This window comes from Coenobita brevimanus, chromosome 5 (assembly GCF_032717465.1).
Source record: "Coenobita brevimanus isolate Jiangsu-jjx chromosome 5, ASM3271746v2, whole genome shotgun sequence".
Classification (NCBI taxonomy): Eukaryota; Metazoa; Arthropoda; class Malacostraca; order Decapoda; family Coenobitidae; genus Coenobita; species Coenobita brevimanus.
In genome coordinates, this window is record NC_136958.1 from 11,939,907 (window position 1) to 12,084,085 (window position 144,179).

General features: G+C 42.9%; 1 protein-coding gene and 1 pseudogene across 1 annotated transcript; both read left to right on the plus strand.

The window, feature by feature from the left end:
- The first annotated feature begins 7,139 nt into the window (after positions 1 to 7,139).
- Rab2 (RAS oncogene family member Rab2) lies at positions 7,140 to 111,782 on the plus strand. Its single transcript, XM_080270479.1, has 5 exons — positions 7,140 to 7,231; positions 51,061 to 51,200; positions 59,247 to 59,422; positions 82,554 to 82,734; positions 106,478 to 111,782. The coding sequence occupies exons 1-5, from the start codon at positions 7,186 to 7,188 to the stop codon at positions 106,574 to 106,576; spliced, it is 642 nt and encodes a 213-aa protein (XP_080126605.1). The 5' UTR covers positions 7,140 to 7,185; the 3' UTR covers positions 106,577 to 111,782.
- On the plus strand, positions 80,491 to 80,609 carry LOC145399525 (5S ribosomal RNA; annotated as a pseudogene).
- Positions 111,783 to 144,179: the final 32,397 nt, after the last annotated feature.

Sequence of the window (144,179 nt, forward strand, 5' to 3'; positions counted from 1 at the left end):
CTGGAGTTGTTTGGCCCCAGCCCCGAGGGCCACCTATCAGGTCGAGGCTCCGAGACAGGAGGGCCTCCCGACACCCCACAAACAAGGCCCCAGCATGAGGGCCACCTATCAGGTCGAGGCCCCCCGACGGGAGGGCCTTCCTGCACCCCCCTGTCAAAGCAGCCCCGGGCGACGATGCCCCTGCAGGTGGTCCATTGCCTCCTGCAGGAGGGCTTCCCAGTAGGGCCCTCTCCCACGCCCGGGCGCCACCTCTGTTAGCCCAGGAACCAAGGGCATAGTGGCGACTTCAACGCCTCTCTTACGTCGCGCCTAAGTCTTAACCACGGAGACAGGAGTGAAAGTGACAGTGGAACGGTGAGGACAATAATATAAAGTGATACACAGATACATGAATGCCCAGGCAGAAAGTAAGGGTTAGTAGGTACGGGCATTAAGACGATCGGATGTAAGGAAACATTGTGTCTATACCAGTGGCATGCCGAGAAGGAACAAAACCCAGTGAAATAGCGTCGCCGCACCTAAGTGACAATCCCGGGTGCCGCGACTCGCTTCATAAGAAGTGTATAGTAATATTAACCAACCTGACCCTTTATTCCAGCTGCCTTTAATACATCCGGTCCAGAATATTAAATGACAATTATGCCCGAACTATAATACTGGTGTTGTGCTCTAGTGACTAGCAATCAGTGTATATCTGAATATCACCATACTCTGCCCTTGATGTATTTGTGTACGTTTGTATTGGGAAGCCAACTCTGTTATCCTCTCTATTCCATATCCAATGTCTCTTTGTTCTTATATTGTAAGGTGTGTTGAGCTAAGACAATAGATGTGTTAAGGTGTACTGCCGAGTTTTTATGCCCTGTTCCTTTGTGAGTGCTTTACTTCCGGTCCGGAAACAGGACCCCGCTCAGTAGCGGGCGTTTTTAGGACGAGAGGTCGAACTAAAAACACCCCGCATAATATATATATATATATATATATATATATATATATATATATATAGTTGGAGAAGAACAGGGAGGCTTTAGGAAGGGAAAAGATTGTGTTGATCAGATATTCATTCTTAGATCTTTAGCGGAAAAGTTTCTAGAGAAGGGAAAGAAGTTGTATGCGGCTTTCATGGATTTGGAGAAAGCATATGCCAGGGTGGATAGACAAGGATTGTGGAAAGTATTAAGACTATATGGAGTAGATGGGAAGTTGTTGAATGCTGTGAAGAGTATGTACGATGGTGCTAAGGCTGCAGTGCGTGTGGATGGTGAACTAAGTGAATTTTTCTCTTTGAAGGCTGGGTTGAAACAGGGATGTGTCATGTCTCCATGGTTGTTCAATCTGTACATGGATGGGGTAATAAAAGAGGTATAAGGTAGGGTAATGGATGTTGCAGTGGCCCTGGTGAGAGAGGATAGTGTTTGGAAACTCCCTGTACTGTTGTTTGCAGATGATACTGTGTTGTTAAGTGAAGACGAAGGGGAGCTGCAAGGCTTGGTGGATGAGTTTGGGAGAGTGTAAGAAACGGAATCTAAAGGTGAATGTAGGGAAGAGTAAAGTGATGGTCTTTGAGAGAGGTGGAGTCAGTGAATGTACAGCGAGGTTGGATGGTGAGGAATTGGAAAATGTGAGTACGTTTAAGTACTTCGGTAGTGCGATGAGTAATGATGGAGGTTTGGAGGGTGAAGTGCTTGAAAGGGTACAGCAGGGAAGAAAGGTTGCTGGTTCTTTGAAAGCAGTGATAAGAAACAGCGAAGTGAGCATGGAAGTGAAAAAGTTACTACATGACAGTATTGTGATACCAACTCTAACGTATGGAAGTGAAGCTTGGACGTTGTTGGAAGGACACAAGTCAAGAGTGAGAGCAATGGAAATGAGTTATTTAAGAGGAGCCTGTGGAGTCACATGGAGAGACAGGCTGACGAATGAGGATATAAAGGAGCGTTGTGGTGTGGATGTGGATGTGATAGGAAGCGTTATGAGGAACACACTGAGGTGGTTTGGCCATGTGGAGAGGATGGAGGGTGAGAGATTGACGAAGAGAGTGTATGTGAGTGAGGTGGAGGGGGGAAGAGGGAGGGGGAGGCCGAGGATGGGATGGAGGGATGGGGTGGAGAGGTATATGAGAGAGAGGGGGAGGCCGAGGATGGGATGGAGGGATGGGGTGGAGAGGTATATGAGAGAGAGGGGGAGGGTGAGTTGGGAGCAGGGCAGTGAAATGGCGGGGGACAGGGCAACGTGGAGGCGATTTGTTTGTGGCCACCCAAAACGGGATTGAAGCGTCTAGCAAATATATATATATATATATATATATATATATATATATATATATATATATATATATATATATATATATTAGGAAGAATAAGCATGGAAATTTTAATAGGAGGGACAAACGAAGAACAATATACATAGCCTACTGTGTACATTAATCTCTGTTCTGCAGATCTGAAAATAAAAACAGCAGGCGCAATCGGCGAATATTCTCATTATCAGTCCTAAGCACACACTCCAACGTGGAAATAAACATGATTGATAATATTTGTCCATCTGAATTTCAATGGTATTATTGTTTTATGCACTAACAACTGTTGTTGGCAGCTTATTCCCTTGTTCCAGTACGCGATTATTAAAGTAAATTTTCTTCTACAATATTGTTGCATCTCATGCTTTTGAATTTCATTTCACTATTTCTAGTCACAGTATCATTCTGTATTTCGAAGAAACTCTAATATCTAACATCGTCGAATTTGTTAAGAATTGTAAATACCTGTATTAGATCTCTGTGTCTTTACTTTTTTTTCTTATTTTTTTTCCAAGTAGCGACTGGATAGTTTCGTGGCTCTGCTCTGCAGTCTCTCCAGTCTGTCTTCGTGCATAATAAGATTCGGGGACCATTTTTTTTTTTTTAATGCGAGGAAGAAGGAACCAAAGGCTATGAGCCCGCAGTAACAGTTCCCTCAAAGAGAAAAACAAAATACAATAGAGAGCCAAATTCAAGATCCGATCATTTTGAGATGCCTGGACACACTACGTTTGAAAGACTGGAGATCATAGGCAGCAGGAAACACAGACAGAGGGAGACAGTTCCAGAGCTGACCTGTTGCATAAATGAAAGACTGGGAGTAACAGTTAACTCTTGCATTAGAGAGTTGGACAGAAAAGGGATGAGAGTTTGCTGCCAGACGGATGCTACGCGCCCGTCGTAGAGGTGGAGGAATGCAAGCAGACAGTTCAGAGGAGCAGTGACCATTAAAGTAGCGATAGAAAAGAGATAAAGATGCAACAGTGCGGCGAAGAGACAGAGGTTGAAGGGAGTCAGTAAGAGGAGGAGAGTTAATGAGACGAAAAGCCTTTGACTCCACCCTATTGAGAAGGGCTGTATGTGGGGAGCCTCCCCACACATGAGAGTTGTACTCCACACAGGGGTGGATAAAACCCTTGTATAGAGTCAACAATTGTGCAGGGGTAAAGAAAGAGCAGAGTCGGCTTAGCACACCCAATCTCTTGGAAGCAGATTTTACAAGAGATGTAATATGATCTTTCCAAGATAAGTCCCGAGTAAATGAAACCCCAAGCATGTTCAAGGATGATGCAGGATTAAGCTGAATATTATTAAACATTAATGGGTATACCTGTGGAAGATTTTGTCGGGTTGATAGGTGTAAGAACTGAGTCTTAGATGCATTAAAAACAACCATATTATTTTTACCTCAATCAGAGATACGAGCCAAGTCAGACATTAGGTGTGCCATAGCCTCATCCCTTGTTTGTTGAAGCAACTGTTGAGATGGGCATTGCGGGAACCGAATGGAAAGGTGAAGGGTGGAGTCATCAGCGTATGAGTGGATAGGGTTAGATGTACAGCTTAGAAGATCATTGATGAATAAAAGGAAGAGAGTTGGTGATAGGACAGAGCCCTGAGGAACACCACTGCTGATAGATCTAGGAGAAGAACGATGGCCGTCTACAACAGCAGCTATAGAACGACCAGAAAGGAAGCTAGCGATGAAGGTACAGATAGAAGGATAGAAACCGTAGGGGGGCTGTTCGGAAATTAAAGATTTATGCCAGACTCGATCGAAAGCACTTGAGATGTCAAGTGCAATGGCAAAGCTTTCGCCAAAGTCCCGAAAGGAGGATGACCAGGAGTCTGAAAGGTAGGTGAGAAGATCGCCAGTGGAGCGTCCCTGACGGAACCCATACTGACGATCGGAAAGAAGGTTGTGATAGGAAAGATGCCTTAAAATTCTTCTATTGAGAATTGACTCGAAAACTTTTGAAATACAGGACGTTAAAGCAATTGGACGATAGTTGGAGGGTTGGGAGTGGTCACCCTTCTTTGGGACTGGCTGAATGAGAGCAAACTTCCAGCAAGAAGGAAAGGTACAAGTTGACAGACAAAGGCGAAAGGGTTTGCCTAGGCAGGGTGTAAGCACAGAAGCACAGTTCTTGAGAACAACAGGAGGGACCCCATCAGGCCCATATGTCTTGTTAGTACTGAGGCCAGTGATGGCAGAAAATACATCAACTGAAGAAATTTTAATGTCAGCCATGAGGAAGTCAGAGGGGGGAAGTGATGGAGGAACAGCACCGGAATCGTCTAAGGTGGAATTGGAGGAGAAAGTCTGTGCAAAGAGATCTGCTTTATCAGTAGAAGAAATAGCTACAGAACCATCAGAATAGAAAAGAGGAGGGAAGGATGATGAGGTAAAGTTGTTAGAAAGATTTTTGGCAAGGTGCCAGAAGAAGCGGGAAGAATTCGAGTTGGAGAGTTGAGAGCATTTTGTATGGATGAAATTATTTTTAGTAGAGCGAAGAACAGACTTAGCACGATTCCGGGCAGAAACGTAAAGATGATGTGATTCAGGGGTGGGTTGGCTCCGGTACCTTTTGTAGGCCCTCTCCTTGTTGCGGACAGCATTAAAACATGCGTGATTAAACCAAGGCTTTCTTGCGTTAGTCAAAGGATATGAGAAAGGAATGTATGCTTCCATGCCCGAGAGAATAACCTCCGTAATGCGCAAGGCACACTCAGATGGCTCCCGGCCACGGAAGCAATAATCATTCCAGGGAAAATCAAAGAAGTACTGCCTGAGGGCCTCCCAGTCCGCGGCTCCAAAATGCCACAGCATTCTAGGTGTGGTCTAACTAAATTCGTATAAAGCTTAGAGATTACATCAGGCATTTCGTGATCAAAATGCCTTTCGAAGAAGTTTCTGAGGTCGTTAGATATTGTAAATCCTTCTCATCCTTTACTTCTGTCAGGGGTATGAAATGAACATGCGATATTCATACTTTTTTTTTTCTGTTCCTTATTTTGCCGCCAAAGGGCAATACCTTTCATTTATATACATTAAAGTCATTCTGCCATTTTCCCTCCAATATACTACTTATCTAGGTCGTTTTGTTTAAGTTCGCTGTCTGCTTTCGTTTCCGTGTCCCTGCATATTTCGCTGCCTTAGACATTAGTCTGTTTTCTAAGTCATTGATATAAATAGTGAAATGAGCTGCTCCTAAAAGTGATCCTTGAAAAACTATACTTCACCATTTGTCACTGTGACTACACGCTATTTGCAATTCGTTAACCAACCATCACTCCATGAGAGGCCGTGAAATTTATATTTTTCTAGTAGTCTTCGATCGGGGACCTCATCAAATGCTTTCCGGAAATCTAGGTAAATGACAATTGGAGGTATTTTTGCGTCGCAGCTCTATCGAGAATTATCTGTTTAAAGCCAGACGCCATAGTCCCGTGAAGGGGTGGCCGTTTGTCTTCGGGTTAGTGGTATTACGGGGAGGGGGCACTACCCATCCGCCAACCCACTTGCTGACACACAGGGAACACGTGCGGGTTGGTTATATGGTTACCACCCTTAGTTATAAATGGTTTCCTGGTTTACAGGAAACCATTAGGCCTGGCAATGTAAAGACACCTGAAAAGGAACGAAGAGTAATAAAAAGTGGCAGGCAAGATGGGAGCAACAGAGTGAGAGGGCTGACAGCAAAAGAATGGTGAAGGTAGAAGTAGGCAGCACATGAACTGAAAGGATAAAGGTCGCCACCACCTATCGGATAGCCTATGTCTGTAAATAATTCAGATTTGTTAGGCTGATCTATTCCGAAACCCGTGCAATTACACTATACATGATGTATATGATTATGCTTACTAAAGAAAATGGAAATTTTATCTTTTAATAATTCTCTCCTGTCGGTTATAACCAGATGTTGTGGGTGGGGGACAGCCTTCCTCTTACACGTTCATTAAATAGCCCTTTTCCAACAGATAACCTTGTTAAGGGCCACCAGGCATCCTGCAATCTGTACTTCTGTGTACTCCAAACTGTTACGTAGGATGCTGACTAACAATATGTGGCGACGGAGTGTTCCTGCGCAGGGTCGCACAGTCCTTCAACAAACACGTGACTCACATGAGCATGAGTCAATCCAGACAATCCATCCAGCCAGCCAGCCTCTGACCACTCTCCTCAACCATCGACTTCACACTTCGCAGAAAATGGGAAAATATAATATTTTGTTTATTCGGGTAGATAGTGTTTCCTGAAATAAATGTAGTGTATCATTTATTATTAAAATGATCATGTATCAGAGTGTTGTGGGCTACATTAGCTGATACGCACGTTGTTTTCATTGCACCAGTTTGAGAAAAAACTATATATTTACACACCATCAATGGTGCTATGATGGCGACATTTAACTGAAGCCATCGAACCACCCTCCTCACTACCTCACTATCTAATTCTCAAGATTAACTCCTGCCATAAGGGTAAAGCTCTCACACAAATTGATGGGGGTTAAACAACCTCACCAAATAAATATTCAAGAGTTAAAATACAAGTGAAATATGTGAAATGAAGACACCTACTAGTAATGGAGGTCGACTGCTGGTTACATCATTTTGCTCCTATTAGTTTTTTTTTTTTAATTGGATGTCCATTATCAGTCTGCAAATGACAATATTGGTTTCTCCAGAATATGTTCTTCGAAAAAAAAAAAAAAAAAAAATCAGTGCCTTTAACTAGTGTAACAATATGGCGAATACATGCTTCAGACACCAGGGGCTGGCCAGCACAGGCAGAGATACGGGGTGGAAGTCGAGGGTGTGAGGCTGTCGTTGTCAGCTGTTCGTGTGTTTTCATCTACGTCACAGATCTTGTTCCCTTTATCAAGATGTCCTACGCCTATTTATTCAAGTATATCATTATCGGGGACACAGGTGAGTATGTATATGTAGCAGAGAAGGCAGGAAAGGGGTCAGAGAGGGTAAACAGCGGCAACAAGTGTCAAAAACCGCAGGATTAACAAGGATGACCAATATGGCGAAAATCGATTTGCTTGGGTAAACTCAGAATGGTAGTTCTCTCCCATGATTACTAACTCCTTGACTACGATGATTTACTAGTTTTATTTAAGTTGTGCTACCTCCAGATCATTATATTCTTCTCAGTGGAGGTCTCTTTAGGTGAAAGGGTTAATGAAGGCTATATCTAACCACTCTAGTTTGAAAAAACGCTGGATGAAATCGTCTATCGGTTGGGAGAATAAAACTATGACGACGCCGTCTGGTTGAAAGGATTAACTTGACATGGCCTTAAAGGAGCTGGTAATGTAAAATATTATGATCTTACAGCCCCCTTTCATGATTTATTTAAATGCCTCTGTTTCCTGTTAAGGAGCTGTAGCATAGGCTAGTATTGCCCTACCGTACAGGCATGTGTTTACTCTTGTAGCTTGATTAGGCCAATGTTTGGAACACACTAATAACAGGAAACATTAATTTCATAAAAACAAAACTATTTAAAAGGTATGGAGGTGTAACTGTAGGAGAGTGCCCATTGTGTTTACAATTGCATTTCATAACTGATAAACTATAACATAGCTGTCCTTGTGATAGATTTAAAATATTGCAGATATGAGTAATTTTGAAGATATTAACAATACAGCCTCATCAATTTTACACACAGATCTTGGCAAGTGGCCACCAGTTATGTCTGACCTTCAAGTTGATTTGACTTCAGTCAGTATGTCATTAATCATTCATCCCCACAGACCTGACTGAACCCAATATGACTTATACTATTGAAGCTTAATACAGGTATAACCAAACCTAACGAAATGGTAGGATCCAGGCACAACTGCATTACGGGTCCAAGTGGACCCATTGACCTTTGTAGGACGCCACCACCACCATCAAAAAAACCAGCATGGTGCTTTCTAGTAATGTAAATGATATTTCTGCAGCATTTAGGTGTCATAAATGAATTATAAAATTATGAAAGATATCCAGGCATTAAAACTTTCATGTTTAGTTATTGGGAGCTCTCCTACATTTCATTCAATATGGAAAAGTCAGTTGATAAAGTTTTCTGCTGTTGTTCAAGTGCCAGAAATATGGAAAATACAGAAGTCATTTGGTAAAGTTTTCTGTTGTAACCAGACTAATAGAAATATAGAAGACAGGAAAAGTTGAATGGTATAATTTTCTGTTGTAGCCTAACTAGCAGCATTAAATATCACACAGAGAAATCAGTAGGTAAAATTTTCCATTGTAACCTAACTACTAGAAATATAGAGAACATGGAAAAGTTGATTGGTAAAGTTTTCTGTTGTAACCCAGCTACCAGAAGTATACTGGTAGAAAGGAGGGAAATGTTAGTTGGTAAATTAATTGTTGTAGCCCGTGGACCAGAGACCAGAAATATGGAAACCATGGAAAAGTCAATTGGTAAAGTTTTCAGTTTTAGCCTGACAACCAGAAATATGGAAAACAAGGAAAAGTCATTTGGTAAAGTGTTTTGTTCTAGCCCAAGTAGGCTATCAGAAATGTGGAAAAACAAGGAAAAGTTGATTGATAAAGTTTTCTTTTGTAGCTTAGCTACCTATGAAACATTATGATATTATAAAGGTGCTGAATAGTCTGTGAAGTAGCCTATACAATGTATTTTGTGGGTACCACATTATTTCATAATCAGTGTGGTTGTTTCTGGAGTGTTGTATGGTAGTTAGATTTCATCTGTGTGAACACATTCATTTCTTTGACACTACTGTCAGAAATCAGTGGTAATAGAGACAGAACATACAGTAATCCCTGTAATATCCGGACACCTATTTTCCGGACTTCCCCAATAACCGGACATTTACGTCCCTGGATCCAATATTCCCAAAATGGGCCAAAAACTGCAAAAAATTCGAAAAAAAAAAATCTTTTTTTCCCACCCGTAATTCGAAATTGCTGCGTGGCGCCAAACAGCTGTTACACTATGGTCCCTTCACCCCTTCCTTCCTCCCCCCTCCCCTGTCAGGGTTGTCATTTGATATTTTTCATTACCAAATGTGGGCCAATTTGGTAATGAAAAATTCGTTTGGTAATGAATCAGAATAATATAATACCAAACGGACTTTTTACCTGTATGAGGATACACAGGATGGAGATGGTGGATTGTTTGCTCTCTCTGATTAATGTGGTATTCTATATAGCGTGATAATAATCAACATGTTAATTATAAGAAGAGTGATTACATGTATTTCCACTTGTGTATATAATTAGTGAAGAATAGATGCTAGCTTTACGAATTTGGTAATGAAAGTTAAAAATGGTAATGAAATTTGAGGAGTTTGGTGATGTCTCCGTTGCGATCTGGCAACTCTGTTACCCCGCCATCATCAACAGTCACAGCCTAACTCCGATCAAGAGCAGATACTTATAGCAGTGCAAGCCACAGGTGCTCGTTTTTTGTGAATAAACAGTGAATAACCCGCAATACCTTGCCACTAGAACACACGGGAATTTACAGTGTTGTGCATTGTTAAGAAATTAGAATTTAGAGTGCAAAGGATTAACTGTGGACTGCAAACTGGCGGTTCAAACCACCCTAGGAGCTAGGGACTTGTAAGTACCCAGAATGTTTAATATTGTATAAACTCACCTCTAAAATCTCATTTTATGGTTCTTTTGCATTTATTTCAGTCTTATATGTCCCTTATTGGTGTGATTTGGGTCTTAAATAAGTGTAATGCATGTCCAGAGGGAGTTGTGTGGGTGTTTTTCTGAGTTAGGGTCCATAAGTACAAGTCCAGGAGGCTGGGGCCCAGTATCCGGACATGCCTTTGGCTCTGTTACATCGGATATTGGAGGGATTACTGTATTTTTAATCTAGTCAGTTGGCAGCCATGACAAGAGGCGCGAGATTTACTGTAGCCATTTTTTTTTTTTTTTTATGCAAGAAAAGGAACAAAGGCCAGGAGCCCACAAACCGTTCCTTCCAAAAAAAACAAAATCAATACAAAAGAGAGCCAAATTCAAGATCCATTCATTTTGAGATGCTTGGACACACTGGTTTTGAAAGACTGGGAGGTCATAGGAAGTAGGAAATACAGACAGAGGGAGACAGTTCCAGAGTTGACCTGTTGCATAAATGAAAGACTGGGAGTAACGCTTAACTCTTGCATTAGATAGTTGGACAGAAAAGGGATGAGAGTTTGTTGCTAGACGGGTGCTACGCACCCATCGAAGAGGTGGAGAGATGCAAGCAGACAGTTCAGAGGAGCAGCGACCATTGAAGTAGCGAAAGAAAAGAAATAAAGGTGCAACAGTGCGTTGAAGAGACAGAGGTTGAAGGGAGCCAGTAAGAGGAGGAGAGTTAATGAGACGAAAAGCCTTTGACTCCACCCTATTGAGAAGGGCTGCATGTGGGGAGCCTCCCCACACATTAGAGTTGTACTCTAAACAGGGGCGATTAAAACCCGTGTATAAAGTCAACAGCTGTGCAGGGGTAAAGAAGGCACAGAGTCGGCTTAGCACTCCTAATCTCTTGGAAGCAAATTTTACAGGAGATGCAATATGATCATTCCAAGATAAGTCCCAAGTGAAAGAAACCTCAAGCATGTTCAAAGATGATGCAGGATTGAGCTGGATATTATTAAACATTAATGGGTACTCCTGTGGAAGATTCTGTCAGGTTGACAGGTTTAAAAACTGAGTTTTTGATGCATTAAAAACATGATTATTTTTACCCCAGTCAGAGATATGTGCCAAGTCAGACATTATGTGTGCCATAGCCTCATCCCTTGTTTGTTGAACTAACTGCTGAGATGGACGTTGTGGGAACCGATTGGAAAGGTGAAGGGTGGAATCACCAGTGTACGAGTGGATAGGGTTAGGTGTACAACGTAGAAGGTCATTGATGAATAAAAGGATGAGAGTTGGTGATAGGACAGAGCCCTGTGGAACACCACTGTTGATAGATCTAGGAGACGAACGATGGCCATCTACAACGGCAGCTATAGAATGACCAGAAAGGAAACTAGAGATGAAGGCACAGATAGAAGGATAGAAACCGTAAGAGGGCAGTTTGGAAATTAAAGATTTATGCCAGACTCGTTTGAAAGCCTTTGAGACGTCAAGTGCAATGGCAAAGCTTTCGCCAAAGTCCCAAAAGGAGGATGACTAGGAGTCTGAAAGGTAGGTGAGAAGATCGCCTTTGCAGCATCCCTGACGGAACCCATACTGACGATCAGAAAGAAGGTTGTGATAGGAAAGATGCTTTAAAATTTTTCTGTTACGAATTGACTTGAAAACTTTTGAGACACAGGATGTTAAAGCAATTGGACGACAGTTGTAGGGTTGGGAATGGTCACCCTTCTTTGGGACTGGTTGAATGAGAGCTAACTTTCAGCAAGAAGGATAGGTACAAGTTGACAGACAAAGGTGAAAGAGTTTATGTAGGCAGGGTGTGAGCAGTGAAGCACAGTTCCTGAGGGCAAGAGGAAGGACTCCATCAGGCCCATGTGCCTTATTAGTATTAAGGCCAGTGATGGCAGAAAATACATCAGCTGAAGAAATTTTTAATGTCAGCCATGAGGATGTCTGAGGGGGGAAGTGATAGAGGAACAGCACCGGAATCGTCTAAGGTGGAATTGGAGGAGAAAGTCTGAGCGAAGAGATATGCTTTATCAGTAGAAGAAATAGCTACAGAGCCATCAGAGTAGAAAAGAGGAGGGAAGGATGATGAGGTAAAGTTGTTAGAAAGGTTTTTGGCCAGGTACCAGAAGGAGCGGGAAGAATTCTAGTTGGAGAGTTGAGAGCATTTAGTATGGATGAAATTATTTTTAGCAGAGCGAAGAACAGACTTAGCACGATTCCGGGCAGAAACATAAACAAGATGTGATTCAGGGGTGGATTGGCTCTGGTACCTTTTATAGGCCCTCTCCTTGTTACAGACAGCATTAGAACAAGCTTGATTAAACCAAGGCTTTCTTGCATTAGTCACAGGATACGAGAAGGGAATGTATGCTTCCATGCCTGAGAGAATGACCAACTGAGGTGCTGCTTAGCAGTTTTGCCTTGGACTCTGTACTATGTGTTCTTGTTTTTACCTAAGGTAAAGTTGGAATTTGTTTTAGTTAAGACTGAAATGGTTGGGGTCTAGGTTAGATTAAGAGCGGTCAGGGTGGTTTAATTCCAAAAATGGCATGTAATATGCTTGTTGAGTGGAGGATAGTTAAATATTAAAAAAAAAAAGGCGATTCCCAATAGAAGTGAACATAAATATTGAGTCATATAATAAAAGCAAGGGAAAAGGTAATTCTTAACCAGATGGACACAGCTGTTCCAAATACTGTATACTGTATTATAATAAACTCAATATCTTGAGGAAAGTAATTTCGGTACATATGCAACATACCAAATACTGGTATTGAATTTTGACTCTACACCCACAGCAATGTGTTTACCAGTGATCTCTCCAATTGGTCTCATTGTTTACCAACCATCACTCTGGCAGGACACGTCAGTGTATCAAACATCTATTTATTGCCAGATGCCTTAATCCCTTATACGGGGTGGCCACAAACAAATCGCCTCCATGTCACCCTGTCCCCGCCATTTCACTGCCCTGCACTCAGTTCACACCCAACATACTCAGTTGTATGCAAGGAAAGAATATACAGCCATATCCCCATCAAAGCTATGGGATAATTAACAATTCAACCAAAATCTAACCTTTGACATCCAGTTTTCAGACTGAAAGATGTGAATTAGGAACGTTAGATATGGGCAGCAGCTGGTAGACGTTGGCGGAATATTTATGCATTCGCAATCCTCATTTACAACACTCAGAGATAAGTTTATAAAAATGCCCTCTAGTTATGGTAATCTAGAACAGTAAGTAACCTGTGAAAGACTCATTTCAGAATAAAATATGGAAAGGCAGTGCCGTTTGGTAAAGAATTAATGGAAAAACCATACAGTAGATTTATTGCCAAGCTGAGTGTGAACTGAAGTGAGAAACTTAAGATTTTGTGATATTCACAAAAACTGGTGATTATTCAGATCCAATTTAGAGCTTTATTTATGCCAAGAAATACCGTAAAACACCATAACTTCGGACAGCGCCCAAACTTTGGACATTTTGCAAAAAAATATAATAATTCAAGTTTATTGGAAGAGAGTGTGATATTTGCAAAACAATAATGATATGGCTAGTTAGGGTAATCTTCAAGATTATTATGTATAAGTCCTATTAAACTAGCTTGAATATGTGTGGGTAAAAAAAATTTATAAATCAAATGGAAAAAAAATTGACATTTTTTAACCCTGCAAAACTTTGTTCACCCAGAACAAACAGTTTCAGTTGTAAGAACGTGATTAGTATGATTATATGTGGAAAAGTGTTGTAAGTACTGGGCAGTAAACTATTTTAAAATATATACAAGCATGATCTTGCTATGACTGTTTAAATGAATACTGGTATTTCTTTACAGAATAAATTACTTAAGCCAAGTAAATTTCAGTACTACCAGTACCAAAGTTATTGCCAGTATGGTGTCTTAACAAGTAATGAGTATTATTTTGAAGAAAAAAGTGATGTTATTTATTTAGTTACAGTATTTTATACTGGTAGTCAAGAGAGTTTTTGTACTAATGTGCTATCCCTATGTGGAACTTCATTCATGTATCTAATTATTGTCTGTATATTTCTAGCTGATGGAATATTGCAGTATCCCAATTTTATATTCTAAGCTTTCATGAACAGCATATTATGAAGTGAAGTATATTGTGGAGTGAGGAGGAGATACAAGGGTGTGCAAGGGACAGCATGGTGGAATGATGAGGTGAAATGAGCTGTGGAACAAAAGAAGGCATATAGTGAATGGTTAGCGAGTAGAGGAAGGGGAGAAGATGAAAGAGAGAAGAGAGAGGTATATGTGAGCAGGAGAAGGTAGGTTAAGAGACTGGTGAAAGAGAGTAAGAAGGAAGTGGATGAAGAGTTTGGGAGGAATCTGAGTGTGAAATGGAGGGAGAGTAAGAAATTGTTTTGGAAGGAGGTAAAGAAAGTAAGGCAGTGTGAAAGGGGAAATAGTAGGGGAGTGAAAGATAGGAATAATAGATTGTTGGTGGAGAAGAGAGAGAAATTGAGGAGATGGAAGGAGCACTTTGAGGATTTGTTGAATGTAGAGAGTGAGAGCAGTGCGAGTATAAGTGGTTGGGGAATGGCTGGGAGAAGAAGAGATGAGAGGAGTGAGAAAGAGATCAGTAGGGCAGAAGTAGTGGAAGCGATGAAGAAGATTAAGTTGGGAAAGGCCCCAGGAATTGATGGAGTGTGTGGTGAAATGCTTAGGTATGGGGGTGAGATTGTTGTGGAGTGGATATGGAAATTGTGTAGATTGGCTTGGGAAGAGGGAAGGGTTCCAGAGGACTGGAAATCAGGTATAATTGTTCCTTTATGCAAAGGAAAAGGGGAGAGAGAAGTATGTGGTAACCATAGGGATATTTTCCTTCTTAGTGTGACTGGTAAAATATATGGTAGAATATTCATTGATAGGGTTAGGCATATGACAGAGGAGCTAGTTGGAGAAGAACAAGGGGGATTTAGGAAGGGAAAAGGGTGTGTAGATCAGATATTTGTTCTAAGATGTTTAGTTGAGAAGTATCTATAGAAAGGAAGGAAAGTGTATGCTGCCTCATGGAGTTGGAGAAAGCTTTATAACAGAACAGATAAGCAAGGTATGTGGAAGGTATTAAGAATATATGGAATGGAGGGGAAATTGTTGAGTGCTGTGAAGAGTATGTACGAAGGAGCTAGGGCTACGGTGCGAGTGGATGGTGAGCTGAGTGAGTTCATTGATCTCAATGTGGGACTGAAACAGGGTTGTATGATGTCTCCATGGCTGTTTAATATATACATGGATGGGGTTGTAAAGGAGGTGCAAGGTAGGGCAGTGGATGTGGGGGTGCCTCTAATGAATGAGGGTGAGATGTGGAAGATTCCGGTGCTGCTGTTTGCTGATGATACAGTATTGTTGAGTGAAAGTGAATGGGAGTTACAAGGCTTGGTGAATGAATTTGGGACAGTGTGTAGGAGGAGGAATCTGAAAGTTAATGTAAACAAAAGTAAAGTTATGGTGTTTGAGAGGAATGAAGTCACAGAGTTTACAGTGAGGCTGGATGGTGAGGATATGGAGAATGTGAGTGCATTCAAGTACCGGTACAGTACTTGGGTAGTGTGATGAGTAAGGATGGAACTTTGGGGGATGAAGTGCGTGAAAGGGTACAGCAGGAAAGGAAGGTTGTTGGTTCACTGAAAGCAGTGATGAGAAATAGGGAGGTGAGTATGGAAGTTAAGAAGTCACTGCATGATAGTACAGTATTGTGATCCCTACCCTGACGTATGGAAGCGAGGCGTGGACCTTGCAAGAGGGGAACAAGTCAAGAGTGAGAGCAGTGGAAATGAGTTACTTGAGAGGAGCATGTGGAGTGACATGGAGGGACAGGTTGATGAATGAAGAAGTGAAGGAACGTTGTGGGGTGGATGTGGATGTGGTTGAGAAGATTAGGCAAAATACACTGAGGTGGTTTTGACATGTGGAGAGAATGGAGAGTGAAAGACTGACTAAGAGGGTGTATGTAGGTGAGTTGGAGGGAGGGAGAGGGAGGGGTAGACTGCGGATGAGGTGGAGGGATGGAGTTGAGAGGTATATGAGGGAGGGGGGGTGAGTTGGGGGGTGGGTAGTCAGATGGTGGGTGACAGAGCGACTTGGAGACGTTGTGTCTGCGGCCACCCTTTGCGGGATTAGGGCGTCGGGCTATAGATAGATAGATAGATATTTCTAGTTGATGGTATATTGCAGTATCCCAGTTTTATATTTTAAGCTTTGTTCCATGGTGCCGTCATAACATGTGCCTGTGTGTGCGTGTGTCTGTTGATTTGTGTGCATATTAGTGGGTGTGTGGGTGTCATCAGAACCGGTAAGAAGTGTTGAACATTATATTATTTCAGTATGCATTTGTTGAGGCAGTGAGGTAGCTACTTGATAATTAAGTGAAGTTTTGTTTAGGAATAAGAGGCTAGTTCCTCTTACAGTTTGGGGTATATGTAATGCATTTTTATATACAGTATTTTTTTCATCTGAAAAGTTTCTGAATAGTTCTTAGTTATATTTATGGCCAGAATACCTCACTACAATATGATATGATGCAACTTAATGTGATCTCAATTTATGAGCTCAGAAAAGAAGATGTTTATGGATATTTCTCTATATAGATGTATAACTCGGGCCACGAGTGCCCAATAGTTTTCATTTTTTAAAAACTTCTGATGTGTCCGAGGTTTGGACAGTGTGTCCAGAGATAGGTGCTATTAACCATTCTCATGTTTAAAGGGCAAATACATGGATGTCCGAAGTTTGGAAGAGCTGTCCGAAGTTAAGAAATTTATTCCTAATTTCAGACACTTGAAAAAAAAAAATAAATAAAATAAAAAATGAGTTTAGCATGGCTAATTTTTTTTATTATATGGATTCAGTAGGTACTGTTCCTGGCTGCTACATGACACCAACAGGGATAAAATTGCACCATTTTACACAGAATTGCTCATTAAAACACACACAAAATTCTCGAAGTTAGGGTGTTTTACAGTATGGCTCTAAATTGGATCATAATAATTGCCAATTTTGTAAATAGTAAATTTGCATAAATCTATCTAGGTACCTAGCTGTTGCCTGGTGCCTTAATTCCATAGATAAGGGATGGCCACAAACAAATCGCCTCCCTGTCACCCTGTTCCCTGCCACTGGCCTCCCCTGAGGTAACACTCCCCTTCTCTCATATACCCCTCCACTCAGTCCCTCCATCTCATCCTTGGCCATCCCCTCCCTCTCCACCCCTCCACCTCACTTGCTTACCTTCTCCTTGTTAGTCTCTCACTCTCCATCCTTTCCACATGGCCAAACCACCTCATTGTATTTCTCCTGACTCTTTCTGTCATATCCACATCCACACAACAACGCTTCTTCACTTCCTGTTTTGTCAACGTGTCTCTCCATGTAACTCCACATTCTCCTTACAAATAACTCATTTCCACTTGTCTCACCCTTGACCTGTGTCCTTCCAAAAAGGTGCCAAGCTGCACTTTCCTACAGCAGAGTTGGTATTACAATACATGTACTATCATGCAGCAACTTTTGTACTGTACTTTCACACTCACTTCCCTGTTTCTTATCACTGCTTTCACAGAACCGGCTACCTTTCTTTCTAGTTGTACCATTTCAAATATTTCATCCACCAAACTACCATCCTTACTCATCACACTACCTATGTACTGTACTGTACAGTGGACCCTTAACATCCGCAGTTTTAACATGCATGGTTTTGAATATCCATGGATGGCTACAGAAAAGAAAAAAAAACATTTTATCTCGTTGAACTCTGCCAACACTGTAACATTATCCCAGGCACAGTTCATGGCTGTTTTAGTAATATTGTTATCCAGTGAATCAAATATACTGTAACACTCTTCCTTTTGGCCACTTCACTTATTAATGTTATTAATTCATCAGGGGAAAAGTTAGAAGAGGCCATCCATTGTTCTTGCATTAAATAAAGTGGCTGTAAACATGCACATTGGGTTCTTCTTTATTTGTATAGGGAAGTGAGGGTCCAGGGGTGTTTTTAAGGGGGGGCAGCAGATATCCACGGATTTTTAACATTCACGGGTGTGTCTGTTAACCTAACCCCTGTGGATATTAAGGGATGACTACTTAAATGCACTCACATTTTCCATTTCCTTATCCTTTAACGTCACTGTACATTAAGTGACTTCATTTCTGTCAAAGACCATAACTTTACTCTTCCCCACGATCACCTTTAGATTCCGTTTCTTACACTCCTAAACTCATTCACTAAGCATTGCGGTTTCCCTTCGTCTTTGCTAACCAGTACAGTATCATCTGCAAACAATACAGTAAAACCTCTACAATTCGTCATCCTTCAAGTCGGAAACCTCTGCAACTCGGGAAGGCTCCAAAATGTTCATTTAAAAAATGAAACTCTCTGAGATCCGCTTCCACCTGGACAAGTGTCTGGAGGGAATGGTGCAGTATGATGGGTTTGATATGTTTTATCAAGCCCTCAGGGATGCCAGAGTAGCTGTTATGAGGAGGTAACATGTTGAATTGAAGCAGAAAAAGATCTCTGACTTTTTTAAGCCAAAGGTTCCACCCAGGGAGCCTCAGCCATCCATGAGCAGTGAGTCCTCCTGCAGCTTGATCAGCTCTGTGTCCTCAGACTTACCTGAGCACATTTTTCAGACTGACAGTGACAGTGATTAAGTGATAAGTTCAGTAGTGAATAAGTTCTGTACAGTAGTGGTTAAGTGTTTAGTGAATAAGTGCTGTACAGTAATGTTTAAGTGTTTAGTGTTAAGTTCCCCAGTATAGTACAAGTGATAAATACATTACAGTAATGGCCTTTATAGTGTTAATTGTGCTTTACATAGTGTACAGTGTCAAGTACAGTACAGTAAAGGTGTGCCCAAAAGTGATCTTGAGCCCCCCTAACACCTCCAAAAACTACCAAAAGTCCCCCCTCCATGCCTGGAATACACCCTGCAACTGTATGGAATCATGGTAAGGCAGCTTTTACTGGTTTTTGTAAAAACTTTTAATTTTTTCCTTTTTTTTTTTCCATTTTTTCCTTTTTTTTCGTGTGTGTGTGTGTGCTGGGGGGGGGAACTTAAAATTCATCCCTACAACTCGGCAAATAGGCTAACTCAGCACAGGTTGCACATGTATTATGCCGAGTTGTACAGGTTTTACTGTACAGGAAGTTTCCAAACGGTGCCCTCACTCGTTAGGGCCGTTCCAACTATCCACTTCCCTGCCTTGTACCGTATCTCTTTTATAATCCCGTCCATATACAACTTGAACAACCATGGAGACATGACACATCCCTGTTTCAATCCAACATTCAGATAGAAAAATCACGCAGTTCACCATCCATATACATTGCAGCCCTAGCACACTCATACATAAACATTATGGCATACAGCAACTTCCCATATTACTCCATATGTTCTTAATAATTTCTACACTCTTTGTCTACCCACTGTGTCATATATTCTCCAAATCCTTGAAGGCCTATAGGAACTTTTCCACTAAAGACCTTAGGATGAATATCTGATCTATACAACCTCTTCCCTTCCTAAAACCCTGTTTTTCTCCACCTGGTTCTTCTTTTATGTCCCTAACTCTGTCAGCAAGTATCCAACCATATACTTTTCCTGTCAAACTAAGAAGACAGATGCCCCCATGATTACCACACACTTCTTTTTCCACTTTTCATTTGTACAGGGAATAATTATACCTGACTTCCAATCTTCCCGGACTCTGCCTTCCACCCCGGCTACTGTAATCTGCATGTCTTTCATATCCATTCTGCTATTATCACTCTCCCATGCTTCGTCATTTCACTGCACGCTCCAACTCTGGAGTTTTCCCCATTTTGACATTCTCCATGAGTTTGGAAGAGTGTGTAAGAAACGGAATCTAAAGGTGAATGTCGGGAAGAGTAAAGTTATGGTCTTCGAGAGAAGTGAAGTCAGTGAATGTACAGTGAGGGTGGATGAGGAGGAAATGGAAAATGTGATTGCATTTAAGTACTTGGGTAGTGTGATGAGTAAGGATGGAAGTTTAGAGGTTGAAGTGCTTGAAAGGGTGCAACAGGGAAGAAAGGTTGCTGGTTCCTTGAAAGCAGTGATAAGAACCTTGAAAGCAGTGATAAGAAACAGGGAAGTGAGTATGGAAGTGTAAAAGCTCCTACATGACAATATTGTGATACCAACTCTAACGTATGGAAGTGAAGCTTGAACCGTGTTGGAGGGACACAAGTCAAGGGTGACACCAGTGGAAATGAGTTATTTGAGAGGAGCATGTGGAGTCACATGGAGAGACAGACTGACAAAGGAGGAAGTGAAGGAGCATTGTGGTGTGGATGTGGATGTGATAGGAAGCGGAAACACACTGAGGTGGTTTGGTCATGTGGAGAGGATGGAGAGTGAGAGACTGATGAGGAGAGTGTATGTGAGTGAGGAGGAAGGGGGGAGAGGGAGGGGGAGGCCAAGGATGAGATGGAGGGATGGAGTGGAGGGGTATATGAGAGAGGGGTATGTGGGCTGGGAACAGAGCAATGAAATGGTGAGGGACAGGGCAACATGGAGGTGATTTGTTTGTAACCACCCTTTATGGGATTAACCCCTTAAACGCGGATCGTCGCGTTTGCGACGCTCGGCGAAAAGGACATAATGGCGGATCGTCGGGTTTGCGATTCTAGTAAATTTTGAATAACCGCGGGCAAGCAGGCCCCAGCTGGTATTGTCTATCAGTACCACCACCCTCTAGCTACAACTAGCATACTTTATCTTTGTGCTACTGACCTCAGTTGTTGCCAAGTATCGCGTTTTCCCCCCGTCTCCCCCCCTCCACAGCCCGGCCAGCCTGGCTGTGATACATGGCAGCGCTCTGAATGCTCAGAACTGTAAATCTGCGCTCTCCTCTCACAAGCAGTTTATGCTACTAGGAAACGCTTGTTTCCCCAGTTGTAACACTAGCTTTTTTTCTCACTGTTTGCCCCTGTTTAGCGTCAGTTTACTGCAGGCTTTCAAAGTGACATTATGGCGAGTTCTAGCTCTTCCCAGTCAGTGCAAGCGGCCGACAGGAACGAGAATAAAGTGGCGGGCGTAAGGCAGAATAAAAAGCACGCTGTGGTGATCTTTTGGGAAGTAATATGATTGAAAATAATGTAGTATACATGTTTTTAGCTGTGAAAATGGAAATGTTTGTTGAGTGACGGGAAGACTGCCGCCACAGTGCATGTCGGCCGTACGCTCCATTGATTTTAGCCTTATTTTCAGTGCTTATTGTACAAATACGGAATCCTAACTACCTTTACGTTGTAGTATAAAGTTTACTGTGACAGAATGAGGCTTTGGTAGAGGGGAAACCGGGTTGCTGGAGGTGTGAAAGTGAAGATTTGGTTACCCAACTTTGCAAGTCTCCACAAGTCCTTGAGTAGTCCACGAAGGCTCAACACCTGTCTCTAGAGAAAGCTGAATGTAAGTACTATCTGCCATACCAAGTATAATGTTCTAGGGTTAATCTCTGATTTTTGGCGAATATTTTCCTACAGGTACTCAGACCGCGATACAACCCCGCCACTCGGGGGGGAACGACTGTACATGGCCACGTTTAAGGGGTTAAGGAGTCTGGTAATAGACAGACTTTCTTCATTGCTTTCATTACTTCCATCCTACTAATCTCTTCATCCCTTCTTACCTCCCTCCCTTCTTACCTCCCTCCTTCTCTTAGCCATTCCCTGGCCACTTATACTCGCATTACTTTATGTTTAGCAGTTCCCTAATCCCCCAAATCGGTAATTTTCCCACCCTGTCTGGCCCCAGAAGTGCATTTAGGGTCTGATTTTTCAGCTTTCACTGAGGTGAATTTTGATTTTAAACTTTTCAAGAGCTTGATTTTACACACCAGAAAATGTATTCTGTATTGCACTCTCATGTGTCTAATGGTTTCCACATTATTGACCGTCAGAGGATGTCAAAAATTAAAATTGTTACCCCTCATGTATAGGGAGAGAGAGAAAATTGCACAAAAGTAAATTTTGGTGTCACAGATTTAAAGAGCTTGATTTTACACACCAGAAAATGTATATTTTACTCTCATATGTCCAATGGTTACTGCACTGTCAACTGTGAAAAAAAAAAAAAAAATCCCTCATGAGCGAGAATGGGATGACAAGGGGGAATAGGGAGGTAGATGGAGTGTGGGGGGGACATCAGGAGGGGGGGGAAAGGGAGGGAATATGCTGCTGCACACAACCAATGCAGTCTAGAGGGGATTTGAGGGGTGATTTGGGTGGGAGAAGACATTGAGGACAGGGTCCAATGCAGCAGAGAGAGGTGGAGAAATGGTGGGGAGGACCCTCCCCCACCAAGTCTAGGGGGATCAGTCTGGCCAGACAGTACAAGATATTGTACTTTCCACTGGCTGGGCTCCATATACGTTATCAAAGAGGCAGGGATACCTCATTCCAGTTTTTGGTAGCTTGTGTACGATCAGTGATGATAGGACTCTATGTACCAAGGCCTGTACACATCGATAGATGAGCATAGGGTTTTAGGGGTTAAAGTGTTCTCTCCATCTGCATACTTTTTCTCTCATCTCCACCATCAGTCTACATTTTTATCTTTCACTCCCCTACTAACTTCGTTATCACCCTAACTCTCTCTGCCTCCTTCCAGAACATTTTATTGCATTCTCTCCACCTCACGCTCAAATTCCTTCCCAAGTCCTCATCCACTTTCTTCTTCCTCTCTCTTCCTCTCTAGCCTTCATATAACTCTCTTCTGTCCCTCAACATCCTCCATGCCTTTGCTTCCCATCCACTCACTGTATGCTTTTTTTATGTGTGTCACAGCTTGTCTCAGCTCCTCATTCTACCTGGCTATTTCTTGCACCCCTTTTTTATCTTTTCTTCACCTCACATGCTGCACATATTTCTTCTTTGAATGTCATGCATGCACCTTCCACCTCCCCCATTCTGCTCTAAATCATGTTTATCCAATTGCTCCTCCTCTTCCCTCTTATATTCTGCCTTCTTTCTGTCCACTTGTAAACTTTCTACCCTCCTTGTATGGCTGCTTCCTCCTGTCCTTTTTTCCTTCTATTCCTGCATTGCACTTGAACCTTAACTTTCATCACCACCAAGTGATGGTCAGGAAGTCCACTCCCCCATCCTCTCTATGCACTTGCATCCAGTACATACCTTAACTTCTCATTCTGTCATCCACACATAAATAATCAGTCATTGTCCTCTATTCATTCAGTTCACCACCTACCTTTCTCATCAGTCGCCATGCATACCTGTGAATCATTTTGTGCCTAAAGAAGGAATTGGCTGTCATCAGCTCCCTCCCCACACAAATGTCCAATAGAGCACTACCATTCTCATCCACTTCTGCAGGCACACCCCACTCACCAACCAGTCCATCCACCATCACATTCCCAACTTTCCATTCATATCTTCAATCAAAAACACTCTTTTATTCTTCTCAAACTTTTCCGTGGACACATCCACATTTGCCCAGAACTCTTCTTTTCATTCACCTTGCATGTTCTTGCACTGGCACATACACACACACAATCGCCCACGTTTGTATTCCCACTTTCAGTCTCACCCACACAATCCATCCAAATGGTCCATACTATCTTATATTCTCCTTCTGTCTCTTGCACACAACAGTGCACACTCTCTTTTGCCCTCTCATTCTCTCCCACTCGTGCACATATACCCCATAACCCCATCAATACTCTGGCTGTCTCTCACTCTTACCTCACCATTTAGTCTCAGTTAATCCATATATCTCCACTTTTGCACCCTCAAGCACCTAGACAATCTCTGTCTCTCTCACCTCATCACTCGCACCCGTTACCTTGCATTTTGCACGCCGTACTATGTCCATTGTTTGGTCCTTGGTTGTCACCTGTTTGTTTATCGTAGTTTGAGGCTTCTTGTTTATATTTGCATTTAGTTGTTATCCTGGGAGGGTCACTAACCCTCTGCCATCCCACTTGTTGACACTTAGGGAATACTTTGTGGTTGGTTGTAAGGTTACCACCCAGCTTACCAAATGATTTCCTGGTTTACTGGAAATCATTTGGCTTGGCACCCAATGTAGAATCATCCTGAAATAGAGAACCACTACACTGAGTGAGTGGATGATTGGCACCCACACTGACCGTAAATACTGTATATGCATGAATAAGACACTAAAATGGATCAGAGTTGTAGTTGGTGGCAGTCATCATCCACTCACTTCATGTAGTGCTGCATACTTCTTCCTTCACTATTATAATACTTTTTCTGTTTTTGCCATCCTCTCCCTATTTGTCCTATCCTTCCTGTCACTTTTTATTACTCTTCTTTCCCATTCAGGTGGATTTCCATTGAGTGACATGCCTGTAAGCCGGGAAACCATTTATAATTGTGGGTGGTAACTACATAACCAACAAATGGTTCCCTACATGTCAACAAGTGGGTTGGCAGACGGTTAGCATTTTATCTCGTTGAACTCTGATGACACTGTTCACTACAAATGTAATATTATCCCAGACACAGTTCATGGCTGTTTCAGTGATGGCATTATCCAGTGAATAAATTATAACACTCTTCCTTTTGGCGACTTCATTTATTAATGCCATTAATTCATCGGGAAAAGTTAGGGCGGGCTGGGAGTATTTCTTTTCTTCCATGTTCTCCTTCGCAATCTTGGCGGTGAAGGGCTGTGTTGTGTTTACCAGCTGATACAAGGGGAAAGCTCCGTGATTGGTTGGTCATACCAAAGCTTTGTGTGTAAGAGCCTCCGTCATTGGCTAATCGGAAATCAGCTGGTAACAGTTGAAATGCCTGATGAACCTGATGACCCTCCTCCCTTCGCCGAGAACAGGTAAAGTGAAAATTTTAACTGTTTTTATAGCTTTTCCTGCCCTTATTACCGTATTGTTTGTAAAGACACCTTGGTCCCAATTAATGTGCCTATGCAGTGGATGTGCGAGCGAGCACTATTTGATATCGCACTAATTGATACACATAACTTATGGGGTAAATTCACTTGGTGGATGAGTTACTCTAGCTCTAGGGGTTAAACTTTTAAACACAGACAATTACCTAGTACTGAATACCTGTAATAGTGTCCATATATACACGCACATGTGTACACACCCTCAATGAGCTGGTCTAAACTGGTTTGCTGCCCTTCCCCCCGTCCCGTAAATAATACGAAGCAATATGCACCCAAATTGCACTGAAATCATATGAGAGTGGCTGAGTGTGTTATTTTATATTATATTTTGATTTACTGTGGTAAAATACAACTGATTTAGTGATATTTTTACAATAATCAGAGAAGTCATGATGCTGAGCACATTAGTTAGCGATCATTTTTGCGGCTGCAAGCTTTGCAGTTATGCAATGAAATGACTCATGACATCATATTAACCCCTACACCGCGGTCATGTTTTTGCTGTCCTTGCGCGTCCCGCGAGGATATTCGCGCTCCAACTGACTTTTTAAAAATAAGTAATCCCTCTACTTTCTGGACACCTACTTTCCGGACATCCTCACTTACCGGACGTAATTGTCCCGGGATCCAATTTTCCCAAAATGATCCAAAAACCGCAAAAAAATTGAAAAAAAAAAAAATCCAGCCCGTAATTTGAACTTGGCGCGCGCGGCGTGGGACAACTTTGTTGTGGTGCATCATTCCTCCGACATCCGCCAGAGCGCCCCTGCATCCTCCCCACTTTCCGCCCGTCTCTTGTTGTGAGTGAACGTTCGTCGTCATGGCTGCCCACGTGTTCGCTTTTGTGGTGGTGCCTTACCTGCTGCAGGCACTCCTGCTGCTCTCGTGCCTCTCCTTCGTGTGTGTGATGATGGCCCCGCCGCCTGAGAAGAGGAAGAGAGTGGTTCTGACTCTGGAGAAGAAGCGGGAGATATTGGAGAAAGTAGATGCGGGATGGTCTTCGTCATGCATCCTCCATGAGTTCAACCTGGCCCGATCTACTTTGTTTGATATTAAGAGACCCCGAGACAAACTCATGCAGTACACGGCTGACTTCTTGTCGAAAAGCAAACGCAAAGTGGAGGGGAAGATGATGTTTACTCCCAAGTTTGCTGAAGTCGACCGCTCCACGTTGATTTGGTATCGACAGCAACGTGTTGCTGGTGTAATGGTACATGGTATGGAGCTGAAGGATGCTCCTGAGAAGTTCGCAAGGCTTCACGACGCCCTAGACTTCAAGGCATCCGAAGGTTGGCTCTTCGCGTTCAAGTTACGACATGGCCTTACCAACCGTAAGTGTCATGACGAAGCTTTGGACGCCAACGAGGATGGAGTTGAAGAGTTTCGGCACAAGGTGAAGGGCTTGATCGATGGGGAGGGCCTCACTCTCGGTCAAGTCTACAACGCTGACGAAACTGGTTTATTCTATCGCTCTTTGCCTACGAACACTCTAGCCGAGGAGACGGTGAAGCGTGTACCTGGCCGCAAGCTGTGCAAGCAACGGATATCTGCTTTGTGTAGTGCCAATGCTAACGGCATGCACCGGCTTAAGCCCGTTATTGTTGGCCGTGCAAAGCAGCCTTGGTGTCTTCGTGGGTTGATGGATGTCCTCCCTGTCGTCTGGTACCATTCCTTGAAGGCATGGTTCACAGGCCAAATCTTCAAAGACTGGTTCCACCGCCATTTCGTCAAGGAGGTCATACATTACCAGAGGGAGAAACTGGGAATCCCACGCGACCAGGTAAAGGCCCTCCTTCTCCTCAACAATGCACCTGCCCACCCGTGCGACAAGGACTTGGTGGCTGAGAATGGCTGTATTAGGTGGATGTATCTGCCACCTAATACTACTGCTCCCATCCAACCAATGGACCATGGAGTGATCGTGGCAACGAAGTGCCTATACCGATGGAAGTTCCTGGACGGGGTGATGGTTGTTCTTGAGGACGAGGACGAGCGCAGGGAGGGACGGGACACGCGAGGCCAGCGGACTTTGGAAAACTTTCGCCGCTACAACATCAAGTCTGCCATTTACAACTGGGCCAGTGCATGGAAGGAAATCCCTGTCAAGACTCTAGAAAATGGTTGGTCTCGTCTGCTTCTCAGAACGGATGTGGAGCACGATTTCCTAGGTTTTGACGTGGATGACTTCCATGCATGTCTATGTGCGCACGGCGACGATGTTGATGTTGACGAAGTGTGTGAGTGGTTGGATGATGACGAGGGCGATCCTGGGTATCAGACCCTGTCTGATATCGAGATCGCATCTTCAGTTGCAGGTGTCAGTACCCAGCTTGAAGATTCCGACGTGGACGGCAACGATGATGCGGACTCCTCTCAACATGACACAACTCCAGCCATCCCCAAACTGAGCGCGCTCCAGGAACACCTAGAGTTCGTTCTGGACTACCTGGAACACCCAGACTGCGACAGGGAGATGGGGCCCTTGGGACTTGTGGAGGAAGTGCGTGCTTTCAGGGAGCGCATCATAAATCTTCAGAATCGTTGTTCCTTGCGTCAATCAACGATTGACAGCTTTTTCAGGCCCATGACCCCTGCTGTGCCCAGCCCTGGCTCCACTCCGTTGCCTCCCCAAGACAGGCTCTCATGCTCCGAGCCACAGCCCAGCGCATCAGCCACGGTGGAGTCACTGCTCTACGTGAGTTTGCGTCTATTTTCTGAGTCGTCTGCGGTGGGTACGCCATCACCACGACCCAGTGATGCACCCCTAGGTCACCTCCCAGCGATACTCTTAGACTCTGACAGTGATTAAACGGCAAAAACTTCTCCACTAGACCACACGGGAATTTAGTGTTGTTCAGTGAAAGAAAAACAGTGCATACAGTACTGTTAAGAAATTAGAAATTTGAGTGAAAAGACAAACAATTTTTTGGACTAAATTTAATGTAAATAAACTTGTGTGATTTGTTTTGAAATTGGTTTTATGAGTGGAAAGACTTAAAGTGCAGAGTGCAACCCTTATTAAGTTACAATGGAGCATAAGTAAGACAAGAGTGCGCAGTGTGAAGAGAATGGACTTCTAAGTGCGAATGACTAAGTTAAGTGTAAGACTTCATGAAGTGTACTGCAAGTGCTTCAGGAAATCCTTCTTACTGTCAGAGTCTGAGAGGAGGCGGTTATTCATCGAGATGGCCATGGACTTGCTGTAATTAGGCAGAATGTTTCATACTGTACTGTACTGTATTTTCCATACTATACTTACCTCAAACACCTCATTTCACTCTTTTATGTCCCTTATTGGTGTGAATATGTAGTGTCTTAGATACTATGCATGTGCAGTAGGGAGGTGTTTTTCTGATTTAGGTTAGGTTAGGGTCCATAACTACCAGTCCAGGAGCCAGGGACTTGTAAGTACCCAGAATGTTTAATATTGTATAAACCTACCACAAAAACCTCATTTTACGATTCTTTTGGATTTATTTCAGTCTTTTATGTCCCTTATTGGTGTGATTTGGGTCTTAAATAGGTGCTATGCATGTCCAGAGGGAGTTGTATAGGTGTTTTTCTGAGTTAGGGTCCATAAGTACAAGTCCAGGAGGCTGGTGCCCACTATCCGGACAGGACCACTTTCCGAACATGCCTTTGGCTCTATTACGTCGGATAGTGGAAGGATTACTGTATTCGTATTCGTTTTTAAAGGCTCCAACATGCTTGCATGTGTCGGCCTTGGTCATATAATGGTGGCTCTCCACGCTGCACGATCCATTGCAGCCTCCCTGTTCAGTCCCTTAACCCTAAGGTCACACTTAGTGACCTCGTCCCATGTCTTTTCTCGGTCTACCCCTCATAACCCCACCCCCAATATTAACACTTCTCACATTCCTCACCCAATTATCATCCCCCATCCTCTCCACATGTTCAAACCACCTCAATCTACCTCTCCTCATCACAACACCAATACATTCCAGTCCCATCCTACCTCTCAACTCCTCCATTGTAAACCCAGCCCCTCCAGGCCTTGGACGCAGGGACACACTGCACATCCACCTAATCATTGTCATTTCTGTACGTCTGAGCCGGCGAGTATCTTCCTCCTTCACTGCCCAGGTCTCACTGCCATACAGCATTACACTCCTAAGACAAGCTGCATACAAAGACCCCTTAGCACGTAGGGAGAGCCCTCTCAATGTCAGGAGAGGCAAGAGCTCCCTGAACTTCTTCTAACCACTTCTCACCCTAGCCACTGAGCTAGCTCCAGCCCCACCTCCAGCACACAACGTGTCTTCCAAATAACAAAACTCTTCCACACACTCAAGAGATTCACTAGCAAGTTCAATCCTTTCACGTCTGACAATCTCCACCTGCTCACCCCGGCACGCCGTACACATAAAATCAGCATTATCTCGCAGTCTACCTCTGATACCACTATATCTCTTATGCACCCGTTTATCACGGACACCGCACAAGATGGAATTACTTCCCACGCCCTTGTGTCAAACTGCACATGGCCACTCTCCCTCATCTTTGACAGTACTGCCACCAACCCTAGATATCATCACTTTTGTTTTATCTGCATTTACCCTTAAACCCTTGTGCCCCATACCATCTCTCCACTTCTTAAACCTTTGTATTTGCCAAAAATCAGTTATTAGTCCTAGAATATTATAATTATATGTGCATATGGCACATACCTTCAGCTTTCTCCTGGGATGTTTGTTGTGCCTTCGTCGAGAACTGTAGGACTTGTGGAGACTTCTGAAGTTGGGTAACGAATTCTCCACTCTACACTTCCCGACACCCCATAATATGATTACCACACCCTGATATTATCACTAGAAACACTATTCTATGATTTTCTAGTAGTTTAGAATCCATACACCAAAAAAAAAAACACTGTGAAAGCAATGAAAATTACGAGCGCATACGAGCTTCCCACGTGCGGTCATTCCCCGCTGGTATTCTGTCAGTTATTATTCATAAACACACTCACACTTTATACCTGTTACTTTATTACACTTATGTATATATATATATATATATATATATATATATATATATATATATATATACAGTATTTATGGGAGTATGGATGGGGTATATGTGCAGGAGTAGGTGAGAATGAGAGGGCAAAGGAAGGAGTTTGTATAGTTGTGAGTAAAAGATGGAAGAGGAGCATAAGACAGTATGGATCAGTTGGATCAAGGATTGTGTGGGTAAAGTTGAAAGTTGGAATACAAATGTGGGCGATTGTGTGTGTGTATGCACCAACGCAAGATCGTGCTAGAAGAGTGAGAGAAGAGTTCTGGACAAATGTAGAAGTGTGCATGGAAAAGTTTGGAAGGAATGAGAGAGTGTTTTTGATTGGTGATATGAATGGTAAAGTTGGGAATGTGAAGGTGGATGGAATAGTTCGTGAGTGGAGTGTGCCTGCTGAGATAGATGAGAATGGCAGTGCGTTAGTGGACATTTGTGCTGGGAGGGGGTTGGTGATAGCCAATACCCTCTTCAGGCATAAAATGATCCACAGGTATACATGGCGAGTGATGAGAAGGGTGGGTGGTGAACTGAATGAAAGGAAGGCAATGATTGATTATGTGTGTGTGGATGAAAGGATGCGAAGATGTATATTGGATGCAAGAGTTTATAGAGGTTGGGGGAGTGGACTTTCTGACCACTACTTGGTGGTGGCCAGAATTAAAGTCCAAGTAAGATGGAGGAACAGAAGAAGGGAAAGACGAGAGGAAGGAGTAGTTGCAAGGAGAGTGGAAAGGTTACAAGAGGATGAGAAAAAGGCAGAGTATAAGAGAGAAGTGGAGGAACGATTGGGCAAATATGAATTGGAGCAGATTGGGGACGTGGAAGGTGTGTGTAGAATATTTACAGAAGAAATATGTGCAGCATGTGATGTGGTGTGTGGAAGGAAGAGAAGACGGAGGGGGTGCAAGGAACAGCGTGGTGGACTGAAGAGGTGAAACAGGCTGTGGCACAAAAGAAGAAAGCATACAATGAATGGATGAGGAATAGGGGCGTGGAAGAGGTTGAGAGGCGGAAGAGAGAGTTATATGTAGAAAGAAAGAGAGAGGTGAAAAGATTAGTAAGAGAGAGTAAGAAGAGAGTGGATGAGGAATTTGGAAGGAATTTGAGTGTAAAGTGGAGGGACTGTAAGAAAATGTTCTGGAGAGAGGTGAAAAGAGTAAGACAGGGTGGAAGTGAAGTTAGCAGGGGAGTGAAAGATAAAAATGGTAGATTACTAGTGGAGAAGGGAGAAAAAGTGAGCAGATGGAGAGAACACTTTAAGGAATTGTTGAACGTGGAGGATGGAAGTAATGCGAGTATAAGTGGCTGGGGAATGGCTGGGAGAAGGAGGGAGGTGAGAAGACAGGAAGAAATCAGTAGGATAGAAGTTGTGGAAGCAATGAAGAAAGTTAAATCAGGGAAAGCCCCAGGAATTGATGGAGTGTGTGGTGAAATGCTGAAGCATGGGGGAGAGATAGTAGTAGAATGGATGTGGAAGATGTGCAGATTGGCCTGGGAGGAAGGTAGAGTCCCGGAGGATTGGAAGTCAGGTATAATTATTCCCTTGTACAAAGGAAAAGGGAAAAAGAAGTGTGTGGTAATCATAGGGGCATTTGTCTTCTTAGTATAATAGGAAAAGTGTATGGTAGGATACTTATTGACAGAGTTAGAGAAAGAACAGAGGAATTAGTTGGAGAAGAACAGGGAGGCTTTAGGAAGGGAAAAGGTTGTGTAGATCAGATATTCATTCTCAGATCTTTAGTGGAAAAGTTTCTAGAGAAGGGAAAAAAGTTGTATGCGGCTTTCATGGATTTGGAGAAAGCATATGACAGGGTGGATAGACTAGGATTGTGGAAAGTGTTAAGAATATATGGAGTAGATGGGAAGTTGTTGAATGCTGTGAAGAGTATGTACGATGGTGCGAAGGCTGCAGTGCATGTGGATGGTGAACTAAGTGAATTTTTCTCTTTGAAAGTTGGGTTGAAACAGGGATGTGTCATGTCTCCATGGTTGTTCAATCTGTACATGGATGGGGTAATAAAAGAGGTACAAGGTAGGGTAGTGGATGTTGGAATGGCCCTGGTGAGAGAGGATAGTGTTTGGAAACTCCCTGTGCTGTTGTTTGCAGATGATACTGTGTTGTTGAGTGAAGACGAAGGGGAGCTGCAAGGCTTGGTGGATGAGTTTGGGAGAGTGTGTAAGAAACGGAATCTAAAGGTGAATGTAGGGAAGAGTAAAGTGATGGTCTTTGAGAGAGGTGAAGTCAGTGAATGTACAGCGAGGTTGGATGGTGAGGAATTGGAAAATGTGAGTACGTTTAAGTACTTGGGTAGTGTGATGAGTAAGGATGGAGGTTTGGAGGGTGAAGTGCTTGAAAGGGTACAGTAGGGAAGAGAGGTTGCTGGTTCTTTGAAAGCAGTGATAAGAAACAGGGAAGTGAGCATGGAAGTGAAAAAATTACTACATGACAGTATTGTGATACCAACTCTAACGTACGGAAGTGAAGCTTGGACGTTGTTGGAAGGACACAAGTCAAGAGTGAGAGCAGTGGAAATGAGTTATTTAAGAGGAGCCTGTGGAGTCACATGGAGAGACAGGCTGACGAATGAGGATATAAAGGAGCGTTGTGGTGTTGATGTGGATGTGATAGGAAGCGTTATGAGGAACATACTGAGGTGGTTTGGCCATGTGGAGAGGATGGAGGGTGAAAGACTGACGAAGAGAGTGTATGTGAGTGAGGTGGAGGGGGAAAGAGGGAGGGGGAGGCCAAGGATGAGATGGAGGGATGGGGTGGAGAGGTATATGAGAGAGGGGGGGGTGAGTTGGGAGCAGGGGAGTGAAATGGCGGGGGACAGGGCGACTTGGAGGCGATTTGTTTGTGGCCACCCCAAACGGGACTGAGGCGTCTGGCAATAGATAGATAGATAGATAGATTTATCCATATGTTTCCTTCTGTAATAGTTGTTTATTTTCACTCCAGGCAACTTTCTCCTTCAGTAAACTAATGTAGAGAGCAAAGCTTTGACTGTCATTACTCCAAGTATTTGTACTCATATTCTTATATTAGTAATTATTTACATTTCTGTTTTATTTACACTGTGTTATACACTGTCACGTCCAGTAAATAGGGGCTCCTTTCCCTTGGAGCCAGGATGAACTTGGGAGACTGAAGCACTCGTAGTTTATCACCATTTCCTCACTGGCTCATCAGACGCTTCACCAGAAAGATTGTAGTCACTGTCTATCATTATCATGGATAAATTAGCCAGTTCACGCTCCACAGCAGAGTCATTTAGTCTTTTACCCCTTCCCACACGAGGTTTAGTAGGGGTAGAGGTCACAGGGCCCTTTAGAAGCGGCGGAAATGGAGGGGCGCAAGTGCTACCTACTTTCATCTCGAGAATCAACACTGAATTAAATGATGAGGCGGATATTGGGCCGCCAAGGGTTGACAGCGTCAGCGAGGTGACAGCTGCTAATTTATATGCTGTGAAATGATTGGCAGGAAAGTAGGTAGTTCCAGGTGAATGTAAATATCACTTAGGCTTCTCCCTTCCTTTCTTATACAGTATATATTTTTATTACGAGAATAGATTATACGGCATATTTCAAGGGGAAATTACCAAGGAAAATCAGCGAACAAGTGCACGTGGGATGTTACTAGGTGATAATTAGCCAACTCCAGGTGTATGGCACTATCAGTTACCTTATTTTTTTTTTGGTATATATTATTTTGTATAAGAATAGGGCATAGGGCTTATTTCAATGGATGAATTCAGTGGAACATTCCAGGGAAGTTTTGCTTAGCGCAGCGCAGCCAGGCAGGCGAGAGGAGAGGGTAATGGAGGGGTGGTAGGGTGGGGAGTCAAGAATGGGGATAAATAGCTAAATTGTCAACAATGGATGGGAGTACAGATGACATTAGCAATGCTGACTATTGTTGGACACCGGCAGTACTGATACATGATACAAGCCACCACTTGAAAGCCCGGGAGAATTCAAAATAACACAGAATCGCAAAAGTGACGCCTCGCGGTATGATCCATTGCGTCTGAGCGTTGCGAAAGTGACACCCCACGGTTAAGGGGTTAATAAGCTTTATAAAAGTAAGTGGTAATAAGTCATTCATGAAGTTTGATAAAGTTTGTAATGATTTTCCTTAATCGTTACTGTTTCGCTAAAGTCTAACGTAAACACTGGAATATCGTAACAAAATCATAGGAGACTGGCTAGAAGTGTTTCATTTTTATTATTATTGCAATTACTGTGATGAGGTAACGTGGCTGTAACCCTGTTTTGTATGGAAAAAATCTTGTGGTTTGGTGGAAATTTCCGCCTCCCTCGACTGTTTCTTGTGTCAGTCAAAATACACCTTGTATTCTCAAATCTGTCTCTGTGCTTGGGCTGCCTACGGACATGCAGTTTGTTGCAAATGATAGTAGAAAGATTGATGTTTGTCTGACAAAAATTGTAGCTCTCAAGATTAACGAAAAGTGGGTTAAAACACGAGTTGAAAACACACCGTTTTTTTCCTATTTCTCCTCAGTGAGCACAGTCAGTACGTTGTCATCACAGCCACTGGAGCCAAAAGGTTAAGGGGGTTCAGGGGTGTTTTTAAAAGGGGCAGCAGACATCCACGGATTTTTAACATACACAGGTGTCTCTGTTACCTAACGCCCATGAATGTTATGGAAGGACTGTACTGTATATCGGAAAAAGTCCGAAAAAGCCAGAAGCAGTCTGGACTGCCTGACCACTTCAGCTGTGTTCACCACAATGAGGTAAATAAAAGACATGTTTATCAGTGTACAGTACAGTATTATTACTGTATACACTGCACCCGCCTAACTCACGGTAATTTCTTTCTGAACTCATGCTGTGAGTTGGAAAAACGTGAGGTAGAAAAAAGCACACCTTATGGGGAAAAATATATTTGATTCTGCCATGGTGTTGGGCAGCCTAGTATAACATTACCAGAACCCCTCTTAACACCACTTAACACTAAGATCCCGTCTCAAAAGTATGTATTGCATATCTTATAATGATAATAAACATTATTAAAAGGCATTAAATGTCCTAGTGTGATAATAAACAATATTGAAAAGCATTTACCTTAATCCTACTGATGACAATGTTTACGTCGATGAGATATGGGTAGCGGTTTCGGCACATTAAACGGTTTCGGCACACTAGCCTACAGTGCCTCATGCTGCTGCTGTATTAATGCTTCTTCTTCAGCAAGCTTACTGAGGAAGCCCTCAAATCAGCTGCAGAGATAACAGAAGCTGTGTCACCGTCGCTGTCATCTGCATGGGAAGGGCCAGGCTGTGGCTTAGGCTGTTGTTGGCAGGCTAAGTAACATGTGATCAACTTCTGGTAAGACTGATTTAAATGCTGTCATGTATTTTCTTACAACAGGCAACAGCTTTATCAAGATTTAAAACAATTTCGTTACACCTTGTTTCATTTCTCTCATGTGCTTTGATCTTTTTTTTGGCCATATCCACAAATTCAAGCACTTCACTTAATACTTCCTCTCGCCTTTGTTTATCCTCCGAATTAGCTCTATTGTCGGGGTGTAGCTCAGTTGTGGCTTCTGCTTCAGTCCTTTCCTGAATGAAGAACTCTGTTTCATTTCTATCATGTGCTTTGATTTTTTTCTTTGGCCATATCCACAAATGCAAGCACTTCACTTAACACTTCCTCTCACCGTTGTTTATCCTTCGAATTAGCTCAATTTTTGGGGTGTAGCTCAGTGGTAGCTTCTGCTTCAGTCCTTTCCTGGTTGAAGAACTCCTTGCTTGATTGTTTTCAGCCATGGTGAAGCACAAAAAATATATATCGGAAAAAGTCTGGGTTAGCAGGGGGGAAGTCCGTATGTCGCTTTTATCGGAATTTTGCTTTTTTTTTGGAAAGGTTTGTGCCCCAATTAGTTTGTTATAGTGAGGTTTTACTGTATTATATTTAGTTATTCTGCTGCTTTTTTCATCTTCCTCTTTGTTTTCTCTGTTAAACATCACCCTCAGCTTCTGGAAATTGTTCTCCTGCTTTATTTGTTCACTTCTCATTGTTACATTCATTTCTGTATAACCTCGGCCAACCTCCATTACTTCTGTTTTCTTGGTATTTATCTTCATCCCATTCTCCATCATTTCATATTTCCATCTTTCTCCCAAAACCTGGAAATTCCTTTCAGAGTCACACACAACTGCTACATCATCTGCACAAGCCAGTATCATATCATTGTTATTTCTTTCTATTTTCTTAATACATTTATCCATGAAATACACTAAGAAAATAGAAACAGGAGTGGGAAATAATTCCTCCTTGTCTGACTCCTGTCTTGATTTCAAACCAGTTTATATCATCATCTCTGAGTTTAACTTTACTTTCATGTGTACTATATATACTCTTGATTGCCTTTCTCAGTTTTGGTGTCATGCTGTATTCTTTTTGGTTCAGTGTACAGTAATCCCTCAATTATCTGACGTAATAGACCCAAAGGCATGTCCAGGTAGTGGCCATGTCTGGATAGTGAACAATATCCTCCTACTGTACCCATATCCTACCTATACCCAACCTCCATCCTATACCTAAACTATTTGTACAGTTACCGCTGCATACTTTGGCAGTGTTTTCTGGTCATTCAAACATATTTAGACATCAAAACACACATAGGAATATCCAAAGTAATGCTAAGAAAACCATGCAAAAAAAAAAAAAAAAAATTGAAAACCAAAATACACCCTACTTGTACAATAGTGTCTGTATAGTACCCCTCCTAATTTTGGAACTGTTTTCAGGTCAGTCTGCCATATTTAGACATAAAACACTCATAGGAATATCCAAAGTAATGCAAAAAAAAAAAAAAAAAAAAAAAAAGCACCCTACCTATACACTAATGTATGCACAGTACCCTTCCTAATTTTGGCACTGGTTTCAGGTCAATCTGCCATATTTAGACATAAAAACACACATAGGAATATCCAAAAAAATGTCAAACACCAAGAAATCCATGCAAAAAAAAAAAATTGAAAACCAAAAAGCACCCTAATTATACATTGCTGTATGTACAGTATCCCTCCTAATTTTGGCACTGTTTTCAGGTCAGTCTGCCATATTTAGACATCAAAACACACAGGATTATCCATATTAATGCTAAGCACCAAGGAAACAATGCATAAACAAAGATCCACAAAAAAACCTCAGGACGATTGTAAAATCAGTTATCTGATACCTGTGATAGCTGCGCCAAGGCCACAAAAAAATTCCACGGCCAAATATGCCACTGGAAATTGGTTAGATAGGATACCTTCATCTTTGCTGGTGTTTATACTATAAGATAAGCTAATGAAAACACAGAAAACTGATCAGTAATAGTACGGAAATGCAGTGCGAATAAATAGTGTTCAAGAGTAAAACATACCTCCATATAACTTCCCACCATCATAGTGCAAAATTTTGTCAGCACCTTCCATGAGTTAATCATATGCCTAGATGCAAAATTTCATGGGCTTTCTTTTGGTCACTTCAGAATTTCAATATGACCAATAGTGTTCAAATAAATCACAAAAAAATTCAAAAACTTGCAAGTCAGTGCTGTCAGCGCGAAGGAGGAGAGGGACTGAATGAGTGAGGGGGGGAGCTGGGAAGGTATGGAGGAGGGATGGGAGGGGGGGGAGAAGTGAGTCTGTGGGCAGGATTTTTGACAGGCATTTTAACCGTACATTTATTCATGGCTTGTGGTTTGTTAGATGTGTGGTAGCCATTCTGAAACACAACTCCCAGTGACCGGGTGACTTTGGACGTTTGGTAGAAAGGCGGACGGCTGCTGTCACCGAACATGCACCCGTGGCATGTGGTCTGTGTTAGGTGCTTGGTGGCAGTTGGGAAAGACTTAGCCTGGTGGCCACACAACTTTGGACATTTGGTGAGGACGCATATGGATGTTTTGACACGGCTTGTAAGTTACAGTTGTGTTACTTGGGTGCTGAAGGTTCACTGGGAGTGGTCAGAGCAGCATGCAACTTTGATTATTCAGTACAGGGGTGAATGGACATTTTATCTCTGGTTGTTGGTTATGGCCTATTTCCCGATCATGGCTCGAGCCCAGCGGCCACGAAACCGAATGTTCGAACATGTCAGGTGGCCGGCCGGAGTTCTCGGGGACTTTTACATCCGGGTAATAGCAAGTAAATTTGGATAGTGGTTTAACAGATCCAGGGTCCACTATCTGGATAATGAACAGGTCTTGATACTGCACGTCCGGATAACTGTAATCCCTTCTGTATTCCACAGTGTTTCCCTTGGTACTCGATCAAAGGCCTTTTCCATATCTATGAACATTATATCCTTTTAGTGGTAGGTGGGGGCACTCACCATCCCACCTCTTCTGTCTTTCTTTCCTTCATTCTTTCCTCCTCCTTCTGTCTATGGGTTTCCTGTACACCAGGAAACCATTTCCTACTCAGGGTGGTAACCATATAACGGGATTATGGCGCCTGGCAGTTTAGTGGGTAAGTAAGGCATTGCATCCAGATAGAGTCTGTGCAGGTTTATTTCCAAGGGGTGGTTGGGGTTCATTGTCCATTTTTTTTTTTTTTTTTTTTTTTTTTTTTTTAATACAAGGAAGAAGGAACCAAAGACTAGGAGCCAAAACAGGTCCTTCCAAGAGAAAAAACAATACAAAAGAGAGCTAAATTCAAGATCTGTTCATTTCGAGATGCCTGGACACACTGTGTTTGAATGACTGAAGATCATAGGAAGTAGGAAATACAGACAAAGGGAGACAGTTCCAGAGTTGACCTCTTGCATAAATGAAGGACTGGGAGTAACACAACTCTTGCATTAGGGAGTTGGACAGAAAAGGGATTAGAGTTTGTTGCTAGATGGGTGCTACGCACCTGTCATAGAGGTGGAAGGATACAGGCAGACAGTTCAGAGGAGCAGTGATCATGGAAGTAGTGATAGAAAAGAGATAAAGAGGCAACAGTGCGGCAAAGAGACAGAGGTTGAAGGGAGCCAGTAAGAGGAGGAGAGTTAATGAGATGAAAAGCCTTTGACTCCACCCTATTGAGAAGAGCTGTAGGCTATGTGGGGAGCCTCCCCACACATGAGATGTTGTACTTTACGCAGAGGCAAATAAAACCTCTATATAAAGTCAACAACTGTGCAGGGGTAAAGAAGGTACGGAGTCGGCTTAGGACACCCAATCTCTTGGAAGCAGATTTTACAGATGTAATATGATCTTTCCAAGATAAATCCAGAGTGAATGAAACCCCAAGCATGTTCAAGGATGATGCAGGATTGAGGTGGATATTATTATACATTAGTGGGTATTCCTGAGGAAGATTGTGTCGGGTTGATATGTAAAAACTGCATTCTTGATGCATTAAAAACAATGAGATTGTTTTTACCCCAGTCAGAGATTCAAGCCAAGTCAGATATTAGGTGTGCCATAGCCTCATCCCTTGTTTGTTGAAGCAACTGCTGAGATGGACGTTGCAGGAACCAAATGAAAAGGGCAAGGGTGGTATCATCAGCGTACGAGTGGATAGGGTTAGATATACAGCATAGAAGATCATTAATGAATAAAAGGAAGAGAGGTGGTAATAGGACAGAGTCCTGAGGAGCACAACTGTTGATAGATCTGGGAGAAGAACGATGGCTGTCTACAACAGTGGTTATAGATCGACCAGAAAGGAAGCTGTAGATGAAGGCACAGATAGAAGGATAGAAACCATAAGAGGGCTGTTTGGAAATTAAAGACTTATGCCAGACTCAATCAAATGCCATTGAGATGTCAAGTGCAATGGCAAAGCTTTTGTCAAAGTCCTGAAAGGAGGACGACCAGGAGTCTGAATGGTGGGGAGAAGATCGCCAGTGGAGCATCCCTGACGGAACCCATACTGACGATCAGAATGAAGGCCGTGATAGGAAAGATGCTTTAAAATTTTTCTGTTTAGACTCAAAAACTTTTGAGTCACAGGATGGTAAAGCAATTGGACAATACTTTAGAGGGTTGGGAATGGTCACCCTTCTTTGGGACTGGCTGAATGAGAGCAAACTTCCAGCGGGAAGGAAAGGCACAAGTTGAAAGACAAAGGTGAAAGAGTTAACCTAGGCAGGGTGTAAGCACAGACGCACAGTTCTTGAGAACAACAGGAGGGACTCCATCGGGCCCTTATGCCACTCAGGAGTGAGTGAAGTTGGCCACTCTCGTCTTAAATATCTGGACTAAATTGCCTAGCCCCAGGCTCCTATGGTCCTCATGGTGCAGCGCTTGGTTAGATGATGATGATGCTGTTATGTCCCATTCCCAACTCTTTTGTAATATCAATTTTAGTGAGGATTAATGTGGATGTATGTGGATTAACTGAAACTAAATGGAGAGATGAGAATGTGAGAGAATGGGAGTATGAATGGAGTATATGTGCAGGAGTAGGTGAGAATGAGAGGGCAAAAGGAATGTGTACTGTTGTGAGTAACAGATGGAAGGAGAATATAAGAGAGTATGGATCAGTTGGCTCAAGGATTGTGTGGGTAAGACTGAAAGTTGGACTACAAATGTGGGCGATTGTGCGTGTGTATGCGCCAACGCAAGATCATGCAAGCAGAGTGAGAGAAGGGTTCTGGACAAATGTGGAAGTGTGCATGGAAAAGTTTGAAAGGAATGAGACAGTGTTTTTGATCGGTGATATGAATGGTAAAATAGGGAATGTGAAGGTGGATGGAGTAGTTGGTGAGTGGGGTGTGCCTGCTTAGATAGATAAGAATGGCAGTGCTTTAGTGGACGTTTGTGCCGGGAGGGGGTTGGTGATAGCTAATGTCCTCTTCAGGCACAAAATGATCCACGGGTATACATGGCGAGTGATGAGAAGGGTGGATGGTGAACTGAATGAAAGGAAGGCAATGATTGATTATTTGTGTGTGGATGAAAGGATGCGAAGATGTGTAGTGGATGCAGGAGCATAGAGAGGTTGGGGGAGTGGAGTTTCTGACCAGCACTTGTTGATGGTCAGAATCAGGGTCCAAGTAAAGTGGAAAAATAGAAGAAGGGAAGGACAGGAGGAAGGAGTAGATGCAAGGAGAGTGGAAAGGTTACAAGAGGATGAGAAAAAGGCAAAATGTGAGAGAGAAGTGGAGGAATGATTGGGTAAATATGAATTGGAGCAGATGGGGGATGTGGAACGTATGAGCAAAATAATCTATCTATCTATTGCCAGACGCCTCAATCCCGTTTGGGGTGGCCACACACAAATCGCCTCCAAGTCACCCTGTCCCCCGCCATTTCACTGCCCTGCTTCCAACTCACACCCCCCTCTCTCATATACCTCTCCACCCCATCCCTCCATCTCATCCTCAGCCTCCCTCTCCCTCTTCCCCCCTCCACCTCACTCACATACACTCTTTTCGTCAGTCTTTCACCCTCCATCCTCTCCACATGGCCAAACCACCTCAGCGTGTTCCTCATAACGCTTCCTATCACATCTACATCCACACCACAACGCTCCTTTATATCCTCATTCGTCAGCCTGTCTCTCCATGTGGCTCCACAGGCTCCTCTTAAATAACTCATTTCCACTGCTTTCACTCTTGACTTGTGTCCTTCCAACAATGTCCAAGCTTCACTTCCGTACGTTAGAGTTGGTATCACAATACTGTCATGTAGTAACTTTTTCACTTCCATGCTCCCTTCGCTGTTTCTTATCACTGTTTTCAAAGAACCAGCAACCTTTCTTCCCTGCTGTACCCTTTCAAGCACTTCACCCTCCAAACCTCCATCCTTACTCATCACACTACCCAAGTACTTAAACGTACTCACATTTTCCAATTCCTCGCCATCCAACCTCGCTGTACATTCACTAACTTCACCTCTCTCAAAGACCATCACTTTACTCTTCCCTACATTCACCTTTAGATTCCGTTTCTTACACACTCTCTCAAACTCATCCACCAAGCCTTGCAGCTCCCCTTCGTCTTCACTCAACAACACAGTATCATCTGCAGACAACAGTACAGGGAGTTTCCATACACTATCCTCCCCCACCAGGGCCACTGCAACATCCACTGCCCTACCTTGTACCACTTTTATTACCCCATCCATGTACAGATTGAACAACCATGGAGACATGACACATCCCTGTTTCAAACCAACTTTCAAAGAGAAAAATTCACTTAGTTCACCATCCACACGCACTGCAGCCTTCGCACCATCGTACATACTCTTCGCAGCATTCAACAACTTCCCATCTACTCCATATATTCTTAACACTTTCCACAATCCTTGTCTATCCACCCTGTCATATGCTTTCTCCAAATCCATGAAAACCGCATACAACTTCTTTCCCTTCTCTAGAAACTTTTCCACTAAAGATCTAAGAATGAATATCTGATCTACACAACCTCTTCCCTTTCTAAAGAAGAAATACGTGCAGCACTTGAGGTGGTGTGTGGCATGAAGAGAAGAAGAAAGGGGGTGCAAGGAACACCTTGGTGGAGTGAAGAGGTGAGATGGGCTGTGGCACAAAAGATAAAATCATATAATGAATGGATGAGAAATAGGTGCGTGGAAGAGGTTGAGTGACGGAAGAGATAGTTTTATGTAGAAAGGAAGAGAGGTGAAAAGATTAGTAAGAGTGAGTAGAAGAGAGTGGATGAGGAATTTGGAAGGAATTTGAGTGTCAAGTGGAGGGAATGTAAGAAAATGTTTTGGAAGGAGGTAAGGCGAAGACAGGGTGGCAATGAAGTTAGTAGGGGAGTAAAAGATAAAAATGGTAGGTTACCAGTTGAGCAGGATTAAAAAGTGAGCAGATGGAGAGAACACTTCAAGGAATTGTTGAACATAGGGAATGAAAGTAATGTGAGTATAAGTGGCTGGGGTAATGACTGGGAGAAGGAGGGAGGTGAGAAGACAGGAAGAAACCAGTAGGATGGAAGTTGTGGAAGCAATGAAGATAGTCAAATTGGGGAAAGCTCCAGGAATTGATGGAGTGTGTGGTGAAATGCTGAAGCATGGGGGAGAGATAGTGGTAGAATGGATGTGGAAGATGTGCAGATTGGCCTGGGAAGAAGGTAGGGTCTCAGAGGATTGGAAGTCAGGTTATTCCTTTGTACAAAGGGAAAGGGGAAAAAGAAGTGTGTGGTAATCACAGGGGCATTTGTCTTCTTAGTGTAATAGGAAAAGTATACGGTAGGATACTTATTGACAGAGTTAGGGAAATAACAGAGGAATTAGTTGGAGAAGAACAGGGAGAGGTTGTGTAGATCAGATATTCATTCCTAGGTCTTTAGTGGAAAAGTTTCCAGAGAAGGGAAGGAAGTTGTATGCAGCCTTCATGGATTTGGAGAAAGCATATGACGGGGTGGATAGACAAGGATTGTGGAAAGTATTAAGAATATATGGAGTAGATAGGAAGTTCTTGAACGCTGTGAAGAGTATGTATGAGGGTGCTAAGGTTGCAGTGCTTGTGGATAGTGAACTGAGTGAGTTTTTCTATTTGAAGGTTGGGTTGAAACAGGGATGTGTCATGTCTCCATGGTTGTTACAGTCTGTATATGGATGGGGTTATAAAAGAGATACAAGGTAGGGCAGTGGATGTTGGAGTGACCCTAATGAGAGAGGGCAGTGTTTGGAAACTCCCTGTACTGTTGTTTGCAGATGATACTGTGTTGTTAAGTGAAGACAAAGGGGAGCTGCAAGGCTTGGTGGATGAGTTTGGGAAAGTGTGTAAGAAACAGAATCTAAAGGTGAATGTAGGAAAGAGTAAAATTATGGTCTTTGAGAGAGGTGAAGTCAGTGAATGTACAGTGAGATTGGATAATGAGGAAATGACTCGATGTAGTGCTTCTGTTGGGTGTCTGCCCTTTCCTCTCCTCCATCCTTCTTTCCTTCCATCCTCTTCTGTCTTTCTTTCCTTCATTCTTTCCCTGTCCTTCTGCCTATAGGTGACACTACACTCCCTCTTCTGTCTTTCTTTTCTTAATTCTTTCCTCTTCCTTCTGCCTGTGGGTGACTCTACACTGAGTGACAAGCCAAATGGTTTCCTGAACACCAGGAAACTATTTACTACGCTGGGTGGTAACCATATAACCAAATTTTGGCGCCTGATGGTTTAGTGGGTAATTATTGCACTCCAATTGGATTGAGCTGGTGAAGGTTTATATCCAAGGAGTGGTTGGGGTTGATTGCTCATGTAATGCAACTCAGGGATGAGTGAGGCTGGTCACTCTCATCTTAAATGTCGGGACCAACTGCCTAGCCCCGGGCTCCTACGCTCCTCATGGGACAATGTAGGATTGGATGATGGATGGATGGATGGATGGAAAATGTGATTACGTTTAAGTACTTGGGTAATGTGATGAGTAAGGATGGAAGTTTGGAGGGTGAAGTGCTTGAAAGGGTACAACAAGGAAGAAAGGTTGCTGGTTCCTTGAAGGCAGTGATAAGAAACAGGGAAGTGAGGACGGAAGTGAACAAGTTATTACATGACAGTATTGTGATACCAACTCTAACGTATGGAAGTGAAGCTTGGATGTTGTTGGAGGGACACAAGTCAAGAGTGCGAGCAGTGGAAATGAGTCATTTGAGAGAAGCATGTGGAGTCACATGGAGAGACAGACTGACGAATGAGGATGTGAAGGAGCGTTGTGGTGTGGATGTGGATGTGATAGGAAGCGTTAAGAGAAACACATTGAGGTGGTTTGGTGATGTGGAGAGGATGAAGAGGGAGAGACTGATGAGGAGAGTGTATGTGAGTGAGATGGAGGGGGAGAGAGGGAGGGGAAGGTGAAGGATGAGATGGAGGTATGGGGTGGAGATGTATATGAGAGAGGGGGATGTGAACTGGGAGCAGGGCAGTGAAATGGCGAGGGACAAGGTGACGTATAGGCAGTTTGTGGCCACCCCGTATGGGATGAAGGCATCTGGCAATAGATATATACAATAGACAGATTTTTAGCGTAAATACCAAATCCATTGTACCACAGTTTGGCCGAAAGCCACATTGTCATTCTCCAAGTTTATCTTCTACTTGCATTCTCAGCCTTCTTTCCAAAATACATTTCCATGTTTTACCTGCATGTGACAACAATGAAATTCCTCAATAGTTGTTGCATACTGTTCTATCTCCTTTTTTGTAAACAGGGCAAACAGTGGCTTTTTCCCGATCCTCCAGTATTGCTCCCGCATTCTAAGCATCATTTATAATTTCTCTCAACCAAACTATGTTTCTCCAAGAGCCTTAATAATTTCCTTTGGCAACCCTTCCTCTCCCAGCACTTTACCATTTTTCATTTTATCAGTGGCACTTCTTAACCCCTCAACACTTATGTCATCATCATACTCCTCTAGGTTTTGTTCTTGGATTTCCTGCATATCCTCATTATCTTCTGATGCATCATTACAAAGAGAATCATCTTTAGTGTAGCCAGACAAACATACCAATTCTTTCTCAACTTACAAATATTTGTACATACAGTGAGTCCTTGAAATACGAAAACATGAATTTCCGATGGTACGAAAGCGATAAATGTAGGACAAATTCCACAATACGAAAGTATCTGTCTTGATAGTACGAAAAACGATATGAAAGGTAATATGAAAAATTCAAAATGGGCGCGCTGCACAGCGCCACGCTGTTGCGACGAGAAAACGAACTAAACCCTCTCTGGTAAACACATTTTCGCGCACTTCCCAGTCGAGTCACGTCCGTCCTCTCCTCTCAGCTTTGCTGTAAGTTACACTGTTTTTTGCTGTTCTTCACCTTTTTGTATTTTCACCATGCCTCCCCAGCCCCTGCATCATCTCCTGCATCAGGGGAACCAGGTGCAAAGAAGAAACAGCATCGTACTGTCACTCTTGCGAGGAAATTGGAAATACAGTAGTTAGATTGATTTATTTACCGATAAATGTACAGTGAAAGACACAACTATCTTCCCGGTTCAGTCTGAAGAAAATTTACATCAGGCGAAAGACAATGAAAACCCGGTTTCTACTAGTGCGTGTTTCATATGGTTCGTTTTTTCCACGCTATATTCGTCAGACTTTGGGAAGATACTTGTGTCTCTCAGTGTACACTTGAAGCAGCAGAAAGACCTTATCAATTCAATGCATAATCCTTCAGCTTGTTTCTGTAATTTTCTGACAACTTTCAGTTTGACAAATTACTTTTTCTTGCTGAAAAATTTCCTCCCCGTTATTATTGTCACTTTCCCCTGCGATCATTTCCAGTGCAGTGGAAAAAACTCAACGTGCTCAAAGGTGGATATCGTTTCCCAATTTCCCAACTGGAGGTTAGGATAATTAATATTATTAGGTACAGATAAGCTTGGTTAGGCCAGGTTTAGTTAAACACTTAGGGAAGAACAGTCCTTTCCACCATTATGTGAACGAAATAAACAAGAGTTGTCACACCAGAGCAGCAAAAAATGATGGGGAAACAGATTTAATAAGAAATGTTTACTGTATTTACCAACCCATAAATAATCTGAAAAATATAACAAACTGTCAGGAAGAACTGATTTGGTAAGATGCTTTTACTGCTTAAAGTAAAACGTACATTTAGCCCTCTCAGTGGCTGTGGGTTCAGATATTTATGTGCTCCTGTGGTCGGCCTTGGGACCATTTTTTCTAAGTTCTAAAATCAATTTCTTTTACATATGTGAAAAGACTTGTCTGGCACACCAGGCTTCCCCCCCCCCCCCCAAACCCATCCTGTGTTTTGCTATGATTTGTGTAAGAATGAATAAAATTAGGATGCTTGTAACATCAGCATGTATACATCAGCTGAAAACATTTGGGACGAAGTGAACTGTGAATGCCAGACCGCTTAAGGTGGTAGAGTAGGGTTGCGCAAACACACCAGTGACCCTCATTCCCTTCCCATAATTGCTCGCAGTTTTTTTTTTTTTTTTTTTTTTTTTTTTTTTAGCTCACCCTAACTCAACGTTACTGACACCAGTACAGTTCAGGGCCAGCAGCAATGAAATCGTTTTTGTTTTTTAAAAGCTCCAACATGCTTGCATGTGTCAGCCTTGGTCACCTAATGGCGCCTCTCCACGCTGCACGATCCATTGCAGCCTCCCTGTTCAGTCCCTTAACCCTGAGGTCACACTTAATGACCTCATCCCATGTCTTTCTCGGTCTACCCCTCATAACCCCACCCCCAGTATTAACACTTCTCACCTTCCTCACCCAGTTATCATCCCCCATCCTCTCCACATGTCCAAACCATCTCAATCTACCTCTCCTCATCACAACACCAATACACTCCAGTCCCATCCTGCCTCTCAACTCTTCCATCGTAAACCCAGCCCCTACAGGCCTTGGACTCAGGGATGCACTGCACATCCACCTAATCATTGTCATTTCTGTACATCTGAGCCGGTGAATATCTTACTCCTTCACTGCCCAGGTCTCACTACCATACAGCATTACACTCCTAACACATGCTGCATACAAAGAAACCTTAGCACATAGGGTGAGTCCTCTCAGTGTCAGGAGAGGCAAGAGCTCCCTGAACTTCTTCCAACCACTTCTCACCCTAGCCACAGAGCTAGCTTCAGCCCCACCTCCAGCACACAACATGTCTCCCAAATAACAATACTCTTCCACACACTCAAGAGATTCACCAGCAAGTTCAATCCTTTCACGTCTGACAATCTCCAACTGCTCACCCAGTTCAATCCTTTCACATCTGACAATCTCCACCTGCTCACCCCGACACGCCATACACATAAAATCAGCATTATCTCGCAGTCTACCTCTGATACCACTACATCTCTTATGCACCCATTTATCACAAACACTGCACAAGATGGAATTATTTCCCACACCCTTGTGGCAAACTGCACACGGCCACTCTCCCTCGTCTTCGACAGTACTGCCACCAACCCTAGATATCATCACTTTTGTTTTATCTGCCCCATACCATCTCTCCACTTCCTAAACCTTTCCTCCACCTCCCTTTTGTTCTCTGCAATCAACACCAAGTCATCAGCATACAACAACTCCCACGGGAGTCCGTTTCTAAAGTCACGTGAAAGGGCTTCATGTACCATGGTAAACAACATGGGACTCAAGACTGACCCCTGATGCACACCAACATTCACGGAAAACTCATTCACTCTTACCTGGGTGTGAGGACCCACATACATAGCCATAACCACCCTAACCAGCCATTCCTCCAAGCCAAGCTTTCTCATTGCCCACTTCACCACCTCTCTTGGGACTCTGTCAAAGGCCTTTTCCAAATCAACAAAAACAAAATAAATATCCCTTATCCTACCAATTTATTTTTCCTGAAGCTGTCGAACAATGAATATAGCATCAGTGGTCCCCCTACCTGGCATAAACCCAAACTGCATCTCATCAATATTCACTCTTTCTCTAATCATACCTTCTAAAACTCTCCCCATTACCTTCATTATCTGATCTAAAAGCTTTATACCTCTATAATTTCCTCTTTCCAGGGCATCACCCTTCCCTTTATACACATTTACAATTACACTCTTCAGCCAATCATCTGGGACAACACACTCATAAATAATCCTGTTTATCAGGTCAGTGACTAACCTCACCCCTATATCGCCTGAGGCATTCAACATTTCGGCAGTCAACCCAGACATATCTGCTGCCATCCCCACCTTCATCCTGCCTATTGCCTCACTCACAGTAGCAGCATCAATCAAAGGCCAAGGGCCAGACACTGGATCTGCTGGCTCCAAACCTTCCCTGTCCCAGTCAAACTCCTCATTCTACAACCAGTTATAATACTCTCTCCATGCATCTTTAATATCCTCACTGTTCACCACTACCCTTCCATCATCATTCTTCACACACTGCTCACCTATAATATCCCGATTATCCCTCTTCACCTGACCTGCCACCCTAAATATCATATTTTTCCTTTCCCCATGATTTAGGTTATCAAGTAATAGTCTCTGTGACTCAGACTTTGCCCTGTATACCTCTCTTCTAGCCCTCCGCTTGGCAGCCAAATATTCCTCTTTGCTACCACCCTTCTTCCATTCCCGGAAAAGCCTTCTTTTCTCCTTAACTGCAGCTTCTACACCCTCATCCCACCAAGTTACTTTATGTCTTGGTGGTCCTTTTGTCCAACCTCATGTTACATCAGTAACTCTCAAGAAATTGTTCTTGAGGGCTCTGTACTGTTCATTAACGCCTCTGTCTACAGCTCCCTGTTCAGCCACCACTCTCCTCAACTCGCTATAGAAGGCATCCCTTACTACTTGGTTTTTCAGCTTCCGTATTTTCCTCCTAGGTACATAAGTCCTCTTTTTCATCAATTTTTCTTTAAACACCATATCACAAGTCAATAGTTTGTGCTGCTGCACACACTTCTCACTTCCTATAACTTTAACATCTCTCATTAACCTCCTATCGGCCCTCCTAACCAGAAAATAATCTATCTGACTGCTATTTCCCCCAGACTCATACGTAATTAACCTACTGTCTCTTTTCCTAAAATATGTGTTGCACACAATCATGTCCGTTGCCTCCCCAAACTCGAGTATCCTTTCCCCTTCTGCATTCCTTATACCATACGCACATCCCCCATGCACTCCTTCATAACCTTGTGCTACTTCACCTACATGACCATTTAAGTCCCCTCCCAAAATCACTATCTCATCCCGCATACCACCCACTACATATATTAAATCATCCGAAAATCTATCTTTCTCTGCTTCATCCAATCCTGCCTGTGGAGCATATGCCGATATAATCACAGCTATCTTTCTACCCAAAAGAATTTTCACTATCAATATCCTATCGCTTACTCTCAAAACATTCATAACATATTCCACCCATTTCTCCGCAACCATCACACCAACACCTCCATATCCGTCTCTCTTTCACTCATACACATAAGAACAAACAAAAGAATGAGAAGGAAATGTACACTAACTGTAAGGAGCAGAAATAGCTGTGCTCAGTCGGTCCGAAATATATTGGGAAGAGTGATACCAAACGAAGAATGTGGAACGGAATGCTAACCTACGAGAATATGTGGGACGAAACTAATTTTTTTCTGATTAGCAAATACTTTTGTTCCATATCTTCTCTTAAACTTGTAAAATCCATAATCTTTCGTGTAAACATACAGCCTAAAGACCATACCAATTCAGTTCATATTCCTCTAGTTTGTCTTCTATATTTTTCTGACTATTTTGAGGGTGGTAAATTATGTTCTCGTGCTGAAATTAGGGCGCATGTAACATAAGCATGTTAACATCGGCGTGGAGTGGAGAGAACGCCTGACTGATGGAATGGTAGAGTAGGGTCATGTACACACACCAGTGACCTTCGTTCCCTTCCCGTAATTGTTTGCAGTTTTTTGTAATGCCCTAACTCAACTTCATTCATACCGAAACAGTGAAGTATTGTTCAAGGCCGCCAACTACGAAGGGGTTAATGGAATACTGTATGAAAAATTAAAAATGGGCGCGGTGCATAGCGCCTCACTCGCTTGCCAACGAACTAACCCCTCTCTGGTAAACAAATTTTCGCACGCTTCTCAGTTGAGTCCACGTCCCTCCTCTCCTCACAGCCTCACTGTACGTGAGGATATTTTCGCAGCCCTTCACCTTTTCGTATTGTTTCGCCATGCCTCTCAAGCGCCCTGCATCATCTGCAGCACTGGGGGAGCCCGTTGCAAAGCAGCAGCAGCACCATACTCTAATTCTGACAAGGAAATTGGAAATTATAAGACCCTATGAGGAGGGGCAGGGAGACTCGGAGATTTGGCGTGCTTTAGGCCTTGCTGTTTCCACCATTGGAACTGTGACAAAGAAAAAGGAGATGTACAAGAATATGGCCACCTTCTCTATAATTGTTTACAGGTATTGCTTACTTCTTAATAGGGGGGAGTGAAGTTTAGGTGGGGGTCCACGGGGGTCCTGGGACGTATCCCCCCATTTATATGTGTATTTCAATGGGGAAAATCGTTCCGATATACAAAATTTTGAATTAGGAAAGTTTTTTTTTGTCTCTATCCCTTTCGTGTATCAAGGACTCACTGTACTGTATTCGCTATCAAAGGGAAGTGATAAGTAGAGGAAGTGAAACACAAGCTGAACTTTTTTCTTGACTATGTCCCAAATTTTGTAGCAGTACTAATACCATATATATATATTTTTTTCCCAGGTGTGGGCAAATCATGCCTGCTGCTACAATTCACGGACAAGAGGTTTCAGCCGGTTCATGATCTGACGATCGGAGTGGAGTTTGGGGCTCGCATGATCACAATTGACAACAAGCAGATTAAGCTGCAGATTTGGGATACGGTTAGTGGTTTGAACTTGCAAGACTTTGCACCCAGTTTGATTATGTATTTTCCTTTTGATCATGTCAATATTTTTTTTTTTTTTTTTAATGAAAAGGCTGCTGGAGGCTGTATCTAACAACTAGGTTTAAAAAGTCTATGCGAAGCTGAATATAATAATCAGTGGATGCTGAATGACACATTGTCAGTGATTTTACTGTAAGTGGTTACAATCAGGGTAGTTTGGAGCTTCCATGATTACAGTGTACAACAAGCAGGTTAACCCCTAACTGCTGGATGTCGGTTGGAACTGACAAGAAATCTGTGGCCAGGTGGCCCAGGTGTTGGTTGGAACCACACTTGTTTTTGCACCACAGTTTGAAGTGGCCACTACTTTATCTCATCACCAAAAGCTGGGGAGGGACTATCACCAGCCGAGGCAACCATACCTCAGCCATGTCTGTGATATTGCTTGTAAGAACTTTTCTTAACCCTTCTCGTCCGATTCCATTCCTGCTTCACATGGATTTTTTCCTCATCCACCCCGTGCCAAGCCTCGTTCCAAGGATACTAGGAAAGGACTCAGTGATAGTGCCATAGGGTATGTTTTGGACATCATTGTGTCAAGTTTATCTAGTAATGAGAAATTATCGTGGTGAGAGCAGAACCATAGTTGGGGTCACGGGCAGACGCACAAACACATCCTGTTCTCGCAGCAAAAATTAGTCCTGCTTCCTCGCTTCATTACTCATCGACACAACAACCTACAGACCTGAGAATACTCCCATTTGCAAGACGAGTTGGTGAGCAATATGGTCTAGAATTTGTTTCCCCAACTGCCATAGTTTCCGAGATATGAAGGTTTGAAAACAGGCTATTTTCGGAAGAATTTCCATAGTGAGAGAACAACGGCACTATAAATAGCCTGGCTTGGAGGGGTTAAACTCCATATGTGGTAAATAGTAGTTGGAACTTGCAAAGCTTTAGGACTTAACACTCGAAGACCAGAATGAGACATTCTGATACTGGTTGTCCAGTTATGTATGCTGGGACAAAACTTGAAAGAACACCCTATTTCATTGGGTCTAAGCTATTTCTCACCCGTGGACGTAATGTATGTGACAGTAAAAACAGAATGCCTAGAATGTGTATAGGGTGTGTTCTGAACTACATGATCAGACATTCTGCATTTGAATGTCTTGTTTCAGCTTCAATGTGAACAGGCCCATGGAGTCAGTCATCACTAAGATGTGTGCATCATTAGGATGTGTGCAGACATAATGTAAGTTTTGTGCAGTGGCATAATCATAACAATGAAGTTTATCTGAGATGTGCCTTTGTGCAAAGCTCGACTATCTATGTTCAGTTTACTGTCATGAAAAATTAACTGTTACCAACAAACCTAATCCTTTTTAGTAGGAGGTAAAGGTACCCCATCCCCTCATTCATGTAATACACATCCTAAGTTCACTTTGTGTTTGTGGAAATAATGAAGTGGTTGCTGCAGAATGTTTAGCAATCTTTTTTGTATTCTTTTGTTCTTGTTTCGTTTTTTAGTGGTTGGTGGTATGGGGGATGATGAGATTGCAGTTTTGGGAGGGGATTTAAATGGTCACGTTGGTGAAGCAACCCAAGGATATGAAGGGGAACTTGGGGGATGCGCATATGGTACGAGGAATGTGGAAGGGGAAAGGATACTCAAATTTGGGGAGTCAATGAACATGATCGTGTGCAGCACATATTTAGGAAAAGAGAGAGTAGGTTAATTAATGTACGTATGAGTTTGGAGGAAATAGTAGCCAGAGTTACTTTCCTGGTCAGGAGGGCTGATAGTGAAGGATGTTAAAGTTATGGGGAACAAAGAGGGTGTGCAGTAGCACACATTGCTGGTATATGACGTGGTGCTTAAGGAGCGGGTGGTGAAGGCAAGTACCCATGCACCCAGGAAGAAAATATGGAAGTTGAAAAACCAAACAGTAAGGGATGCCTTCTACCGTGAGCTCAGGAGAGTTGTGGCTGAACAGGGAGATGTTGGCAGAAGGGTTAATGAACAGTACGGTACTCTCATGAACAGTCTCTGTAGAGTTACTGATTCAGTGTGTGGATGGACAAGGAGCCTTCCAAAAAACAATATGGTGGTGGGATGAGGGTGTGGAAGCTACAGCTAATGCCTCTGTGGCCGTGCCTCCAGAATTTGTCAGGACCCACAGGTTGACCGCGGGTCCGATTTTTCAAGATTTGAAAATCATTTTTATTTTTTTCTTGGCAAGTTGAAGAGGAACGTCAGATGCACCTTGTACTGCAGTTTCGAGCTTTCTAAACCCATCCTGAGCTGTGCACTGGAGCGCGGAATTTGAGCAAATTTACTTAGATGATATTGGTGAGATTTTTTTTTTTTTTACCTCCCCAAAAATTTCAGTGGTGCAGAAATGATTTGAAATGACTAGATATGTGTATTACAAACAAATCTGGTACATAATATGGCAGGTTTTGCAAAAAATATATATATATATATTTTTTTCACATTTTTGGATGTTTATTGTGGTTATGCAAGTACTGGGCTACTTCTGTGGTCTGGGCAGTTTATTTTGTGTCCAAAGAGAGGTGAGAGATGATATTTTCAAACTCTAATCAGAGTAGGGTCCTCTGTTGTGTGAACAGGCTGAACCACAGCATCTAAAATTTGATATGACTCGTGATTAGCACCTCTTTTCTATCTATCTATCTATATATTGCCAGACGCCTCAATCCCGTACGGGATGGCCACAAACAAATCGCCCCCACGTCACCCTGTCCCCCGCTATTTCACTGCCCCGCTCCCAACTCACACCCCCCTTCCTCATATACCTCTCCACTCCATCCCTCCATCTCATCCTCGGCCTCCTCCTCCGTCTCTCCCCCCTCCTCCCTCTCCCCTCCTCCACCTCACCCACATACACTCTCCTCATCAGTCTCTCACCCTCCATCCTCTCCACTTGGCCAAACCACCTCGGTGTGTTCCTCCTAACGCTTCCTATCACATCCACACCACAATGCTCCTTTATATCCTCATTTGTCAACCTGTCTCTCCATGATACTCCACAGCCTGCTCTAAAATAACTCATTTCCACTGCTTTCACGCATGACTTGTCTCCTTTCAACAACGTCCAAGCTTCACTTCCATATGTTAGAGTTGGTATCACAATACAGTACTGTCATGTAGTAACTTTTTCACTTCCATGCTCACTTCCCTGTTTCTTATTACTGCTTTCAAGGAACCAGCAACCTTTCTTCCTTGTTGTACCCTTTCAAGCACTTCACCCTCCAAACTTCCATCCTTACTCGACACACTATGCAAGTACTTAAACGTACTCTATCTATCTATCTATCTATTGCCAGGCGCCTCAATCCCGTTCGGGGTGGCCACAAACAAATCGCCTCCACGTCTCTCTGTCCCCCGCCATTTCACTGCCCTGCTCCCAACTCACACACCCCCTCTCTATATACCTCTCCACCCCATCCCTCCATCTCATCCTTGGCCTCTCCCTCCCTCTCCCCCCCTCCACCTCACTCACATACACTCTCTTCATTAGTCTTTCACCCTCCATTGTCTCCACATGGCCAAACCATCTCAGTGTATTCCTCCTAATGCTTCCTATCACATCCACATCCACACCACAACGCTCCTTTTTATCCTCATTTGTCAGCCTGTCTCTCCATGTGACTCCACAGGCTCCTCTTAAATAACTCATTTCCACTGCTCTCACTCTTGACTTATGTCCTTCCAACAACGTCCAAGCTTCACTTCCATACATTAGAGTTGGTATCTCAATAATGTCATGTAGTAACTTTTTCACTTCCATGCTCACTTCCCTGTTTCTTATCACTGCTTTCAAAGAACCAGCAACCTTTCTTCCCTGCTGTACCCTTTCAAGCACTTCACCCTCCAAACCTCCATCCTTACTCATCACACTACCCAAGTACTTAAACATACTCACATTTTCCAATTCCTCACCATCCAACCTCGCTGTACATTCACTGACTTCACCTCTCTCAAAGACCATCACTTTACTCTTCCCTACATTCACCTTTAGATTCCGTTTCTTACACACACTCCCAAACTCATCCACCAAGCCTTGCAGCTCCCCTTCATCTTCACTCAACAACACCGTATCATCTGCAAACAATAGTACAGGGAGTTTCCAAACACTATCCTCTCTCACCAGGGCCACTCCAACATCCACTGCCCTACCTTGTACCTCTTTTATTACCCCATCCATGTACATGCTTTCTACATGCTTTCTACATACACTCAACCCTCGTAAACCGCGTATTTATAAACCACGGATTCGTAATCCGCGGCAAAGTGGCACTGCCAGCACCCTTAAACCGCTGTTAAGTCACGAAAATCGCAGATCTAGGCACCGAAGTGGGCCTCTTCCGAGGAGAATCGTAAACCGCGCATTCAATTTGATAACCGCAACCGAACAACCAATTACCACCCGTCCCTGGTGGCAAATGTGCATACTAATCCCGCCATGTTGTTGTTGTTCTCCCCGCCAACCTGCACAGTACAGAGCATCACCGTGTGGTACAAGAGCTACCTGCCTTTTTTTTGTGCACTTTCCCCCCACCTCCTACCTTCCATGGCCCCTCCTGAACCCCCAAAGAAGCGCTCTAAGCCCTGTGGCATCAAGAAGCAGCCGCTGTTATCATATAGCCAATGTTTGGAGCTCATTTGTCTGTTGAGAAGGGAGAGAAGTTTGCAAGCCTGGTGAAAGAATATGGGAGGAACGAGTCGACCATAAGGACGATCTACAAAACCAGGGAGAAACCAAAACAAAACAAGGCAGACTTTGAGGGCTTCCTGAGGGAGGCTGAGGAGCTGGAGAAGGGAGAACAGCATAAGGGAGCACCCCCACCTCATGCTGACAGGTTCTAAGTTCTTCCCAACACCACCCCACTTCATTCACTTAAGCAGTATTGTCATAGGATTAAGGTGAGATCTCTTAACCTTGCTTATTTCTATTAAATACATGCACTGAATATTCCTAAATTTGTATGTTTGTGTTTGATGGTGCCTAGATAGGTGTAGGTAGGGTGCTTTGGGGGGTGGTTGGCCGAAGTCCAGACCCTAATTAATTTTTCACATAAGAGTTATTATTTATAAACCGTGGAATTCGTAATCCGCGGCAGTGGTCCAGACCCAAATTGCCATGGTTTATGAGGATTGAGTGTATAATAAATGTTGAGTAGAAGGAAAATAATAGGACATGTTGTCTCATTGTATTAATATTTTGTATACCTACCCCATGCTCTAGATGTCGACGCATGGATGCAACTAACTGAAGCATCCACCTGAAGCATTTAACCACCCATCCAAAGCAAACAAATGAACTTGTGCACCCCAGCTACACTCTCATAAAAAAAAAAAAAAAAAAAAAAAAAGTCGATGCCTGTAGATTTAATACACTTCAAAATAATTTATTTGTTGTACTTTGTTGATAATAAGTGTTGAATAGTAGGAAAATAATAAACGTGCCGAGTTTCATTACTATTCCCCGGCGGGGCGCTTAGGGTAACGCAAACACGTCCCATATATTTCCCCACCATATGGCTCATTCTTGCTCATTATTCCAACTCTTGCAGCCACCCTTTGCGGGATTAGGGCATCGGGCTATAGATAGATAGATAGATTGTAATGGGATTGTGATAAGGCAACACTAGATAGGGGAGGGATGAACAGCAAGGACCCGCCCACATAGCCCAGCTAACATTCGTTTCGTATTGAACATACCCGGGGGCAACAATAGTTTTTCTTCTGACTGTACACCTGACTGAGAGCAAGGTCCATCTTCTCAATCAGATGCACCTTTTTTTTTTTTTTTTTTGGTGAAACTGCTTGTCCTTCACTACCGTGTCCAAAGCCTAGCCATGTGCCTTACAGCCAGTAAGTCCATGTCGAAGTTTGAACTGGAATAGCCAACCCTTGGATGACTTGATGTTGTGCATGTTGTGCTGGCATGCAGACTTCTTAGCTGCAGTCTTCAACTTGGTCCCACATACAAGCACACCGGCATCCCATTGCTGGTGGAACCAAACCAAAGTCGCCTGGTCGATGATGGCATAACGGGGTTGGGACATCACCTTCTGGTCGCTTTCCCTTGTTGTATTGCCTTAGTCCTGGCCGTACTGAGTAAGTTGGTCCCGTGATTTCTTGATATCAGACAAAGTTGAGTGGGGCAAGTCAAATTCACACAGAATGCTTGAAGTTGGCCAGCCTGCGTCAATCTTGCCCAATATCTCACGCTTCTCCAGAATCAAAACCCTCCTCTTTTGTTTTTCGAGTTGTGGTGGGGCCATCATCACATACACGAGAACACCACAGAAGAGAAGTTAAGGCCTGCAGTAGGTAGGGCATCACCACAAATGCAATAATGGAAGCTGCCATTGTTAAAACTCAGACAAGCACATCTACACGCAGAGGGACAAAGGCTGGAACTGAGGTGCGGTAGCGCTTGGGAGTGTACTATATTGCCATGTCTGTATCCACGGTTGACAGTGAGCATGCTAGCAAAAAATGGCACACTGAGCTACGAGCGCTAGGGTCCTTTTCTCGTGCCTAGGCAAATGTCTCAACATGGCAGAAACACTGGGTCCCCATACATCATAGGCCCAAGGAGCAGCCGAGTAATCCCGAGTGCGATGCAGCTTTAACCATTCAGTAAGATGTGTAGCCAGGAGTTTCCGACTAATCTGTGTGTCTGGGGGAATTTCAGCCATATAGTAGGGATCTGTACAGCCATTCTCGCTCACCTTGTGGGTTACGCTGTGTCCTTTTCACGCACTTCCGGAATGTTACCGGTGATAGGGGTGGCCGGGGGATTTCCACCATTCGGTAGGGACCCGTACAGCCATACTTGCTCAGCTTGTGATTCATGTCTGTTTTCCTCGTGTGCTGCTGCTATGTTTCCATTGATTGGGATGGATGGGTGATTTTGACATACTTTAGGGATCCATACAGCCATTCTTGATCAGCTTGTGGGTTACAATCTATTACCAGTGCATGGACAGAGAGGCCGATGAGCCAGCCAACGCACTTTTTTGACATTGTAGGCTGGCTTGGGTAGCCTAATAATTTCAGCTATATGGTAAGGATCCTTACAGCCATTTTCATTCACCTTGTGGGTTGCACTTGATCTTCCTCGCACTCTGCTGATATATTACCGGTGATCGGGGTGACTGGATGATTTTGACCATACGTTAGGGATCTGTACAGCCATTCTTGCTCAGCTTGTGGGTTAGGGTCTATTACTTGCATGTGGACAGAGAGGCCGGTGAGCCATGGAACAAATTTTTTTTTACCTTGTCGGCTGGCTGGCCACCAAAGTGGGAACTTTTATATCCGGTTAGGGACAAATAAATCCCGGTACAGTTATAACATAACTAAGGCCTAATGAACGGATATGAAGCATGAATGGGAACGGACCATCTGGATAATTGAGGGATTACTTTACAAGTTCAATCCTAAGCAGGCACATGTACACTTTTAGGTTTGAATTTCATGAAGACTTTCCCCAATATCTACTGGCATGCTATAAAAACACCCTCACTAATACTATCACATCATCTTCAGTAACAGTCCTAGCATGTATTCATTATGGACAGTTCATATTTAGTGCCAAGTAGTGACGTGAAGATGCATGGCCTATAAGTAAAAAATTAAAGACATCAGCCTGACTTACTAGTACAGTACAGTACAGTACCTTTATACTGTAGTCCCTTCAGTTAACTGCTGTTGCTTACCTCTGGCTGGTCAGGAAGTGTTGCAGTAAAATACATTCATATTTGCTGGGAAATTGAGTCGGGATAATGATAAATGATGTGATGATGATGAGGATGAGAGTGATGTTAGTAATGAAGAACCATGTACATTGCAGGGGCCAAATTTCTGCATTACACAGGGTTATTCAGCTTTTTAAAGGTCCACCCTGATGAAAAAGGTTATTGTGTTTATGATTCTATAACTTCGGATGACCTTACATTTAGTATTATTTCCTCCAGTCCTACCACTCTTACATGTCCTCAGGCTGGTCAGGAAGCATTCCGGTCAATCACACGGTCATATTACCGTGGTGCGGCTGGAGCTTTGTTGGTGTATGACATCACACGCCGAGAGACCTTCAATCATCTCACCCAGTGGCTTGAGGATGCACGTCAGCACTCAAACTCAAACATGGTCATTATGCTCATTGGGAACAAGAGGTATGGTTCATTAATTCTCAGATTGTGTACAGTAAAAGATTGTTTTTTATTACAGTAGGACTGTAAAATTTGTAGGAGTTAGGTTCACAAAGACCCTGCTGATATTCATAACCATGAGTATGCTTCACGCAGTACGCTATAAATTTTCTCAATTTACTTATTATGTTGAAACCGTAAGAAATCATGGTTGAACCTGTGACAACTTAAAAGATGAGAAGAAACTGACAAACAAGCTACTGTGGATACTTTTTCATTCTGTTACTGATAAGACACAAAAATGTAATACTGCTTAAAGATAAGGTGACCAGATTTATTGGAGCTAAAAGCGGGACGTGCGCGTGCGTCCATGTGTGTGTGTGTGTGTGTGTGTGTGTGTGTGTGTGTGTAGATAAATAGATAGATATACAGATAGATAAACACAGTTATTGTATACACAGATAGATAAATAGACAGTTATTGACTAATGTGACAGCGACCGCTGCTGCGCTACACCTCAAACTGAAGCTGCTAATCAAACACTAACGTCTTCTACGAACTCCAGACATACCGCACGGTACAGTGAATAGGTCGACCAAAGTTACCAGCTAGTGAGCATTACAGATTTTATATTAATAATTCGGTATTTCATTTGGTTAGGATTAAGCATAATTTTTCTAATTCATCCTAATTTCATAAAAGAAGGTCATGTTATATCTAATGCAATAGTAAGTTTCTAAAAGCGGGACGTTGAAGATAATTTGCTAAAAAAGCGGGACATTCTAGTCGCAATTAAAAAAGCGGGACGGACGTCCAAAAAGCGGGACTCTGGTCACCTTATTAAAGCACATGTAGTCATTGAAAAGCATTAACCCTGGATATCATAATACTGTACTTAAACACTACACCTTATTAGGGCCCAAACATTAGTTATAGGAGTTGCAGACAGAGAAGTGTGCATGAGATGTCTTCCAAGAAATAGCAACCGTTCACTATTGCCTGTCCACTTAATAAGTACCCCCTGGGGGTAGGTTTTTTTTTTTTTCAAGAATACTCCCCCAGTATCTCTCCTTGTCGTAAAAGGCGACTAAAAGGGTTGGCGGAGGGTTAGTGCCCCTCCGTGGAAAACAACTAACTAAAAAAACAAACAAGAAGCCTTGGACAAGGACTCACCAAACAATGACAACCCAGGACCGGACGAAGGACTTGGTAATGGGTACATGGAATGTAAGAGGAGCGAATGATGAGGTGAAAGAGAGAGAGATTGTCCAGGTGCTTGAGGGTGCGAAAGTTGATGTATGTGGAATAACTGAAACAAAATGGAGAGGAGAAAGTGTGAGAGAATGGGAGTATGGATGGGGTATATGTGCAGGAGTAGGAGAGGGCAAAGGAAGGAGTATGTATAGTTGTGAATAAAAGATGGAAGAAGAGCATAAGACAGTATGGATCAGTTGGGTCAAGGATTGTGTGGGTAAAGTTGAAAGTTGGAATACAAATGTGGGCGATTGTGTGTGTGTATGCGCCAACGCAAGATCGTGCTAGAAGAGTGAGAGAAGAGTTCTGGACAAATGTAGAAGTGTGCATGGAAAAGTTTGGAAGGAATGAGAGAGTGTTTTTGATCAGTGATATGAATGGTAAAGTTGGGAATGTGAAGATGGATGGAATAGTTGGTAAGTGGGGTGTGCCTGCTGAGATAGATGAGAATGGGAGTGTGTTAGTGGACATTTGTGCTGGGAGGAGGTTGGTGATAGCCAATACCCTCTTCAGGCATAAAATGATCCACAGGTATACATGGCAAGTGATGAGAAGGGTGGGTGGTGAACTGAATGAAAGGAAGGCAATGATTGATTATGTGTGTGTAGATGAAAGGATGCGAAGATGTGTAATGGATGCAAGAGCTTATAGAGGTTGGGGGAGTGGACTTTCTGACCACTGTTTGGTGGTGGCCAGAATTAGGATTCAAGTAAGATGGAAGAATAGAAGAAGGGAAAGACGAGAGAAAGGAGTAGTTGCAAGGAGAGTGGAAAGGTTACAAGAGGATGAGAAAAAGGCAGAGTATAGGAGAGAAGTGGAGGAACGATTGGGCAAATATGAATTGGAGCAGATGGGAGACGTGGAAGGTGTGTGTAGGATATTTACAGAAGAAATATGTGCAGCATGTGATGTGGTGTGTGGAAGGAAGAGAAGACGGAGGGGGGTGCAAGGAACATCGTGGTGGACTGAAGATGTGAGACAGGCTGTGGCACAAAAGAAGAAAGCATACAATGAATGGATGAGAAATAGGGGCGTGGAAGAAGTTGAGAGGCGGAAGAGAGAGTTATATGTAGAAAGAAAGAGAGAGGTGAAAAGATTAGTAAGAGAAAGTAAGAAGAGAGTGGATGAGGAATTTGGAAGGAATTTGAGTGTGAAGTGGAGGGACTGTAAGAAAATGTTCTGGAAAGAGGTGAAAAGAGTAAGACAGGGTGGAAGTGAAGTTAGCAGGGGGAGTGAAAGATAAAAATGGTAGATTACTAGTGGAGAAGGGAGAAAAAGTGAGCAGATGGAGAGAACACTTTAAGGAATTGTTGAACGTGGAGGATGGAAGTAATGCGAGTATAAGTGGCTGGGGAATGGCTGGGAGAAGGAGGGAGATGAGAAGACAGGAAGAAATCAGTAGGATAGAAGTTGTGGAAGCAATGAAGGAAGTTAACTCGTGGAAAGCCCCAGGAATTGATGGAGTGTGTGGTGAAATGCTGAAGCATGGGGGAGAGATAGTAATAGAATGGATGTGGAAGATGTGCAGATTGGCCTGGGAGGAAGGTAGAGTCCTGGAGGATTGGAAGTCAGGTATAATTATTCCCTTGTACGAAGGAAAAGGGGAAAATGAAGTGTGTGGTAATCATAGGGGCATTTGTCTTCTTAGTATAATAGGAAAAGTGTATGGTAGGATACTTATTGACATGGTTAGAGAAAGAACAGAGAAATTAGTTGGAGAAGAACAGGGAGGCTTTAGGAAGGGAAGAGGTTGTGTAGATCAGATATTCATTGTTAGATCTTTAGTGGAAAAGTTTCTAGAGAAGGGAAAGAAGTTGTATGCAGCTTTCATGGATTTGGAGAAACCATATGACAGGGTGGATAGACAAGGATTGTGGAAAATGTTAAGAATATATGGAGTAGATGGGAAGTTGTTGAATGCTCTGAAGAGTATGTACGATGGTGCAAAGGCTGCAGTGCGTGTGAATGGTGAACTAAGTGAATTTTTCTCTTTGAAAGTTGGGTTGAAACAGGGATGTGTCATGTCTCCATGGTTGTTCAATCTGTACATGGATGGGGTAATAAAAGAGGTACAAGGTAGGGTAGTGGATGTTGGAGTGGCCCTGGTGAGAGAGGATAGTGTTTGGAAACTCCCTGTACTGTTGTTTGCAGATGATACTGTGTTGTTGAGTGAAGACGAAGGGGAGCTGCAAGGCTTGGTGGATGAGTTTGGGAGAGTGTGTAAGAAACGGAATCTAAAGGTGAATGTAGGGAAGAGTAAAGTGATGGTCTTTGAGAGAGGTGAAGTCATTGAATGTACAGTGAGGTTGGATGGTGAGGAATTGGAAAATGTGAGTACGTTTAAGTACTTGGGCAGTGTGATGAGTAAGGATGGAGGTTTGGAGCGTGAAGTGCTTGAAAGGGTACAGCAGGGAAGAAAGGTTGCTGGTTCTTTGAAAGCAGTGATAAGAAACAGGGAAGTGAGCATGGAAGTGAAAAAGTTACTATATGACAGTATTGTGATACCAACTCTAATGTATGGAAGTGAAGCTTGGACGTTGTTGGAAGGACATAAGTCAAGAGTGAGAGCAGTGGAAATGAGTTATTTAAGAGGAGCCTGTGGAGTCACATGGAGAGACAGGCTGACGAATGAGGATATAAAGGAGCATTGTGGTGTGGATGTGGATGTGATAGGAAGTGTTATGAGGAACACACTGAGGTTGTTTGGCCATGTGGAGAGAATGGAGGGTGAAAGACTGACGAAGAGAGTGTATGTGAGTGAGGTGGAGGGGGGAAGAGGGAGGGGGAGGCCGAGGATGTAATGGAGGGATGGGGTGGAGAGGTATAGGAGAGGGAGGGGTGTGAGCTGGGAGCAGGGCAGTGAAATGGCGGGGGACAGGGCGACTTGGAGGCGATTTGTTTGTGGCCACCCCAAACGGGATTGAGGCGTCTGGCAATAGATAGATAGACATTTCGCACCCTGGACTATTCCCCGTCATTCTATAAGTATACTTGCAGTATTATTAATTATTCAGTACTTTAATAACTCGAATATATAACAAGAGAAATTAAAGGAAACGAATCAATAATAGAAATTGTAAAACAAAATGAATTACAGGTGGTAGCAAGTACTGTAGGCAGAATACTGAAACGAAGAGAAGTACAGTAATTATGATTACAAGGAGCAACATAGAAATGAACAATAGAGACTGAAAAAAAAAAATAGTCATGTTGTTTAAGGACAAGAGCTCCCAGATGGGAGTAGGCACCAACAACAACAAGCCATGTGCAAGGTGATGTTCTGTTGTCTGCGGCCATCTTGCGACTGTCCTGCCAGCAGCCAGCCCTGTACAGCCAAGTGCTGCACTTTCAGCCTGTACCTTCCACATGTGGACTTGCATTTCACTGCAATTTAGTTGTATGTCTTTTCTTTGTATTTTCATCGCAACTTACCTGTTTCAACATGGCAAGCAAGAGTGGTTCTTTGGGTAGCAGTGGTAATGGACAAGAGCAGCCTGGCACCTCTAAATCTTCGCAGCCAAAGGAGAAATGGCAATACAGGAAAGGGCAATAATATACCAAGTATACACATGCTGACAGTATGACAATACAGTGCAGAACTACAGTTACTTAACCACAATTATAGTTCATAAAGTTTACAGGGGGTGTGGGCAAAAAATCATGATTTTACATTGTTAGGTTCGGAGGCCCCGAACTCAAATTAATTATTCCCATAAGAAGTTCAGTTTAAATTTCGATGATTTGAATTTCGCTGTGATTTTTAGGTACCCTTGCCCATCGAAATTCGAGAATCCACTGTACATATATATATATATATATATATATATATATATATATATATATCCATGTATGTATTGCCAGACAGTAATCCCTCCACTTTCCGATGTAATTGAGCCAAAACCATGTCCGGAAAGTGGGCACCAGCCTCCTGGAGTTGTACTTATGGACCCTAACCTACCCTGACTCAGAAAAACACCTATACAACTCCCTACTGGACATGCACAGCACCTATTTAAGACCCAAATCACACCAATAAGGGACATAAAAGACTGAAATAAATGCAAAAGAACCAGAGAATGAGGTTTTAGAGGTGAGTTTATACAATATTAAACATTCTGGGTACTTACAACAAGTCCTTGGCTCGTGGACTGTTACTTAAGGACCCTAACCCAGCCTAACTTTGAAAGCCACCTAAATAACTCTCTACCAGATATGCATAGCACATATTTAAACCTATTTAAGACCCTATTCACACCAATAATGGACATAAAGAATGAAATAAATGAAATGGAACCAAAGAATGAGGAATTAGAAGTGGCTGTACCTCAGCCAGGGTACTTACAGCACGTAAGTGGCTGCCTTCTCTGGCTTTGGCAGTGGTGAAAATGCTCTTGAAACACTTACAGTAATCCAGTGTTGTGCTGCACTTACAATAATTCCTTGCACCGTGAGTTATAATTGTTTAACACTGCACATTGTTAATTGCACCACACCATTTTCAACGGCCAGTTTCAACCGCCAGGTTGCACTCCATAGTTAATGCTTTGCACTCTAAATTCTAATTTCTTAACACTGCGCAACACTGTAAATTCCCGTGTGTTCTAGTGGTGAGGTATTGCAGTTTATTCACTGATTATTCGCAAAAAACTAGCACATGTGGCTTGCATTGTGATAAGCATTTGCTCTCAGTCGGAGTTAGACTGTGTTGATGATGGGGTAACAGAGTTGCCAGATCGCAACGGCCACATTACCAAACTCCTCAGTTTTCATTACCAGATTTAACTTTTCATTACCTAATTCATAAAGCTAGCATCTGTTCTTCACTAATTATATATACAAGTGGAAATACATGTAATCTCTCTTCTTATAATTAACAGCATATTAATTATTATCATGCTATATAGGCTAGCAGATTAATCAGAGAGAGCAAACAATCCACCATCTCCATCCTGTTTTTTTTTTTTTTTTTTTTTTTTTTTTTTTTTTTTGTCCGACTCTGGGCATAGGCTTCACAGCCTGCTATCAAGGCCCAGCAGTCCTCCTACATACCATACACCTCTACATGTATCCTTATACATGTGAGAAATCCGTTTGGTATTGTATTATTCTGATTCATTACCAAACGAATGTTTCATTACCAAATTGGCCAACATTTGGTAATGAGAAATACCAAATGGCAACCCTGACAGAAGAGGGGGGACAGGGGAGGAAGGAAGGGGTGAAGAGTCCTTGGTGTAACAGCTGTTCAGCGCCGCGCGGCAATTTCAAATTACGGGTGGGGAAAAATTTTTTTTTTTTTTTTTAATTTTTTGCAATTTTTGGCCCATTTTGGGAATACTGGATCCCAGGACCAAAATATCTGGTAAGTGGGGATGTCCGGAAAGTGGGCGTCCGGAAAGTACAGGGATTACTGTATATATATATATATATATATATATATATATATATATATATATATATATTTATATACAGTATATGTATATATATATATATATATATATATATATATATATACAGTAATCACTCCAATATCCGGATCAATAGAGCCATCGGTAGGTTCGGATATTGGTTTTGTCCGGATATTGGGCCCCAGCTTATGGACTTGTACTTACGGACCCTAACACAGAGAAACACCTATACAACTCCCTCCGGACATGCATAGCACCTATTTAACACCCAAATCACACCAATAAGGCACATAAATGACTGAAATAAATGCAATAGACACATAAAATGTGGGTTTAGAAGTATGTTCATACATTAATAAACATTCTGGTACTTATGGACTCTAACCGAACCTAACCTAACCGAACCTAACCGAACTCTGAAAAACACATTCCTACTGCATATGCATGAGGTAAGTTTAGTATGGAAAGAAGTACAGTATGACACTTTCTGGTAAGTATAGTATGGGAAAAAATACAATATGAAACATTCTGGTAAATATAGTATGGAAAATAGTACAACATGAAACATTTTGGCTACTTACAGCAAGTCCCTGGCCACCTCGATGAATAACCGCCTCCTCTCGGACTCTGACAGTAAGAACGATTTCCTGAAGCACTTGCACTACACTCTTCCTGAAGTCTTGCACTGAACTTAGTCACTAACACACAGAAGTCCGTTCTTTTCACAGTGTTCACTTTAGTCCAAATAATGTTCCATTAAATTTAAGTGTTGCACATTAACTTTTCCCAAGTTTTTTTAAGTTTCCAAAGCCAAAACAAAGAAGGTTAGTTACGTTAAATTTCTTTTCTACTTAGTCTTTTCTCCCAACTTGAAAACCTTAACACAACACACCGTTTTTTTCACTGCACAACACTCAAAATTCCCGTGTGGTCTAGTGGAGAAGTTCTTGCTGTTTATTCACTGTCAGAGCCCGAGAGTATCACTGGCAGGCGTCCAAGGGGTGCATCGGTGGGTAGTGGTGATGGCGTACCGACTACAGAAGACTCTGAAGACAGCCGCAAACTCACGTCGAGCGGTGACTCCACTGTAGCTGATGTGCTGGGCTGTGGCTCGGAGCATGAGGGCCTGTCTTGGGGAGGCAACGGAGTGGAACCAGGGCTTGGCACAGCGGGGTCACGGGCCTGAAAAACTGTCAATCGTTGACTGACGCAAGGACCGACGATTCTGGCGATTGATGATGCGCTGCCGGAAAGCACGCACTTCCTCCACGAGTCCCAAGGGCCCCATCTCCCTGTCGCAGTCCGGGTGTTCCAGGTAGTCTAGGACGAACTCTAGATGTTCCCGGAGTGCGCTCAGCTTGGGGATGGCTGGAGTAGTGTCCTGCTGGGCGGAGTCTGCATCATCATCGCCTTCGTCGTCGGAATCTTCAAGTTCGGGACTGACACCAGCAACCGAAGACGCGATCTCGATATCAGACAACGTCTGATACCCAGGATCGCCCTCGTCGTCGTCCAACCACTCACGAACATCGTCCACATCAACATCGTCGCCGTGCGTACGTAGCCGTGCATGGAAGTCATCCACGTCAAACCCTAGGAAATCGTACTCCACATCTGTTCCGAGAAGCAGACGAGACCAACCATTTTCAAGAGTTTTCACAGGGACTTCCTTCCATGCACTAGCCCAGTTGTACAGCGCAGACTTGATGTTGTAGCGGCGAAGGTTTTCCAAAGTCCGCTTGCCTCGAGTGTCACGTCCTTCCCTGCGCTCGTCCTCGTCCTCGAGAACCACCATCACCTCGTCCAGGAACTTCCGACGGTACAGGCGCTTTGTTGCCACGATCACTCCTTGGTCCATTGGTTGAATGAGAGCAGTCGTATTAGGTGGCAGAAACATGCACCTAATACGGCCATTCTCAGCAACCAAGTCCTTGTCGCACGGGTGGGCAGGTGCATTGTCGAGGAGAAGGAGAGCCTTTACCTGGTCGCGAGGAATTCCCAGTGTCTTCGTCTGGTAATGTATGACCTCCTTGACGAAGTGATGGTGAAACCAGTCTTTGAAAATCACAGCTGTGAACCATGCTTTCAAAGAATGGTACCATACGACAGGAAGGACATCCATCACCCCACGAAGGCACCGAGGCTGCTTTGCACGGCCAACAATAACGGGCTTAAGCCGGTGCATGCCGTTAGCATTGGCACAACACAAAGCAGATATCCGTTCCTTAGAAAGCTTGCGGCCAGGTACACGCTTCTCCGTCTCATCGGCGAGAGTGTTCGTTGGCACCGAGCGATAGAATAGGCCAGTTTCGTCAGCGTTATAGACTTGACCGAGAGTGAGGCCCTCCCTGTCGATCAAGCCTTTCACCTTGTGCCGAAACTCGTCCACTCCATCCTCGTTAGCGTCCAATGCTTCGCCATGTGCTTTACGGTTAGTAAGGCCATGTCGCAACTTGAACGCGAAGAGCCAACCCTCGGATGCCTTGAAGTCTAGGGCGTCGTGAAGCCTTGCAAACTTCTCAGCAGCAGCCTTCAGCTCCGTTCCACGTACCATCACACCAGCTGCACGTTGCTGTCGATACCAAATCAACGTGGAGCGGTCGATCTCTGCATACTTGGGGGTAAACATAACCTTCCTCTCCACGTTGCGTTTGCTTCTCGACGAGAAGTCAGCCGTGTACTGCATGAGCTTGTCTCGGGAACGCTTGATATCAAACAAAGTCGACCGGGCCAGGTTGAACTCGCGGAGAATGCGAGAGGAAGACCAACCCGCATCAACCTTCTCCAATATCTCCCGTTTCTTCTCCAGAGTCAACACCACTCTCTTCCTTTTCTCAGGAGGCGGGGCCATCATCACACACACTAAGAGTAGGGCAGAGAGCAGCAGGAGGCCTTGCAGCAAGTACGGCACCACCACAAAAGCGAGCACGTGGGCAGCCATGGCGAAGAGCGTAGGTCTTGTCGCGGTGAGAGACAGGCGGGAAGTGGGGAGGATGCAGCGGCGCTCTATCGGACGTCGGAGGAATGACGAACCAAAACAATGCTCTCACGCGGCGCGCGCGGCAAGTTCAAATTACGGACGGCAAAAAATCGATTTTTTTTTCCAATTTTTTTGGATTTTCAGACCATTTTGGGAATGTTTGATCCTAGGACGATAAGGTTCGGTTAGTGGGGATGTTCGGATATTGGGCGTCCGGATATTAGAGGGATTACTGTATATATACAGCATTTTTTAACGTCGTGACACCATGACTTCTTGATAATGCTGGTATTAAGAATACAGTGGCAAGTAATCATTTAGTTGATACTTGTACTCATATATTGAAAGGGAAATAATGGAAATGGTAAGCTATAATTTTGTTTGGGTTGCTTTCATGTTCAAAGGAAGGGGTAAGAAGAACATTTTAAAGAGAATAAAGACTTTATTTGTTCACCTTTGCACCAACTTTTTTCACCGTAAGAAGTCCATTTAAATTTGGACAACTTAAATTTGGCGAGGTTTTTACAGTACTGAGTGGTGTCTAAATTTGAGAATCTACTCTATATCCATCTTTCTGTTTTGTGTAGTAACATCAATTCAAAACTAATTTTACACTTGCTTTGTTATTCCATTTCATTTTCAACTCCTAAGTTGTTATTGGATATTTTAGTTACAGTACAACACACTGATTGCAGCAGGCTTCTATACATTTACCATTATATAGTGAATGAAATTGCATGTCATGATGGGTATAGTTCTGTTTCATGATGAGTACTTTTGTGGTTTTGGCCATTCATAGTATTTTTAGTAACCTAACTTCTGCAGCATTCACAGGATTACCGCACTAGAAACTTGTAAGTTTCTAAAATTTCAGATCAACTTCCCCATTTTTTCTGAATTTCTCCTCACATCACTGCTCAGCCTTCGAGTGATTGAGCACTCACAAGTTATGGCCGAAACTTGATTTTTGTGTTTTTTCACCTGCAAAGTAGGTGGTGTGCATTGTAGAAAGTTATTTTTCCTTTTTTAAATCAGCAGAGATAATTGCACAAAACCTGAAATGGGCCTCCTAATTCCTCAAGATGTTACAGTAGACTCTCGCAATAATGAACCGGACTGTAACGGGTATTGAATTTAATGAACACCACGAAGCCCACCAAACATTTCATTGGCCATGCCAAAATGTATTTGTTAAATAGAGTGCATCACGTGGCCTTTCTGAACACTCTAAGCCCACTGAATTGGTTGTCGGGTATACCAAACAAAGTGTGTTAAATGGGATGCATCATGTGGTTCTTACAAACTGCACTCCATGTGAAGGTGACCAAGAATGTAGTTATCAAGGTTGAAGACAGTTTTTTACCACCCACTTGGACTAGGTTGGAAATCTGGACAGGAACGGGTGATGGATTGGGATATACGGAGGCTACTTCTGATGGCCCTCGGTGCGACCGGAGTCTTTGGACACTATGCATGTGATCAGTCTCAGTTTTGTTGTGTTTCATTGCAAATAGACAGCTGCTTGTGCATCTTGTCTCAACTTTGCCAAGTATTTTTCCATAGTGTTTGTGAAAAATGGCTTTTAGTAAGGAATCTCCCGGCATCTCATCTGAAGAAACTTAGAGGAGGATTATTACCATTGTGAAAATGGAGGTGATCAAGGCCCACAAGGAATGCACGTGTAGGGCCTAACTCGTGTGCAGCTATGGCCTTAAGAAGGTGACTCTTATGACATCCTGAAGGCTAAAGTTAAAACAAAGGAAGCAATGAAGAAAATGGAAAGTGTGACGAAGGGGAAGCATGTGCTCAGGACCAAGAAGCTGAGGGTTGCCCAGTTCGTGCCCTGGACATCCAACATGCAACACAGAGGCTTGCTGCACACATTGAATTGAAGATTTCAATTGTACTGATGGCAGGCTGTGGAGTTGCAGGTGGTGCCATGGCATCGTTAGCATGACCATAACTGGAGAGCTGCTCAGTGCCGAAATTGATGTGATGGAACCATTCATTTAGCATCTTCGAAACCTGATGGAGTAGGAGGGTCTGCATGTTTCAGATTTACAACACAGATGAGACTGGGCTCCGGTGTGCTCTTCCTCAAAACACCCAGACATCCAAAGATATTAGCAGCACTCCAGGGTATAAAACAGTGAAGAATTTGCTCTACACTCTAGCATGTGCCAATGCTGAAGGCTCTCATCCCCTACAGTCAGTCATATTAGGTAAGAGCAAGCAACCTTGGTCACTCAAAGACATCATGGCTAGCTTCCTGTGGAGTACCATGGGAACAAGTCTGCCTGGTTTATCCAGGATATCATCAGTGATTGGTTCCACTGTAGCTTCGACCTTCATGAGTCTGCATGAAAAAAGGTATGGCATCAGTCCTGGCGAAATGAAGGCAGTGCTGCTGTTGGACAGCATACAAACTTTGCAAAAATGATAGACAAATCAAGGCCTTGTTCGTTCTGCCCAATACCACTGCCCTTATCTAGCCTGTGGACCAGGGAGTCATAGAATTCCAAGAGGCACTAAAGAAACCTTTACCTGCAACAGTGCCTCATTATGACTGAGGATGGGATGAACCAGGCTGACTATGAGGACAGTTTTAAGAAATTTACCATAACGGATATCATCTTCAACCAGTCAGAGGCATGGAAGAATGTGTCACCTGCAATGCTTAGGAATGGGTAATGCAAGCTCTTTAAAACTCTCAAGATTCCAGCACCACAGCATGATTTGTAGGGCTTTGAGCCACCGAAGATGGCAGAATTGTTGGTACTTGCAGGAGAAAGGAACCTTTCTGAGGAAGAACTGTAAGAGTGGGTGGATGAGGATGTTGGTGTGCATGGCCACCATCACTAGATGGAGGAGGAGATTGTGGCAAAACTAGCCTATAGGAAGACAGGAAAGCAGCAAAGTGGAAGAGAAAGAATAGTAGGTGGAGGTATGAGTACCTGGACTGACTTTAGCTGCAGGCATTGACATTGCAGACAATCCTGACCATCATATAGAGAGTTGAATGTCCTCTGGACAACAACATGAAATTATGTGACTCATTATGCTGAGGTTCATGCAGCAGCAGCAGTAAAGGAAGATACACCATAGGATCTCCTAGTTTTTTAATCCTGTGCCCTCTCCAAACGGTTCTGCACACTCAGAGACCTCCGCTGTGCCTGTAGCATCAACCTCCTCAATCAGCCTCCACATAGCCTCATGATCCAGCTCTACAGCATCAGGACCCCAACTCTCTGCACGTCAGGACTCTCTGTGCCAGACATGACACCAGAGTCACCAGAAGCCATCTTTACTGACGGTACTGTAATGATGAATGACAGTTAACACAATGTACGGTACTGACTGCTAGACAGTGGCTTTGTAAGCATTGTCCAACCAACTATACAGTACATGTGTTACTTACCCTTTTTTTTTTTTGGTCTGAAATTGCCCTCTCCCCATCATGATTGCTGAGTTGTAAAAATAGACCAAAGTAATAATGTACTGTAAAGGTGGGTCTCACTACTTGAGCATCTGCTATACGAGAAACCGACGATAGAGAATGGGCAATTTAGACCCAAATTCGCTGATTCAAGCAGGGTCAGTTAACCTATTTTTTTGCATAATTTATTTATATTATTATTATTATGCAAGGAAGAAGGAACCAAAGGCCAGGAGCCTGCAAAATTGTTCCCTCCATGAAAAAACAAAAATAAGATAACCGAGAGCCAAATTCAAGATTCCGTTCATTTTGAGATGCCTGGACACATTGTGTCTGAAAGACTGGAGATCATATGAAATGGGAAATACAGACAGAGGGAGACAGTTCCAGAGTTGACCTGCTGCATAAATGAAGGCCTGGGCAAAGGCTTCAGGGCCTGTATCTTGGGGGCAGTAGCCTATCCCAAGGCCCAGTAGTCCTCCTACACCTCCACATGTCACCACTTCGGCGCTAACACCCACCGTCCGTATTGAATACATGCTAGGGCTGACTCATACAGGACTGGTGTATTGGTATTAGCGGGGGTATTTTTACAACATGTCGGCGGGTCATCTGGTAGATCAGGAAAGTCTGCTTTTAATGAAATTCAAATCCTTAAACTGTCCCCTGCCCCAGCCAGGATTCGAACCTGGGTCCATCAGGACTGCAAGCCGCCTCTCTACCGATTCAGCCACCGCCTCCCCCAAATAATGGTTAACCCTTGCATTAGAGAATTAGGACAAAAAAGGGATGAACACGTGTTGCTAGACGGATGCTATGCGCCCGCCATAGTGGTGGAGGGATACAAGCAGACGGTTCAGAGGAGCAGTGATCATTGGTGTAGTGATAGAAAAGAGATATAGATGCAACAGTGTGGCAAAGAGACAGAGATTGATGAGAACCATAAACCCCTCCGTGGCGAATTTGTCGGGTCCCACAGGCCCAACCGGGCTGATTTTTCAAGTTTCTTTAATTGATTGATTTTTTTTCTTGCCAAATTGAAGAGAAATGTCAGATGCACGTGGCAATGCAATTTTGAGCTTCCTTGACCCATCCTGTTCTGTGTAATGAAGCGCGGAAAGTGCACAAATTTATGCAGATGTTATCGGTCACATTTATGTATTGCTGCAATGTTTATTTATTTATTTTTTTTCATTTTTATGGAAGAACAATGTCAGTGGTGATGAAATGGTGTGAAATTACTAGATATATGTATTGTGAAGTTTATCAGTGCATAATATGTGAGGTTTCAATTTTTAAAAATACAAGTATCTATCTATCTATGTATCTATTGCCAGACACCATAATCTCTTAAGGGATGGCCATTTGACTTTGAGTTATTTGTTTTAAGGGTAGGGGCACTAACCCTCCACCAACCCACTTGTTCACACGTAGGGAGCACGTATGGTTTGGTTATATGGTTACCACCCAGCATTGTAAATGGTTTCTTGGCTTACAGGAAACCATTTGGCTTGTCACTCAGTGTAAAGCCACCTGTAAAGGAAAGAAAAGCAATAAGAAGTGACAGGAAAGATGGGAGAAATAGGAAGAGAGGAGGGGAGCCACAGAAAAAGAATGATAAAGGCTAAGGAAGGAGTAGGCAGCACTACATCAAGTGAGTGGATGATGGTCGCCACCACCTTCCACCACTATACAGTAATCCTTATACTATCTGGACACCCACTTTCCGGACACTGTAGGCCTGGACCTTCAGAATCCAAAAATGGCCAAAAAAAGAAAAAAATCCCCCCCAAATCCAATTTTTTCCCCTCCCGTAATTTGAAATTGCCACGTGGCACCGAACAGGTGTTTACACCATAGCCCCTTCACCCCTTCCTTCCTCCTCCTCCTCCCCTCCCCTGTCAGGGTTCACATTTGGTATTTTTCATTACCAAATGTGGACCAATTTGGTAATGAAATCATTCATTTGGTAATGAATCAGAATAATGCATTACCAAACGGATTTTTCACATGTATGAGGATGCACAGGATGGAGATGGTGGATTGTCTGCTCTCTCTGATTAATCTGCTAGCCTACATAGCGTGAAAATAATCAACATGCTGTTAATTATAAGGAGAGTGATTACATGTATTTCCAATTGTATATATAATTAGTGGAGAATAAATGCTAGCTTTACGAATTTGGTAATGAAAAGTTAAATTTGGCAATGAAAATTGAGGAGTTGGGTAATGTGACCGTTGTGATCTGGCAACTCTGTTTCCCCGTCACCAACAGTCACTGACTAACTTCGAACGCGAGCAGATGCTTATTGCAGTGGATGCCACACGTGCTCGTTTTTTGTGAATGGGTGACCGCCTGGGAACACCAGATGCTGTTGGCATCCCTACGTGTCAAGTAGGGTTGGTGGAGGATTAGTGCCCCTCCCTGTAAAACAATTAACTCTAAGCCCTTGGCCACCCCGTCTGGGATACATGGCGTCTGGCAATGAATGAATGAATGAACCTCACCAGTAGACCACACGGGAGTTTACAATGTTGTGTAGTGTTAAGAAATTAGATTTTAGAGTGCAAAGGATTAACTGTGGAGTGCAAACTGGCGGTTGAAACTGGCGTGGTACAGTTAACAGTGAGCAGTGTAAATTATAACTCACAGTGCAAAGAATTAATGTAAGTGCAGCACAACACTGGATTACTGTACGTTCTTCAAGAGCATTTTCACCACTGCCAAAGCCTTAGAGAAGGGCCACAGACGTGCTGTAAGTACCCTGGCTGAGGTACAGTCACTTCTAATTCCTCATTCTTTGGTTCCTTTTCATTTATTTCATGCTTTATGTCCATTGTTGGTGTGAATACGGTCTTAAATAGGTTTAAATAGGTGCTGTGCATGTCCGGTAGGGAGTATTATTTAGGTGGCATTCAAAGTTAGGCTGGGTTAGGGTCCTTAAGTACCAGTCCAGCAGGCAAGGGCCCACTTTCCGGATGGGACCACTTTCTGGACATGCCTTTGGCTCTCTTACATCAGATAGTGGAGGGATTACTGTATATGAATTTATTTAGCATTTTTCAGTGTTATTGTGTTCAAAGTAGTATCGACTTATTTTTGTACTTTGGGTGGTGGGGTTTGTGGGAAAAGGGAGGCGAGAGATTATGTTTTTAGACCTAAACGAGATAAAGGTCATCCCTTGAGAGTACAGGCTGAACGGTGATGGTTGAAATGTGAGATGACCTGCAATTCACTCCTAGCATGAAATAATTAGGGGGGAAGGGAAGGGAGGCCTTTCCACCTACCATATCATCATGTAAACATGGCAGACATTGGTGTAATGTTAGTGCAAGGCAAAAAATATGTAAAATGATCCAAACCAGTACAACAAACCTGAGCAAATGGGTAAAGATACAAAAATATATACTGGTGTGTATATATATATATATATATATAGGAGCCTCTGTGGTACAGTGATAAAGTGTGCATTTTCGTACACTGGTGATCGAGGGTTCGTGCCCCGCCAGGATAAAAAACTTTGAGAGCATTCTCCTGGCCACGAACTGCTTGGCAGACATAAGGGGTGCTGTGATTGAACCTGTGTCACTTTCTATAAAAGTATGCTTGCACCCAGTCATCTTGCGCGGGCGGATTACACTTGGTTCCAGACTACACGCACATCCAAAGCCACTCCAAAACTACAATTACACTTACAAGCACTTCACACCCTACATCCAGTCTCTACCAGACAGCCTAAGCCACTTGGTAGAGGTACATTGGCTGTATCATCCCCACTTTGGTTGGGATAGGCCGGTCCAGCAGTGGATACTCAAACGGCTGATGATATATAATATATATATATATATATATATATATATATATATATATATATCTATTGCCAGACGCCTCGATCCCGTTTGGGATGGCCACAAACAAATCGCCTCCAAGTCGCCCTGTCCCCCGCCATTTCACTGCCCTGCTCCCAACTCACACCCCCCTCTCTCATATACCTCTCCACCCCATCCCTCCATCTCATCCTCGGCCTCCCCCTCCCTCTTCCCCCTCCACCTCACTCACATACACTCTCTTCGTCAGTCTTTCACCCTCCATCCTCTCCACATGGCCAAACCACCTCAGTGTGTTCCTCATAACGCTTCCTATCACATCCACATCCACACCACAACGCTCCTTTATATCCTCATTCGTCAGCCTGTCTCTCCATGTGACTCCACAGGCTCCTCTTAAATAACTCATTTCCACTGCTCCCACTCTTGAGTTGTGTCCTTCCAACAACGTCCAAGCTTCACTTCCATACGTTAGAGTTGGTATCACAATACTGTCATGTAGTAACTTTTTCACATCCATGCTCACTTCCCTGTTTCTTATCACTGCTTTCAAAGAACCAGCAACCTTTCTTCCTTGCTGTACCCTTTCAAGCACTTCACCCTCCAAACCTCCATCCCTACTCATCACACTACCCAGGTACTTAAACGTACTCACATTTTCCAATTCCTCACCATCCAACCTCGCTGTACATTCACTGACTTCACCTCTCTCGAAGACTATCACTTTACTCTTCCCTACATTCACCTTTAGATTCCGTTTCTTACACACTCTCCCAAACTCATCCACCAAGCCTTGCAGCTCCCCTTCGTCTTCATTCAACAACACAGTATCATCTGCAAACAACAGTATAGGGAGTTTCCAAACACTATCCTCTCTCACCAGGGCCACTCCAACATCCACTACCCTACCTTGTACCTCTTTTATTACCCCATCCATGTACAGATTGAACAACCATTGGAGACATGACACATCCCTGTTTCAACCCAACTTTCAAAGAGAAAAATTCACTTAGTTCACCATCCACACACACTGCAGCCTTCGCACCATTGTACATACTCTTCACAGCATTCAACAACTTCCCATCTACTCCATATATTCTTAACACTTTCCACAATCCTTGTCTATCCACCCTGTCATATGCTTTCTCCAAATCCATGAAAGCCGCATACAACTTCTTTCCCTTCCCTAGAAACTTTTCCACTAAAGATCTAAGAATGAATATCTGATCTACACAACCTCTTCCCTTCCTAAAGCCTAAAGTATATATATATATATATATATATATATATATATATATGTACAGGTATATACTGTATATGTATATATACGTTTTCGTTTTTAAAGGCTCCAACGTGCTTGCATGTGTCGGCCTTTGTCACCTAATGGCGGCTCTCCACACTGCACGATCCAATGCAGCCTCCCTGTTCAATCCCTTAACCCTAAGGTCACACTTAATGACCTCGTCCCATGTCTTTCTCGGTCTACCCCTCATAACCCCACCCCCAATATTAACACTTCTCACCTTCCTCACCCAATTATCATCCCCCATCCTCTCCACCTGTCCAAACCACCTCAATCTACCTCTCCTCATCACAACACCAATATACTCCAGTCCCATCCTACCTCTCAACTCTTCCATCGTAAACCCAGCCCCTCCAGGCCTTGAACGCAGGGACACACTGCACATCCACCTAATCATTGTCATTTCTGTACGTCTGAGCCGGCGAATATCTTCTCTTTCACTGCCCAGGTCTCACTACCATACAGCATTACACTCCTAACACATGCTGCATACAAAGACCCCTTAGCACTTAGAGAGAGTCCTCTCAATGTCAGGAGAGGCAAGAGCTCCCTGAACTTCTTCCAACCACTTCTCACCCTAGCCACAGAGCTAGCTCCAGCCCCACCTCCAGCACACAACATGTCTCCCAAATAACAAAACTCTTCCACACACTCAAAAGATTCACCAGCGAGTTCAATCCTTTCACATCTGACAATCTCCACCTGCTCACCCCGACACGCCATACACATAAAATCAGCATTATCTCGCAGTCTACCTCTGATACCACTACATCTCTTATGCACCCATTTATCACACACCACACAAGATGGAATTACTTCCCACGCCCTTGTGGCAAACTGTACATGGCCACTCTCCCTCGTCTTTGACAGTACCACCACCAACCCTAGATATCATCACTTTTGTTTTATCTACATTTACCCTTAAGCCCTTTTGCCCCATACCATCTCTCCACTTCCTAAACCTTTCCTCCGCCTCCCTTTCGTTCTCTGCAATCAACACCAAATCATCAGCATACAACGACTCCCATGGGAGTCCGTTTCTAAAGTCACGTGAAAGGGCTTCAAGTACCATGATAAACAACATGGGACTCAAGACTGACCCATGATGCACACCAACATTCACAGAAAACTCATCACTCAAATCTCCATTCACTCTTACCTGGGTGTGAGCACCGACATACATGGCCATAACCACCCTAACCAGCCACTCCTCCAAGCCAAGCTTTCTCATTGTCCACTTCACCACCTCTCTAGGGACTCTGTCAAAGGCCTTTTCCAACTCAACAAAAACAAAGTTATATATATATATATATATATATATATATATATATATATATATATTCATTCATTCATTGCCAGACGCCATGTATCCCAAACGGGGTGGCCAAGGGCTTAGAGTTAATTGTTTTACAGGGAGGGGCACTAATCCTCCCCCAACCCCACTTGACACGTAGGGATGCCAACAGCATCTGGTGTTCCCAGGCAGTCACCCATTCAAGTACTAACCAGACCCAACGTTGCTTATATTTATATATATATATATATATATATATATATATATATATATATATATATATATATATTTTCCCATCCTTCCATCATCCAAACCTACATATCCTGATGAGGAGTGTAGGTGCCTGGGGCTAGGCAGTTGGTCCTGACATTTAAGATGATTGTGACCAGCCTCACTCATCCCTGAGTGGCAATACATGAACAGTAAACCCCAACCACCCCTTAGTTATAAACCTACACAGGCTCAGTCCAACTGGAGTGCCTTAATTACACACTAAACCATCAGGTGCCAAACTTTAGTTTTATGGTTACCACCCAGCATAGTAAATGGTTTCCCAGTGTACAGGAAACCATTTGGCTTGTCACTCAGTGTAGAGTCATCCACAGGCAGAAGGAAGAGGAAAGAATGAAGGAAAGAAAGACAGAAGAGGGAGTGTAAAGTCACCCGTAGGCAGAAGGACAAGGAAAAACTAAAGGAAAGAAAGACAGAAGAGGATGGAAGGAAAGAAGGATGGAGGAGAGGAAAGGGTTGTGCCTGTGTTTATTTTTAATCATAAACAGGGTGGTTGTGTGTGTTTCGGAAGGGAGGAGGAATATGATATTTTCTGTCTGGGCCGAGATAATGGTTGTAACTGTGTGTGTTTAGGCAAGGCCTCGAGCAAAATAATCGTTCATCAACTCATCACGGCAGCAGATGCTGAACTGACAGATGGGGTTTGAGGGAGTGTAGTGAAAGTCAGTCTCAAGATGTTCGAGATTTTCAATCACTTCCCAAACATTTTCGCAGTTTTCTTCAAGTAGAACTGCATCGAATGATCCAACCCAGTACAAAAACCTAAACAAATAGGTAAAGACACTAAAACAAAAATGTATTTTTCTCTCATTTTCATTTTTTTTTTTTTAAATTTATGCCTGTATTTATTTATATTCACAAACAAAGTGGTTATGTATGTTTCTCAGGGGAGGAGAAAGATTTTATTTTCTGTCTGGGTCGAGGTAATGGGTATAGCTGTGCATATTTAGGCATGGCTACGAGCAAAAAAATAGAAAATCCACTCATCACAGCAGGAGGTGCTGAACTGACTGATGGGCTGTGTGGGAGTGTAGTGTAGGTCAGTCTCAAGACGTCCCAGACGTTTGTTCACTTCCCAAAAATTTTTGCAGTTTTCTACAAGTCGGGCTGCATTGACGCCAGGGCACACTACAGTAAAACATCATTAGATGCCGGCGGCCATGGAGGGGTTAAGAGGAGGAGAGCTAATGAGAAGAGAAGCCTTTAACTCCATCTTGTGAAGAAGAGCTGTTTGTGGGGAACCACGCCACACATTAGAGTTGTACTATACACAGGAGCGAATAAAACTTGTGTATAAAGTCAAAGGCGATACCACTTCTAGTACACCGCTTCCCATCCGATCAGTGAAGTTAAGCAACGTTGGGTCTGGTTAGTACTTGGATGGGTGACCACCAGGGAACACCAGATGCTGTTGGCATCCCTACGTGTAGAGTGGGGTTGGTGGAGGATTAGTGCCCATCCCTGTAAAACAATTAACTCTAAGCCCTTGGCCACCCCGTCTGGGATACATGGCATCTGGCAATGAATGAATGAATGAATAAAGTCAAACAACTGTGCAGGACTAAAGAAGGTGCAGAGTCAGCTTAGCACACCTAGTATCGTAGAAGCAGGTTTTACTATCTATCTATCTATTGTCAGAAGCCATAATCCTGTAGGGGGTGGCCATTTGACTTTGAGTTATTTATTTTGCGGGGAGGGGTACTAACCCTCCACCAACCCACTTGTTGACTCGTAGGGAGCATGTATGGTTTGGTTATATGGTTACCACCTAGCGTTGTAAATGGTTTCTTGGCTTACAGGAAACCATTTGGCTTGTCACTCAATAAAGCCACCTGTAAAGGAAAGAAAAGCAATAAGAAGTACCAGGAAAGATGGGAGAAATAGGAAGAGAGGAGGGTAGGCACAGAAAAAGAATGATAAAGGCTAAGGAAGAAGTAGGCAGCACTACATCAAGTGAGTGGATGATGGTCGCCATCACCTACAAGGGAGGTAAAATAATCTTTCCAAGATAAATCTCGAGAGAATGAAACCCCAAGTGTGTTTCAGGATGATGCAGGATTGAGTTGAATATTGTTAAAAATTAGAGAATACTATACTCTTGTGGATGATGCTGTGTTGAAAGATGTAAGAACTTAGTTTTTGAAGCATTAGAAACAACAAGATTACTTTTACTCCAATCAGAGACAGGAGCCAAGTCAGTGCTATAGCCTTATCCCTTGTTTGTTAAAGTAGATAACTGTTGAGATGGATGCTGCAGGAATTGAATGGAAAAGTGAAGGGTGGGAGTTGTCATTGTGTGAGTGGATAGGGTTAGATGTACAGCTTAGAGGGTCATTGATGAACAGAAGGATGAGAGTTGGCAATAGGACAGAGCCTCAAGAAGCATCACTACTGATAGCATTAGGAGAAGAATGTCGGTCGTCTACAACAGCAGTTATAGAATAACCGGAAAGGAAGCTAGAGATGAAGGCACAGATAGAAAGATAGAAAGTGTAAGAGGGCAGTTTGGAATTAAATATGTATGTGAGACTTGATCAAAGCCTTTGAGATGTCAAGGGCAATAAGTTTCACACTCCCTACTCGTTCCTGCTCTGTTATATCAGTTTTCGTTATCTGAGCAATCCTCCATTAACATATCTCACTCATATAATGGGACCCACCTGTACTTGCCATGAAGAAATCCTATGAGAACGAGGTGAAATAAGCTGCAAAAAGGCAAAGTTATTGGGCAACTTAGTGTAAAATGGGGATAGCTTACATTTTTAATGCTAGAATATGATATTGTACATTTATTTAATCCCACCTTTGGGGGGGGGGGACCCTCAGATATAACAAACTTTCATCATTAATGAACTAGTCTTCCCCCCCCAGTTAGTTCATTATAGCGAGGGTCTGCAGCACTTACTGCTGGTTGAGTGTTTTAAGAGTAAAATTTTAGGGGGTACTGCATGAAAAAAAAATCATAATAGAATTAGTACAAGGGGAGGGGGAAGATAAGTAGTGAGAGTAAAAAAAAAGTCAAGATTACTCTGTGTGTTCTTTTTCAAGTCGTTAGTCACCTGTTTGCACCAAAACAAAGCACATAAAATTACGTATGTGTTACCTGAACTCATGTGACACTGTTGCTGTCACTCATTGGGCATCAAGTGATGTAGGTTGCAGTTCTTGGATTAACCCCCTCCCCTAGTAGGGTGCTCCTCTTCATCCTTTAATTCAATCCTGTATTTCTCCATTAAGAGCATACAGGCATGGGGCATTTTCAGTGAATAAAATCATCTGATAGCAGCAAGAAGAGAATAAAAATTACATCACTGGAATTAATTGGTTGGTAATAGTAGCTAATGTATTTGTTGCCTTCCAGTGACCTTGACTCCCGACGTGAGGTAAAGCGAGAAGAAGGAGAAGCATTTGCTCGAGAACATGGCTTGGTGTTTATGGAGACTTCTGCAAAGACTGCAGCAAATGTAGAGGAGGCATTCATCAACACAGCTCGAGAGATCTATGAAAAGATACAGGAGGGTGTGTTTGATGTTCATAATGAGGTTAGTTAATTAGTTTAGTTCTCATGTGTTTTGACAGGCTTTTTGCATGGTTGGGGTCTACATTAACATTTTCACAAAAATGATGCCTTTCAACAGTCGTGTCTCATTTTCTGCAGGTGTTAGAAAGCAGATGTTTGTGAGTAATGAAATTCGATAAATAATAGAAACCAATCTGAAAGGGCTCCCATAACCATAATTTAACTCTGTGATTGCCTGAAAGTCTTTCGTAGTGCCCCAAAACATCACCAAACATTGAACAAAATACAGTTATTCCTGTAATATTCGGACGCCCAATAACCGGACACCACAGTGTCTGGACATTTTGGGCCCGGGCCTTCGGAACAAAACAAAAACAAAAACAAAAAAATGACCTTTTTTTCAGCCATATTTTGAACTTGGTGCACGGCGCTGGACAGCTGTATTTTTGTGCATAGTAGGGCTGCCCCCTGCTCTCTCCTCCCCAGTTACCACCTAACTACTGCCTGACTAGGCGCTCTTTGGAATGGCTGCTGCATGTGCTCATTTTTTTGAATGAACAGTGAATAAACTGTAATACATCGCCACTAGACCACATGGGAATTTACAGTGTCGTGCAGTGTTAAGAAATTAGAATTCAGAGTACAAAGGATTAAGTGCAGAGTTCAAACTGGTGTGTTGCAAGTTACTGGCATGGCGCAAGTAAGAACAGAATGTGCGGTGTTAAACAGTTATACTGTAATTCACAGTGTAAAGGATTAAGTGCAGCATAACACTGGATTACTGTACATGCTTCAAGAGCATTTTCACCACTGCCAGAGCCTTAGAGGAGGCTGGTTAATCTTCGTAACGGCCATGGACGTGTTGGAAGTACCCTGTACACTGCTAAATATTTTCCATACTCCTAATTCCTCATTCTCTGGTTCCTTTTTGTGTATTTCATGCTTTCTGTCCCTTATTTATATGAATAGGGTCTTAAATAGGTGCGATGCATGTCCGGTAGGGATTTATGTAGGTGGTTTTCTGAGTTAGGCTGGGTTAGGGTCCATAAGTACCTGTCCAGGAGGCATTTTCCCAGTATCCAGACAAACCCACTTTCTGGACATGCCTTTGGCTCTGTTATCTTGGATATTGGAGGGATTATTGTATACTTGTTTAAAGTATACAGTAGAGTCTTCATACAACACAAGATAGGTTATGCAGAACCTCGTGCAAAATCAAATTCGCACTAAAACGTGACATATATTTACATGTAAAATAGGGGGTTAGGTTCTAGGAGCCTTATATTTTCGTTAAAAATGTATTTTAGATAGATCATTACAAATGTCTGCCTCAAGACACCCAAGACAGTGTGTTTAGATACAATCTCACCAACTAGACACATCAGTGCATACTGCATTCTAACCTAACCTAACTGACTAGTTTTGCCACCTAATACTCCTCATAAAAGTTTTAATCATCAAGGATTGCCACTAAGCCTCTTGAAAGTCCTCATTACCAATCAAGCAAAAAACTTTTGACCTAAACAATACGTGAATAATGGCTGCCCAGCTTCAGGCATACAGTAAACCTCGATATAACGGACTTCAATAGACCGGAATTCGCTTTTATCGGACAAGAGGAGCTACCAGACTAAATTCCTATATATCGGAAAAAGTCTGATAAAGCCAGAAACAGTCCGGACTGCCTGACCACTTCGGCTATGTTCACCACAATAAGGTAAATAAAAGATATGTTTATCAGTGTACAGTATAGTATCCATCCATCCATCATCCAGTCCTACTTCACCCCATGAGGAACTTAGGAGCCCGGGGCTAGGCAAGATGGTCCTGACATTTAATATGAGAGTGACCAACCTCACTCATCCCTGAATGGCATCACATGAGCAGTAATCCCCAACCACCCCATGGATATAAACCTTCATCGACTCAATCCGATTGGAGCGCCTTAATTACCCACTAATCCAACAGGCGCCATAATTTGGTTATATGGTTACCACCCAGCATAGTAAATGGTTTCCTGGTGTATAGGAAACCATTTGGCATGTCGCTTAGTGTAGAATCACCCACAGGCAGAAGGAAGAGGAAAGAATGAAGGAACGAAAGACAGAAGAGGGAGTGTAAAGTCACCCGGACGGAGGAGAGGAAAGGGCAGACACCTGAGAGCAGCACTACATCAAGTGAGTGGATGGTGAGTGCCCTCACGTACCACAAATTATTATATATATTATACCACCTGATTAATGTAGTGAAGTTATAACACGGTACAGTACCACAATGGTAGTCAAAACAGTTTAAAAACCGTTCATGCTATCCGGACTAATGTCTGATACATCGGAAAAAGTCTGAATTAGCAGAGGGAAGTCCGGATGTCACTTTTATCGGAATTTCACTTTTTGGAATGGTTTGGGCCCCAATGAGTCGGTTATACTGAGGTCTTACTGTATTTCACCAAGAATCACTTTCAGCTGTCATTTTAAAAAAATGCAGTAAATATATATAAAATAATAACAAATAATTTGGTTTTACGCCAGGTATCCCCGAAGGGCTAAGGCATTGCCCCTGGGTAGAGGAATTTTGGATTGGAGTGTGTAGCATTTTATGATCGGATGCCCTTCCTGATGTCTACTTCGTACCAATGACCCTTGGGTGGATTTGATCCTCCGACCTTTCGGTCAGAGCGGAGTGCTCTAACCCACTGAGCCATGGCTGCTACAGTGTGAAACTATTTTTGAAAGCCATTAGTCATCAACAATAAAGAAAAAAAAAGGTATAAAGAAGTCGTCAGCATGGAGTGATTGTGTATTTCTCACTTCTCAGATACACACGAATGCAGTAATCGTGAATAATAAACAACTCAGCCAAGCAGTATAATTTGTATGACAGTATAATTCACAAGAACTGAACTCACATAATTATCTTACCTAACTGTGTATGTCAACACGTAATGTCTTCACATATCATAAGAAATGAATTTTCTCAACCAAAGACTCTCAGTTCATAACAAACATCTGGCACAAAGCTTTTTTTTTTTTTTTCCTCCACACTAAAGGCAAAAACATGAATTTTACCGCTCCTTCATCATTAACTTTTTTTTCCAACAAAGAAAACTATCCACATTGTAAACACACCCAACTCATATCTGTCTGATCATTGGCATTTTACCTCCCACACCACACGCCACTTCGTCTGTCAGTTTTACATTTTCATTTAGAATAAATGCTTTTCTTGTGTTCATGGCACTTTCAGGGGGTTTAGGCCTAACTAAAAGTTACTTTGGAACCACATGCTCAGTGTTCTGAGAGGAAATGAGGAGCAAGGAAGTAAGGAAATAAACTTCTCATCACAGCGACCATCTACACAACACTGAGGCTGTGGCAGGTGGTATGGGACATGGGTCATGTGGGTCAGGTTTGATCGAGGAAGCCAGTGACCAACAAAAGCATAACACGAGTTGTATCTGGAAATCCAATACCCAAACGCACCCATCTCCCACAGTTTCTCTCGTGCATTTGAGTGGTATTACCATGCTCTTAAGTAATTATGGGAGAAATAAAATGCCCGTTTTATTGTAAGATCGTTGTTTTTTGTCTTAAATCGCGACTCTACTGTATTTACATATGAGTTAGTAACACGTTAAAATGCACATTAAGCTAATACACTTTTGATGGTTTACTCATCCACAAGTAGGAATTCGTTAAATTAAAACCACGAAAGTGAAGGATGATCTCTGTTTTATTCTTGTTAACTCCAGATAAGGTAATTCAGTTTAGGAGCGATTCTTAAAAGTGGAGGTGTTAGGTACAGCCTTCATTAACCCCTTCTACTAGGGACTTTCCCAGTCTGAATAAATCATCTGGTTATTGCAAGAATGAAGTAGTTAAGTAGATAATTGAACTGAATATAGTAGGGTATTTTTACGTCCATAATGAGATGGAAGACCGTCCCCAACCAGTTAGTATATGGGTATGGAAACATTGAGAAACATAGAAAAGATGAAAGTGTGAGAGATTGAGTGACAGGTGATGTTGATGATAACCTCAGTCCTCAGCTACTGATGCCATTTGAACAAAATGAGAATTTAAGTAATCAGAGTTGAACACCAGTTTTAATGATTAAACAGTTACACAAGCTACTTTAGCAAGGAAGTGTAGACAGATATGGTGTTGTGGGCATGCTGGCCGAGAAGAAATGGGTGCAGAGTGTTCAACAGGCATTTTAGGAAAAGATAGTGAAGGCTGATTATCAGGGGGTAATAGAGCCTGATTGATTATTTTCTTGTCAGGAGAGGTGGTTGGTGAAGGATGTTAAATTTATAGGGAATGAAGAGTGTATGCAGCAACACAGATTACTGATACATGACATAGTTCTGAAGGAGTAGGTTGTGAAGAGGAGGACCAGCGAAAAGAGAAGCAATGCACCCACGAGGAAAACATGGAGGCCAAAAAACCAAGCAATGAGGGATGCCTTCTGTAGCAGTATGAGTATGCAGCAACACAGATTACTGATACCTGACATAGTTCTGAAGGAGTAGGTTGTGAAGAAGAGGAGCAGTGAAGAGAGAAGCAATGCACCCATGAGGAAAACATGGAGGCTGAAAAACCAAGCATTGAGGGATGTCTTCTGTAGCAGTATGAGTAGAATGTTGGCTGAAGAGGGAGCTGTAGGCAGAAGTGTTAATGAGCAGTACAGAGCTCTGAAGAACAATCTCTTGAGAGTCAGTGATTCAGTGTGTTGATAGACCGGGGGACTCTCCAAGACATATAGTAACTTTTTTTTTTTTTTTTTTTTTTTTTTACTGACTCTGGGCATACGCTTAACAACCTGCTTTCAAGACCCAGTAGTCCTCCTACGTACCGCACACCTCTAATTGTCACCACTTCGGCGCTAACACCCACCATCCATACTGAATACATGCTAGGGCTGTCTCATACAGGACTGGTGTATTGGTATTAGCAGGGGTATTTTTACGACATGTCGGCGGGTCTTCTGGTAGAACAGTAATGTCTGATATTTATGAAATTCAAATCCTTAAACTGTTCCCTGCCCCAGCGGGATTTGAACCAGGGTCCGTTAGGACTGCAGGCCAACTCTCTACCGATTGAGCCACTGCCTCCCCCATATAGTGGTGGGATGAGGGTGTAGCAGCTGTAGGTGAAGCAAAATGAAGACTTTTCCAGGAATGGAAATTGGTTGGTAATAGAGAGGAATACCTTGACTTCTAGGTGTAGGCCAGAAAGGAGATATACAGGGTAAAATCTGAGTCTTGAAGACTTCTACTGAATAACGAAATAGTGCTGAAAGGAAGAATATGATATTTAAGGGAGCATATCAGATGAAGAGAGAAAACAGGGATATTATAGGTGAGCAGTATGTGAAGACTGATGAAGGAAAGTTAGTGATGAACATTGAGGATATGAAAGATGCTTGGAGAGAGCATCATAACCAGTTGCTGAATGAGGAGTTATTTGGAACAGGGAAGGTTTGGAATCAGCAGATCCAGTGTTTGGCCCTTGGCCTTTGATTGATGCTGCTACTGTCAACAAGTCAATAAGCAGAATGCAGGTGGGGAAGGCCTCAGGTGTGTTTGGGTTGGCGCTAAAATGTTAAAGGCCTCAGAAGATACAGGAGTGGGTTTAGTTACTGATTTGATAAATTTAATTATACAGTAAGTTGTCCCAGATGCCTGCTTGACGACTCTTATTGTTAATGTGTATAAGGGGAAGGTTGATGCCCTGGAAAGAGGAATTTATAGTCATAAAACATTTTGATTAGATAATGAAGGTAATGGAGAGAGTCCTAGAAGGTATAATAAGGGAAATTGTGAATATTAATGAGATGATAGTGGTAGGTGGGGGTGCTCACCATCCACTCACTCGATGCAGTGCTGCTCCCAGGTGTCTGTCCTTTCCTTCTTTCTTCTTTCCTTCTTTCCTCTTCTGTCATTATTTCCTTCATTATTTCTTCTTCCTTCTGCCTATGGGTGACTTTACACTCCCTCTTCTGTCTTTCTTTCCTACATTCTTTCCTCTTCCTTCTGCCCGTAGGTGAATTTACACTCCCTCGTCTGTCTTTCCTTCATTCTTTCCTCTTCCTTGTGCCTATGGGTGACTTCACACTGAGTGACAAGCCAACTGGTTTCCTGTTCACCAGGAAACCATTTACTATGCAGGGTGGTAACCATATAACCAAATTATGGTGCCTTGTGGTTTAGTGGGTAACTAAGGCACTCCAATCAAATTGACCCTGTGAAGGTTTATATCCAAGGGGTGGTTGGGGTTTATTGCTCACATATTGCCACTTAGGGATGAGTGTGGGTGGTCACACTCATATGTGATAACCAGCTTGCCTAGCCCTGGGCTCCTACTCTTCTCATGGGGCAACACAGGATTGGATGATGGTGATGATGATGATGATGGAGTTTAGGTTTATACCAGGCAAAGGGACCCCTGATGTCATACTTGTTGTCCGACAGCTTCAGGAAAAATATTCAGGAAAGAAAAGGGAGCTGTACTTTGTTGATTTGGAAAAGGCCTTCGACAGAGTCCTTAGAGAGGTAGTGAAGTGGGCAGTGGGAAAGCCTGGGATCAAGGAGTGAATGGTTAGAGTGGTTATGCCTATGTGCTGTATGTGAGTGCTCGCACCTAGTTGAGAGTGAATGTGGATTTGAGTGATGAGTTTTCTTTGAATGTTGGTGTGCATTGGGGGTCAGTCTAGAGCCCCTTATTGTTTGTCATGGAGCATGAAGCTCTCTCATCTGACTTCAGAAATGGATTCTTGTGGGAGATGTTGCATGCTTTTGACTTGGTGTTAACGGCAGAGAATGAAAAGAAGGCGGAGGAAGGATTTAGGAAATGGAGAGGCGGAATGGGACTTAGGGGTTTGAGAGTAAATGGGATCAAACAAGAATGACGATGTCTAGGGCTGATGGCAGTACTGTCAGAGCATAGGGAGAGTAGCCATGTGCAGTGTGCCACAAGGGTGTGAGTGATAACTCCATCTTATGCAGTATGACAAGTGATTGCATAAGAAATATTCATCCATCCATCATCCAATCCTACATTGCCCCATGAGGAGCGTAGGAGCCTGGGGCTAGGGAAGTTGGTCCTGACATTTAAGATGAGAATGACCAGCTTCACTCATCCTTGAGTGGCAGGTCCTGACATTTAAGATGAGAGTGGCCAGCCTCACTTATCCCTAAGTGGCATTACATGAGCAACAAACTCCAACCGTCCCTTGGATATAAACCTTCACCGGCCCAATCCAATTGAAGCGCCGTAATTACCCACTAAACCATCAGGCGCCAAAATTTGGTTATATGGTTACCACCCAGCATAGTAAATGGTTTCCTGTTGTACCAAAAACCATTTGGCTTGTCACTCAGTGACATCCACAGGCAGAAGGAAAAGGAAAGAATGGAGGAAAGAAAGACAGAAGAGGGAGTGTAAAGTCACCTTTAGGCAGAATGACGAGGAAAGAATGAAAGAAAGAAAGAAAGACAGAAGAAGGTGGAAGGAAAGAAGGATGGAGGAGAGGAAAGGGCTGGCACCTGAGAACAATACTACATTGAGTGAGTGGATGGTGAGTGCCCCCACCTACCACACTAGTAGTATTAAAGGTGGGCTGCAAAATAATGGTAATTTTGTGTGTGCAATGTGCTGGGGAGAGCATGTAGAGATTGAGAGGCATGAGAGACAGATTATGCTGGAGAGTCTCATGTGTGTGTGGGAGTTTTGTTATTTGAGGGACATGTTGTGTGTTTTGAGGTTTGGCTGGAGGTCTGTGGCTAGGGTAAGGAGTGGTTGGAGGAAGCTCTTGTTTCTCATAACATTGAACTCCTAGCACTGTGTGGTAGTGAGACCAGGGCAGTAAAGGAAGAGGATATTGTTAGGCTCAAATGTACGGAATTGACAATAATTAGATGGAAGTGAAGTGCATCCATGAATGCAAAATGTAGGGGGGCTAGGATTGAGACTGAAGATTTGAAAGGAAGGCTGGGATTTTGAATGTATTGGTGTTGTGGTGAGGAGGGGTAGATTAAGATGGTTTGGGCATGTTGAGAGGATGGAAGGTGACAGTTGGATGCAGAAGGTGAGAGGTGTGAAGGTTAAGGGTAGGGTTTCGAGAGGCAGACCCAAAAGGACTGGGTTGAGGTCATAGAGTGTGACCTTATGGATAGGGAACTGAATAGGAAGTCTGCCAGAAATTGAACTGCATGGAAAGCCACCATTTCATGACCAAGGCTGATACATAAAAGAATGTTGGAGCCTTTATATACAATACTAGCAGGGGTACCCAGCATTTGCCGGACCAAAAAGGCAAACATTCATATCCTATTTGTTCTAGTTCAGACTTCTTATGCTTTTGAAGAGGGATTAGAAGAGGTTCAGGAACTTTCTATTTCAACATTCGCAGACTAACGCTCAGTATTTGTGTGCACATGTTTACTATTACTGGTGACCTCAAATTATCTCTGACCAGTGACCTCAAATGACCTTGGAGGTCAACTTCTCATTGCCTGTGCCCAAACTGGAGGTCATGTGAGTCTCCATGCCAAAAATTCAGCTGCTGGGTCCAGTTGTTCAGGCATGTATTACAGGTGACCTCAAGTGACCTTGGAGGTCAACCTTACATAGCCTATGTCCGAACTGGAGGTCATGTGAGTTTCCGTGCCAAAAATTGGGCTGCAGGGGTACCCGGCATTGCCCAGGCCAAAAAGGTGAACACTCCTCCAGTGACCTCAAATGACCTAGATCTGAGTTTTGACCCCCCCAAAACCATCCTTGGGTCACCCTGATTGAGAATATATATGGGTCTGGGGGTCTTTGGCCCTTGGTTTGGGCGTGAGTGTGATTGAACGACAAAGAAAGCGGTTCTTTCATAAACATAAGAGTATGATAGTGGTGGATGGGGGCGCCCACCAACCACTCACTCGATGTAGTACTGCTTTGGGTGTCTGCCCTTTCCTCTCTTCCTTCTTTCCTCTTCTGTCATTCTTTCCTTCATTCTTTCCCCTTCCTTCTGTCTACGGGTGACTTTGCACTCCCTCTTCTGTCTTTCCTTCATTCTTTCCTCTTCCTTCTGGCTATGGGTGACTCTACACTGAGTGACAAGCCAAATGGTTTCTTGTACACCAGGAATCCATTTACTATGTTGGGTGGTAACCATATAACTAAATTATGGCACCTGGTGGTTTAGTGGGTAATTAAGGTGCTCTAATCAGATTGAGCCTGTGTAGGTTTATATCCGAGGGTTGGTTGGGGTTTATTGCTCACATAATACCACTCAGGGATGAGTTAGGCTGATCACTCTCATCTTAAATGTCAGGACCAAGTTGTCTAGCCTCGGGCTGTTACGCTCCTCATGGGGCGACATAGGATGGGATGATGAATGTATGGATATACTGTACATATATATAGATGATACAAACAATACCACTGGCACTGTGCTTTTGTGGCTGACAGCTGGATCGTAAGATAGTTTCTTTTTTTGCTACCACAATATAAAAAAGAAAAAAAAAGATAAATAGCCTGGCAACACTGCCATCGTCTCACTGCATGATGTGCCATAGAGCTTGGAACCTGTGGCTGGGTGGGCTCGTCAGTGTCTGCTTTTAAATTGATTTGATTCAGATATTTTTTTTCACTGTGGCTCAAGTGCTATTTATTACCTCTTCAGCTTTGGCTTGGGTCATCATTTATCTCACCTGTGCATCTAGAAATGGAAATATTATGACCTTTGTATTTCCTGAATTCTCCTCTTCTGTGAGCCACTTACCTGCTTTGATAGAAGTTCATGTAGACTGCAGTTGCAGAGTTTGGGGGAGGGAGGGAAGATCTAGAGGGCTGGCATTCCTAGACCATTCGAGATAGAGACTTAAAATTTTCAGGAGTGGTGTGTCTTGGTTTCTGGCTTCTTCTGACACAAAATTTTTTTCCTAGCACTAGCACCTTCTATGTTGTTTTTTCAGTTTTTGCCCTCCTGCGCAGCAAAAACTGCTGAATTGATTACTTTGCAAATGTTCCAGTATGTAGTCATCAGCATATACCAGTGCACCTAGTTGTCCAGCAGATACTTTTTGAGATACCGTATTGATGAAAATCAAAAGGGCCTCTTCATGCCTGAAAGTGCTAAGTTGGAAAGTATTCGACCAGTTTTGACCAAACTCAGTGGAAATGTAGCGGGTCATGAGAGAACATGATTTGCATAGTATGAATGACCATGATCTCAAGGTTGCAGGTCAATCCATCCATCCATCCATCATCTAATCCTACATTGCCCCATGAGAACCGTAGGAGCCCGTGGCTAGGCAAGTTGGTCCTGACATTTAAGATGAGAGTGACCAGCCCCACGCATCCCTGAGTGGCATTATGTGAGCAGTAAACCCCAACCATCCCTTGGATATAAACCTTCACCGGCTCAATCCAATTGGAGGGCCGTAATTACCCACTAAACCACAAGGCCCAAAATCTGGTTGTATGGTTACCACTCAGCGTAGTAAATGGTTTCTTGGTGTACAGGAAATCATTTGACTTGTCACTCAGTGTAGAGTCACCCACAGGCAGATGGAAGAGGAAAGACTGAAAGAAAGAAATACAGAAGAAAGAGCGTACAGTCACTTGTAGGCAGAAGGACGAGGAAAGAATGAAGGAAAGAAAGACAGAAGAGGATGGAAGGACGGCGGAGAGGAAAGGACGACACCCAAGAGCAGCACTACATCGAGTGAGTGGATGGCATTTGCCCCCACCTACACAAAATCCCTAAAAAATTTTGAGTCATACCGGTAGCAAAAGTCCCTTCATATTAGGTCTACAGTGATAACAAAAGTATTTTCAGAGTCCTAAGAGTGTCTAGTTTTTAAGGTCTCATAACAGCACTTATGACAAATAAATAATTTTTGACTTTTTTTTTATGATTTTTGGACCTAGATTGTCACATATGAGGTGTTGCACATAGAAATGGTCCAACGTGCCACTTTTACATTACCAGTGAAGATAAAGAAATGTGCTCCATCCTAAATATTTATTTCATATCAGTATTCACGAACGAAAATCTAGACCTGGTCCCTCAAGCAGCAAATACTTATGATGAAAATACAGAAAATATTCTTAGTAAAATAACCGTTAGTAAGCAGGACTCATTGAAAGAAATTAATACGTTAAAACCTCAACAAATATAAAAGAATCCAACGAAGAATTATGTCAGCCACGTTTAACGTTGTTTAATGACTCTTTAATTTCGGGAGAAGTTCCAGAGGAGAGGAAGACTGCAAACATAGTGACCATCTTTAAAAAGGGTGATAAATCAGCTGTGTCGAATTATTGTCCGATAAGTCTAACGTCAATAGTAGGAAAAATGTTAGAGTCAGTTTTGGCAAATAAGATTAGAGAACACTTAGACACATTTAATCTTATAAACGAAAGTCAGCAGGGATTCAGGCAAGGACGATCCTGCCTCACAAACTTGTTGTCATTCTACTCGGAGGTCTATGAGGCAGTAGATAGCGATAAAGCGTACGATGTTATTTATCTGGACTTTAGTAAAGCTTTTGATAAGGTCCCACACGAAAGGTTAGTTAGAAAGGTTCGAGCACACGGTATAGACGGCGATATCTTAAACTGGATAGAACCCTGGCTGAAAGGACGAAAGCAGAGAGTATTAATAAATGGAACTAAGTCGGATTGGGGATTAGTAACTAGCGGTGTGCCACAGGGATCAGCACTCGGTCCCTTATCATTTATTATATATATAAATGATCTAGACTTAGGAGTCACAAGCAGCATCAGCAAATTTACTGTCGATACAATAATAAGACGTATCAACTCCACTGGCGATTGCCATGATTTACAAAAAGACCTCAATACATTGTCCAAATGGTCTAAAACTTGGCAAATGGAATTTAACGTTGAAAAATGTAGAGTACTTAACATAGGCAAGACCATTGGGGACACTAAATATAGCTTAGATAACAAAGAAATTAGCAAATCGGAATGCGAGAGGGATCTAGGAGTTATGGTTAATAACGACCTTAAACCAAGGCAACAGTGTATTAATGCGAGAAATAAAGGAAATAGGGTTTTAGGATTTATTTCAAGAAGCGCGAGCAATAGGTCATGAAAGGTAATACTGCAACTTTATCTAGCATTAGCAAGGCCACATTTAGACTACCCAGTACAAGTTTGGTGTCCTTACTATAGAATGGATATTAACTCGTTAGAAAATGTACAGAGAAGAATAACAAAAATGATACATGATGTTCGGAACCTGTCATATGAAGCCAGACTGAAAATACAGTCTGCATTCGCTAGAGGCATAGAGTAAGGGGAGACTTAATTGAAGTGTTTAAGTGGATGAAGGGTAGAAATAATGGAGATATTAGGAAGGTACTTAAAGTGAGCATACAGGGTAGAACTAGAAGTAATGGTTTCGAACTAAAAAAAATTCCGTTTCAATAAGGAAATAGGTAGAAATTGGTTTGGTGATAGAGTAGAAGACGAATGGAATAAGCTACCTAGTAAAGTAATTGCTGCCTCTTCCATTGAGAGTTTCAAGCATAGGCTAGATAAGTATATGTCAAATAAGGGGTGGGTATAGAAAAAAAAATCTTATAACCAACACTAATTCATAATTTTTACTTTTCAGGTTACACTATGATAGTCTCTATTCTCTTTTCACACTCTCCTATAAAATATCCACGCCAGATTTTCTATACTGCAAGGTGTTCTTTCTGACTTTTTCCTGCCGACTTAGGCAGGAGGGTCTGGAGGCCGGGGGAAAGCCTTCTTCTTTTCTATCCTTATCTCATTCTAGTAGTTCAGTTACTCTTCTAGGAGTTGCCTAGTATGGGCCAAGCGGCCTACTGCAGTTATCCTCTCTTCTTATGTTCTTATATGTTCTTATGTTTTAAAAATTGCCAGAAAATGCAGTCAGAGTTCGGCAACATGAAAATGATTGTTACTTAGTTACTCTAAGAGCTACCACCTTCATTATTTTTTGTTTTGAACCTTGAAATGCATACTTTTTGAAAATGGAAATGCTTTAGTACTTTTTTAGTTCAGAAATTTATGTTACTGTTGCATAATAAAAAATTAAATACAGTGAGTCCTTGAAATACGAAAACCCGAAGTACAAATTTTCGATGGTATGAAATTGATTAATATAGGACAAATTCCACAGCATGAAAATATCGGTCTCGATGATAAGAAAATCGATACTCAATACGAAAGGAAATTCAGAGATAGCCCAATTATCCAGATTATATGATGTGAAGTATTGCCGGAATAGTCTGAAATCACGATTAATCTGGCGGAAACAAAACACAAGTATTGTTAGATTGATTTATTTACCGGTAAATGTACAATGAAAGACACAACTATTTTCCCAGTTCAGTCTGAAGAAAATTTACACTAGGCAAAATGCAATGAAAACGCTGTTTCTACTAGTGCGTGTTTCAAATGGTTCGATTTTTCCACGCTATATTCATCAGACTTTGGGAAGATACTTGTGTCTTTCATTGTACACTTGAGGCAGCAGAAAGACCTTACCAATTCAATTCATAATCCTCCAGCTTATTTCTGTAATTTTCTGATAACTTTCAGTTTGGCAAATTACTTTTTCTTGCTGAAAAATTTCTTCCCCGTTATTATTGTCACTTTCCCCTACGATCGTTTCCAGTGCAGTGGAAGAAACTCAGTGTGCTCAGAGGTGGATATTGTTTCCCAATTTCCCAACTGGAGGTTAGGTTATTAGGTACAGATAAGCTCGGTTAGGCCAGGTTTAGTTAAACACTTAGGGAAGAACAGTCCTTTCCGCCATTATGTTAATGAAATAAACGAGTTGTCATACCAGAACAGCTAAAAATGACAGAGAAACAGATTTAATGAGAAATGTTTACTGTATTTACCAGCCCAGAAATAATCTGAAAAATATAACAGACTATCAGGAAGAATTGATTTGGGAAGGTGCTTTTACTGCTTAAAGTAAAACGTATGTTTAGCCCCCCCAATGGCTGTGGGTTCAGATATTTGCGTTCTCCCGTGGTCGGCCTTGGGACCATTTTTTCAAAGTTCTAAAATCAATTTCTTTTTTCTTACATATATGAAAAAGACTCTTCTGGCACACCTGGCTTCCCCCCTCCCCCCTAAACCCATCCTGTGATTTGCTATGATTTGTGTAAGAATTAATAAAATTAGGATGCGTGTTACATCAGCATGTATACATTGGCCGAAAACATCTGGGACGAAGTGAACTGTGAACGCCAGACTGCTTGAGGTGGTAGAGTAGGGTCGTGTAAACACACCAGTGACCCTCATTCCCTTCCCATAATTGCTCACAATTTTTTATAGCTCACCCTAACTCAGCGTCACTGACACCAGTACAGTTCAGGGCCAGCAGCTATGAAGGCGATAATGGAATACATTATTGTTTGTATCAGTCCTCTCTCTTTCACACATACACACAAGAACAAACAAAAGAATGAGCAATAAATGTACACTAACTCTAAGGAGCAGAAATAACTGTGCTCAGTCAGTCCGAAATATATTGGGAAGAGTGATACCGAACGAAGAATGTGGAACTGAATGCTAACGTTCAAGAACATGTGGGACGAAAGAGTAATTTTTTTCTGATTGGCAAACATTTTTGTTCCATATCGTCTCTTAAAATTGTAAAACCCATAATCTTTCGTGTAAGCATACAGCCCAATGACCTTACCAATTCAGTTCATATTCCTCTAGTTTATCTTCTATATTTTTCTGACTATTTTGAGGGTGGTAAATTATGTTCTCTTGCTGAAAGAAACTTACTCAAAATTAGGGTGCATATAACATAAGCATGTAAACATCGGCGAATACATCTGGAGTGAAGAGAACGCCTGACTGATGGGATGGTAGAGTAGGGTCATGTACACACACCAGTGACCTTCATTCCTTTCCCGTAATTGTTTGCAGTTTTTTATAATGGCCTAACTCAACGTCATTGACACCGAAACAGTGAAGTGTTGTTCAAGGCCGGCAGCTGTGAAGGGGTTAATGGAATACTGTATGAAAAATTCAAAATGGGCGTGGTGCATAGAGCCGCACTCGCTTGCCGAGAGAAAACGAAGTAACCCCTCTCTGGTAAACAAATTTTCACACGCTTCTCAGTTGAGTCCACGTCCCTCTTCTCCTCACAGCCTCGCTGTACCTGAGGATATTTTCGCAGTCCTTCACCTTTTCGTATTGTTTCGTCATGCCTCCCAAGCGCCCTGCATCATCTCCAGCATTGGGGAAGCCCACTGCAAAGAAACGGCAGCACCGTACTCTAATTCTGGAAAGGAAATTGGAAATTATAAGACCCCATGAGGAGAGGCAGGGAGTCTTTGAGATTGGGTGTGCTTTAGGTCTTGATGTTTCCACCATTGGGCCTGTGATGAAGAAAAAGGAGATGTTCAAGAATATGGCCACCTCCTTCTCAACAATTGTATACAGGTATTGCATACTTTTTAATAGTGGGGGGCTGAAGTTTAGGTAGGGGTCCGAGGGGGTCCTGGGACGCATCCCCCCATTTATATGTATATTTCAATGGGGAAAATCGTTCCTATATACGAAATTTCGAGTTACGAAAGTTTTTTTTGTTCCCTATCCCTTTCGTATATCAAGGACTCACTCTACTTAAAAATTAATATTCCAAATTGTTCTCATCTGCTATTACTGAACTTTGAGTGCATTTTCTGGCACAGTATTGGTTCATATATGGTGGTACATGTTCATATGCATAATAATATGGTTTTAAAACATAATAATAATAACAATATTAATAGTCAGAGTAGTAATACAGTGGTGGTCTTATTATCCCTCATTTTCTCCCATTCTCCCTCTGTCTGTCCCTGCCAGTCCATTCATCATTAATGTTTTCACAGTCACTCTGTATTCTACATAACAAACACAATAATAATAAAGACAATACTAGTCTTATAATAATAATAATAATCATATTAAGCATTACTATGAATAATAACATTACAGTCCTGTTGTTAGTGTCCTTCATTGTCCTGCATTCTCCCTCTGTCTGTGTGTATTCAGCAAAAATTTTACTAAAGCCAACACTTACTCAATACTTTTCACTTTCTTTTCTGAGACTAAACCACAGTAAACCTGGATAATAAGTGCAAAAATGCGAAGATCCTTATGCACACATAAAAAGACTCCGGTGTAGCAATGGACTGGCATGTTCCTGGGCTCCATCCCGGGTGATGATTGGGTGAAAGAGGGGGTGTGTTCACAAGCAGCCTGCTGATTGGCGTACGAGTCCTGCCGAGCATGACGTCACCACCCTCCCACCCCCTACCCTCCACGCCGTTCACTGAGTTAACGGGATATTGGACCCTGTCTGTATGCTTGCTGGCAGGGACAACCATTGCCCAGCCTCTAAGGTCGATTCAAACATGTTGTTTTGTATGGACTATGAGCCATACGTCGAGTGGAGCCAGGGTCTTCCATCCAAGCCCAGCGCATAGAGGAAGGGTGAAAATAGTGTTATATGCAATAAAACTGGTTTGGCCGGGGGTGGCATGTAGGGCCCATTCTACACGCAACGCCTCATAAATAGATCTTGGTTAGAACAGAAATCATGACACTTATCTCTGCACATTCAGTTTATGATGTATTATTAATAATGCTCCATTTACCACAACCACTCAGTTACTGTGTATATTTCATAGTGTGCGCACCAGATCTGATATACTAGTGTGGATTTTTTTTTTGTCATTCTAGTCTGGAGAGTGGCATTATCTTCTGGAAGATGGAGGTCTTTGAATATTGCATCAGCAATTTCAGAGTTCTAGTTATTATTATTATTATTGTTATTATTATTATTATTATTAAAAGGCATTGGCCATGCTAGTATGTATAACCCATGGGGACTTGGTGACTGCTGTAAAGTCTGCTTGATTGTTTGCATTATCCCTGGTTATTTCCATTACCCTAATGTCTTTATGTATCATTGTTGTATTCATGATTATTATCAGTCTCACCTCATTTGCCCACCATCAGGTAGAGTGAGATAGGGGAAAAAAATTTGGGACATTTATATAACACCTCACCCAATGTCTTTATAGGTCTGTCTTGTGGCACTTTACTTGAACCTTTTGATTATGGAGATGTATTTATTCTAAGTATGTGTGGTAGGTGGGGACACTCACCATCCACTCATTCAATGTAGTGCTGCTCTCGGGTGTCTGCCCTTTCCTCTCCTCCCTCCTTTCCTTCCTTCCTCTTCAGGCTCTCTTTACAATATTCTTTCCTTGCCCTCCTGCCTATGGGTGATTCTGCATTGAGTGACAAGCCGAATGGTTTCCTGTACACCAGGAAACTATTTATTACGCTGGGTGGTAACCATATAACCAAATTATGGCGCCTGGTGGTTTAGTGGGTAATTATTGCACTCCAGTCGAATTGAGCCAGTTCAACTTTATATCCATGGGGTGGTTGGGGTTACTGCTCATGTAATGCCATTCGGATGAGTGAGGCTGGTCACTCTCATCTTAATTCAGGACCAACTTGGCTCGCCCCGGGTTCCTATGCTCCTCATGGAGTAACGTAGGATTAGGTGATGGATGGATGGATGGATTTATTCCATCTTTTATGTGGACCTTTCGTGCATGGATTCCACTCACACAGTGCCCATAAGCTGTGCCAAAGTTTGTTTAGTCACATAAACTGTGCCAAAAATTGATGGTTCTTCAAATACCTGTCCAGTGATGTTTAGGCTGCTATCTTGACATTTGTTAAGAATTTTAGGGGTAGTGTCAGTAATTTGAGGGGTTTAAGGCTAGAACTTAGCATCCTAATAGAGGAGTTGGTATCACAGAGGGTTTTTAGTTAGCAAGTTGGAATAGATCATGGTGAGATTTTTTTTTTTATGTCACACTCCTGTGTCTGCTTTACCTCAGTACAGTAGGCCGTGGGCTTAAGAAGCTTATCTGAAGTCGTTTGGGTCACAGAGGGTTTTTAGTTAGCCAGCTGGGGTCAGGTCACAGACTTGGTTAACTTTTTTTTCATCATCTAAGCCAGTGTTACCCCATGAGGAGCATAGAAGCCAGGGGCTAGGCAAGTTAGTCCTGACATTTAAGATGAAAGTAACCAGCCTCACTCATCCCTGAGGGGCATTAACCCCTTAACCGCGGGGCGTCACTTTCATGATGCTTGGGAGCAAGGGATCATACCGCGGGGCGTCGCTTTTGTGATTCTGTGTTCTGTTGAATTCACCCGGGCTTCCAAGTGGGGGCTTGTATCATCTATCAGTACTGCCAATGTCCAACACTAGTCAGCACTCCTAATCTCATCTGTACTCCCATCCATTGTTGACAATTTAGCCATTTCTCCCCGTTCTTGACTCCCCTCCCTACCCCCCCTCCTTTACCCTATCCTCTCACCTGCCCGGCCATGCTACGCTAAGTAAATCTTCCCTGGAATTTTTCACTGATTTCATCCATTGAAATAAGCCCTATGTCGTATTCTTATACCAAATAATATATACAAGAAAGAAATAAGGTAAGTGAGAGTGCCATACACCTGGAATTGGCTAATTATCACCTGACAACACCTCACGTGCACTCGTTCGCTAATTTTCGCTGTTTTTTTCCCCTTGAAATATGCCGTATAATCTATTTTCGTAATAAATATACATGTAAGGAGGGAAGGGAGAAGCCTAAGTGATATTTACATTCACCTGGAACTACCTAATTTATAATGTATTGTCTAGATTTCCTGCCAATCATATCAGTGCTACACAAAGCTGTTTCAAGATTTAACATTGGTAGCTCTGATTATATATCTCCTAAGTAGGCCTCTAATATATTTTCATAATAAATATACATGTAAGGAGGGAAGGGAGAAGCCTAAGTGATATTTACATTCACCTGGAACTACCAAATTTATAATGTATTGTCTAGATTTCCTGCCAATCATATCAGTGCTAGACTTAGCTGTTTCAAGAACCAATATTGGTAACTCTGAATAACCCCTAAACAGGCCTCCAGGCTGGCCCTGCGTTATCAGTTTACTCTCATCTTCCGAAGTGAGGGGACGTATGTTTCTTCTTGCTGACTTCAAGGCCTTTTTTCACCCCCATGCAAATGGCTCTGTGACCTTTACCCCCTACTAAACCTCGTGTGGAAAGAGGTAAAGGGCTGACAATTGATAAAAGAGTGACTACAATCTTTCTATTGAGTAAAACAGTGCAAGTGGAATTGTAAATAATGTGTAAATAATGTGTAAACAGCAAGTGAAAGTAATGAATGTAAATATACGTGAACAATGGAAAATAGTTTTATAAGTTATTTCAAGTGACAGTGCACAATACAGTGTAAATAAAATAGAAATGTAAATAACGTAAATAAAATAGAGAACGTAAATAGAAATGTAAATGAGTAGTATTATAAGAATACGAGTATATACCCTAGGAGTAATGAAAGTGAAAGTTTCACTGTAGCATGTCTGAATGCTATGAGTTATGAGAGTGAAGATGAAAGTGACATTCACTCTCAATGCCAGTATACAGGACGAGAAAGTGAATGCTACGTATTTTACTGAAAGAAATTGAATCCCTACAGTGACAATAAACTAATACTACTGAAGGAAACTTATGGATAAAGACTGTAGATATATATAAGTGTTATATAGTAATAGAAATATAAAGTGTTAGGGGTTTTATGAATAATAAATGACAGAGTAACAAAAGCGAACTAGTGCCAGTGCGACGATCAGACGCGCTCGTAATTTCCATTGCTTTCACAGTGTTTTTTTTTTTAGTATGGATCCCAAACTACTTGAAAATTGTAGAATAGTGTTTATAGTGTTTGTATCTGGCTGTGGTAATCATATTACGGGTTGTCGGGAAGTGTAAAGTGGAGACTTCGTTACCCTACTTCAGAGGTCTCCACAAGTCCTACGGTAACCGACGAAGGCTCAACAATCATTCCAGGAGAAAGCTGAAGGTATGTGCCATAAGCATATGTAATTTTATTATTCTAGGACTAATAACTGATTTTTGGCAAATATTTTTTGAGAGTCTGTCGGAGCCCAAATAACCCCGCGGCACACGCAAGTCATTGGTACAAGCCCGCGGTGTAGGGGTTAATTGGGCAATAAATCCCAACCACCTCTTGGATATAAACCTGCACTGGCTTAATCCGATTGGAGTGCCTTTATTGCCCACTAAACCACCAGGTACCATAATTTGGTTATAAGGTTACCACCAAGCATAGTAAGTGGTTTCCTAGTGTACAGGAAGCCATTTGGCTTGTAACTCAGTGTAGGGTCACCAGTACACAGAAGGAAGAGGAAAGAATGAAGGAAAGACAGATGAGGAAGGATGGAATGAAGGAAGAGAGGAAAGGGCAGGCACCCGAGAGCAGCACTACATCAAGTGAATGGATGGTAAGTGCCCACACACATTAGCCTGTTATGCATAAACCTCCATTTGTGTGGCAAATGTATCGATGTCATTGAATTTTGCTGTGCATGTTGAGTTATGTGAGTGAATCAAAAAGTTCTAGGCCTCAGGTATAAAGAAAAATGACAGTAAATCGGATCTAACTTTATTTTTCATCATAGTCACTGTGAACCTCTAGACACATGTTATAATGTTCTCGAAGCACGGTGTGGAGCTAGCAGCATGTTTGTTTACACTGAATGACAAGACAAATTGTTTTCCTATGTTTTGGGAAGCCATTTACCTCATTAGGCAATAGCCACATAATCAAATATAGTACAGTCAAGTCTCATTATACATCAATTTGGTATGTGAAAAGTTGACAGAACGATGAACTAAAAGTTATATCCAGTTTCGAAATAATAATGTCGAGATTCACATACAGGATAATTGTGGTGGCCATGTACGACAATCCCTTTTACGCAGTGCCTCCCACGCAAGTCAACAGTATGATGTGTAAGCCAATATGTCTGCCCTGTGTTTACATTTGCTGTGATCATCTCCCTTTCATTCCATTTTGTGAATGCAAGGCCATTGAAACACCATTGCAATTGTCAGATAACAGTGGAAGTGCGCAACGAATAGTGCAGTGTGCAATATTAAATGGATTGATAACTTTGTGTGTGTGAAATACTGAAACTTGTTACTTGGAAATCATGTACAGGAAGAATGCTGCCTCTAGTGGAAAGCATAGTGCTGAGGGTGCCGAGGGCAAGCCTAAAAGGGTATGGTTTTTTGTGATTTTAAGTTGCATGGTCCTTGGCTCCCCCCCTATCCTCATTGAACCAATGTTATATCGATCTCAGTATACATTAAATCATTATGCGATGCGTTTTCACTTGACATAACCCCTTTGCATACTGAGGGTAACTGTAAATTCCTGATGGTGTTTTGAGTTAAGGCAGTGGTTCTCAAATTTTTTTAGCTCACGACCCTCCAAAGGCTTGCAACTTCCCCCCTCCCCTTCTCTCTCTCTCTCTCTCACACACACACACACACACACACACACACACACACACACACACACACACACACACACAGTGGTAACGTTCTCGCTTGCCAACTGGTGGACGGGAGTTCGCGCCTCGCTCAGGTTGTGAAAAGTTTCATTGACGAAGTGGGTGGTTACTGTCCCCCTCGAGCAAGGGGACAGGTGTGGGTGTGTGAAGGTCACAGCCTTGCCCTTAGATTGGACTATATGAGCTCTCAGCTCCCTTCCGGGAAGGTAAAACCTGACGATCACGACCATCAAGTGATCCTGATCGACCCGGTGAATTACACACACACACACACACACATTACATTACATATCTGTTAATGTATATTCATGACCCTTGCTGTAGGCGCTGGTCAATTATTCTTTCATCAGACACAGATATTGATAATTAAGCATCAAAGGATATCAGTCAAGCAAACTCACGGCTGGCTTTGAGAAATGGAGGATTTTCTTGTGAAATGGTTATGCATTATTGAGAGCCTGCCAGTGCAAGTGTGTGTGCCAGCTGAGCACAGCAAAAGAAAGGTACTCAATGTGTGATATGATGGTGACAAGGAGATGGTGAGGCATAGGGGTAGGAAGGTGGGGGGGGATGCTTGGGGGATGGTACTTTTGAAAATTTTTACAATATAATACCCACTTTAGAAATGACACCTTTACAATAATAATGCCCTGCATGTATATATGGCTAGTGAGCAGCTTATAACCTATTGTTGTATGATGAATATGCGAAATAGTTTAATAATGATTTCAGCAAAGTAAATAAAATGTACTGGAAGCATAAGGTTTACTATTTGTCACTATGGCTCTTTGAAATTCCTCTCACAACCCATAGTTTGAGAGCCACTGGATTAAAGCACTTGGATGTGACCCATGATGGTTTACATCTGAGCAGTTGTTGTGTTTTATTGCTGAGGGTGAGCAACTATCACTGTTGCCTTGAAAGTAGGGGTTAAGAAACCTAGCTCCAAGTCCCTGTGGTACTTGTGGGACAGTGTGATATTTGATGATGGTGATGATGATGACCAGTTCATGACAGGAATCAGGACCTGATGCTCATAGAACTCCCTCTGATCCGAATAAAAATGTCTGGCATTATGTGGAATCAAGTAGTAGAATTGTCTTGACCATGAGAAGATTGATGGTACCAGTATTAATACTGTTAGTCCCTGACACTCACACAGCAGAGTAAAATCATCAGGCATTAGTCGGAATACACTTCTCCCCCACTATTCGACAGGGATGCAGTCCATAAAAAGTGGCTGAATAATGAATTGGTCGAAAAACGAACCTATTTTTCCATAAAATTGTGAAGAAATAGGGGGTTAGGTTCCTGACCACCTTCGTCATTCAAAAAATATGCAATAAAGATGGAAAAAATAACATAAGTGACACGAGGATTTGAGCTGTTTCCCTATAGACCTATCTTCTCAAGGAAAATTACTTTAGTACTGTATACATGTCATGATTGACATTTGATTTTCAATTAAAAAAAAATATTGGAGAACAAACAAAATATACCTACCTAGCAGTATTACAGGAAGCCACCTGAATGCCTCCGATAGCGTGTGTACTGCTAATCCCGCCAACAGAACATGACATCACCACACCAAAACAAACTCAAATGTATACAGTTTAAAACTCTAAGTAGCAGTGGAAGCCTGACTGGAAGTGCTGAAACCTAACTGGGGGGCATTGTCCCCGAGACCCCCCAATGATTATAACCTACCTAACGTAGTGAAAGCCTGACTGGAAGTGCTGAAACCTAACTGGGGGGCATTGTCCCCGAGACCCCCCAATGATTATAACCTACCTAACGTAGTGCAAACTAAGATGTGCGTTACATAAAACTGGCGCCAAAACAGTATTGTGCTTTAAGAGCGTTCATTAATCATTGGTGCAATCGTCACCTGACCATGCGATGGTGAAACACTCAGTCAGGTTGGTGAGCTTATGACTGCACTTGACAGGGGTAGTAGTAGGGGTCTTGGGTGGAGCCATGGTGGTGATGCAGTATTCCTCTCGGTTAAATAGAAATGAAGATGGATGAAGAGGCAACCGATCAGCAGAGAAGAATGCAGGAGATTGAGGCAGCTCAATTGGTCTGTCTGTCAGCGTGCAATTTGAATTGTCGAAAGGATGGGGATAACCATGTCGAGCAATGAAAAAGTGTTAAGATTTATAAATGTTGAAACAACAAATTGTCAAATAACGATTGGTCAAAAAACGAGGGCTTGGTGTATAATGCTTTACTGCAGGTGTCACACTTATGAGTACTGTACTGATGTTTTCATTACAGGCAAACGGAATCAAGATTGGACCACAGCATTCCCCGAGTGGTGCTGGACTGCCTGGGAACGCTGGGGCAGCAGGGGGCCAGGGTAGTGGATGCTGCTAATCACTCGACTCAACAGTGTGTCAGGCTGTATTATTGTGCACTTCGGAGGCTTTCTAACATCTCTTCTGTACCAATTTATTAATCCCTATGGCACTTTAGTAAACTCTTGTATGTTAGTGATACAATCTGTGTTGATATAAAGTCTAGCATATTGAATGCCTTGTGATCTAGTGGGGTAAAACACTCCAATTGGATGCAGCCCTATCCCTGTGGGCTGAAGTCAAAGAGATGATTAAGATTTATTGCTCACATTATACTTCATAAGGCAAGTGACTGGTCACTTGCCGTAATGTCTGGACTGAGTGGCCTAACCCTGTGTCCCTATGGTCTTGTTGGATCAGTAAGGGACTGGTTAATGGATGGATGAATAACATACAGTATAACAGAATGATACGATACAGAATGCAAAATATATTGTTAATGAATAGGTGTTACAAAGCCTCCTAATCTGACAAGAATACTGCTCATGGGCCCATTATCTTTTTGGCTGGCTTAGGAAGCTCTCTAGCACCTCTTCCTCAGTGGTTTGTTGCACAACACTTTGACCTTTTTTGTATCACTCATAAGCGTATAATATCAGGCAGATTGTATAAGTATCATGCAGATAAATAGTAATTTACCATATGTGTAATAAACTGTTAAGGAAGAGGTGCTGGGAGCCACATAAGTTGACTAGGATACAGCTGCTTGTGCTGAGGACCCTAGTGATGGTGGAGAGAATGGAGGCGTAGTTATGAGGCAGTGAAAGTGTAGAGAACTTTGCCAAGTGGTTTGTGTGTGTGTGTGTGTGTGTTTCAACCATGCTGTAAGAAAATTAGCACTCCATAGGCAACTATTCCAGCATAGTTTCTGAGCTGTTAAACTAGACAATCTCTGGCAGACCTGAAGGTGATTGATGATGGCAGATGCTTGAATACTCCATTGGAACTGAAGAAGCACAGATTTTTTTGTACACTATCTTTAAAAAAGAAAAGTATGTGCTGTAATCTAGTGGAATTTTACAGTATGCATATTTTGATGACAGAGAGTACAGTAAGAGAATTTTCAAGAAGAAAACATGTATGGCACACTCAGCCATAACTTTTACTCTTTACTTTTACCTTTGGCTAGAGATAAGTCATAATCTGGGTTTCACATTGAACAAAGACCTGTTGATAGTGGTTCAAAGCTTTTCTACACTGCACAGGGGACAGTGTCATCTTGGACACTTTCTTTCCAGTGGAGCTTTGACTACCACCATGTTGTGGAACAACAAATCTTTGCCAGGTGATGTGATAGTAGTTTGAAGCTTTCGTAGATTGCACAGTTAACATTGTATGATGATCTTATCGATCTCGTCACTCATGAGTCTAGAAAAGCTTCAGCCTACCAACAGGACATCTTTGTTTATTGGTAATTTGAAATCGCAGCTTTAACTTCCTTCCAGCCAGAGGTAGGTTGAGGGAGAAGTGAGACTGTGAACCACGGATGTATGTAATCCATTTCATCTCACCATAAATTTGGGGTATGATTGATCATAAGTCTGGTGATATTGAACACATATTATGTGAAGAGTTGGAGACCCATATATCACTTATAAGCATTGAGAAATGTAGTATCATTATTGAGGTAATTTGCTGTCACACTATGTATCATTGTGAAACCTGTGTATATTACATAGGTATAGGAGATACATACACATACAAGCAAAACTATTCTCTTAAGTTACTTCAAGCAGTCCTCATTTAAAGTTATTTTGTTATTCATGTCTGAATGATAGCTTTTTTTCACAATGTTGCTCTTGATTTATATTAATGTTGTTTTAAAGTTAGGAATGAGTGTTGTTCCATGATTTCAGCCTCAAAATTATGAGCCAAAAGCATTTTAAGGTTTTTCTTTTAATCATTTGAATCAGTAAACATATATATTTATTTCCTTCCAACCTCCAGATGTTTGTTTTAATGTTTTGTAGTCAAGGGGTAAGTGAAACCTGCAAAAAAAATTCAGGTGTAAAGTCACATCTAGAGTAAATACAGTCATCAAGAGGTGGCAAGACTGAAAAATAAAGTGCATCAAAGATTGAGGAGGTTAAATGTTTGTTTTGCCAGCACACATCCTGTTCTTTAATTGAGGACTGACTGTACATATTACATGGCTGAAGAAGCAACGTTGCTTCATGCCGCAAGCTTCCTCTCCTTTGATTTTGCCAGCTGTGAACCACTGGTAGTCCTGTGTGTATAATTCCCCCATGTAGGTGAGGGTGTGTAGTGTAATGTAGTTTTCTTTTTTGATAGTCTGTTTCCTGAGGTCCAACAGTTCTCCCGTGTGCCACATATCTTCACATGCTGTCACTACTTTAGCACTAATACCCAACATCCATTCTGCATGCATGCTGGGGTGTCTCAGTCAGGGCTGGAGTAATGGTATTAGTGAGGTTTTAATGACACCGGTGGGTCTTGTGGAAGGGCATTTACTTCAGTTTTGACCTAAGAGTGTAATTCATAATCTTTTCCCTGCCCCAGCCGGGATTGAACTTGCATCCTGTCAGACAGCCGACCACTTCTCCAACCACTTGACCATATGTTGGCACCATCAATCTAGCTTTAGTCCACAACTCACTCACAGCCTCACACTCCTCTCTTCATCCTGGCATTATTTTTTACTTGAGTAATCATTACATGAATGTCTTTTAAACCTGCTTGATTATATCTCATACCTGATAGAGTACAGTAAGTCCTTGTTATATATTAGGAATGTGTTCCAATGTATTACACCTTTTCCCATACATTTGTTGCTGCAAGAAGGAGGTAATTGGTAAATTAGCTTTATAGGTGGCAGTGGAACTTAGCCTTCTGAATCAGATGGTCTTTGGCATTGTATTCTTACTACTTGTAGATAGTTTTGAGTCTGTGGGAGCCCCTAGTCTTAAAGGGGTTAATGAAGGCTTTATATAACACCTTCAGTCACAAAAGTGCCACAGACTGGAAGACCACCTAATCGAAGAAGTTGGTGGGCAATCTTTTTGAACTTGTTGGATTAATTGGAGAAAAGTAATGTACATAAAAATGGCAACATATACTGAGAAATTACTATATAGTAAGACCTTATTGTAAATCAATGTATTATTTGACATTCCTCTGTATTCTACTTCAGGGCTATATGGTTTATCAAGGTCTCGCCTGGGGAAATAATCCTTTTATATTCTACTTTGCTTAGTGTATAATAGAAATTTTGGTTATTAAGGTGCATGTTAGTATGGAGGGAGAGAGGGGGACCAAGGATGAGGTGGAGGGACAGTGTGTAGAGATAAGATAATACTATGAGTGACATGAAATGGAGGGACAATGTGTAGAGATAACAATGAGATTGATGTGAGGTGGAGGGAGGGTAGTTTGATGCTTGAGGACAGAGTGACACGGAGGCAGTTAGTTACAACACCATTATCAGCAGGGTGAAGGCATATGGGTATAGATGGATAGAAACTTCTGTTGCTGTCAGTAAAGTTGAATGTGCTAGCATCTCCCATTTGCCAGCACAATTTAGGAGGAAAAATTTATATTTTAGAACACATCCCTGACTTATAATAGAGACTGCCTGTATTTAGCTTCGCAGAAATATATGTAATCTGAAAAAAACTTATTTATGTAGTATGAAAAAAAAAAAAAAAAAAAAAAAAATGGGCTGGTCATTTATGTATCTTGCACTAAACAGTTTAGACTCACTCAGATTTTATAAAAATGTCAGGCATTAGCTGGAATACAATACTAGAGCTGTCCTGATCATGTGTTAATGGTATCAGCATTAACACCCTCATATTTCTGCATCCTATTGAGTTGATTAAAATTATTTGGCATTAGCTAGAAGAGAGTACCAGAGCTGGCCTGACACTGAAAGGGTTGATGGTGACATGCCATTGTCATCATTGATGGTTCTGTGACTCCCTCTTAGCAGAATATAATTGTCTAGCAGCTGCAATAGAATGAGTTGTTCTGACCATGAGAGGGTTAACCCCTGCCAGGCTGATTCCTGGTAAGGTGGTTTACCTCTTCTGATTAACTGTTTATAATCATTGTAAATTGTACCTCATATCCTCACATGAGGCATGCAGTTTGGCCCGTGCAGATCTTCATAAGAGATCTGAAGTTCAGCAAGGAAAAAGGCCAGTCACCCATGTTCTACATATACCATACTTTACAGAATTATTAACCCAGCGAGCCTTAGAATATGAGTTCTAATTTATTCATGTTGCTACCAGATTATTCTAATCAGCTCAAGAGAGACTTATCACACTAAGAACATCTTGTAACTTGGTGCATTTCAGCTAGTTCTTATTTTGTTTGACAACAAGACTATTAATGCTGATCCCTTCAGCCAGAGGATATCAGTTTGGATTTGTTCCTTCTAGCTCCAGGTGATTTTATTTAGTGACCAGATGGTTTTAGCTATTCTACTTAGGAAGGCCCTGTAGTATTTAATGGGTTAATGAATGCTGTATCTAACCTCTCCAGCTAGTAAAATCTTCCTTAAGCTAACTACAGTCTTCAGGTGGTAGCGAGAATTAGAGCAGAAAATATGTTGTTGTAGCGAAGGGATTAACTAGACATTTTATAATAGGTTTAGTCTTTGTAAATGGCATGTCAAGCTTAACCTTATGAATCTAGATGGAATCCTTTTTTTGTTTATTTTTGCTTCTACCAGACAATTACGTGTCACTTGGCAAAGGCTTTCTGTATTCTGAGGGGTTTATTAGTACTAGAGCTCCTATAACTCACTCTCAGCCACATAAAGTTATCTGTCATTAACTGAAACTAGTCGGCCTGATCATGACAACATTAAAATTATATGTAACTCCTCCAAGCTGTAAGAGTTGGATATGACCTTAACAAACCCCTTTGATATGAGAAGCCTTTCCTCAGGTGAGTAAAATGGCCTAGTAGCAGCACAAATGAAACGAAAAGATATCGCTGGGCTGAAGGGGTTAAGCATATGCAGCCCAAAATATATGTCTTAAAATTGAATAAAGTAAACTATAAAACTTGAAGTTTTATTAGGCTTGAACCACTTTACACTGATGACATTACTTTATTCTTGCTACCTTCAGATGATTTTATTCAGTTTAGGAAAGGTCTCCAGTATGGAAAGTGTTGAAAAAGGGTATATCTAACTCCTCGAGTTTGAAAAGTCTCGCCCTATCCAAAATAAAAATCATGTACATATAGCAAGAATGAAATTAAAGTGGTATGCCATAGAATACATTTATATTATATTTTTGCTGCTGCTAGACAGTTTAATTCAACTTTTAGGGAAGGGGGTTAACAAACTTTGGAGCTTCTCATGTCATTCCCCAGTCTGAATAAAATTGTTTAGAGCTAGCAAGATCAAAATAAATTAATCAGTCCTTTGATTGAAAGGCTTAAAGTTGACACTGAATTTCAGCTATCAATTTTTTTTTTTTTTTGCTATCTTTATTTTTGTATTATTCTTGCTCTGATTATTTTATGTAGGATATTTGAGCTGGGGAGATTAATTTTATCCTCATTAGCCTGTTTCATAACTAGGAGGACTCTCCTAAGCTAAGTAAACTCACACAGAGATGGCAAAAATGAAATCTTTACCTCTTCAATTGAATGATGTCTTATTTTAATCACACTAACACTTGGTGATTTTATTTAACTTTGTATGGAAGGAGTTGATAAAGACTGTATGTAATGTCTCCAGTTTGAGTCTCAAAAGCTGAAGAAACTAGTATGAAAATAGGAAAAATGAAACATAAAATATCACTCTGTGATTAAAGGGGTTAATGAAAGCTATTACTAAATCCTCTTGCACGAAAAGTTATCCTAAACTGAATAAAATAGTCTGGAGAACACAAGCATATGATAGAAATTAAACTATGTGGAGACAGCAAAAGTTAAAATAAAAAAACAACAGTAGTTAGAATGGAATAAATATGTGCTGTGCTTGAAAGGATTAAGTGCATGGGCTCATGCTAATTCACCTACACTGCTCAGTTTCACGATTGTTTTACAAGACTGGTGTGAGATTCATGATCAGTCTTGAAATCAACTCCTTGCAGCTCAGATTAATTTGTGCAGGGAGGGTCATCTTTTGACATAAGGCTCTCAAGCTGATGTGACACATGGGGGTTGAAATGTAAGTGATGGTTGGGGTTTAATGCTAATGCAACTAAGCGACAAGTGTTTGGTCAGTCGTCTCTTAAATGTCTGGATTAAGTACTGTAGCTTGGTCACTCTTTCTAGACCCCTATTCTCCGTATGGGACAGTAAAAGATGATGGATGATTAAGGACAGTGTAGAATCTTCCCTTGAGTGTAGTTCATTCTGTAAAATGAAATCATAGCTACATCATTTCATCATTCATCATCATCATGAATGATGAAGAGGAAAATTATAATGAGCTTGATTTTTATATTACAGGAAGGAGAATACTGCTTATTTTTCCCATGTCTCCTGTTCTTCCTGAAAAGTAAATCATTATTTTAAAGGATATTGGCATACACTAATCTGTATTTTGTTACTGCAGGAATTATCTCTAATTATGAAGGGAAAAGACTATCAGTCTTCATTACAGAAGGGATAATATTTATCCACAAGACAACGATAATGTATCTTTCCACATAACTGGTTCTTTCTGCTAAAAGGTTATGGGAGTTATTCTAGGAAGGAAAGGTCTAGGAAAGTACTGATTCATGTCTCCTGTTTTTCCCACAGAAAGAAATTCTAGTTACAGATGCAGGAGGAAAATGACCATGTGCTATTCTTTGTTGCAGAGACAGAGAAGAGTGCTAACCCTTCTTATATACAGTATCTTGTTATCCATCCATCCATCATCCAATTCTACGTTGCATGATGAGGAGCATAGAAGCCCAGGGCTAGGCAAGTTGGTCCTGACATTTAAGATGAGAGTGACCAGCCTTACTCATCCCTGAATGGCATTACGTGAGCAGTAACCCCAACCACCCCTTGCATATAAACCTTCATTGGCTCAATCTGATTGGAGCACCGCAATTACCCACTAAACCACTAGGCGCCATAATTTGGTTATATAGTTACCACCCAGCGTAGTAAATGGTTTCCTGGTGTGGAGGAAACCATTCAGCTTGTTACTCAGTGTAGAGTCACCCACAGGCAGAAGGAAGAGGAAAGAATGAAGTAAAGAAAGACAAAAGAGGGAGAGTAAAGTCACCAGTAGGCAGAAGGACAAGGAAAGAATGAAGTAAAGAAAGACAAGAGGAAGGAGGGAGAGGAGGAAAGGGCAGACACCTGAGAGCAGCACTACATTGAGTGAGTGGATGGTGAGTGCCTGACCTTACCACTATCTTGTTATTCCTGCAAAAATAATTATGGGTTATGTGAGGGATTTGATCATAAGTTAGTGCATTCCTTCTTTTCACCATGACAGCTGAATCACAGTCCTTCCTTCACCATATGTATTTATTTTGTTTTTTTTCAGCAGTGTTTTGGTTTTTGGAAATATGATGTTGTGGGCTTGAATTCACAAGGAATCTTAATCAGTTTTCACAAGGGAACAGTTCTCCAAATCAATGTAGTATTATCAGAAATATTTAGATTTTGTTTCTTTTTATTTTTCCCCTTATTCATCTAAACTGATTTTGAAATCCGTGATCGTTTTAATGAGTGCAGATGAAAAAAAAATGCAATGTAAGCTCAAGGAGTTTTATGAATACAAACCTTGATCTCTGACTGTGTTTGCCTTAAAATTTGCTGCAGGAGAACTATGGTATGTTTTTGTTTTGTGTATGTATTATATGCATACATAATGTTAACTCTCAGCTCCAGTGACTTTCAGATGAATAAAATCATCCTGCATCTGCTGAGATGTGGTAATACAAATTGTCATGACCATGAGAGGGTTAATGGTGATAGTATCAACTCTTAGGCTCCTCTGACACTCACAGCTGAATAAAACTGTGTTGCATCAGCAGGAATAGAATATCATAGTTGTCTTGACCATGAAAGGTTTATTATGACACCAATTATTTTCAAAGACTCTTCCAACGTCTTCAATAAAATTGTATTGTGTCAGCTGGAATAGAATACTAGAGTTGTTCTGACCATTTGAAGGTTAAGCAGTGATTGTGTGTGCAATAAATTGGCACAGAAAAACGACATACAGAAGTCCTCATGAGTAACTTTTCTTGATTTTATTTTTCTCGCTGTTAAGTTTACAGTACATTAGGGAATGAATGTTTATTAAATTCCATTGCTACTTATAATGCTGATTTATCATTTTCTGCCAGTGGTATGGAAAAGTTTTGATGTATTGGAACACACCCCTGACATACCATGGGATCTTTGTGTACACTGTATGAAATTACTGATTCTAAAATTCAGCTAAAGTAAATAAGTTTTTATATATTGCTTTTTTTTTTTTTCCCCCAAGCTTTTTTGCTTATAACCCGTTTGCTACCATGGACGCACTGTAGAAAAATATTTTTAAATTATTATCATTTTTTAAAACCAGTATGCAGAGTATGTTATTCAGGGAAGGGAAACTCATGCAATTCATAGGTTATGCAAGACAGTTTTCTTCCCCCTGTTTACTAGAATTTTTCTTGACTCATTCATCATTATTCATTTAAAAAGGCTCTAACTTCCTTGCATGCATCAGTCGTATTATTTAATGGTAGCTGTTCTAGTAACTCAGTTTCTAGCAGCTACTCTATTCAGTACCATATCTCTGAGGTCATGCTATGTGGGACTGAATAGGGATGCTGCCAGAGATCAAGCAGCATGGAGGGCTGCCATTAGGTGACCAAGGCCGATGCATGCAAGCATGTTTAAGTAAAATAATTTAATACTGCCAGTGACTATGGAAGGGTTAAGTCCACTTATATTACAGGAAGGTTCTCCATTAAAATACCATTGTTACCTGTAAAATTGAATTGTTAGGTTCTCCTAATTAATGGTATTAGTTGTATGGGAAAAGGTAGTATTTTCTAATGCATCCCTAACTTACTGAACAATAAGGAATGACCATGTTAAAAAATAGTTGTTGTTCCTTGTTTCATTCAGTAAACACTGTCACAGCCTGACTGATGGGGGAATATTTATAAAGGATCTTCAGCAAATTGTACAGTAAGCAAGACCCCACAACAGTTGAATATTATCGTAAATAAATTTATGTGTGACTCTTCACATTATTTTCAACTCTTGTTTAGTTGTAAGTTGTTAATTTGCAATAAGAGTCAAGCTAAAATCATAGACAGATGATCTTATATGCAACTTAAGCTTAGTAAAGTTTATCAATATGGACCCAAGTGACTGCTTGAGTATGAATGACAAGACAAATGTATTTCCTGTTACAGTAATTTCTCATTTGACATGCTTTTACTTGACACATTTCTTAATATAAATCTGTTAATCATCATAAGAACACTTCACATAACACATTAATTATTAAGCAGTGAAGATGAGAAGTGAAGAGTAAGGGCTGAAGGAACCACTTGAGCATTTATCTCAATGGATCAGTTATTCTTGAAAATTAGATACACCCAGTCACAATATCATGTACAGCTGTACACTTTAATACTTATCATCAGCCTTGAGTATGAATTTTAAATATCTGAGAATACAGTATATCTTTTCTCTCTGGAACCTAACTTCCTCAAAAGCAGTTTTCATGCAACACAACAGTATTTATGAACATGTCTAGGGAGGAATTACTATATAGTGTATACTGTCTATATACCATAAGGAACACCTCCAAATAACTGTATGCTTCCTCCTGTTAATGCTTCTTCAGTACGATAGTCCTAAAAAGAAAATGGAGTCTAATCTCAAAAAGAAAATAGAGTCAGTTCTTATTTTAAGTTGCCTTTTTGACATTCTTTTTTGCTCTTAAGTCGTCAGTAAGTGAAGCAAAAATTTTGTATTTGCATTCCATTACCATCTATAAACCTTTTGTCTGTTTCCCCAGATTTACAGTGACAACTGTATGGAAAAGGTTGTGATGTACTGAAATGCACTCCAGACATGTAATGAGGATGACTGTACAGTAGATAGACATGCATCATTATTAATCTGGAATGTGTTCTAAAATATAACCATAAAATAGGTACTGTAAACTAGAAAGAACTGGAAAATTAGCTTTATAGGTAGCAGTGGAACCCTTAGAGAAAATTTTTCTTTAATATTGTTTGGATTTAATAGAATAAAAAAGAATGTCATAAAAGGCAACACACAGTAATGATATACGGTTAGGCCAGGATTGAGGAATGAGGTTAATGCAGAATGGTGTTTTGAATTTTGACCTTTGAATTGCTTGTGAATTATTGGGTGTGTCTGAGAGGTCATTGTTCAGTCTTACTTTTTTATAATTTTCCTTGGGCTTATTTTAACCACTTCACTACAGTGATGTATTTTATATTTTAGTCTTGCTGCCTCATCATAATACATCATTGGAAAAATGTATCGCAAGGAAGGGATTAAAAAAATCAATTAAATTTTTCCACAGTGACATCCCCCTAACATATAGAGATAAAACTGTCTGGTGGAAGCAAGGAAAAAGTATAAGATGAAGTTTGAAAGAATGGGTTAACATATTATTTTATTTTTTATTTATTTATTTTTTTTCTCAATATATTGTTGGATTTTTTTTTTTTTTTTTTTAATAGTACTTCTTCATTTAATCCTTTTGTATTATATGAATGTATTAAGTTTTATTCAGACCACCAACCACTAGATGGTTTTTCAGCTGAAGATTCTGCTAGTAGATTGCAAGAGTTGCAAACTTATCAGGATTAACCGATTGACTGCTAGAAATACCCCCAGATGAATACAGTGGTCACAATTTAGGCTGAATGAAATGACCAGGTGTACCCATGGCAGCAAAAAGGGTAATATACACTGTATTTGATTTTTATCTGTTTATGTTTATTTAATCCCTTCACATGTATCACCTATCATTAATTGTTGCTTCTGCCAGATGATGTAGTTCAATATAAGATAGACTTCACATTGGAGGGGGATAATGAAGGCTTTATATAATCCTTCTCAAAAAAAAAAAAGATTAACTCACACGGAGGTAACGAGAGTGAAATGAAAAGTACATGTTGGCTGCTATAGTGAAGGGGTATTACATTTGTGATTTTTATATCCCTGAACAAAGTGTGTACTGTGTGTGATTTGCTGTTGTACTAGGGTAGGTAATATGAGGTGGGTGGGTCTTTTATATCTACTTTATTAGGGTCGTATTATTAAGACTGAGTGTGCAGAGGTGTAGGCAAACCCAAAATTATTATGATAGCTTCTAAAACATGCAGTGGTGATAAAGCATGTCTATCTCACTAGGGTATATCATTGCTAACAACACTTTTCTGACGTGAAATGCAGGTTGATGGCATCCAGCAATTACTGGCATTCTATAAATGGGTATCAAAATTTAGGGCTTTCCTTTACCCCTTCATGCACACAGGTTTCATAACATGGCCCTTATATCTATCTGTCCTTCTTAACCACAATTCACCAAAGAAATCAGTAGGTAAAGTCCCTTTTTTTTTTTTTTTTTTTTTTTTTTTTTTTTTTTTATATAGTGGAAATGTTAGAATGATGTATTATACAGGGTGCATACAAATTGTCTGGGCAGTTTAATTTTCAGAATGTGTGGAGAGTGAACAAAATTTAAGATACTGTACTTCACCAGACCGAAGGGATTAAACTAGCAGTATCTAGCACACTTAAACTTCTGAAGATCTTCAGACCTGAGTAATGGACTTCTTCTCAATAAGCAACTGTATATTCTGTACACCGATTTCCTGTGTTGTCATTGTAATTGACAGACACACCTGCCACTGGTGACCCTGAATACCATATATGTCTGTTTGGTGGCTTTGAAAATATTAAATAATTTTTCTTGTTATGTAGCTACTATGATAATCTCACTCACAGAATATAGATAAATAGTACATATACATCCCTAAATAACTCCTTCAGTCTGGTGATGCTTGCAAGAGATTCTTGCCATCTCAAGATTATTTTTATACAGCTTGGGAAAGACTCTTTGAACTGGAGGTGTTAGATACAACCTTCAGTAACCCCTTCACAAATAGGTGACTGTCTTAAGTTAAACAAAATTGTTTAGAGATGACACAAATAAAATAATACTGGTACAATACTTTATGTGCATCACTGAATTAAAGGGATTTCTATTTTCTATTTATGAAAAATCCACCCACCATTTGTGTACTTCTTGTATTTGTACCTCCTTCAGGCAGGTTATGTTTATTTAATCTTTCTAACTCCAGATTGTTTTATTCAGCTAAGGGGAGACTTGGTGAAGTGAAGGGATTACATATATCCGTCTTTAACTTTTTCACCAGTAAAGATCCTTCCAAAGTTAAATAAAAATATCTGGTAGTAACTAGAATAAAATATAAATGGTGTGCTTCCAGATGAAGGGGTTGATCATTTCACTGCAGTACAATCTTTTGTAATTTATTCTTGCCACAAGTAGAATGTTATATTTCATTCTGATTAAGAAACCTCCTTAGTAGTGAGGATGTTAATGAAGGTTATATCTGATTCTTGCACACTGAAAACTCTCATGAGCAGAAAAAACTTTGTCAGGTGACAGCAAGAATAAAATATGACATATCAGTACTCAGGCTGAAGGTGTAATTTCCATCGGCCAGTTTGTCGAAAATGTAGTAATTTACACATTTATACTAACTCTTATAGCCTGAGGCCTCATTTTCTTTAATTGTATTCTTGCTACCTTCCAGGCACTTTTACACAGTTTGGAAGAGATACCTTGTAGTGATGGGGTCGCTGAAGGCTGTATCTAATTCTTGTTTAGTAAATTCTCTCCTAAAGTGAGTAAAATTTTCTTGAGTTAGTAAGATCAAAATATGGACTGCTTACTTAGGCTGAGGGAGTGTAATGGTTTTCAGTGAAAGTTCCCCATTCCATTTCCTTACGCTAATTTGTCTACTCTAGACCTTAATAAAGTACACAGTTATATTTCTATATCTTCTTCAGTCTGTACAGTACTGTCGTTTTATTCTTGCCGCAGCCAGATGATTGAATCTTCAGAAGCCTGTTCAGACTGTAGGGGTTAATGAAGCTACACTTAACCCTCTCAGTTTGTTACATCTTTAACAAGCTTACTGTAATAAAATTGGTGGCAGCAAAAAATAAGATAATGATATCCTCTGCCCAAGAAGGTTAATTTTTATTTGGCAATTTGTGTAAATCCTAATAATGTACACATTTGGCAATTTGTGTAAATCCTAATAATGTACACAGTCATATTAATAAGTAAGGTGCACTGTTTTGGTACCAATGTTATGCATACCGGAGGAAAAAAATACGTACAGTAACACCTTCAGTCCAATGATGTATTTTGTATTTTATTCTTGCTACTGCAGATTATTGTATTTGACTGTAGAGAAACTATGAACTGGAAGGGTTAGATATAGCCTTCCATAATTCCTTCATTACTAGTGAGCTGTCATACCATCCATAATTATGTAAGATAGTAGCAAGAATATAATATAAATTATGTTCTCCAGGTGAAGGGCTGAACCATTTCACACTGATGATGTGTTTTTGTAGCTTATTCTTGCTACTACCAGGCATATTTGTTCAGCATAGGAGAGCCCTTTAGTAGTGATTGGGTTTAGAGATGCTGTATCTGTCCCATGTGTGAAAAGTCTTTCATTATTTGAGTATTCATCTGGAGATACCAACACTAAAAGAAGAATGATATACTAGACTGAATAGGTTAAACTACACTATTTGATAGTGATGTTATGCATTATGGGAAAGAATATACTGTACATACAGCACAGGCAGTCCTTGTCATTTTGCTGATAGTGTATTCCAGCATAACATTAGCTACTTTTTCCTTACAAGTAGTACTATTTGAGGAGACTGGCAAATCTTTGTAGGTAATATACCTAGTGAATTACACAAGCCGGTAAAGTGAGCTTTATGAGTGCATGACGAATGAGCAAGTGCCATGTTGTCACAGTGCCCTCTGATGTATTATTTCTTCATGATGGTAGCAGAACAGTGAAAAATATACAGGAACAAAAGATATTTTCCCACATACACCCACACATACACAGAATTACACCCACGCTCTCAGCTTCCAACCTGCTGTGTCAACGAAACATAAAGACTTGGTTATTAATGAGGTGATTAAAGCCAGAAACGGGGTGTTTTCTCTTGGTGATTTCACCATCAAAACATAGCAAAAATGTTAACGTAAAATTGTAAGCGGAATCTCCAGTATGTAATTGCTAGAGTCTATGCCAGAAAACACAGTGTTATGATGGAAAATCTTTTTAAAATTAGAGTCAACACTCCCTTGGAAGACTCGAGATTCCAAGGGGTTCCTTCGCCTTTATGGGTGAGATTTTAGGTTATAACAAAATCTAATGAGTGAATGTATCACGTGAAGAAAGAATTTCAACTCTACTTCACATGTGACAGTTGGGCCGGGCCGGGCTGCTCATTTCCAAACTTAACTGAAAGTAAACATTGCATGCTTGCTCGTAATAATTTTTCTATATTTTACAGTGCTGTGTACCAGTATTTGCTCGCTCAGACTCCTGTGATATGCAGCTAAATAAAATAATATGGTGTTAGAATCAGATACAATACCAGAGTTGTCCTGACCATGAGAGAGTCAGTGGTGACAGAGTTAATGCTCAGACTCCTATGAGCCACTCAGTTAAAATGAAATTGTTGCACTGACTGATAGTAAGGGAAAAAAAAACTCAGCTGAGTTGCCAGTGTACTTGGGAACACATCCATGATTTATAATGAGGACTTATCATAATTTACTCTAATTAACCCTTTAAGTACAGTTCAGTGTATTTTTTATTTTGTAATTGTTCTCTCCAAACAAATTTATTTCATGGATTTTTTTTTTTTTTTTTTTTTTACTGAAGTCGTTAGATGCAGCCATTATTAATCTCTTTACTACTAGTATACTTTCTTCACCTGTATACAATAATCTGGTAATACCAAGAAAAAGCTATAGAATGTCATTATAGTAAAGGGATCAAGCAAGAAGGAGTATCATGGTCAAATCTTCCACTTCATGCAAGTTAACTTCACCACACTTATCATCACTCCCTTCCTACGGTCTGGTATCACCTTCAATTGAACTTGTGTAAGAATATGTTTATTAAACTGTACGTAAAACAATGGAGTTTTTTTGTACATACCACACTATCAAAGAAAAGTGAAAATCTAGGATAGCTTCCACTCATCAGTTACTGTATTGTAATAGCTTTTAGCACTTGACTAATCCGAAATGCTTGAGTCCAAAGGCTGCATGAAGATGGAATATTAGGTATAATTGTTCCCCTATACAAAAGGAAGAGTTGAAACAGAGAGGTGTGCAGCAATTATAAGGGTATATATCTTCTCAGTGCAATAGGGGAAAAAAAAAAAATGTTGTTGTTGTTGGACACTTGTCATTACAGCTTGGGAAATAACCGAGGAATATGTTGGAGGTTGCAAAGGGGATTATAGGAAAGGAAGAGGTTGCAAAGCTCAGATATTCATTCCAGGATGTTTAGTTGAGGAGTATCAAGAGAAGGGAAACAAGTTATGCTGCCTTCATGATCTCGAGAGAACTTATGACATCAAATAAACAGGAAGTATGGAAGGTACCGAAAATATGTGTAGATGGAAAGCTGCTGAAAGTTGTGAGGAATATGTATAAGGGCACTTGGTCTGCGGTACACGTGGATTCTTTTATCTAAATATTGGATTAAAACAGGGATGTCATGCCTTCATGGAATACTGGTGTGTGTGTGTGTGTGTGCTTACCTAATTGTATCATTACAGGAATGAGTCAAGCTCGTACTGCCCCGTGCATTAAACCATTTTTATCATATCTTTAAATCTGTGAATAGTTTTAGCACACACTACTTCATTCGGTAGTGCATTCCACTAATCAATTGCCCTATTGGGGAAACTAAATTTCTTTAAGTCTTTATCGCCTCTCTTGTTACGTAGTTTTTTGAAGTGTCCTCTTGCTGCCCCATAGGTTATATATTCATGTATGTCTATTTTCTCTTTCCCTGAGATGCATTTATATAGCATAATTATGCCTCCTCTTTTCCTTCTCTCCTGTAGAGTTGGTAGATTCAATTTTTCTAGTCTTTCTTCGTAACTTAGATCCCTTAAGCTTGGTGTTATGCTGAGTGTTTTTAGGTCGACTCCTCGCCCTAAAAACACTAGCGACTGAGCGGGGTCCTCTTTCCGGACCAGAAGTAAAGCACCAACAAAGGAACAAGACATAAAAACTAGGCAGTATACCTTAACACATCTATTACCTTAATTCTAAAACCGTTATAATATGATACAGAGTGATATTTAGGATATAGGATACAGAGTTAGGTTGGGATGACACGAGATACAACTGTACTCAACACACAACATGATCACACATAACAATGGCTTGTGGTTCTATAAGTGTGGGTGATCGTCTTTCATTAAAACCCAAAATATCTATACTCACAGTAGCAAGAGGAATACACAAGGTTAAGAGTCTGGGGGAGGAATATTACTATAAGAAAGGCAGGGTGCGGATCATGACACTCGACTCGGTTAACTAGCCGCGGCGACACTATTATCAGAATTTGGGTCTCCCGCGCACCTGACTGTCATTCACACTTACGGGAAATTCCTTTATTCTGGGAGGGCGATAGTACTTTACTTATTATTGTTGAATTACTTTCCTTCAAGGGACGTGTGAGTTTGTTGGGATAAATAACACTAGCTGCTGATTTCATATGGATCACACTATGTCACTCTGTCACTGTTCACTGTTCCTCTTTCTCGGGTTTACTTAGGTCTAAGAGGCGTCACTGATTTACCCGTGTTTCCTGGGTTAATTCACTCTGTCACTCTGTTCGAGGGGGAGGACCTCAGGGGGACTCTGCCTGTGGCGGGCAACACACTACCCGTAGGGAAGTCACTACCCGGGTCCGGTCCGTCGGTGAGTTGCAGGGAGGCCCTCCTATCTGGGGGCCTCGACCTGAAGGTAGACCCTTACCTCAGGGTCTCGTCGGTGGGGTGCAGGGAGGCCCGCCTATCTGGGGGCCTCGACCTGGGAGGTGGCCCTCGGGGCTGGGGCCAAACAGTTGGAGGAGGCGGGTCTGGCGTCGGTGGCTCCGCGGGGTGAGGGGGCCAGCGTTACTCTCACCTGTAGGTTGCTGGGCTCGCCTGGGGGTCCTGGGGTTGCGGTGGTCTGCCAGGGGACGCGCCGTCAGGGTTGGGCTGCGGCCTCGTCTCCTGCTGGTGCCTGCAGAAGACAAGAATCTCCCAGGAGTGGGAGGCAGGTCCGGACTCGGACTTTGCCCCTACTCTGGTGACACCTTCGGGGCAATTCTCCCGGGTGGTGTCAAGTTATTCTCACAGGGGAACGCTGAAAGTGGAGTGCACACGGAGACCGTGTCCTCTCCTACATACAGGGAGGGCAGCACAGAGGCGACTCTCTCTCCTGTCTCTGTCACAGCCGTGGCTCCAGGTTGCTTTACCCTGGGACCCACTTTTCGCTTTCTATTAGGGCCCCTTACCCTTGGGGTGGTAGAGGGTACTGGCCCCTCGTGGCTCACTATAGGGCCTTCTGCCCTGGACGTGGCAGATGAGGGCACCCAGTACAGGTCGTCTACTTAAGGGGCTGACACCTAGTACAGGTCGTCTGCTTAAGGGGGTGACACCCAGTACAGGTCGTCTGCTTAAGGGGCTAACTGCAAAGGGTACATACAAACCCAAACCTACCCCTGAGACCATCCCAACTTTCAACCCACTCCAGCCAGACGTAGGCTATAATAAATTTCGGTTGAAGGGAGAAAAGTACATCCGACTGATGGTGTTAGATGCTGCCTTTCTTCTCCGTGTTTTGCGCACTACGGTTAGAGATGTACTGAATGAGACGGATATTGTGCATCCTCTGACACAACGCTTGCCTCAGGGTGCCGCCACCTCTCATCTGGACGCGACAAGATACTGCAACAAAAGCTTTTTCCACTGTATAACGTATATATCAAGTGTCGCAGAGAAGCTCCAGCTCAGCACAAAATACGACGCTGTAACTCGTATGGAGGGCAAGAGACAGGGGCTCTGCGGTAAGGATTCACAGAAAATCTTTTGCAACACGGATGGTTCAGACAGCCGCGCAACTAAGAAAATTCGAGAAGCCAGTGACAAAGACATGTTGGATCCTTACTACCTCACGTTCACGGCCTCGCTGTACATGTGTTGGTATACAGAGCCCCGCGTGTCCTATCTGGCCGACATGGTGTAGTGTGACTCAACAGAACCGGGATTACAAAAGCCCGAGGGGGACTTTCGGGCCAATAACGACAAAAGCCCCTTCGGGTGTGCACGATTCTCCTTCTGCCCAAACCCGTGCTGTGGGGCGCTTTTTGAGCCAAGTGAGGCCCGATGCTCACGAAGAACAGCAAACCCGTGCCATGGAGAAGGCCAGGTGGGTGGCGGGGGCTGCAGGCCATTATATGAGTCAGGCCTTAACCTCCTCCAGTTGAAAATGAGAGGAATTAAGAGTACGTGCAATTGCGGACAAGGGAAGTATGATCCGGACCGTCAAATCTGTCTAATTCCGAGATTTTGTAGGCCGGACAACTGTAAGTCTAATGAGTACTGTCTGGACACCCATCAGGGGTATGTTTGTTACTGTAAAGAACAGTACCTCTGGGACGAACAGTTAAAAAGATGTGTTAAGTTTAAGTCCCTTACCACTTCCTTCCCTGAGGAGGAGGAGAAGGAGGAGGAGGAGGAGGAGGAGGATATTTATGATGATGCTGAGGAGGAGGAGGAGGAGGAAAATGATGATGATGAGATGTATGGTGATGACGCTGATAAACAAAAAAAAACACACAAAGAAAATGTCACTTTTGAACACGATCCACAAAAAACTGGGTGAAACCTTTGATAAATTCACTCTCTTGGTTATGAGGGGTTTGGAAAGAACGTGGACCGGGTTTAGACCGAAGCTAAAACCCCTGTGGCGACTGTTTTCCGGCCAGGTGGTGGTGGTGGAGGATCACAGCTGGAGTGTGGTGTGAACGCGTTGATGCCACACCAGTAGCCGTGCCAGGCTCCCTCTTTATCTATCTACATCTATCTCTATTTCTATCTACCTCTCTCTATCTATATCTATGTATTTCTATCTCTATATCTAGCTCTGTATATCTGTCTACCTCCATCTTTATCTATCTATCTATCTATCTATCTATCTGTCTATTTCTCTATCTCTCTCTTTATCTCTATCTATCTACCTTTATCTATTTATCTGTTTACATCTATCTGTCTGTCTCTACCAATCTCTCATTACCGACTTCTGTCTATCTCTTTCGATCTCTATCTCTGTCTATCTCTATGTCTGTATCTCTATGTATCTACCTACACCTCTGTTTATCTATCCATCTACCTCTATGTATCTATGTCTATTTCTCTCTCTCTCTCTCTCTCTCTCTCTCTGTATATCTATGTCTCTCTCTCCCTCCTCCTCTCTCTCTCTCAATCTCTATCTGCGCCCTCAATTGCTCTTCTTCGTGACTAGCATCATATTCGAACGGTGCACTCCTCTTGCAATCCAATATTCAATATGAAAAGGTAGTGAATTTTCGCCAATTTACTGGAGACCGTAATAGCGTTTTTTTAGCGATTTATGCGTGTGTTTTATACCTTCTTAACTTTTCGTGGCACCTGGTACAGTTATTAATACAGGGCGGTGGTCTCATAAAACACCTCTTCCTTACCGATTTATTCCTGCTCCTGCTCCGTTACTCTATTCTTGAGTGTTATTCATGCAATCTATGTCGATACTGAAAAGCCATAAGAAGGAAACCAAGGAATATTAATGAGTAGTCTGGAAAATAAATCGCACAGGAAGAGGTGTTAGGGAGCTATAGCAATTTTATTAGATACAGAATGCTAGGAAGCTTGCTAACACCTCTTCCTTACCGATTTATTTCTGATCCTGCTTCGGTACTATATTCTTGAGTGTTATTCATGCAGTCTATATCGATATTGAAAAGCCATATGAAGGAAACGGATATCAATGAGTAGTCTGGAAAATAAATCGCATAGGAAAAGTAAAATGCCCGCGACCGGACCTTTCGCCCCGCCACCCCCCACACCACCACCGGGCCACCACCACCCCACCACCCAAGGAGGAGATAACGGTCAGGTTAGTGACCCGGGACAAGAGGGTCATCTGACCACCTCTGACCTGGGCCCCTTCTCCCCGCAACTACCTCAACACCAGGTGAGCCCAGACCCGCAACAAGTTATACGGCGGGTTAACCCTCGACAGCAGTGGGGTGGGACTGATACGTCAGTCCCTAGTAGTCTTGTGGTGACGACCACAACTTCACCCCAACGGGACAGGAGGTCCCTAGGTGAGCCACGGGGTGTTTCCACCTACTGCCACCGCGAGCCACGAGGAAGTCCCTTCCTCTGCCGCAGTAACTCAGGTGAGCCACGAGGGGCTTGTCTCCTCTGCCACAGTGAGCCACGAGGGCGTAATACCCTCTGCCACTACCAGGACAGGAGGTCCTTTGACGAGGGAAGAGAGCCCTCTATAACAAATAGGGCAGGAGGCCCAATAGTGGATTGTACGGGGCTCACGCCCCTAGCCACTCTAAGGGTAAGAGACCCTCACACACCGCCACAAGTGGGTCCCAGGACCGATCAACCTGGTGCCACGGCAATCACAAAGACAAGAGGGAGAGTCGCCTCTGTGCTACCCTCCATAAGTGTAAAGGAGACCACGGCCTCCGTGTGTCCTCTCGAGCCAGCTAACTCCTGCAGGAGTAGCCGGACACCACCCAGGGGAGTTACCTCTAAAGTGTCACCTGAACAGAGGCCTGGTCCCAGTCGGGACCTACCTCCTACCCCCGGGAAATTCTTGTCTTCCCCAGGTACCAACGGGAGACGAGGCCGCAGCCCACACCTGACGGCGCGTTCCCCGGTAGACTTCCACAGTCCTCGGACCCCTAGGCGAGCCCGGCAACCCGTCAACGCCGACCTCCCCCTGCCGCAGACCCTACGACGTCAGGCCCGTCTGCTACACCTGTTTGGCCCCAGTCCCTAGGGCCGACGCAGACAGGCCTCCCTTCACAGTGACCAGAGGAGGACCTACAACAGGTCGAGACCCCAGGCAAGAGGGTCTCCCTGCACCGTGACCAGAGGAGGACCTACAACAGGTCGAGACCCCAGGCAAGAGGGTCTCCCTGCACCGTGACCAGAGTGAGGACCTACACCTTACAGTGACAAAGTGATATCGCCCCAGAAACTCGGGCAAGAATAGTGACTTCCTCTTCCCTGTAGTGATCCAGTGACAGAGTGAACCAGTGGGATTATACCAAAGAGTGTCCGTAAATACCATCCCCTAACAAAGTCTATAAGTTCTGGGTTCATCCGAACAGTGCACTCCCAAAGTCCAATCTAGAGTAGTCTCCCCTCCCCTTGCCAGTGTATGCGCGGGCGAGAGTCGCCGCGCCGAGCATAAACAGTGAACTCTAGTGCTCTACCTCCCTTATTAATTTATAGTAATAATCCCTCCTCGGCTCCTCAAGCCCCGACATCTCCATTGCTCCGACACGCTAAGACCATTTGGACTTTGATACAAGTGAATCCCATCCCCCCTACGGACTCTTAACCTGTTATAAACCATAATTAAGGAGTGTGTGAATATCCCATATTACAATAACGTAACTCTGTATGTTTGTATCCTCTGTTTATAATACCATTTTATGTGATATTGTTAAGGTGTTGTAATTAAGGTAATATATGTGTTAAAGGTGGACTGCCTAGTTTTTATGTCCTGTTCCCTTGTTAGTGCATTACGTCCGGTCCGGAAAAAGGACCCCGTTCAGTAGCTAGTGTCTTTAGTACGAGGAGTCGGCCTAAAAACACTCAGCATAACACTGGTGGCAAGCGGTGGTTCTGGATCCGAGTAACGCACGGGGGAACGTTAAAGGAAACCTTGCACAATGGCAGCTAAACCGCACATCCAATTACCAAAATTCAACCCGGACCAATGTGACATGGATGTTTATTTGGACATGATCAAACCCGTTTTAGACATAGGATTTGAATCAGATAAGGAGAAAATTGCAGTCACACTACCGAATCTGGGAAAAATCATCACAAATGTCGCACCCAAAATAGTCCCAGAACTGTCATGGGACCAGTTCACTCAGATAGTGAAACAGACTTATATGCCTTCCATCGGCAGAGTTGTCGCACTCTCACAACTCGACGCCCTCACCTATGACGGTAACCTGGATGACACTTTCACCCAGGCTCGGCGCCTCGTCACCGCCGCTTACCCCGAAGTTGAAGTACATACTCGGGACACTCATACCTTCATCGCCCTGCTGAGGATCCTCCCGAGCATAGTCAGGGAACATTTCTCCATATATGATCCCTCAGGAAATATGGACCAAGACCTGCAGCTCGTCAGGCGCCTGCTCGCCGCCCGTCCCACACCACAACCGCTTCACGCAGTGACAAAGTTCCCCACAAATCACGACCTCCCAGCAAAAGCCAAGCCGACGCCCCGCCAGACGCCTGCAGACCCGCCCCCCACAGTACCCCGGGCTTACCCGCACAGAAAGCGCCACAACCCCAGGGAACAAGGGAACTTAATCAGTATAAACCCTTGGGAGTTCACGGCTTGCAGCCGCACCTGCCCCCTCCATGACATAAGGGAACAACTCAAGGCGAATCGGCGAAAGAACCACCAACAAAGCCGTAGAAAAGTTTCCTCCCTTGAAGACGAAGCCCAGGAGGATGACATACCACCACTGCTCTACCAAGGACCGGAAGAAGACGAGCAGGACGACTACCCCCATCCTCAGCAGATGGATTTTTAGGCCCGCCCCCGCACCTCCCCACGGTGGCGGGGGCCACCTCAAATACCTTCAAACCCCCAGTCTACAACAAGATATGGCTGAATGGGGTCAAGACAAGATTATTGGTGGACACGGGAGCAGCCAGATCTTGTCTCTACTCCCACTTCTACTCCCGCCACATCGCAACATTTGGCCCACTTTTCCCCACTTCAGCCAACCTCGTAGACGCCGGGGATGGCCCCCTACCCATCCGTGGGGAAACCAGGGCCTTACAAACTACCACCCACCAACGAGTCTCCACCGACCACCCATTCATCATTTTTGACTCCTCCTGCAGCCAATATGATGGTTATCTTGGCCTGGACCTGCTGCAGAAACTCCAGGCGACCATTGATTGCTATCAACGTCGCCTTCACTTCGGTCCAGCCCAACCCAACCAAGCATTCACCGACAAGGAAAAAAAAAAGAGAAGAAAAAAAAAACCACACCATCACCACCCCCACACCACACCATCACATGCTCCGCCTCCAGCCCACCTGTTCCTGTAACCTAAGCTTACACTCCCCAAGGACCTCAGTAGCTTCCCTCTCACCACCACCCTCCACTCCACCCTTGCCATCACAAAACCCCTCATTCCCTGCCACTATTGCCTCCACCATTACCATTCCACCCCACCACGAAGCATGGGTGACGCTCACCAGACCCTCAAGTACATCAGTCCTTTTTTCACCATCCATCCCCAACGGGCCCTTATCATCCTGCCTAGTCTCCCCCACTTTCCTCCCTCCCAACGCCCACCAGATACGTATTGCTAATCTCGCCACAACACCTTTAACCCTGCCCCGAGGCCTCATCATCGGCGACACAGAAGAGGCAGAACCATGCCCAACACCACCCCCCAATCACCCCACCCTCCCCAACATACCACCACATCTCTCCCCTACCCAGTCAAACGGCCTCCACCAACTACTCCTGGACTTCCAGGACTTGTTCTCCGTCGGCCCCACTGATCTCGGCCATACCACCTACCTCAGCCACGAAATTCACACTACAGGACCTCCCATTCGCCAACCATCTCGCAGAAAAAATCCTAAACAACGGGCTGAAGAAGACCGGCAGGTTCAAGAAATGCTGGATGCCGGTGTCATATCAAACTCCACCAGCCCATGGTCATCATCTGTAGTACTCGTGCGAAAAAAAGACGGAACCATGCGGTTTTGCGTCGATTACCGAAAATTAAATGACGTTACCATCAAAGACGCTACGCCACTACCCAGGATCGACGACTCCCTCGATTCACTACATGGATCCACCTGGTTCTCTACCTTAGACCTCCAAGCAGGCTATTGGCAGGTTCCAGTTCACCACGACGACAAGCACAAAACCGCTTTTTCTACATCAAACGGGAAGCACTACGAATTCAATGTCCTTCCCTTTGGACTCTGCAACGCCCCTGCGACCTTCTCCCGCCTAATGGAATCAGTGCTCAGCGGACTCACCTGGGAAACCTGTTTAGCCTACCTGGATGACATAATTGTCTTCAGCCATACCTGGGCCGACCATCTCCACCGCCTCAAACAGGTTTTCCACCGCATACGACAGGCCGGATTGAAGCTAAAACCCAGCAAATGTGTGCTAGCTGAAAGATCAGTCTCCTTTCTCGGACACCTGATCAACGCAGAGGGCATCTCCCCCGACCCCGACAAGCTGCGTGCAATCGCCAACATTCCACCACCCCGCGACGTGCACGAAACCAGGGCTTTCCTAGGACTAACATCCTATTATCGGCGGTTCGTGAAAGGCTTCGCGAACGTCGCAAAACCCTTGCACGATCTGACAAAGAAGGGAGAACCTTTCGCCTGGACTGAACCCCGACACATCGCATTCACCACCCTCAAAGCCAAACTCACCTCCGCCCCAGTCGTCGCCTTTCCGGACTACAACCTACCATTCCACCTGTACACGGACGTCTCCCTCCACGCAATAGGGGCAGTCCTTGCGCAAGTACAGGACGGCCGCGAACACATCATCGCCTGTGCCAGCCGCACCCTCAACTCGGCAGAAAAAAATTACGCGGCCACCAAACGTGAATGCCTAGGGATAATATGGTCACTGGAGTACTTCCGCTCATACATCTCAGGCACCCATGTGATCATCATCACGGACCACCAGTCCCTACAATGGTTGCGCCAGTCCAACACCACGAACGCCCAGCTCACTAGGTGGCGCGAAACCTTAGAAGAATACGATTTTGAAATATCGTACCGCCCAGGCAAGCTCCACACGAACGCCGACGCCCTATCAAGACTACCAATTCATGCCATAACACCAGAACCCGACCTTATTAAGATGTGGCAAGACAACCAACGCCCTACCTGGATTCCGCCTCATATCTTCAGCAAGCTCCACCGGCATGGCGAACACTTGTTTGACCCTAACGGCCACATAGTCCTAAGCCCCACAGCCGCCCATGACACCATGCTCCACCTCCATGCCGACAACGGAATCCACTTGGGCACCAAGAAACTCACCCAAGTGTTCAACGACATATACTGGACACCGAACCCCATCACCATCGCCAAAACGATCGTGCAATCCTGCCGAGCCTGTGCGCTCGGAAAAGATATCACCCGCACACCGGGCCCATCCGGAAAACTTACAGCCAGTAAACCTTGGCAACTGCTATCCCTTGACGTCGTCGGACCACTCACCCCCAAGGCAGGATATAAGTATATCATCACCTTCGTCGACGTCTACTCAAAATTCATCATAGCTTGTCCTGCTAAAGATCACAGTGCAGTATCTGTCGCTGATGCTTTGACTCGCCACGTGTTCCCATATTTTGGCATTCCCCAGGCATTGCATTCCGACAATGCACCAGAATTCACCGGAAAGGTCTGGCAGGAATTGGCTAAAATATTCGGATTCCACATCTCCCACTCATCCCCCTACTGGGCACAAGGCAAAAGCATTTGTGAAAGAAGCCATCGCTCCCTCCTAAATCAAGTCCGCACTCGCATCACACAAACAGGAAACGAAGACTGGCCTGCCCACGTCAAAATAGTGCAATGGGGCTTGAACACATGCCCGCGAGAAGACGGCATAACACCACACGAGCGAGTATTCGGGGAAACACCGCTCCTCCTCCCGCTCCGCCACCACCTCCAGCCACCCTCCCCAGCCTCCCCCACCGACCCCCTTCGCCATCTCAAACGACGCCTCCACCACCTACAAGCACAACAAGACCTGACACCCGATACCAACCACACCAACCCCTACAAAACAGGACAATCCGTCGTCGTCGCCCAACTACCTACTCCTAACAAAATGGCGCCACGATTCATCGGACCCTTCACCATAACTCAAGTCCCCAACCCGTATCAAGTCATCATCAATCAACACGGCCAGCAGCGCACGTATCGCAACCGCCACGTGCGACCCTTCTACCCACCCAACAATAACCACACGTCCAGCACCCCTACCCGACCACCTGGCCATGACAACACTTCCGGAAATTACCACGCCTACTACCACTCACCCCCACCCAGTACCTCACCTACAATCACACCCCCCCCCACCACCCCAGATCCCGACTCACCTCAACCGCCGCCTACACCATCACCACCCACCACCACCACAGGCCCAACAACACCCACACCACACTCCCCCACCCATTCACGCACCACCCCTCACACCACACCTCCTCCATCCCCTACCTCCCCATCAACCCAAACCACTGCCTCCTCAAACCATACTCCTCCACCTTCGCCCACCTGCACCCGCACCACGCCCAGAACCACCCAAGCAAACGCGCCCGCCCTACCCAGCGACCATGCTCACTATACCCGCCACACAACCAGGCCAACCCCCTCACCTCCCACCACCCGTACACCCTCACCACCACCACGTACTCAGCCACCCTCACCACCCACACCCTCCCTTACCACCACCACTACTAGATCAGGCCGCCTTTCACGCCCACCACCCAGATATACACCCACACCACCCCCCAGTAACCAGCCAACCCACCATACCCCACCACAAAGACCCCTTACCCCAAACACCTCCCCCATCACTCTCACTCTCCACCAAGCACGATGGAAAAATCCCAAGTCCCAATTCCCCAAAGTCAAATCCCCTACCCACCGACCCATCCCCCATATAAGCACCAACCCGCCAACCCTAGCCAGCATTCAGCTACAGCCGCCCCACCAAGCAGCAACCACCAGCATGAAAATCACCCGTGTCCAGTGGCTATCTCACGGCCAGCCGCCCATCAGAATCAGACAGACGCACCAGCTTCTTCGCCGTCTACGCCGCACGAACCACCCATCCTCCATCAGGCTGTTCATCAACCCAGCCCACGAAACAACCAGAATGACCAACCACTGGACCAACCTCCTCAGTCACCTCACCCCAGTCAACATGACGCCAAACACCATCACCTACCACCTGCAGTCACGGGGTCGTGACTTTTTCACGAGCGACGGTGGTAAAATGCCCGCGACCGGACCTTTCGCCCTGCCACCCCCCACACCACCACCGGGCCACCACCACCCCACCACCCAAGGAGGAGATAACGGTCAGGTTAGTGACCCGGGACAAGAGGGTCATCTGACCACCTCTGACCTGGGCCCCTTCTCCCCGCAACTACCTCAACACCAGGTGAGCCCAGACCCGCAACAAGTTATACGGCGGGTTAACCCTTGACAGCAGTGGGGTGGGACTGATACGTCAGTCCCTAGTAGTCTTGTGGTGACGACCACAACTTCACCCCAACGGGACAGGAGGTCCCTAGGTGAGCCACGGGGTGTTTCCACCTACTGCCACCGCGAGCCACGAGGAAGTCCCTTCCTCTGCCGCAGTAACTCAGGTGAGCCACGAGGGGCTTGTCTCCTCTGCCACAGTGAGCCACGAGGGCGTAATACCCTCTGCCACTACCAGGACAGGAGGTCCTTTGACGAGGGAAGAGAGCCCTCTATAACAAATAGGGCAGGAGGCCCAATAGTGGATTGTACGGGGCTCACGCCCCTAGCCACTCTAAGGGTAAGAGACCCTCACACACCGCCACAAGTGGGTCCCAGGACCGATCAACCTGGTGCCACGGCAATCACAAAGACAAGAGGGAGAGTCGCCTCTGTGCTACCCTCCATAAGTGTAAAGGAGACCACGGCCTCCGTGTGTCCTCTCGAGCCAGCTAACTCCTGCAGGAGTAGCCGGACACCACCCGGGGGAGTTACCTCTAAAGTGTCACCTGAACAAAGGCCTGGTCCCAGTCGAGACCTACCTCCTACCCCCGGGAAATTCTTGTCTTCCCCAGGTACCAACGGGAGACGAGGCCGCAGCCCACACCTGACGGCGCGTTCCCCGGTAGACTTCCACAGTCCTCGGACCCCTAGGCGAGCCCGGCAACCCGTCAACGCCGACCTCCCCCTGCCGCAGACCCTACGACGTCAGGCCCGTCTGCTACACCTGTTTGGCCCCAGTCCCTAGGGCCGACGCAGACAGGCCTCCCTTCACAGTGACCAGAGGAGGACCTACAACAGGTCGAGACCCCAGGCAAGAGGGTCTCCCTGCACCGTGACCAGAGTGAGGACCTACACCTTACAGTGACAAAGTGATATCGCCCCAGAAACTCGGGCAAGAATAGTGACTTCCTCTTCCCTGTAGTGATCCAGTGACAGAGTGAACCAGTGGGATTATACCAAAGAGTGTCCGTAAATACCATCCCCTAACAAAGTCTATAAGTTCTGGGTTCATCCGAACAGTGCACTCCCAAAGTCCAATCTAGAGTAGTCTCCCTCCCCTTGCCAGTGTATGCGCGGGCGAGAGTCGCCGCGCCGAGCATAAACAGTGAACTCTAGTGCTCTACCTCCCTTGTTAATTTATAGTAATAATCCCTCCTCGGCTCCTCAAGCCCCGACATCTCCATTGCCCCGACACGCTAAGACCATTTGGACTTTGATACAAGTGAATCCCATCCCCCTACGGACTCTTAACCTGTTATAAACCATAATTAAGGAGTGTGTGAATATCCCATATTACAATAACGTAACTCTGTATGTTTGTATCCTCTGTTTATAATACCATTTTATGTGATATTGTTAAGGTGTTGTAATTAAGGTAATATATGTGTTAAAGGTGGACTGCCTAGTTTTTATGTCCTGTTCCCTTGTTAGTGCATTACGTCCGGTCCGGAAAAAGGACCCCGTTCAGTAGCTAGTGTCTTTAGTACGAGGAGTCGGCCTAAAAACACTCAGCATAACAAAAAGGTGTTAGGGAGCTTCCTTACCCAAAGAGAATTCGGGCACAGTAGGTGAAGTGGAGGGAGGGAGAGGGAGGGGGAGACCGAGGAAGAGGTGGAGGGATGGAGATGAGAGGTATATGAGGAAGGGGGGAGTGAGCTGGGGGGAGGGCAGTCAAATGGTGGGTGCCAGAAAGACTCGGAGGCGTTTTGTCTGCGACCACCCTTTGCGGGATTAGGGCGTCGGGCTATTGAGTCAAAATTAAAATTGAATAAGTTTACCCTAAATATATCGTTTTCTTTTAAAGCATTTATAGAGCACGGCAACTTTATAGGGGAAACGAAAGTATTTACGGAGAAACCAGCATATTTTTCTTTTCTTGAGGCTGTTCCTATATACCGACTATATGGGGAGAGAGAGAGAGAGAGAGAGAGAGAGAGAGAGAGAGAGAGAGCAGGGACAGGAGGGAAAAAGGAGGAATGGAGAGTGAATCAGAGAAAAGGAAGGGAGGAAGGACGAAGGAAATGGGGGAAATTCACGAAAGAAAGGGATGAAGGAAGGGGGGGGGGAGAGAGAGAGAGAGAGAGAGAGAGAGAGAGAGAGAGAGGGAGGTGAGGATGGAAGATGAGGAGAAGGGAGGAAGAGGTGAGGATAAAGGGGGAGGAGGAAGAAGAGGGGAAGAGGAGGGAGTGGAAGGGAGGGGGAGAGAAGAGAGGAGGAAAGAGGAAGCGGGAGAGAATGAATGAATGAATGGTGACATGTAGAGGTGTATGGTACGTAGGAGAACTACTGGGTCTCAAGGGAACGGGCTTGTAATCCTATGTCCAGAGTCGGACACACACACACACACACACACACACACACACACACACACACACACACACACACACACAAAGTGAAGGCAATAGTAAGGTAAGGGAGGCTGTATATTTTTGAAGTCAAATATAAATAGCTAAGGAGGTGTTACGGTAATCTACGTGATGCTGGGATTCGTAGCGCATCTTCCCTAGCGATTTATGCTATGACATCTCAGTATACGCTTGTTTGTTATTAATGTCAGTCTATATCGATCCGAATACGATATAAATAACACACAAAAGAATGTGGAGGTGCAATGTGCTAAAATATGAGAGAGAGAGAGAGGAAGGGACGAGGAAGGAGAGGTGAGGATGGAAGATGGATGGGCAATATTGATAATGAAACGCTTGCCAGAGCCACTGCCTGCTAGAAGCCAAGCTATAAAAGGACTTTGAGGTTGGTCACTGCTGTGCATGTCACCTTAGTCATCACAGTGTATATGTCCATCAAGTTGGGTGGCTGCAGCTTTAGTCCTGTGCATGTCACCTTAGTCATCACAGTGTATATGTCCATCAAGTTGGGTGGCTCCAGCTTTAGTCCTTCAGGGAAAAGTAGCTGACATCCGGAATATCAGGCAAAGTCCCAATTTTTGACCCCAGGTGATCTCATAGAATAATCAACCGATTGGAACCATACTCTCTTCCGGCCTTTTTTTTTTTATGCAAGGAAGAAGGAACCAAAGGCCAGGAGCCCGCAAACCGTTCCTCCAAGAAAAAAAAAAGGACAGCCAAATTCAAGATCCGTTCCTTTCGAGATGCCTGGACACACTGTGTTTGAAAGACTGGAGATCATAGGAAATAGGAAATACAGACAGAGAGAGACAGTTCCACAGTTGACCTGTTGCATAAATGAAGGACTGGGAGTAATGGCTAACTCTTGCAACAGAGAGCTGGACAGAAAAGGGATGAGAGTTTGTTGCTAGACAGGCACTATGTGCCCGCCGTAGTGGTGAAGGGATGCCAGCAGACAGTTCATAGGAGCACTGACCAATGAAGTAGCGATAGGAAAGAGATAAAGATGCAACAGTGCGGTGAAGAGACAAAGGTTGAAGGGAGCCAGTAAGAGAAGGAGAGTTAATGAGATGAAAAGCCTTTGACTCCACCTTGTTGAAAAGAGCTGTATGTGGGGAGCCTCCCCACACGTGAGAGTTGTACTCTACACAGGGGCGAATAAAACCCGTGTATAAAGTCAACAACTGTGCAGGGGTAAAGAAGGCACGGAGTCTGCTTAGCACACCTTATCTCATGGAAGCAGATTTTACATTAGACGTAACATGATCTTTCCAAGATAAATCCCAACAGAATGAAACCCCAAGTATGTTTAAGGGTGATGCAGGATTAAGCTGGATAGTGTTAAAAATTAGAGGGTACTCCTGTGGAAGATTCTGTTGGGCTGATAGATGTAAGAACTGAGTTTTTGATGCATTAAAAACAACCCGATTACCTTGACCCCAATCAGAGATATGAGCTGATGTGGGTGCCTGATAAATCCAGGACGCCATGACCCCCAAGCACTGTGTCTCTGAGGTGTGAAGGAACCGCATGTCAGCCACTGTCGGCCAGTCTCTCGGCTCCATCCACACGTTGATGGAGGGGCAGGCCAAGCTCAGTACATTCCAGTTCCGTCTGAAAGATTACATTCTATATTACTGTGCTATCTATTTATCTATCATCTACCTCTATATATCCCATTGTCTATCTATCACCCACTCCTATAGAATACTAATCTATCTATCATCCACCTCTACAATATTCTGTCTATCTATCATTCATCTTATAATACTAGTGTCTCTAACTGTTACAGATTTTTTATGGATGGAGGACATCTGTAATCTGGTGTATGGAATTTTCTAAAAAATGTTTCTTCCTCTGTTCATCTTTGTAGCAATCGTATAATATCGTTTATAAACACTCCAACATGCTGCCATGCGTTGGTCTTGGTCACCTAATGGCGGCTCTCCACACTGCTCGATCTCTGGCAGCCTCCCTATTCAGTTCCTTATCCCTGAGGTCACACTCTATGACCTCATCCCAGGTCTTCTTTGGTCTGCCTCGCGCAACCCAACCCCCGACATTCACACTTCTCACTTTCCACACCCAGATGTCATCCTCCATCCCCTCAACATGCCCAAACCACCTCAGTCTACCCCTCCTCAGCACAACACTAATACTGATACAAACCATTTCTATAATTTAAAAAATGTAAACAGCGAATGAAGAAGTGTTCTATCTATCTATCTATCTACTGCCAGACGCCTTAATCCCGTACGGGGTGGCCACAAACAAATCACCTCCACGTCGCCCTGTCCCCCGCCATTTCACTGCCCTGCTCCCAACTCACACCCCGCCTCTCATATACCTCTCCACTCCATCCCTCCATCTCATCCTCGGCTTCCCCCTCCCTCTCCCTCCCTCCACCTCACTCACATACACTCTCCTCATCAGTCTCTCACCCTCCATCTGCTCCACATGGTCAAACCACTTCAGTGTGTTCCTCCTAACGCTTCCTATCACATCCACATCCACACCACAACTCTCCTTTACTTCCTCTTTTGTCGGTCTGTTTCTCTATGTGACTCCACTGGCTCCTCTCAAATAACTCATTTCCACTGCTCTCACTCTTGACTTCGGTCCCTCCAACAACGCCCAAGCTTCACTTCCATACATTAGAGTTGGTATCACAATACTGTCATGAAGTAGGTTTTTCACTTCCATGCTCACTCCCCTGTTTATCACTGCTTTCAAGGAACCAGGAACCTTTCTTCCTTGTTGTACCCTTTCGAGCACTTCATCCTCTAAATTTCTATCCTTACTCGTCACACCACCCATGTACTTAAACGTACTCACATTTTCCATTTCCTCCTCATCCAGCCTCACTGTACATTCAGTGACTTCACTTCTCTCGAGGACCATAACTTTACTCTTCCCTACATTCACCTTTAGATTCCGTTTCTTACACACTCTCCCAAACTCATCCACCAAGCCTTGCAGCTCCCCTTTGTCAGAACAAAATTTCATTAAAGGTCTAACATGAGATGTGCATGGTCATATCATGAGTTCGGAGAAACGGCAGATGGTGGATTTAAAAAAATTTATAGCCACACCCCAGCTTTACCGGTCACAGTGCGGCTATGATGGTGGAACCTTAAATTTCTATCCACCAGAACACGCAGGTCTATACTGGCCGTTGTTAATGGGACAGGATGATTACCTATAACATACTGGCCAAAAGGCTGAGGCACAAGCCAGTTCCTGCCAAACCTAAGTGTAACACACTTGTCTGGGTGAAGGTGTAGTCCCCAAGACTCGGCAATACAGTTCACCATGTCTATATCATGTTGACTTTGGTAACACCACAGACAATACACACACGACTGTTCCTGTTAACTTTTACATATATTTCTAATCATTAACAAATCTCTTGTACTGGCAGTTCAAAGATGAAGTGGCTGATGTATATAAAAAAAAAAAAAATACAGGGCCCAACACTGACCCCTGGGGTACTCCACTAACACAGTTCTATAGCAACTCTGCCTATGATCCACTAAAACAGACATTTTCCTCCCAATTAGGAATTGGTGAAGCCATGCAAGGACATTTCCTGAAATACCCAAGCACTGCAATTTTGTGATAAAGTTAATCAAGATAATACGCACCTTTCACAGCACACTCAGTTTAAAATGTTGCAACAATCCAGCAGACGACAGCCATTGTGGAAGGTTGTGTTTACATCGCTTAGAGCAACAAGTCTACTAAAAATCTCATTCAAAGGTCTCGTCAAAAGAGTCAATTGAGTGTACGGAAATCCTCTAACAAATTAACAATGTAAAAAGATATAGAGAAGAAGACACTACGTTGTAAGTTTATGAAAATAACCTAGGATAAAATATCAAACAAATCTCGGATCCATTCCCATCTAATATAAATTTTGATATCTATAGTTAAAGAAGAAATGCATAAATAAACTCTGTATTGTAAATTTACGACAATCTATATGGACGAAATATCAAACCTCCCGTGCCATTCTAAATCCTGATACTGGCGCCTTATTTAAAAACCATTTCTTTGTTAAATCTATACCATTCAAATACATAATAATAATCTTCATTCACTAACTCCTCAGATTCCTGCTAAAGCCTCAGCTAACTCTCCCAGGCTCCTGTAATTCACTCTCAGCTGAGGGAAATCATCTGGCATTAGCTGGAGTGAAGTACAGTATTAGATGCTTCAACAGTGACACACTCAGGCTCTCTCGATTTTCACTCCCTCGTCCTCCAGTCCTCCCTCACCCATCCAGAAAATAACTCTCGCTCCTTCGCTCCCCAGATTCACATCTCCCAATCCCTCACTCCCTATTTTCCCTCTCTCACTTCCTCCATCTCCTATAAATACTTCTCGCTCCCCATTGGACTTCTCTGCAATACAGTAATTTCACACCTTCAGACTTCTGTATTCTCTCTCTCTCTCTCTCTCCCTCTCTCTCTCTCTTTTTCGCCTCTGTTCCCTTCCCATCACTCCTTCCACTCCAATATCATCTCTGTACAAATCATAGCTCCTCCCCACTCAGTTTTTTTTTTTTTTTTCTTACATAGGCTTCTACTCTCCCGTTTGTCTTGCTCCCTTCCCACTGCCCTATGGAGGCAGGCAAAGAATACTTGGCCAGTAGTCCTGCTTGTATGGAGGGAGGCAAAGAATACTTGGCCAGTAGTCCTGCTTGTATGCAGGCAGGCAAAGAATACTTGGCCAGTAGCCCTGCTTGTATGCAGGGAGGCAAAGAATACTTGGCCAGTAGTCCTGCCTGTGGTAAGAGGTCACTACAAAGTGTCTTCCATCTTTCTCTCCTTGCTGTCCTCTTCTGCTCTTCTGTCCCGCCTCTCTTCTTGATATTTCCCTGTCTCACCTTCACCTTTTCTCCCTGACACCATTTACACGCCAGCCTTAGTGCCACACAGCCACGGTGCGCCTTGACGCTACTTCTGCACCTTCCCTTAATTCCTTCCTTCCTTCCGTTCTTATTTTCTTACTTTTCAGGAACGGCACCCATGTTACTCAAAGAACGGTCCTTGATTTCTGACTTGCGTATATTTCAGGAACGGCCCTACTGACCCGTCACTGCCACAGCCTCTCACACCTGACCTTGACTGACTCCAAGACAGCACACCAGCCTCTCTCTCTCTCTCTCTGCATGTTCTTACCTAATTGTTCTTACCTAATTGTATCTTTACAGGAATGAGTCAAGCTCGTATTGTCCCGTGTCTTAGACCATATTTATCGTACATATCCTTAAATTTGTGAATTGTTTTGGCACACACTATTTTATTCGGTAGTGCATTCCATTGATCAATTGCTCTGTTTGGGAAACTGAATTTCCTTGCGTCTTTATCACCTCTCTTCTTACGCAGTTTTTTGCAGTGTCCTCTTGCTGATCCTTCTCCATATGTTAAGTAATCATTTATGTCTATTTTCTCCTTTCCTGATATGCACTTATATAGCATTATCATGTCACCTCTTTTCCTTCTCTCCTGTAGTGTTGGTAGATTCAGTTTATTTAGTCTTTCTTCGTAGCTTAGGTCCCTTAAGCTTGGTATCCATCTTGTAGCGGCCCTTTGAACTTTTTCAATCTTGTCTATATGCTTTTTGAGATGAGGACTCCAGACTATTGATGCATATTCCAGGGTTGGTCTACTGAATGATGTTATTATCCTTCTTAGCATGTCTTCATTTATGTATGTGAATGCTATTCTCATATTTGCAAGCAGTGTATACATGTTCCGTACCTTCTCGCTGATGTGGTCAGCCGGAGATAGTCTGTTATTGATAATCACACCTAGGTCTTTCTCTCTTTCTGATGTGTATAGGGTTTTATTTCCTAACTTATAATCCCAATCAGGTCTTTTTCCACTTTTACCAAACTTGATTACATGACACTTGTCCACATTGAATTATATTTGCCATGTACTACTCCATTCATGAAGTTTATTTAATTCTTCTTGTAGCTCCCTACAAGAGTCTGTGCTAGTAATTCTCCTTTGTATTTTTGCATCATCTGCAAACGTATTCAGATAGCTCTCATTTCCAGTGTTACTGTTTATATCATTTATGTACACTAGAAACATGATTGGTGCCAGCACCGAACCCTGTGGTACTCCACTAGTCACTTCTTTCCATGATGAGTAGTTTCCTCTTAGTACTGTCCTCATTTCTCTTTTTATGAGAAAGTCTTGCATCCAACAAAACAGTTTGCCTCGAATTCCTCCTTGATGGTACAGCTTCCATACAAGTCTTTGGTGTGGTACTGTGTCAAAAGCTTTCTTGAAATCTAAATAGATACTGTCCACCCATCCTTCCCTTTCCTGTATTGTGTTTGTTACTCTGTCATAGTAGCTCAACAGATTAGTAACACATGATTTTCCTTTTCTGAAACCAAACTGTCTTTCTGGTATCATACTGTGTTCTTCTAGATGATTTACCCAAGCTTTTCTTATAAGTTTTTCTAATACCTTGCTTACAACACTGGTCAGTGATACTGGTCGGTAGTTGAGAGGATTTTGTCTATTTCCTTTCTTGAATAAGGGGACTATATTTGCTTTTTTCCAAATATCAGGTAGTTTCCCTTGACTCAAGGATTTCTTGAAAATTAAAAATAATGGTTTACTTAACTCCTTTGCACATTCTGGTAACACCCAACATGAAATTTCATCAGGACCACTTGCTTTTCCTCTGTCTAATCTACTTAACTCCTCCTGTATTACTTTTTCTGCTATTTGTATATCTGGTAGTATGTGTGGACATGCGTGTTCCACATATTCCCTCTCAAAATTTTTTTCTTCTGTAAAAACCAATTGGAAATTCTTATTTAGTGCTTCACAAATATCTTTCTCTTGTGTATAAGTGATTCCCTCGTCCGTGATGGATTGTATTATATCTTTTACTTTGGTTTTGCTTCTGATATAGCTGTAAAACAGCTTTGGTTGATCACTACTTTTATTTATTATATCCTCCTCAAACTGTTTTTGGGCTTCCCTCCTTATTCTTGTATAGTCGTTTCTTGCCTGTTTGTAATTATTATACGCCCTTTCACTACTGTGTCTTCTGTATCTATTCCACAACAAATCTCTTCTTTCTTTTGATTTTTTACATTCTGTATTGAACCATTTCTGTATTTTCTTATCTGCTTCTTTGTGCTGTGGGATGTACTTCTGGACTCCTATTTCATCAAATTCACAAAATTTTTTATATACAGCATTTAAATCTTGTCCTCTAAGCTCATTTTCCCAATCAACTTCTAAGAAATACTTCTTTAGGTCTTGATAATTTCCCTTTTTATAGTTTAGTCTCTTTTTGTAACTGTCATTGCTGTTTACTATGTCATATGCTATCCTGAAGTTATAATTTAGTACTGCATGATCGCTTTTGCCGAGTGGAGGGTGATATATTAAACTGTCAATGTCATTTTCTTGCCTAGTAAATATTAGATCTAGCACTGAAGGTACATCAAGTCCTCTTTTTCTAGTGGTTTCCCTCACATGTTGCGTTAAGAAAAACTCATGTACGAGATCCAGGAGCTTTGGTCCCAACAGCTTTCTTGGCTATTTATATCCAGAGTATTCCAATTTATATTTGTATTGAAA

Excerpts from the sequence above, each read along its gene's own strand:
- Rab2 (XM_080270479.1), top strand. The coding sequence starts at position 7,186 with ATGTCCTACGCCTATTTATTCAAGTATATCATTATCGGGGACACAG. Across the intron at positions 7,232-51,060 it reads TATCATTATCGGGGACACAG|GTGTGGGCAAATCATGCCTG; the intron begins GTGAGTATGTAT and ends TTTTTTTCCCAG. Across the intron at positions 51,201-59,246 it reads AGCTGCAGATTTGGGATACG|GCTGGTCAGGAAGCATTCCG; the intron begins GTTAGTGGTTTG and ends ACATGTCCTCAG.